The sequence below is a fragment of the Coenobita brevimanus genome, chromosome 27 (genome assembly GCF_032717465.1).
Source record: "Coenobita brevimanus isolate Jiangsu-jjx chromosome 27, ASM3271746v2, whole genome shotgun sequence".
In the NCBI taxonomy this organism is placed as follows: Eukaryota; Metazoa; Arthropoda; class Malacostraca; order Decapoda; family Coenobitidae; genus Coenobita; species Coenobita brevimanus.
Genome location: NC_136980.1, coordinates 16,115,254 through 16,259,432, shown reverse-complemented (window position 1 = coordinate 16,259,432; position 144,179 = coordinate 16,115,254). Strand labels below are relative to the sequence as shown.

General features: G+C 41.8%; 1 protein-coding gene across 1 annotated transcript; it reads right to left on the bottom strand.

The window, feature by feature from the left end:
• Positions 1–26,405: 26,405 nt before the first annotated feature.
• LOC145394473 ((3R)-3-hydroxyacyl-CoA dehydrogenase-like) lies at positions 26,406–124,172 on the bottom strand. Its single transcript, XM_080268327.1, has 6 exons — positions 124,073–124,172; positions 91,705–91,821; positions 68,327–68,520; positions 67,999–68,183; positions 67,708–67,835; positions 26,406–26,497 (listed from the first exon to the last, which is right to left on the bottom strand). The coding sequence occupies exons 1-6, from the start codon at positions 124,170–124,172 to the stop codon at positions 26,406–26,408; spliced, it is 816 nt and encodes a 271-aa protein (XP_080124453.1).
• Between the last annotated feature and the right edge of the window lie 20,007 nt (positions 124,173–144,179).

Below are 144,179 nucleotides of genomic sequence, written 5' to 3'. Positions count from 1 at the left end.
TCAGTTTCTTCTCAGTGCCCACACTTCCAATTCCATGTTGTCTATAACTGATGTGATTTGTGAGAGGGACAACTGGAGATGAGTACAGTTTACGGACGACAACAGGACTAAGGATCACCCAAGGGCAGGTAAGTATTTTCTGGTTTCTAGTTAGGTTAGCTTAGATGGGGGGAGGGGAATAACACATTTCGGCCATAACACTTAGTCAGTGATAAGAACTCTCAGTTAAGTCTGATAATGTAATAGTCGAGTTGCCAAAAACGTTGACCTGCAGTATTAACTGCTGCGAAATTTTTTCACAGAAATTTATTCAATATAGTTTGACGAGCAAAATTACCGTTGCTTGGTTGTCGCGTGCAACGTTGAACATTTCTCAGAACTCAGGATGGCAGCCGCCGCCATCTTCAATGTTCAACATATGATCTCTATGACATAAAGGGTTGTATAATACCATTTTTTACAGGTATAGAGGGAGGGAAGTTGATTTCCTGGAATTATTTTTTGGATACGGGGCTAAAGTCAAGATCAGACCAAAGATCAAAGGTGAAATATGATCGTAAATCAGAAAAATCACCTCTATTGACCGAATAATGATGGTCGTTATCTTCTCGTGGTTTTGTGGTTTACAACTTTTTTCCTCGATTCTGAGCAGGACGATCCGGCGTGATCAGCATCCCAGGGTCAGTCCTGCAGCACCCCAGGCCATCGCAGTCATCATGGCTGCTGGAGAGGGGAAGTGCCTCTTCAGACCGTGTAATGCCAAGGAGGCATTATAGACATTCAAGACCGTGGCCGTTCACATGATCGTCGCTACAAGCAAAGTGGGACGTGATGAAGTGTAAACAACTCTTTCAGGATGTGATATTCTAGCTCACAAAATGTGATGCTGTAGCTACTGTATACATGGAGGAGTAGAAACATTGAACAGAGAAAAGGAATAAATTCACCGAGCAAGACCTAGATAGATCATATAGTCCTGCTAGGTGACATGAGAGCACTACCCCTCCCAGCAAGGCAGCTACATGCGTGGGGCACGAACTCTCGACCTTCTGGTCTCGAGTCAAATGCTCTGCCACTGAGCTACCCTGTCCCCCCCATAAACAGAGAAAGTATACGCTGGTTGACATTGCTGTTTCCAAAAGGTTGTAGAAGGCCTAATGTAGTGACCTTGATTTCAAGCAAGACTGTCTGTTGTGTGGGAAAGAGTGTAAGCCAAAAGACAGTCAGAACCCACACAAGTGGGTGCAGGTCAGACAGTGTACAACTGTAGACAGGGGTAGTGCTATCACGTCCAAGCAACGGTTGGATAACCTCTGTGATGAGAGACAGGACCAGTGGGCTAATGAGGTAATGGCTAGACTCAGTGGGGTCATTGATCTGCATGCTGTTGACGGACAGTACCATGTCCTCTGTTGCAGTAGGTTCCGTGTTCCCGTTATCCACCCCTCCATCATGGCACCTGTGGAGGATGCACTGAGGTCCATTGTCTTGACGATTGCTGAAAATGCGACAGAGACGTGGACGACATAGGAGCTGTAATCCATGTACCTTGCTGCCTCGGGCACTGTGTCAAGAAGACAGTTCATGTCCAGCATCACAGCCTACTTTGTCAACAAGCTGCTCGTGCTCCACATCGAAATCTGTGACAGTGTCCTTGGATTTTAAGCCAAACTTGGGCAGTTTATCAAAACTGTCAAGATAAGCAAGAGCAAGGGCAACAAATATGAACTGGAGAAGCTGGTGAGGAATATCTGGAGTGAGGTCATCGCGATATGTAGGCCTGGGGACTATGACCTCAGTGCCTATGCTCGTCACAAGGTCAATATGCTTATCTTGGCAATATTGATAAATTGTCATAAGCTGGCGATGTGGAGCACGAGCAGCTTATTGCTGAAGTAGGCTGTGATGGAGGACATGAGCTGTCTTCTTGACACAGTGCCCAAGGCAGCGAGGTACATGGAGTAAAACTCCTATGCTGTCCACGTCTCCGTCGCGTTCTCAGCAATCATCAAGACAACAGACCTCAGCCCCTCCTCCACAGGCGCCATGATGGAGGGGCGGGTCACGGGAACACAGAACCTACTGCAACAGGGGACATGGTACTGTCTGTCAACAGCATGCAGGTCAATGACCCCACTGAGTCTAGCCATTACCTCATTAGCCCACTGGTCCTGTCTCTCATCACAGAGGTTCTCCAACCATTGCTTGAACATGATAGCACTACCCCTGTCTACAGTTGTACACTGTCTGACCTGCACCCACCTGTGTGGTTTCTTACTGTCTTTTGGCTTGCACTCTTTCCCACACAACAGACAGTCTTGCTTGAAATCAAGGTCACTACATTAGGCCTTCAACAACCTTTTGGAATCAATGATGACAACCAGCTTAGACTTTTTCTGTTTATGGGGGAGCAGGGTAGCCCAGTGGCAGAGCACTTGACTCGAGACTGCAGCGTTGAGAGTTCATGCCCTGCCCGGGTAGCTCCCTTGCTGGGAGGGGTAGCACTCTCCCATCACCTAGCAGGGCTATATGATCTATCCAGGTCCAGCTCGGGGAATTTGTTCCATTTCCTCTGTTTACTGTTTCTTCTGAATGTATAGCTACTGTAACATGATTTGTAAGCCAAACAATCACTTCTGACAGAGTTGTGTACAATTCATCGCGTTTCACTTTGCATGTAGTGGGAATTTTCTGCACGGCCACGGTCTTGAATGTCTGTAATGCTCCCTTGGCACTACATGATCTGAAGGGGCACTTCCCCTCTCCAGCTGCCATGACGACTGCGATGGCCAGGGGTACCACAGGACTGATGCTGGGATGCTGATCACGCTGGATCGTCATGCTCTGAAATGAGGAAAAAAGTTGAAAACCAATAAACAAGAAGAAGATAACGAACAACATATTCGGTCAATAGATTTTTTTTTTTTTTTTGGTCAACTTGACCTTTGTCCTGTGATTTGACCTTGACTTCGACCCGTATCCAATGAATAACTCAAGAAATGGGCTCCCTGCCCTCTAAACCCCCCCAAAAATGGTATTACATGACTCTTTACGTCATTAAGATGAAAAGTTGAACATTTAAATTGGTGGCAGCCACCAAATTGAGTTCTGAGAAATGCCCAACATTGCTCAAGTGGAAACCAAGCTAATTTGGCTCTCCTAACTATATTATAGAACACGTTTCCGTGAAAACAGCTATCAGTAGTTAACACTGCAGTCTCATGAAGGAATTATAAGGGCAGCAACTTGACTATAAGGTAAGGTAATAAATTTCAGTAAAGACATTTCATCAGAGTTCAGAAGCTTCACATAAATTTTGTAATGTTGGGTTTGTTAGGTTAGAGTAGGTTGGGTAGCAGTAGTGGCAACACTGCCTGCACCCAGTGGACAAGGCCTGCCCTGACCTGACCCCTCCAGGCAGGTCAGGTCAGGGCAGGGACACGTCCTGGGTTGTTTGGAAATGCGTCCACACACACACACACACACACACACACACACACACACACACACACACACACACACACACACACACACACACACACACACACACACACACACACACATTTCTTATCCTTCCCCTTTCCTTTACACTTCTCTCATCGCTTCTTCTACATACGAGTACACTGTCATCCTGGTGGTAGTTGGTGGCAACCATCGTCCACTCACTTGATGTACTATCGCTTAAGGTGACGTCACACTGGGATAAAAGTGGCTAACATGCAAGCCAGTTTTGCGTGCTGCTAGCCAAACTGACCCACATTGGGCGACATTTTGCTTGCGAGGCAAAATGGATAAAAATTTTCGCTCACAGCTTGTTGGTTGGATTAGAACACAAATGAGCCTATACTAATTTTGTAATTGGTGTAAAAATATTCTGTTATTCACAGAAGGAAACATTAACTAAAACTGTTAAGTAAATATAATTTTATTCTTGTAGTTTTTATTCATTTTAATTTTTTTCTTGTAACATGAAATAAATATTCATGCACTGGGATGACCAGCCGCGGAGGCCGTCTATTTTGTCTCCAAACAAGTAGAAATCAGATTTTGATATGGATCCTGTGGCAAAGAAAACTCTAGTAGACTACTTTGTGGCTCTGGAGTTGCTAAAGTATGTGAGGCAGTTACAGAAACTGAGGAAAAGAGAATGGATACTCTGTGGTGGTTTGTATACAAATGACCACGAGGCGTCAAGGCAGACAACACTGTTAGCCGCTTTGGCTCGCAAAAACACGTGAGTGTGACGAACACTGGACTCTGCTAGCCGTTTTGCCTCACAAAAGCTGCTCGCATGTTAGCCACTTTTGGTCTTGTTTGATGCCACCTTTACTTTTTCCCTCACCTTTACGAGTATGTTCCTGTACAGTATATGCTCTCCTTCTGTCCTACTTTTTCCTTTATTTTTTTTTCTCATTGGAAGCATAAGAAAGAACACTTCACCAGTATCCATGCATGTCGTAAGAGATGACTTAAAAGAAGCCTTTTTGTTTCCAGTGTTTTGCTCCTTACTGTGCTCTCCTCTTCTGCCCCATCTCTTTTCTTGATATTGCCTTTGCTTCTTCTGGCCTTCATTTTCCCTCAACTCCTATCAGGTTATATATTTGATTTTACAACATGGATAGTTTAAGGACCTCCCACTGACACTGACCCTTCCTCCGCTCCTCCCTATGCTTTAACGCTAAACCGCTTCATCATTAAACTGCTTCATCACGAAAACCACTTCAGCGACAGGCTTAGTGCCATACCAGTATAGCCCATTTATGGCTTTGTGCTAGTTCTTGATTAGTCCTTCCTTCCTTCCTTCCTTCCTTGATTGCTGTCTTTTTTTTTTTTTGTAACTCTTCTTTCCACTTCACGTGGCTCTACGCTGAGTGACATGTCTAATGGTTTCCTGTAACTCAGAAAACCATTCACAGTGCTCGGTGTTAGCCATATAACCAGATCACGGTATGTAGTGGAACCAGCTATAGTGCCCCTGTTAACTAGGTGTAGAGACGCAGAAGCGGCATCCAGCCAGGAACTAAACCTTCATACTTTAGCCACGCCTTGCCTCATCAATGCACTGTCAACACACAAGGGAACATCACTTTACTGCATGGAACGGCCCTCCAGGGGTACATGGAATGGCCTCCAGGGGTAATTGCTTGCCTTTGGTCAATGGGTCTACTGAGCTAGACAGACTGGGGTTGATGAACAACAACAACAACAAGACTGTCATGCACTCATCATTAGCTACAGTACTTTCACCTTAGGCTGAATCAGTCTTGCAATATCATCCCACCCCCTTCACAAACACCACCTCTCACCTAACGTTTCATCAATACTACAATGCCAACATTTGCTCTTACTCTATCATTCATCCCAGACATTTTTCCCCCCCATCTCAAAGCACCTCTTCTCACATTCCTTTCACCTTGTCTCTCTGTGCTTTGTTATATCAATATTCATTTAAAACACACCAGGTATCTCACAGCCTAATTAAAGGGTACTACTTTACCAATTTCACTGAAACACCCTGGCAAATAGCATTATATCAGTCTTACATTAGTCTAGTCTGTCATGCACTCAATATGGAGGGTGAATATTAGTGTCAGAGTGGTGCGTAAGGCACGTAGAGGACCGGATGGGCCATAAGGAACATTCTTTTAACCCGCCCCGTCCAGATCGATTTTCCACCACTGACTCCCCCCAGTCCTGACCAATTTTGGAAAAAAATTTTTTTGCCTCAAACCCTTGCTTTTGGTGAGAAACATCGAAAATTTATTAAGAAGTCGCTCACCTTAGGTTTAAAATACTCGATACAGGTAGCAGTACCCCTTATCTTACTGGGTTTTCTGTCAGGCTGGCTCCAAAGAAAACCAGTTCCATGGGAGGGTAACTATTCCACACCACTCATAAACGGTATTTATTTATTTATTTGGTACGAATTTATATGTAGTACGAGAGTATATTGGTTTTCTCACAGCAATATAGGCAATATAAGCATTGTTTCACTCACCAACCACATCAACATACCTGACCTTTTTTGGCGACATTACCTGATCATCATTTCTGACTGTTTCTTCCTCTAATGCTGTGTAAACGTTGTCCTCCACATTGTCATCGATTAGGGAATCACTCTGGCCCTGAATTTCGTACCGTGGCACGACATGTCTTTACTGGCCAGGTGACTGGTAACAGGTGAATTGCCGAGACAATGGCTTGTGGGGGGGGGGAGCTCATGCAGGGTAAGGCATTGCCCCTGCCTGGCATCTGGTAGAGGAAGGTGTCCCGTGTATACATACCAAAAATCATGCACGAAATTTGAAAATTGTGCAAATTAGGGACCTTGCAATTGATGCGCTTTTATATACGTCAACAGGACTGACAGTGACAAAACATGTGGATGTATATATATATATCAATGGGACGCAGCAGGTTAAATTTTTGCCTGTTGTCGTGCACAGTAAATAAAAAGAGAATATCCTAGTTATTATTACATCCACACTCATTCAGACACGGCAATCTGAGTCTCATTCTCATTTTCTTACGTTCACTCCAGAACCAGGCCCCATTCACATCCCTTTTTGTCGCCTTTTATAACATGTTGGAAATGTGTAGTATTATTTTCCTCCATAACCAGGGAAAAGTTTTTCGGTGTTTAAAAGACGTGTATACTGTGGTGGTCTGTGTCTACACTAAATATACTGTATAACTGTGATTATCCCCTGCCTGACGGTACTGAATGAGTTGAATGAGTACTTATTACTGGTTCCTCTCACTACCGTGGTGTTACTTCCTAAGAATGACGGCAGCCAACCAGATGTAACTGAATACACCGGAGGGAATGCAGTTATGATTTGTTTGTAAAATATTAAAGAAAACCTGGACGAAAAAATATGGTCAGTGAAGTGAAAATCTGCAGTGCCTGTACCTCTGTCCTAAAGCAAGATGACTGTAGTGAGTGCAAAGAATCAAGTAATACGTCTGCTGAGTGTTAACTATAAGCTTTGTGGAAAGGTGGTGATGAGTAGGTTATGACAGACATCACAGCTCCTGGTGAGTGAGAATGAACAGGCTGGTATTGTGTAGTGTACGTCAACATTATTTTATACGTCCAGCTTTTGGCATAGGAGTAACAGCCAGTTCCATAAGGTCCAGCAGTTTTTCTACGTACCATATACCTCCCCATGTCACCACTTCGGCGCTAACAGCCACCATCCATATTGAATACATGAGAGGACTGTATCATACTGGTATGGTGTATTGGTATGGGGGAGGGGTACTCTTACGACATGTCCGTGAATCATATGATAGATTAGTTAAGTCTGATTGAACGTAGATCAAAATATGATACTAATCCCTGCCCCAGCCGGGAATCGACCTCGTGCCCATTAGAGCAGCAGACCACCTTTCTAACGACTCGGCCACCACCTTCCCCACTTGCCGGAGACAATATTGTAGGTGGCCACTGAATTATTATTTGTATATTTTATACAGCTGGACGGGGCCACTGGTACTTAACATAGGAAGATGTTTTTCTGTGTATTGCACCTTAAATCCGGTGACGTCTTTCTTAGTTCATTCTTGCCTCAGTTTGGCGATTTTTTCTTGGTACAAAATACCTTTCGTACTGAAGAGGTAAATGAAGGCTATATTTGCCTCTCTACTTTTAGAAAACTCTATCGAGCTGAATAAAATTGCGTGTTGGTAACAAGAACAAGTGTATAAATAAACATCACAGTACTGATGGGGTTACGGAAACGAAATGAAGTGATGAAGTTACACGATAGTGGCAGAGCATTTGTAAGAGTGTCTGGGTTTAGAATAACTATGGGAGTGATACAAGAGTGTGTGATGCCTCTGCGCAGTTGTTCAGTGTTTATACGAACTGGATTATTGAAGAAGTCGTAGCGAATGAGGTAAATGGGAGTTAAAGAATAAAGAACAGAGAAAGACGAATCATATCGGATTTCATGTATGCAGATGATGTTTCCATATTAGATTATACCGATGTGGTTATTGAAAATTTTTGGATCTAAAATAACTAATAATGAACTTTCTTTCTTGACACAAGTTCTTCAGTCGACTTCTATTATCGTTTGCTCTGGCTCATCAGCAAGACCTTTTACATCATTCGCAGGACCTGGACCAACTCTTTTATTCACATCTTTAATCACAGTCACTCTAATGGTTCTGGGCACATATTACATCATTCAATGTTGGTGGCAATATTTCACAACTTCCTCCACACCTCTGTCAACATTGAGTCCAGATGCATTAATCAGCACCACTTTTACCGCCTCACATTTAAAGTTGACACATATGAAGGTTTGACGTGACATTAATTACTGCACAATATTCTCCAACACTAATCATCAACAACAAACTCCCTCCTTCCTTAGTCTTCCCATGAATGCTCATACTTGATTGTCCTAAAGTCTCACACCATTCATTCATTTCGTTTCATCTTATTGTCATTAAGTAATTTTTTGTTATATTATAGAAAACTGAGCCGAAATCATATAAAGAAAAGCTTCCCATAGCCACTGCCTATTACAAGCCGAACTTCATAGGGACCTTGAGGTCAAGGTCACTGATCTTGTGCATGTCACTTTAAGTCACGACAGTCTATAAGTCCACCAAATTTGGTGACCTTAATGCTTCTTGGAAAAGTATATGACATCCGGAATATCCGGAAAAGTCCCAGTTTTATCATAGACGACCTCGGAGGATATTCATCCGATTAAGATCATATTCCTTTCAGACCTGCTCCCTGGCAATTGGCATATGCTGTCAAAATTTCTGCTTTCTAGCTTGAGTCGATTCTGAGATAGTGTCAACAATTTGTTTTTTATGTTCCGGATACCCCCCGGAGATCCGGTTCCAAGTTTGCTAGATGAAGCGGCAGGCTGGGGGACTCAGCTGACAAAGTTTGAAGGTTATAGGCCAAATAGCTTCTGTAATAGCCATATGCATATTAAGAAGAAATAATAATAATGATAAGAATACTGAGAAAAATAATAAAAATTCCCACAAGGGTGTTGAAAGTGTTATTATTATTATCTCTCTCTTTATTTGTATGGTGGTCTTTCTCTTTCTCTCTCTCTCTCTCTCTCTCTCTCTCTCTCTCTCTCTCTCTCTGTAGAAACTTACAAACCATCCTGTTGGTGGAGCTTGTGGGCAGATGGGTGAGATGGGGGTGGATTGGTGGTTGGCTGGGTGGGTGGAGTGGGCAGGGAGTTAGGGGAGAGTGAAGTACATCAGTGGCTGGGCGGGTGGGAAGGATAGGCGGTGGATGGGCGAGGTTGAGTGGTAGATGTGGATGGGTAGGGCGTGAGGTACATCAGTGGTTGGGCGGGTGGGAAGGATGGGTGGTGGATGGGCGAGGTGGAGTGGTAGATGTGGATGGGTAGGGGGTGAGGTATATCAGTGGCTGGGCGGGTGGGAAGGATAGGTGGTGGATGGGCGAGGTGGAGTGGTAGATGTGGATGGGTAGGGTGGGTGGATGTGTATATTCTCTGAGGAAATGGCAGGAGACGGGCATATGCTGCAAACTGTTGTTTTCAGCAAACCTAGCGACTTTTACTAAAATTTTGGTAATCGTGAAACATGTTTGTATAGGACGTTGGACCTTACTTAGTGACAAAACTTCTTATGTTACTGTTTAATTGGATGAACGAGGTTTACTGATTATAGCTGCATTAACCCCTACGGTCCGAGGATGTCTTTTCCTTATATATTTGCTATCGCCTGATAAGTTTTTACATTTTATTAATCTCTTCATTGCCAACATTCTCTCTCTTCTCTCTCTCTCTCTCTCTCTCTCTGCTTGAGGTGTTAAAGGCAGATCCTTTGTCACAGTCATTCTTAACGCTATCCAGCACACATTGCAGGTATTAATGGAGTACAGTTGTCAGTCATCGCTGCAACACACCTTCTAATCCCACCCCAGGACGGAGGCAAGTCGTAGCCAAAGTTTCACACTGAACCAGCACTTGTTATTGGTAGTTCACAACATTTCCTAACTTCACCAGCATCAGTGCCATTGGCAACTGTTCCCCGTGTAGTCTAACAAAAGGTTGTATTGAAAGTGGATTTGGAGTTTCCTAACACATCTTCCTTAGTGATAAACTCTGCATATTACTAGCCAGTATCCTTTTGTATTTTACTGATGCAGACTATATCGTTATATAAACGATATAAATAACTTACAAGAAAGTCGAGGTTTAACTTGCAGAATGAGTTAAAAAAAAAAAAAAAAAGTCGTTATGAAGCCTGTAAAGCCATTTAGAATATGACCCAAGACTTCAAACTACGACCTGAAGCAACTTCACCCCGAGGTTATATTTGATATTTTAATCTTATTACTTTCAGGAGAATTAATTCAACATAGAGAGAGACTTTTCGAACATGAGGGGTTAGAAACAGCCGCCATCAACTTCATCAACGCAAGATGTACTCACAAAGTTGAATAAAAATTGTTAAGGCGGAAACAAGACTTAATGAAAAATGCATCATGGGCTTGAAAAGTGAACAAGGGATCTGGGCAAGGCGTGCATTCCAATCCATGAATTCCCTCAAGCCTGAAGTGAGAGAAAAGCGAGTGTGAATGTTAACGTTACAAGAGTGCAACGAGATCTTTCTTGAAATACATGAAGAATTGGAAAGTAACCGGTGTTAATGAGGCAGGTACTGAAATGATGAAATGCAGTGGAGGGCAAGAACTGACCTGTTTACGGAAATATATTTCAAATTTAGAAGGTTATGGAATATAATATTGATGCGGTGGTTCAATCGGTAGAGAGGTGGCCTGCATTCCTACCGGACCCAGGTTCAAATCCCCGCTGGGGCAGGGAACAGTTTAAGGATTTGATTTTCATATTGGCACGATTTATTGATCTACTAGGAGACCCGCCGAGATGTCATAAAAATACTCCCCCTTATACCAATACACCAGTCCTGTATGAGACAGCTCTAGCATGTATTCAATATGGACGATGGGTGTTAGCGCCAAAGTGGTGACATGTAGAGGTGTATGGTATGTATGAGGACTACTGGGCCTTGAGAGCAGGCTGTGAAGCCTATGCCCAGGGTCGGACACATTATATATATATATATATATATATATATATATATATATATATATATATATATATATATATATATATATATATATATTATTAGAGTGCAATGAACTACTTATAAGAGGTACGAAATAAACCCTCGATAGAATGGGATGTACTGTAGCCATATAACTAAAAGTTGGTGTACACGTATTCCAATGAATAGGTCATGACTCAGTGTTCGCGTGTATTCTCTCATTATGCACCTTATCGTCCCAGTGAAATCTCATGATCCCGCAAAAGTACTTAGCCTGCTTCAGTGAGTTAATACACTGTTCATAGCTGTTGTTTGGTGATCGTGTCTCACGTTCATAAAGTGCAACAGAAAGCACGACTGAAAAAAAAAAAAAAAATCTTTTACACAAATATTGACAGTATAGCTTCTTTTAACAAATATAAATATAAATAAATAAATAAATAAATATCTATCTATCCATCTATCTATCTATCTATCTATCTATCTATCTATCTATCTATATATATATATATATATATATATATATATCTATCTATCTATCTATATATATATATATATCCCATAGGAGCCCAGTGTCGGAATATTGGACAGAACTGGGATTTTTCAAGTCTTTATAAAGTAGGGAACCCCCGGGTAGGGACCCATGAGCTTCGCGTCTATGAGCCAATAGGCGGAAGGCGGTAGGCATAGTACCCACCCAGTGCCATGCCTCGCCCAGCACCCCTGGGACTCAATGGGATATATATATATATATATATATATACTGTATATATCCATCCATCCATCATCCACTCCTACATTGCTCTATGAGGAGCGTAAGAGCTCGGGGCTAGGCAAGTTGGTCCTGATATTTAAGATGAGTGACCAACCTCACTAATTATTGAGTGGCATTATGTGAGCAATAACCACAACCATCCCTTGGATATAAACCTTCACTGGCTTAATCCAACTGGAGTGCTGCAATTACCCACTAAACTACCACGCATCATAATTTGGTTATGTGGTTACCACCCAGCGTTGTAAATGGTTTCTTGGTGAACAGGAAACCAATTGGCCTGTCACTCAGTGTAGAGTCACCCACAGGCAGAAGGACAAGGAAAGAATGAAGGAAAGAAAGACAAAGAGGGAGTGTAAAGTCATCCGTAGGCAGAAGGACGAGGAAAGCATGAAGCAAAGAAAGACAGAAGAGGAAGGAAGGAAATGAGGGAGGAGAGGAAAGGGCAGACACCTGAAAGCAGCACTACATCGAGTGAGTGGATGGTTAGCGCCCCCAACTACCACTAAATTATATATATATATATATATATATATATATATATATATATATATATATATATATATATATATATATATATATATATATATATATTGTTACATAGCCTATGATTTCATCATCCTTTGTGTAATTTTAACGCACAGTATGCTGCATGTTTGATCACGAGCGTGTTCTGCCTCAGCCCCCCCTTCTACCGTTATAGTAGAGTAAGTCGTTCTCTCTGTTATTCAGAGCGGGATTTTCAGCTTTTTGTCCCCATGGCTTCATTTGCGCGTCCTTCTTACAAGTTGTATCAAGCTCTGCCGGCCCCTATATAATGAGCTCAGTCTCTGCATCACTGCCACTTAGATCTGCTCCTCATTTTGTTCACATCTCTGTCCTCCCCCTGTACAGTTATTATTATTGTGAATTTCTCAGGAAGTCTCCAACCATCTAGCACCTGTGTGATTTGAGTATACGTGTTATTGCATTTTGTTCTTGTACTGTATAGCATAAGGTTAATTCTTAGGCCTAGTGAGGTTTTTTGATTGATGTTGGGTTTTATGTCAGTCATTTTTGATAATAGTTTGTATCTGTAATAATTTATCTGGCATTCACTGAGTATTATCTGGTATCTCATTTTATCAGGGCTGACTTAGATAAATTTACTCTTGCTAATTTCGTGTTAATAGAGGCTATTGCAGTTAACCATATATTTAACCTGTTTATTTGCCATTACATTATCCTTATGAGTCCTGAATGTTTTGTTGTTAGTTTGTGCATTAAACTTTAACTTGTAATTTTATCTAACTCTTTTGTTTTGAACCTGGAACTTTACGGGACAGTAGTGACTCTTCGTATTCTCACTTAAAGTGTACATTATGTTTCTCTGTTCCGTAACATAAATTTGGCGACCTCATATCAGGATATTCAGGATATTATCATAAGGATATTGCTTGATATTTTGTGACTCTTACTTATTAATTATGTCTACTATCACTACACTTGATGAAGCCAAAGATTTTTTGTCAAATGTGCAAACAGTGTGTGATATAGAAAACAGAACAAAGAATGAACTTAAGCTCGTTGCTCAACAATTGGGAATTGCTGTTCGCTCTCATCATTCTAAAGATCAGATTGTTGACATGATTAATGAAAGCTTGTTTAATGTAACTCCTCCAAATGAGCAAACGCAGATTGAATTAGCTAAGTTACAGCTAGCCCTGCAGGAGACTTGTGTGAAAGAAGCTGAATTTCAAGCACGTGCTAAGGAGGCTGAGTCTCAGGCTAAAGAGGCTTGTGTTAAGGAGGCTGAATTTCAGGCAAATGCTCGTATTCAAGAGGCACAAGTACAGGCTCAGGCACAAATTGAACTTGCCAGGATTCAGGCAGACCATGAGTATCGCATGAAACAAGGTGGTACTGGATCATCTGCTCTGATGATTTTGATGTGGCTAAAAATGTTAAACTTGTCCCTCCTTTTAATGAATCTGATTTAACAAAGTATTTTTAGTTGTTTGAGAGGGTAGCTACAGGTTTTAATTGGCCCAAGGAGTATTGGCCAGTACTCCTTCAAACTGTTCTCACCGGTAAAGCTCAAGTATCTTATGCATCTTTGCCTCAGGATCAATCTGATAATTATGATGTAGTTAAGAGCTTGATTCTTAAGGCCTATGAGCTTGTTCCTGAAGCCTATAGAGTAAAATTTAGGACAACTTACAAGCAAGATAAGCAATCCCATGTTGAGTATGCAAAAATCAAAGAAGATCTGTTAGAGCAGTGGTTAAATTCTAAGAATGTGGATTCTGATTTTGGTAAATTTAAGCAGATGATTTTGCTGGAGGATTTCAAAAGGTGTATTTATAAAGATGTAAGCCTATATCTTGATGAGAAAAGGATAGATAATTTGTCTGATGCTGCAGTTTTAGCTGATGAATATGTTCTCACTCACAAGAGATATTCTAAAGAAAAAGGGAAAGCTGAGAGAAAGTACGTTGCCTCTACTCAGAGTACAGGTAACAGGAAAGGGAATAAAGATGATGTTTCTCAGGAAGTAAATACCAGCTTCACCTCTAGATTTCAGAAAAGTAAATGTACTTATTGTAGTAAGCTTGGTCATACTACGGAGAGATGTTTCAGGAGACAGCGTGATGTGAACAAAAAGGAGTCTTTAAATATTCAGTCAATTGGTCTAGTGTCCACTCTTGAGAGTTCCCAGAATTCTTTAACTGAGTTAACTGAACCTGCTTTGAGGGGTAACTTAAATTCTCATGATGGAGCTCCTCTTTTGAGCAGTAACGTGGGTGACACTCTCAAGAGTTCATGTGCTAATTTCCTGTCTGATGGTTTTGTCAGTCCTCTGGACAGTAATGACAGGAAATCAGTTCAAATATATCGTGATACAGGTGCTTGCCAATCCCTTATGCTGACCAGTGTTCTAGGCTCTAATGTTAATTCCTCTGATGAAACTGTAATCTTACAAGGTGTAGGGAATAATTACTTCTCTGTCCCTCTGTGCAGAGTGAATTTAGAGTCTGGTTTTGTTAATGGTTCCGTTATGGTCGGGTTGGTTGAGACACTCCCAATGTCAGGTGTAACTTTCTTACTTGGAAATGATATTAGTGGAAGTCAAGTGTGTCCAGCTCCTCAGTTGTCTAGTGAGCCAGTGGCTGCGTCCCAGGATTGTGATGTCCCTGATGTGTTCCCTGCATGTGCTGTCACTAGGGCTAAGTCTAAAGTTACTGGTGATTTAGAGGATAATGATGATGATGATGTTACCCTAGCTGACACTTTTCTTGCTAATTTGGACCACTCACCAGATGAGGCAGTACCCCGTAGTGTTGATAATTTGTCTCGTCAAGAGTTGGTTGAGTTGCAGGTTTCTGACCCTGAGTTGAAAGGTCTAGCTAACTCTGCTTACAGTGAAGAAGAGTCAGCCGGTGCTTCTACTTGTTATTATGTAAAGTCAGGAGTACTTATGAGGAAGTGGAGACCCCCAACAGCATCAGCCGACTGTGAATGGGAGGTTGTACATCAAGTTGTCATCCCTCGTGTTTGTAGGCAGGATATCATTAGAGTGGCTCATGATTCCAATTTGGCAGGACACCTTGGAGTGAGGAAGACTGTGGAACCCATTTTGAAACACTTCTACTGGCCAGGTATCTTCAGGGATTTTTCCTGGTATTGTAAGTCTTGTCACACCTGTCAAGTTGTGGGGAAGTGTAATCAGACCGAAAAGGTTGCACCTCTAGTTCCCATTCCTCCTTTTGAGGCGCCTTTCACCCGTGTGTTGGTGGATATTGTGGGCCCTCTTCCTAAGACTTCTTCAGGATTTTCTTATGTGTTTACCATGATTGATATGGCTACTCGTTATCCTGAAGCCATTCCACTTAGAAACATCTCAGCAAAGAACGTGGTTAAGGAAATGCTAGGGTTCTTCACAAAGTTTGGTCTGCCCAAGGAGGTACAGTCAGACCGGGGAAGTAATTTCATGTCAAACGTTTTCAAGCAGTCTCTGAAAGAGTTGGGCATCACCCAGATCACGTCTTCAGCTTACCATCCCCAGACTCAAGGAGCGTTGGAGAGATATCATCAAACACTCAAATCGATGCTCAAGAAATACTGTTTGGAACATCAGAAAGACTGGGATAAAGGTCTTCCATTCATTGTGTTTGCTGCAAGAGAATCTCCAAATGAATCACTGGGCTTCTCACCTTTTGAACTACTGTTTGGCCATGAAGTAAGAGGACCCCTTAAGCTACTCAAGGAATGCTGGCTGTCGGAGGAAGATGACGTCAACCTGCTGGAGTATGTGATGAAGTTCAAAGAACGGCTGTCCACTGCTTTACAGCTGGCGAGAGAGAATTTAGGAGCTGCTCAGGAGAAGATGAAGACTTGGTATGATAAGAAGTCCAGGTTACGCCACTTTCAGCCAGGAGATCAGGTTTTGATTCTGCTACCAGTGCATGGGCAACCTCTTCAAGCCAAGTTTAGTGGTCCTTATTTTGTGGAGAAGAAACTCAGTGATGTCAACTATGTCATCGCCACACCAGATCGTAGAAAGAGCAAGCAACTATGTAACATCAACATGCTAAAGTTATATCACAGGCGGGACGAAAATAATCCAGTCTGCACTGTAGCTGTTCCACCCGAGTCTGCAAGTGAAGCTCTCCAATGCAGTATGAGCCTGAGTGATAGTTTGGGGAAGAATCCTGATATCATGAATGATCTCCAGACTAAGCTTTCTCATCTACCTCCCGAGGAAAGGCAGGAGTTTTCGGCATTACTGCAGGAGTACCCGCAAGTGTTCCGTGCTACTCCAGGAAGAACCACTGTGTTGATGCATGATGTCGATGTTGGAGACGCAAAGCCAATTAAATTGCCTCCTTACCGTGTGAACCCAGTGAAAGTTCCTCTTATCCAGCAGGAGCTTGGCTACCTGTTGGACCACAAGATGATTGAGCCCTGTCAGAGCGAGTGGAGTTCTCCTGTCACTCTGGTCCCTAAGCCAGGTGGGTCACAGCGGCTTTGCATTGACTACAGACGTGTTAATCAAATAACCAAAACAGACACTTACCCTCTCCCTCGTGTGGAAGATTGCATAGACAAGATCGGAAAGGCTAGGTACATAAGTAAGTTTGATTTGTTAAAGGGATACTGGCAAGTACCTATGACTGAACGTGCTAGGGAGATCTCATGTTTTGTAACATTAGGAAAGACCTTTGCATGGTCTGTAATGCCAGAGACAGATTGTTTTAGAGTAATAAGAAATTTCCTTTGTAAATTTCTTTTTTCTTTGTGGGGAGGTGTTACATAGCCTATGATTTCATCATCCTTTGTGTAATTTTAACGCACAGTATGCTGCATGTTTGATCACGAGCGTGTTCTGCCTCAGTCCCCCCCTTCTACCGTTATAGTAGAGTAAGTCGTTCTCTCTGTTATTCAGAGCGGGATTTTCAGCTTTTTGTCCCCATGGCTTCATTTGCGCGTCCTTCTTACAAGTTGTATCAAGCTCTGCCGGCCCCTATATAATGAGCTCAGTCTCTGCATCACTGCCACTTAGATCTGCTCCTCATTTTGTTCACATCTCTGTCCTCCCCCTGTACAGTTATTATTATTGTGAATTTCTCAGGAAGTCTCCAACCATCTAGCACCTGTGTGATTTGAGTATACGTGTTATTGCATTTTGTTCTTGTACTGTATAGCATAAGGTTAATTCTTAGGCCTAGTGAGGTTTTTTGATTGATGTTGGGTTTTATGTCAGTCATTTTTGATAATAGTTTGTATCTGTAATAATTTATCTGGCATTCACTGAGTATTATCTGGTATCTCATTTTATCAGGGCTGACTTAGATAAATTTACTCTTGCTAATTTCGTGTTAATAGAGGCTATTGCAGTTAACCATATATTTAACCTGTTTATTTGCCATTACATTATCCTTATGAGTCCTGAATGTTTTGTTGTTAGTTTGTGCATTAAACTTTAACTTGTAATTTTATCTAACTCTTTTGTTTTGAACCTGGAACTTTACGGGACAGTAGTGACTCTTCGTATTCTCACTTAAAGTGTACATTATCTTTCTCTGTTCCATAACAATATATATATCTATATATATATATATATATATATATATATATATATATATATATATATATATATATATATATATAGCCCGACGCCCTAATCCCGCAAAGGGTGGCCACAGACAAAACTCCTCCAAGTCGCTCTGTCACCCACCATTTGACTACCGGCCCCCCAACTCACCCCCCCCTCGCTCATATACCTCTCAACTCCATCCCTCCACCTCATCCTCGGTCTACCTCTCCCTCTCCCTCCCTCCACCTAACCTACATACACCCTCTTAGTCAGTCTTTCATTCTCCATTCTCTTCACATGTCCAAACCACCTCAGTGTATTTCTCCTAATCTTCTCAACCACATCCACATCCACCCCACAGCGTTCCTTCACTTCTTCATTCGTCAACCTGTCCCTCTATATCGTTCCACATGCTCCTCTCAAGTAACTCATTTCCACTGCTCTCACTCTTGACTTGTTTTCCTCTTGCAAGGTCCATGCCTCGCTTCCATAAGTCAGGGTAGGTATCACAATACTATCATGCAGTGACTTCTTAACTTCCATACTCACCTCCCTATTTCTCATCACTGCTTTCAGTGTACCAACGACCTTCCTTCCCTGCTGTACCCTTTCACGCACTTCATCCCCCAAAGTTCCATCCTTACTCATCACACTACCCAAGTACTGGAATGCACTCACATTCTTCATATCCTCACCATCCAACCTCACTGCTCACTCTGTGACTTCATTCCTCTCAAACACCATAACTTTACTTTTGTTTACATTAACTTTCAGATTCCTCCTCCTACACACTGTCCCAAATTCATTCACCAAACCTTGAAACTCTCATTCATCTTCACTCAACAGTACTGTATCATCAGCAAACAGCAACACCGGAAGCTTCCAAATCTCACCCTCATTCATTAGAGCCACCCCAACATCCACTGCCCTACCCTGCACCTCCTTTACAACCCCATCCATGTATATATTAAACAGCCATGGAGACATCACACAACCCTGTTTCAGTCCCACATTGAGATCAAAGAACTCACTCAGCTCACCATCCACTCACACCGTAACCCTAGCTCCCTCGTACATACTCTTCACAGCACTCAACAATTTCCCCTCCACTCCATATATTCTTAATACCTTCCACATACCTTGCCTATCTATTCTGTCATAAGATTTCTCCAAGTCCATGAAGGCAGCATACATTTTCCTTCCCTTCTCTAGATACTTCTCCACTAAACATCTTAGAACAAATATCTGATCTACACACCCTTTTCCCTTCCTAAATCCCCCTTGTTCTTCTCCAACTAGCTCCTCTGTCATATGCCTAACCCTATCAATGAGTATTCTACCATAAATTTTACCAGTCACACTAAGTAGGCAAATACCCCTGTGGTTACCACATACTTCTTTCTTTCCTTTTCCTTTGTATAAAGGAACAATTATACCTGATTTCCAGTCCTCTGGAACCCTTACCTCTTCCCAAGCCAATCTATACAACTTCCATATCCACTCCACAACAATCTCACCCCCATACCTAAGCATTTCACCACACACTCCATCAATTCCTGGGGCCTTTCCCAACTTAATCTTCTTCATCGCTTCCACTACTTCCGCCCTACTGATCTCTTCCTCCCTCCTCTCATCTCTTCTTCTCCCAGCCATTCCCCAACCACTTATACTCGCACTGCTCTCGCTCTCCACATTCAACAAATCCTCAAACTTTTCATTCCATCTCCTCAGTTTCTCTCTCTTCTCCACCAACAATCTATTATTCCTATCTTTCACTCCCCTACTATTTCCCCTTTCACACTGCCTTACTTTCTTTACCTCCTTCCAAAACAATTTCTTACTCTCCCTCTATTTCACACTCAGATTCCTCCCAAACTCCTCATCCACTTTCTTTTTACTCTCCTTCGCCAGTCTCTTATCCTCCCTTCTCCTGCTCACATATACCTCTCTGTTCTCTCTCTCATCTGATCCCCTACCTCTACTCGCTAACCATTCACTATATGCCTTCTTCTTTTGTTCCACAGCTCGTTTCACCTCATCATTCCACCATGCTGTCCCTTGCACACCCTTGCATCTCCTCCTCACTCCACAAACCGCCTCACACGCTGCGCCTATCTCTTCCGTGAATATCTTACATACGTCTTCCACCCCTTCCATCTGCTCTAGCTCATACCTTCCCAGTCTTTCTTCCACTATGCTCTTATATTCTGTCATTTTCTCACTATCTTGCAATTTCTCCACTCTTCTCACAGGAGTTGCTTCCTCCTGTCTTCCCCTTCTTCTCCTCACCACTCTCTTTGCAGCTCTACCTTGGCCATCACTAAGTGATGGTCCGAGACTCCATTCCCCCACCCTCTCCACACTCTTGCATCCAACACTTGTCTTCTCATTCGCTCATCCACACACACGTAGTCTATCATTGCCTTTCGTTCAACAAGTTCATCATCCATCCTCCTCATTACTCTCCATGTATACTGGTGGATCATCTTATGGCGAAAGTAGGTGTTGGCTATTGCCAACCCCTTACAAGCACAGATGTCCACCAAAGCACTTCCATTCCCATCTACGTCAGCTGGCACACCCCACTGACCAACCACTCCATCCACTCGTACATTCCCAACTTTGCCATTCATGTCTCCAATCAACATCACTCTCTCGCTCCTCTCAAACTTGTCCATTCACGCTTCTACACTCGCCCAAAACTCATCATTCACTCTTGCCACTCGATCCTCTGTCGGGGCATACACACATACAATCGCCCACGCTTGTATACCTACTTTCATCCTCACCCATACAATCCTTGCACCCACTGTTCCATACTCTCTTATATTCTCCTTCCACTTCTTGCTTATCATCAGACATACTCCCTCTCTTGCCCTCTCATTTTCATTGACTCCCACACATATACCTAAACCATATTCCCATTTTCGCACCCTTTCAGCTTACCATTTAGTTTCAGTCAATCCACATATATCCACTTTTGCATCCTCAAGCACCTGAACAATCTCTCTCTCTTTCACTTCATCATTCACTCCTCTCAAATTCCACGTTCCCACCCTAAGAATGTCCTTCGTCCGTTCCTTAGTCGTCAACGTATGGTCTGTCTGGGTCCGAGGCGGTTTGTTCGCTTTTTTAGTTAGTTCTTTTTACGGGGTGGGGCACTAACCCACCACCAACCCTTTTAGTCGCCTCGTACGACAAGCAGGGATACTGGGGGAGTATTCTTGAAACCCCTCTACCCCCAGGGGGGTATATATATATATATATATATATATATATATATATATATATATATATGTAATCATTTCCTGTGGCACCCCACGGGATGCACAGGGACTCGATGAACTCTCTCCACCAATAATTGTCTCTTGCCATCTCCCTCGGATCCCACCAACGCTCCTCTCCTGCTTCTCTTTTCATTGTCCTCAACCAGGTTTCCCTCGGCCTACCTCTACCTCTTCTTTCTCCAGCAGTCCACTCTGGCACATCCTGCATTAAACTGCTTTCTTTTCTATATATGTGCCCCAGCCACTTCCAGCGAGACAGTCTCACATATTCATCAACTGGTTCCACTCTCGAAATATCCCCTACTCTTGCATTTGTAACTCTGTCTTGCCACTTTACCCCTGGAATCCTTCTCAGCATTTTATTCTCAAATCCTGATACTTTCTGATCTGTTGCAGTTGTACTGTACCATAACTTATGTCCATAAATTATAATTGGTCTAAGCATGGACTTGCAAATTTTTATTTTAGTATGTACAGAAAGCATATTATTATTCCAAACAGATTTCAACATTCCAACAGCTCGCCAAACCTCTCTAATCCTCTCCTCAATTTCATTGTTTAATGATCCATTAGATGATACAATCGTTCCCAGATACTTAAAATTCTTTACATTCTTCACCACATTATTCCCAATTACACAATCGATTTGGTTCTCCAAGTTCATATTAATAATTTCAGTCTTTCCACAGTTTATTATCAATCCCACTTTTTCTCCTTCCTCCACCAGACAATCAGGCATCCTCTGCATCTCGTAAATACTTCCGCAAATCAGTACAATATCATCAGCATAGTCCAACTCCATCAGCTTCTTATTTTCATTCCAGTTAATTCCTGCACCTTTTCTCCATACAACATTTCTCATATCATAATCCATAAACAAAACAAACAGCAATGGCGAAAGAACTCCTCCTTGAATCACTCCTGACCTAACTTCAAAAGGATCACTAAAGAATCACCCAACATTACCTTACAAAAAGTACCTTCATGCAGACTTCTAATATTATTTACAAACTTTTCTGGTATACCATAAAATCTCTTAATTTTCAACATAGCTCCACGTGAAACACTATCAAGCGCCTTTTCAAAATCCACAAAACACATACAAAGTGGCATTTTCATCTCATTAGCTTGTTGCATTAGATGCCTTACAATAAAAAACTGATCATTACAACCTCCACCTTTTCTAAATCCCGCTTGTTCTTCTCTTAAAATTTTATCAATTCTGGCTCTATTCTGTTCAGCAAGATTTTAGAAAAGACTTTTGCAACATATATATCCTCCAAGACCTTCAGCAGGTTCTACAGCACCTTACCCGTATCCCAGAATACACTAAAGAGAGTTCCAACATACATGACCTCTTCCTTACAACTAATCTTCCTGCTAGTGGTTATAATTTTTCCTCTCCAATGGGATCCGCCAATCACAACCTTATCACCATAACCAGTCCTGTCGCTCCAGTGTGGCCTGCTGACCCTCCAAATAAACGTCGGTTGCGTCACTCTGGAGCTGCTGATTGGGAGGCTCTCAGGCAGTGCTTCTTTGATTTTCTCCGGAACGGTTTTTGCGTCCATGGCCGAGAGCTATCTGAATGTGTCTTGTGCATTACAGAAGTTATTCCTTCAGACATATGAGCATACATTCATATATCATATCCTTTGACTAATGAAAAAAAAAAAAAAAAAAAAACTTGGTTTAATCACTCTTGCTCTAATGCTATCCACAACAGGTAGATGGCCTGCAAAAGGTAACGGAGTCAACCCACTCCAGAATCTTATCTCCATGTTTCTACCCGGAATCATGCTAAGTCTGTTCTTTGTTCTGCCAAAAATAATTTCATTAGTACTAAATGCTCTGAACTATCCAACTCGATTTCTTCCCGCTCCTTCTGGCACCTTGCCTAAAACCTTTATAACAACTTCCCTCCTTTTTTCCACCTTGACGGCACTGTAGCTATTTCTTCAACAGGTACAGCAGAACTCTTCACTCACACTTTCTCCTCCAGTTCCACTTTAGACGATTCTAGTGCGTTTCCTCCATCACTTCTCCCCTCTGATTCATCCATGGCTAACTTAAAAATTTCATCAACTGAACTATTTTCTGTCATCACTGGCATTTATACGAATAAGATATATGGGCCTGATTGGGTCTCTTCTGTTGTCCTAAAGTACTGTGCTTTTGTGCTTACACCCTTTTAGGAAAACTCTTTTGCCTTTGTCTATCAACTTGTACCTTTTCTTCTTGTTTGAAGTTTGCTTTCATTTAACCTGTCCCAAAGCAGGGTGACTATTCCCAGCCGCCTAACTATCGCTCAGTTGCTTTAACATCCTGTGTTTCAAAAGTTTTCGAGTCTATTCTTAACAAAAACATATTTTGAAGCAACTTTCCTTTCACATCTTTTTTTGTGATAGTCAGTATGGGTTCCGCCAGGGAAGCTCCACTGGCGATCTTTTCACCTTCCTCTCAAATTCTTGGTCATCCTCCTCTTGGGACTTTGGTAAAAGCTTTGCCATTTCACATGACATTTCAAAGGTTATCGATCGAGTCAGGTATAAATTTTTAATTTCCAAACTGCCCTCTTCTGTGTGTGCCTTAATCTCTAGCTTCCTTTCTGGTCGTTGTTCTCCTAGAGCTATCAGTAGTGGTGTTCCTCAGGGTTCTATCCTATCACCAGCACTCTTCTGTTTATTCATCAGTGTACATCTAACCTTATCCACTCACACACTGATGACTCCACCCTTCACCTTTCCATGCATGTCCCGCAGCATCCATCTCAGCAGTTATTGCAATAACCAGGGATGAGGCTTTGGCACACCTAATTTCTGACTTGGCTCACGTCTCTGATTGGGGTATAAAAAATCTTGTTGCTTTTAATGCAACCAAAACTCAGTTCTTACATCAATCAACCTGACAAAATCTTCCATAGGAGTACCCTCTAATTTTTAAGAATATCCAGCTCAGTCCTGCATCATCTTTAAATATACTTGGGGTTTCATTCATTATCTTGGAAATATCATACTTCGTTTCTTGTAAAATCTGTTTCCAAGAAGCTGGGTGTGCTAAGCCGACTCCGTGCCTTCTTCATCCCTGCACAGTTGTTGACTTTATACGCTGGTTTCATAAGCCCCTGTATAGATTACAACTCTAATGTGTGGGGAGGCTCCTCACATATGGCTATTCTCAACATGGTGGAGTCAAAGGCTTTTCGTTTCAGTAACTCTCCTCTTCTTACTCGCTCCCTTCAGCCTCTGTCTCGTCGCCACAGTGGTGCATCTTTACCTCATTTCAATAGTTATTTCAATGCTCACTGCTCCTCTGAACCCTCTGCTCACATCCCTCCACCACTGTGGCGGGGGCGTAACACTCGCCTAGCAATAAACTCTCACCCCTTTTCCGTTCAGCTCTCTAATGCAAGATTTAACCGTTACTCCCAGTCCTTCAGTGTATGCAACAGGTCAGCTTTGGAACTGTTTCCCTCTGTCTGTACTTCATACTGCCTATGATCTCCAGGCTTTTGAAGACATTGTCTCCAGGCATCTCGAAATGAACGCATCTTGAATTTGGCTCTCTTTTATCTTATTTTTGTTGTTTTCTTGGAGGGAACAATTTGCGGGCTCCTGGCCTTTGGTTCCTTCTTCTTTGCATAACATATAGGCCTATATAGATAGATAGATAGATAGATAGATAAAGATATAGATATATAGATAGAGATACATAGATAGACAGATATAGATAGACAGATATAGATAGACAGATATAGGCCCTTGGTTTGTGTTTGGTTTTGCCAATTCCCCCAAATTGGCAATATTGCCCCATAACGCAGAGAAACACCGTTGACACTTGACCGGCATCTCCGTGATATTTATCGCACAATTCATTTCCTTTAGGACCCTTGGAATTTCCTATCATCAACTTTTAGAGAATGTCAATTTTTTACCCACCAAAAAGGCGAACTTGGAAGGTTTCTATAAATTTCTTCGATTCAAAGTATACTCTAAACTCCTGAACATCTTTTGCTTTTGGAGTTTATTAAAAACTATCATTTTGTATGATTCTTTGCACAAATTTCGTCTTATAGACGCAGACATACACGTAAAGCTGGGAGAATATATATCATCATCATCGTCAACATCAGCCGTTTGAGTATCCACTACAGGACCGGCCTATCCCGACCGAAGTGGGGACTATACAGCCAATGTATCTCTACCAAGTGGCTTAGGCTGTCTGATAGAGATTGTATGTAGGGTGAGAAGTGCTTGTAAGTGTGACTGTAGTGTTGTAGTGGCTTTGGACGTGTGTGTAGTCTGTCAAACCAAGTGTAATCGGCCTGCGCAAGCCGACTGGGTGCAAGCATACTTTACAGTATGCGACACTGGTTCAACCACAGCACCCCTGGTGTCCGCCAAAGCAGTACATGGCCGGGAGAACGCTTCCAAGGTTTATTACCCTGGCAGGGCGCGATCCCTCGCTCTGCAGTGTACGAAAACACACTTTACCACTGTACCACAGAGGCTTTATATATATATATATATATATATATATATATATATATATATATATATATATATATATATATAATCTTGCGGTAGGTGGGGGCACTCACCATCCACTCACTCGATGTAGTGCTGCTGTCGGGTGTCTGCTCTTTCCTGTCCTCCATCCTTCTTTCCTTCAATCCTCTTCTGTCTTCCTTTCCTTCATGCTTTCCTTGTCCTACTGACTACCGGTAACTTTACACTCCTTCTTCTGTTTTTCTTTCCTTCATTCTTTCCTCTTCCTTCTGCCTGTGAGTGACTCTACACTGAGTGACAAGCCAAATGGTTTCCTGTACACCAGGAAACCATTTACTATGCTGGGTGGTAACCACATAACCAAATTTTGGCGCCTGCTGGTTAAGTGGGTAATTATCGCGCTCCAGTCGGATTGAGCCGGTGCAGGTTTATATCCAAGGGATGGTTGGGGTTTATTGCTCATGTAATGCCACTCAGCGATGAGTGAGGCTGGTCACTCTCATCTTAAATGTCGGGACCAACTGCCTAGCCCCGGGCTCCTACACTCCTCATGGGGCAATATAGGATTGGATGATGGATGAATGGAATAAAGTGTGCGTGTGAATATGTAGATACGTAGATATAGATATAAATGTGTGTGTGTGTGTGTGTGTGTGTGTGTGTGTGTGTGTGTGTGATCACATTCCCCTTCCTCCCGTCACCTCAACACAGGCCCCCACCATGTAGCTGCTCCGCTCGCTCAGCAGGAACGCCACCACTTCAGCCACTTCTGTGTTTGGGAAGAAAAATGTATAATTAATAAGAAAGAGAAACAGTAGACTTTATTTTCAATACTGAACAAGTTTCAGGTCGTTAAGTATGTCCATTACCAATGACTGAAAATAGGGCTCTGGATGTAAATTGGTGGTTGCGTGTCGTGTTCATGGTAATAATTGTGTGCTTTTCTTCTTACCTACACTTGTATGTGCTTATGGATGTCCCATGCCACAGCATATTACCCGCACATGGTGAGTTAACCCTAGATAGGTAATGTGGGGTATCAGAAACCCCAGTCCCCGAAATTTAATTTTTAAGCATATGAGCATAAGGTCTACAGATCTGTCCGTGTCATTACCCTCCTGCCTAGTCAAGCTCTTCATGGGGATGATGGGGTCATAGTTGTACCTGGCTCTGATTTTGCTCTATACAATAGAGCCATTGGGGTATGTCATACCCCAGGTTACCTATAATGTAACCTCAGTTGAGCCCTCTTGTGATTATTTAATTTTAATTTGCTGTCTTTCTCCTTTGTATACAGAAGGTCCCAACATCAGTCTACCACAAGCCATCCAAGGAATCACGATATTACTTTTCAGTTTTGCAAAATTTAATTTTAAACTTTGTGTACCTAAAATTTCACCATTTTCTGAAAACTTTAAAAAAATATTTTTTTCTTTCATTTAAACTTTGTTTTTTCTGTCCCTATTCAAAGATATGGGTTGAATTTGTGTACTGAAGCATTTTGAAATATCTCAAACGGAAGTATTTTTGTTTTATTTTTTTCCTTGGGGTACGTCATACCCCACTTTACCTAATATAGTAACAAAAAAAAAAAAAAAAGTTTACCTACCCAGGGTTAAGCACCTTCAACTGCAAATTACTTTCTTACCAACTATTTCTTCCCCTGTCCTACTTCATCCCACAGAGTTGGTGGTTAGCACCAACATCTGGTTCTTTCCTTCTCAGTCACACAGGCTGTGGCCAGAAAATTAGAATATGTTAAGTTCGATAACAATGGAGCCATGTGATTGAATCCATGATTTATCAGCCTTGCAGTGTGATTCTCCTCGTTTACTTTTCTTTTTTTTTTCCACAGACCTACCTCCCAAATGTCTCTGATCATACAATCAGCCCTCATCTTCACCCTCTCATCTATTATATACCAGTAGTATCATTTTTAACCTCACTGTAGCCTTAAACTTACGTTATGTAGCCCTTGGTTTGTACAAAAAAAGTATATTGCAGTTTCCATAAATGAACAGTGGAATGGTTTTATAACAGAACTACAGTTTCAGGTAATCGATCTTACTATAGCCTTATAATTCACAGGTTATAAGTCAAAAGCCACTACAGGAACGTGCATATTATTAGACTTTTTACAAGTAAAAATAAAGAAGCCATGGTTCTTTCTTCTCCCCGTACACACACTGGCGCCCAAATCCACTGAATATCCCTGTGTCACTCATTTACTGAGTCACTGTACTCTTTTGAAGGAAGAACTTTTGCAAGTTGCACCCATAGAATAATATGAATGTCACGTATGGGGGGTGCTGAAGGGTGGGAGTGTTAGTGGTATCCGGGGTATATTTGAGGTGCGGGTGTTTTGCGTCTTGGGTGTGTCTGGACTGTATCTGAGGGGTTTGTCCACACAAAATATGTGTTGGAATATGTCGGGTTGCTGGATAAGGTCTAGGTGGGTGCAATTAGGAAATGTCTGCTGAGATGAGGGCGCCTGACAGCATCAAGCTGGTAGTTAAAAATTCAGTAACTGCTTTCTAATTCCACTGATGACAACACTTTTCCTTTTGTAATCATGTTCTGTTGTGTGTCAGTAGATGCATCAAAAAGTGCCATTTATGACAGAACCATTAACCACAAAGTATCCAGAAACCAGTCATGTTACAACAGTAAGAAAAGAAACTCAACCCTTCAACTTCGTTTATTTATTTATTTATTTTTTTGCTAGAAGTCTTACATACGGGGTTTTTGAGATATATAAAGAGAATTGTTTTGATAAAATATTCCATAACTAAAAATAGACCATAATTTCCTGAGTAAAATGATGTCTAACATAATGTACAAAAAATGATAAGAATTATAATTACCTGTGTGGTGAGCTGTCAAAACCTGTGGTGTTGGAGCTCCTCTGCCAGACATATGCCATTCGGTATAATGACAAACTCAATTTTTTTTTTATAATAGCATTTTCATTTTCACTCTCACTTTCATCTGATAACATAATCTGTCATCAGACATCACTTCCTTCAGATCCAAGTAAGTACCGCACGCCTCGACATTCTCCTCGTACTTGACGAAAATAACTGACAGTACAGTAGTCCTCCCATGATGGCCACACCTCAGTCGTGCCACATCCTGATACTGAACCACTACTGGGCCCCCAGTACTGGTGCGCAAATATAAAATGTCCAGAATACGTACAAATGCCACCCGATGGCTACAGACACTTGACGTGCCACCTGACGTGAAAGCATTAAAAAAAATGTGGGCTTTCATTCTCCAGTGTGTTCTGTCTAATAATTCCCACTATAATTAACCTGACATACACAGCCCTCTTGTGGAATATTGTATTATATAACGGGGGCAAAACTTGTTCATGCATAGGAGCCTATATGCATTTTTTGCCATTAAGTCAGACTTTTCCCGGCAAATATCGACCTGCAGATGATTTCTCTTTCCAGTCGACCTCCAAATGGCTGAATATAGCTTAAGAAAAGCGCTTTTGTTGGAGGGCTTTCGGAAGGCTAAATTCCGTAACCCGTCCATTTCAAAATCTCTCTCATGATTCATTTTAAAAGTATCTGAAGATACAAAGTATAAGATACAGGATAACGTTTCTGCTGTGAAAGCGTAAACTTCGACAGTTCGACCCCTCTGTTGCTGAATTCACCATCCAGATGCTTTTATCCAAATTAGGAAAGGCCTCTCATATTTAGGGGTTGAGAAATACTGTATGAGTATCTACTGTAGTTGACATAGTTCAGTATGTCCCTTGGGGAGGGTATAGAAACAAGCAGTCGCACCGAGGGTGTAAATACCGATTGTTAGAACCATCCTTGGTTGAGTTCAGGATCATGCTTCAACTCCGTTGAACCCCTGAAGCCTCCTACTCCATCTTTATTCACCTTCAGATGATTCTATACAGCTAGGTATATCACTCACATATTAAAGAAATTAATGAAGGTTGAGTCTAGCCCCTTCATTCAAAATACTCCTCTTAATATGCATAAAATCATCTAACAAGCGGTGCCAGGCTCAACAAACCTCGCCTGACAGCAGTTATTCTGTTGCTGCTAAATACTGACTCATTTCTGCTGTTTAGTGTCAGTGCACAGTTAAAGTCTAAGATAATGGAAGAAATGTTTTCGAGTTACTCTCTCTGAAAATCCGTGATCTTGCATTTGACCTATTAAGGTCACTCAAGGTCAAAGATCATGCTACCAAATGAAAGCCCTTATGAGACATCCCATATATTAGTAATAGTACAATCTCTATCTTCAATGAGTTTTGAGTTATATCTCCCAGATTATCCGTGACCTTAAGTTTGACCTTTCATGATCACTTACAGTCAAAGGTCAAGATAACAATTAGAAACCCATATGGGGTTTCCTATATGCTGATAATGGTAAATATCTATTTTCAATCAGTTTCGAGTTATAGCCCCCAGAATGTCCGTGACCTTGAGTATGACCTTTCAGGGTCATTCAAGGTCAAAGGTTTTCGTGCCAAATGAACGCCATTATTACGAGTTCCTGCATGTTCATAATAGTAAATAGCTCTGTCTTCAGCTGTTTTAAGGTTATAGCCCTCTGAAAACCCATGACCTTGGTTTTGACCTTTCAGGGTCACTCATTTACCTGCTAAATTTAATCACGTTCTTTGGCGACCAGTGCCCACAGATCCTCAGAGATTCATATAATTTCATTCAACCGATTTTCCCTAATGTTGCTGTGGTTGTACTGCTCTAAATTGGCGGCTAGGGTGGGACGTGAACCTCTGTACTGTACAGTGGTGCCACGTTTTCCATACCAGAGATGCCTCTCTCTCTCTCTCCCTCTCTCTCTCTCTCTCTCTCTCTCCTGGGAGGAGATGTGCGTCACCCTATGGAATTTTGTTTCTTTTATGATTGATTTATAAATTTATGCTTCCATTTCTTTATTTTTTTTATTATATCTAAAATATTTATAAATATTTTTTATTGTTTTACAAATGGCGTCAAATGACCTCGCTGTTGCGGCGCCATGATTTGTTTTCATTGAATCACACTCTGCCTCCTTCCTTCCGTCCCTTCCTCCGCCTCTCCCTCAGCTTGACAATGCATTCAAGACTGTCCCTGGCCTGTCTCCCCCCCCCTTCTCTGTCTGTCTCTGTCTGTCTGTCTGTCTGTCTCATCTATGGTATTTTAGGATATTTCTCTTTTACATTATATTGTACATATTGTAAATTTGACTGGATTTCCACACCACCCAGGAGGTAAAAGTCTTGGGGCGTTTTTTTTAAGAGGTGTCCGGGTCAGACTGGGTCTGTGTGAGTGTTGCCACTCACGAGGGTTTAAAGTATTGTTTATTCTACCAAGAAATTGGCATACTTTTACTTACATTTCTACACATTATCTTATAATCATATTTGTGACATTATTATCCACCCCAGAAATACGGTAAGAGCCAATAAAAGTCTATGTATCAATATATTGCTAGATGCCTTAATCCCTTAAGGGGAGGCCACAAACAAATCGTCTCCATGTCGCCCTGTCCCCCGCCACTTCACTGCCCTGCTTCCAGCTCACACACCCCTCTCTCATATACCTCTCCACGCCATCCCTACATCTCGTCCTTTCCTCCCCCTCCCTCTACCCCCTTCCACCTCACTCACATACACTCTCCTCGTCAGTCTCTCGCTCTCCACCCTCTCCACATGTCCAAACCACCTCAGTGTGTTTCTCCTAATGTTTCCTATCACATCCACATTCACACCAGAACGCTCCTTCACTTCCTCACTTGTCAGTCTTTCTCCATGTAACTCCACATGCTCCTCTCAAATTACTCATAGCCACTGCTCTCACTCTTGACTTATGTCCCTCTAACAAGGTCCAATCTTCACTTCCTTACGTTAGAGTTGGTATCACAATACAGTCATGTAGTAGCTTTTTCACTTCCATGCTCACTTCCCTGTTTCTTATCACTACTATCAAGGAACCAGCAACTTTTCTTCCCTGTTGCACCCTTTCAAGCACTTCCCCCTACAAACTTCCATCCCTACTCTTCACACTACCCAAGTACTTAAACACACTCACATTCTCCATTTCCTCCTCATCCAACCTCACCGTACATTCACTGACTTCATTTCTCTCGATGACCAAACTTTACCCTTCCCTACATTCACCTTTAGATTCCGTTTCTTACACAGACTCCCAGACTCATTCACCAAGTCTTGCAGCTCCCCTTCGTCTTCACTTAACAACACAGTATTATCTGCAAACAACAGTACATGGAGTTTCCAAACACTGCCCTCTCTCATTAGGGCCACTCTAACATCCACTGCCGTACCTTGCATTTGTTTTATAACCCCATCCATACACAGACTGAACAACCATGGAGACATGACACATCCTTGTTTCAATCCAACCTTCAAATAGAAAAATTCACGGAGTTCACTATTCACATGCACTGCAGCCTTAGCATCCTCGTACATACTCTTCACGGCCTTCAACAACTTCCCATCTACCCCATATATTCTTAATACTTTCCACAATCCTTGTCTATCCACCCTGTCATATGCTTTCTCCAAATCCATGAAAGCCGCATACAACTTCTTTGACTTCTGTAGAAACTTTTCCACTAAAGATCTAAGAATCAATATCTGATCTACACAACCTCTTCCCTTCCTAAAACCTTTCTGTTGTTCTCCAACTAATTCCTCTGTTATTTCCCTAACTCTGTCAATAAGTATCCTACCATATACTTTTCCAATTACACTAAGAAGACAAGTGCCCATATAATTACCACACACTTCTTTTTCCTCTTTTTCTTTGTACAGGGGAATAATTATATCTGACTTCCAATCCTCCGGAACTCTACCTTCCTCCCAGACCAATCTACACATCTTTCACATCCATTCTACTACTAACTCTCCCCAGTGCTTCAGCATTTCACCACACACTCCATCAATTCGTGGGGCTTTCCCCATTTTAACTTTCTTCTTCGCTTCCACAACTTCCTACTGATTTCTTCCTCTCTTCTCACACCCCTCCTTCTCCCAGCCATTCCCAGCCACTTATACTTGCATTACTTTCATTCTCTATCTTCAACAGTTCCTTGAAGTGTTCCATCCATCTGCTCACTTTTTCTCCCTTCTCCACTAGTCATCTGCCATTCTTATCTTTCACTCCCCAGCTAACTTCTTTGGCACCCTGTCTAACTTTCTTTACCTCTTTCCAGAACATTTTCTTACATTCCCTCCACTTTACACTCAAGTTCCTTCCAAATTCCTCATCCACTCTCTTCCTACCCTCTCTTACTAATCTTTTCACCTCTTTGTTCCTTTCTACATATAACTCTCTCTTCCGTCTCTCAACTTCTTCCACGCCCTGTTTGTGATCCACTCTCTATATGCTTTCTTCTTTTGTGCCACAGCCTCTCTCACCTCTTCAGTCCACCATGCTGTTTGCTGCACCCCCTTTCGTCTTCTCTTCACCCAACGCACCACCTCACATGCTGCACATATTTCTGCTGTGAATATCTTGCACACACCTTCCATGTCCCCCATCTGCTCCAGTCTTTATTTACCCAATCACACCTTCACTTCCCTCTTATATTCTGCCCTTCTTACATCCTCTTGTAACCTTTCCACCCTCCTTGTATGAACTACTTCCTCCTGTACTTCCCTTCTTCTATTTCTCCATTTCGTTTGGACTTTTATTCTGACCACTACCAAGTGGTGGTCCGAAAGTCCACTCCCCCAACCTCTATATACCCTTGCATCCATTATACACTTTCTCATCCTTTCATCCACACACACATAATCAATCATTGCCTTCCATTCATTCAGTTCACCACCCATCCTTCTCATCACTCGTCATGTATACCCGTGGATCATTTTGTGCCTGAAGAGGGTATTAGCTATCACCAACTCCCTCCCGGCACAAGTGTCCACTAAAGCACTGCCATTCTCATCTATCTCTGCAGGCACACCCCACTCACCAACTACTCCATCCACCTTCCTATTCTCTTTCTTTCCCTTCATATCTTCAATCAAAAACACGCTCATTCCTTTCAAACTTTTCCATGCAAGCTTCCACATTTGTTCAGAACTCTAGTCTCACTCTGCTTGCACGATCTTGCGTTGATGCATACACACGCACACAATCGCCCACATTTGTAGTCCAACTTTCAATCTAACCCACACAATCCTTGAGTCATCTGATTCATACTCTCTTATATTCTCCTTCCATCTGTTACTCACAACAATACACACTCCTTCTTTTGCCATCTCATTCTCACCTATTCCTGCGCATATACCCCATCCATACTCCCATTCTCTCACATTGTCACCTCACCATTTACTTTCAGTTAATCCACATACATCCACTTTCGCACCCTGAAGCACCTGGACAATCTCTTTTTCTTTCACCTCAACATTTGCACCCCTCACATTGCAGGTAGCTGTCCGTACCATGTCCTTTGTTCGGTCCTTAGTCGTCACCTTGTGGTCAGTTCTGGTCCGAGTCTCCTTATCCGCTATTTTAGTTAGTTGTTTTCCGGGGAGGGACACTCCCTCCGCCAACCCACTTGTTGTCACGTAGGGAACACACGTTGTTTGGTTACAAGTTTTCACCTAGCATTGCAAATGGTTTCCTGGTTTACAGGAAATCATTTGGCTTGCCACTCAGTGCAGAGCTGGTACCCTAAAAACAGAGTACCTCTACACTAAGTGGGTGGATAATGGGTGCCCGCACCTACCTAACTGTAACATATTCAGTTGAATAGTGAAATGTTTTATTTTGCTATGCCAGAATTTGTTAAACTCTTGAACTCTGGATCATTACGTAGTGCTGATACAATCTAGTTTAACATGATTGTGCTAAGAGTATTATTATTGGGAGAGGAAAAATACCTGAAAGTGACACGGGGTTCATTGCTAACACCAGCTTCCAGAAACATCGAGTGGACGTCAAATGACATTGCAGAATTTCACCGCTCTCAGATAAATGTGCCAGGTCTGGTCTGTCATGCCTGCTACATAAATTAGTGTGCAACAGTGTTCCTACATGCTTCAAAAGGAATTTGCTGTATCTCCGTGGCTGTATTGTCTGCATGAATTCCGTTTGGTCTACTCCTTGTATCAACAGGCCTGTTGTTAAACTCCCTACTCCCATTTGTACCCAACTTCCCTCCCTTGGCTCAGTGGTCTACATATTTTTAATGAGTCTTTTAAGATTCATTTGCCACCATATTTCGTCTAATCCCAAAATCATTACCAGAGGCCAGTGGGAGTCAGTGCTTTGTTAGCATGTTGTTGCTCGTTTTACTAAACTTCTCAGTTGCAGCCAGTGGCTCCGTGGAGCGACAAGATTCAAGAAGATTCTCAACTAGAGCTAGTAACAAGTTGCATGTTCGGGAAATCTCAACGGTGCTGAGCTAGTTATACACACTGACAATTGTAAGGTGTATGGCGATTTTCCTGTTCTATTGGTGGATGCTGATTCCTCCCTCTGATCTCCTTCAAATTCTCCTTCATTGTCGTCTAGTGTTGATGATTACCTGGAGTAATGTAAGTCATTTTTATGTATCTGCATTGTACTATGTATTATTTAGTTGTACCTTCTGCAGGAAATCATAGTAACTACACTTCTCCCCTACCTTGGGCTTCTGGTGTCGGCCCAGACTTTCCCTGTTCCTAGTGTGGTGCTTCCTGGTGTTCTTGTGGTTCCCCAGGGCTCCATTCTGATTGTGGAGGATATAGTAAATGTCAGATACGACACTGGCTCCATGGGTTAGCTGTCAGCGCAGATCCCTATCCTGGCTCAACATCTGCATGGCTTGAAAGGCTTCTCATAGTCTTGGAGTCCACAAACGCCAGTACCGTGAACCCGGCATTGGACACATCTCTTCATCTTGCAGTCGAGAGGATGGACATGCTTCGTGACTGGATTCTTGCCCTGTCTGACCAGTTCCCTAGCAACTTAGCTGGCACTGGTCACAAATCTGCATCCTTCCGTCAACGTCATGGCTTATTCGATTTTGGTAGACTGGTCTTCAACAAGCTCTTTGGCACCACTCAGATGTCAGATGTGTCTGCGCTAGGAAAAAGATTGAATGTTATAGCTCAGGTAGCTGAATCACAGAATAGGCTAGTCACATAGGAGCATGCTGAGTTTGTGACCTTTTGGAACCACCTTAGCACACTTGTTAAACATACCAGTGTACTAATAACACTTTTCCATAGACTAGGACCTCAAGTTACCACATTCGAGAACATGTTCCTCCTCACTCAGTACATTGCACAGTTAGATTCTGACTTTTTTTTACTTCTAAAGTGGTTTTCCACAATAATCACCTCCCTTGTCAATGCTGGGCTGGACCGTGTCAATGCTGAATTGATCCAAACAGTTAATTTGCAGTCGGCTTTGTGAATGGGAATTTCAGTTTGATCCCACTCTTTGAGGGTAACCACTTAGAATTTATTACCCCTTGTGGGAAGCAACCTTCACTGACTCACAAATATTGGCTCACATTCCCTTGAAATCTGATGTAACTTAATCGGCATACAGTGTCACTCACCTCCCAATATGTGTCAGTGATTCATTACATACTCTTGTCTTGCAGTCAGACATGTTTCTTGTAGTGAAAGGTTATATGTCAGTGGCTCTCACTTGCCAGACTGTAATGACCTCCTGTAAATCCAGTTATCTGCACATTCACGTTTGTTCTGCTTTCTTGTTTGCTCCATTACCACCAAAGTCAACACCATGTGAACTAGCCATCGTGCAGGATAACTCAGAATTAATCCATAAATTCTGCCAGTTTGAACCTGATAACTATGAGTGGCTGGTCTATCATGTGCACATTGGTGGTGATCAGTTCTTCTGTTTCAGAGAACCTGTGAGAGTTACACTCTTGTGTTCTCGCCGTAGTAACGATGTTATCGTGAAGGTTACTATGTTGCCCCTGGCTCATGCGAAGTTCGTTCATCAGCGATCTCAACCCTTGCAAACAGGCAACGCCTTGATTTACAGGCAATTCTACCTAGTTCTTTGGTACCACTGTCTGTGTTTTTGACGTTCATCCTGAAAACCTGACTGTTGTGTATGAGCGATTGAAGGTGTTGTCCTGCTTTAATGATAATGATGTTCTTCTCTCCTCTGTCCCTTCTTCCATATACCCTCATGTGTTGTACCCCACGATTTCTATCCCTGTCATAACATTGTCAGTTATTGCCTGTGTCTTTTGCTGGTTTCTTAAACGTCTAGAGGATCGCCTTCATGACATACGTGAGGCATCCAGACTAGAAGTTGTTCCACCAACCCCTGCGTCATGACAGAATGGCTAGATTGTAGGAGTATATTATATCTTTAGTACTCTGATAAGTTTTGTCGACCTGAGGACAGTCCTAATTTAACGTGGCCGAGCAATGTATCAGTGTCATTAATATCACCATAGGGTATCCACATATTTGTTTTTTTAATTTGCTCTTGAATATCTGTACTCACCTATGAATATTAAAAATATTTGCAATATGTTATTGCATTACAGTATACAGTATACTGTAATTTTGCATTATACACTAACTTGGATTTTAAGTGTAGAATATTATTGTATCTACTATAGTACATTGTTATGTTATCTAATATCTATCATTAGACATGGAATCACGTAGCACCACATTGTTACTGCATCTCATGGCACATCTGCATAGAAGCTTGGAACCTTCCATTGCACCGACAGCTCCTCTCCCACGCCCTGCTGTGACCGTTGAATCAGCTTTGGATCTAGCTAGGGAGTGAGGGTAGGAATGCATACCGCTCTGGTACTCATAAACTTTCTTTTTTTTTAATGCTAGGAAGAAGGAACCAAAGACCATGAGCCCGCGCTACCTGTTCCTTCCAAGGGAAAAACAAAATACAAGAGAGAGCCAAATTCAAGATCCGATCATTTCGAGATCCCTGGACACACTGCGTATGAAAGACTGGAGATCTTACCTAGCAGGAAATACATACAGAGGGAGACATTTCCAAAGCTGATCTGTTGCATAAATGAAAGACTGGGAGTAACGGTTAACTCTTGCATTAGAGAGTTGGACAGAAAAGGGATGAGAGTTTGCTGCTAAACGGGTGCTACGCACCCGTCGTACAAGTGGAGGAATGCAAGCAGACAGTTCAGAGGAGCAGTGACCACTGAAGTAGCGACAGAAAAGAGATAAAGATGCAACAGTGTAGCGAAGAGACAGAGGTTGAAGGGAGTCAGTAAGAGGACGAAAGTTAATGAGATGAAAGCCTTTGACTCCACCCTATTGAGAAGAGCTGCATATGGGGAGCCTCCCCACATGTGAGAGTTGTACTCTACACATGGGCGGATAAAACCCGTGTATAGAGTCAACAGTAGTGCAGGGGTAAAGAAGAAGCGGAGTCGGCTTAGCACACCTAATCTCTTGGAAGCAGATTTTACAAGAGATGTAATATGATCTTTCCAAGATAAGTCCCGAGTGAATTAAACCCCAAGCATGTTCAAGGATGATGCAGGATTAAACTGAATATTATTAAACATTAGTGTGTACACCTGTGGAAGATTTTATCGGGTTGACAAGTGTAAGAACTGAGTCTTTGATGCATTAAAAACAACAAGACTATTTTTACACCAGTCAGAGATACGAGCCGAGTCAGACGTTAGGTGTGCCATAGCCTCATCCCTTGTTTGTTGAAGTAACAGCTGAGACGGACGCTGTGGGAACCGAATGGAAAGGTGAAGGGTGGAGTCATCAGCGTATGAGTGGATAGGGTTAGATGTACAGCTTAGAAGGTAATTGATGAATAAAAGGAAGAGAGATGGTGATAGGAAAGAGCCCTGAGGAACTACACTGTTGATAGATCTAGGAGAAGAACGATGGCCGTCTACAACAGCGGCTATGGAACGACCAGAAAGGAAGCTAGAGATGAAGACACAGATAGAAGGATCGATCCCGTAAGATGGCAGTTCGGAAATTAAAGATTTATGCCAGACTCGATCGAAAGCCTTTGAGTTGTCAAGTGCAATGGCAAAGCTTTCACCAAAGTCCTGAAAGGAGGATGACCAGGAGTCTGAAAGGTAGGTGAGAAGATCGCCAGTGGAGCGTCCCTGACGCAACCCATACTGACGACCAGAAAGAAGGTCGTGATAGGAAAGATGCTTTAAAATTTTCCTATTAAGAACTGACTCAAAAACTTTTGAGATACAGGATGTTAAAGCAATTGGATGATAGTTTGAGGGCTGGGAATGGTCACCCTTCTTTGGGACTGGCTGAATGAGAGCAAACTTCCAGCAAGAAGGAAAGGTACAAGTTTATAGACAATGGCGAAGGAGTTTACCTAGGGAGGGTGTAAGCACAGCAGCACAGTTCTTGAGGACAACAGGAGGGACTCCATCAGGCCCATATGCCAGTAAATATTGAGGCCTATGATGGCAGAAAATACATCAGCTGAAGAAATTTTAATGTCAGCCATGAAGAAGTCAGAAGGGGGATGTGATGGAGGAACAACACTGGAATCGTCTAAGGTGAAATTGGAGGAGAAAGTCTGAGTGAAGAGATCTGCTTTATCAGTAGAAGAAATAGCTACAGACCCATCAAAGTAGAAAAGGGGAGGGAAGGATGATGAGGTAAAGTTGTTAAAAAGGTTTTTGGCAAGGTGCCAGAAGGAGTGGGAAGAATTCGAATTGGAAAGTTGAGAGCATTTAGTGCGGATGAAATTATTTTTAGCAGAATGAAGAACACACTTAGCACGATTCCGGGCAGAAACGTAAAAAAGATGTGATTCAGGGGTGTGTTGGCTCCGGTACCTTTTGTAGGCCCTCTCCTTGTTGTGGACACCATTAGAACAAGCGTGATTAAACCAAGGCTTTCTTGCATTAGTCAAAGGACATGAGAAAGGAATGTATGCTTCCATGCCTGAGAGAATAACCTCAAAGTATACTGCCTGAGGGCATCCCAATCCGCGGCTTCAAAGTGCCACAGACAACGTTTCTTTGGAGGGTCCACAGGCAGTACCTGAGCGATAGGACAGGTTAAGGTAATAAGGTTGTGATTGGAGGAGCCCAACGTAGAGAAAAGATTAACAGCGTAAGCCGAGGGATTAGTTGTAGGGAAGAGGTCAAATATGTTGGAGCTCTCTCCAAGGCGGTCAGGGATCAGGGTAAGGTGCTGTACAAGCTGCTCTAGGTCATTATGGATAGAAAAGATGTAGGCTTGTTCACCAGGTGGATCAGTGAAAGGAGGGGAAAGCCAAAGGTGGTGGTGAACATTGAAATCTCATAGAATGGAGATTTCGGAGAAAGGAGAAATGGATAGAATGTGTTTCATCGTAGAAGTAAGATAGTCAAAGAATTTTTGATAATCAGTAGAATTAGGGGATAAGTAAACAGTGCAGATATAGTTAGTCAGAGAATGACAGGAAAGCCGAAGCCAGAGTGTAGAGAATTCAGAAGAATCGAGTTCAGGAACACGAAAGTAAGATAAGTCGTTGCGTATATATATATATATATATATATATATCATCAGCAGCAGCCGTTTGAGTATCCACTGCAGGACCTGCCTATCCCGACCGAAGTCGGGACGATACTGCCAATGTATCTCTACCAAGTGGCTTAGACTGTCTAGCAGAGATTGTATGTAGGGTGAGAAGTGCTTGTTAGTGTAATTGTCGTGTTGGAGTGGCTTTGGATGTGTGTGTAGTCTGTGAACCAAGTGTAATCAGCCCGCGCAAGTCAATTGGGTGCAAGCATACTTTATAGTAAGCGACACTGGTTCAACCACAGCATCCCTGGTGTCCGCCAATGTAGTATGAGGCCTGGTGAACACTCCCAAAGTTTATTACCCTGGCGGGGCGCAAACCCTGGCTCACCCGTCTACGAAAAGCACACTCTATCACTGTACCACAGAGGCTATATATATATATATATATATATATATATATATATATATATGTATATACACAACAGCCACCTTTGGCTTTGAAATGAGTATAGAGAAAGTAGGAGGATACAGAAAAGGGTTTGCTGTCAGTTGCCTCAGACAGCTGAGTCTCAGTTAGGAAAAGAAGATGAGGTTTACAGGAGGAGAGGTGTTGCTCAACAGAGCGAAAGTTAGAGCAAAGGCCGCAAATGTTGAAGAAATGAAGAAGTGAGTCAGACAGTGGTTCCAGGCAGCTCAAGTCATCACCGGGAGTGGGGCGGAAGGTGGGGGCATGTATGGTCCGCCCCCCCCCCGGGGACTCCGAGGCTGTGTGATGAAAGGCCATAATTTGTCACTGAATTTTGGATAAGGAAGTGTAGTGTGTACTGTGCATGTAGTTTGGTGTTGATAGAGAAACTTGTATTGGAGAACATGCTGACCTACTCTCTGTTACAGAGACACTGAAAAAGTTCAGCAAAGGGGGATGGTCAGGAACTAGTCCTGCGGGCTGATGAAACGGAAGCTCCAGCTCTCCTTGTCATCAGCTTTCCATTCACCTTGGGAGTACTGCCCTGCTCGACTGGTGTATTGTGTAACCTAACTCTTGTACATAACTGTATTATAATCAGTTGAATAGTGAAATGTTTAATTGACTATGCCAGACTTTGTTTAACCCCGGAAAACTGGATCATTACACAGTGCTGATACAGTCTAGTTAAACGTGATTGTGCTAAGAGTAATATTACTGGGAGAGGGAAGATGCCCGCAAGTGACACGGAGTGATTGCTAACGCCAGACACCAGCAACACTGAGTGGACATCAAAGGGCATCGCAGAATTTCATCACTCACAACTAAATGTTCCAGGTCTGTCGTGCCTGGATTAGGGGTGTCCGCCATAGTAACCACTCCTCCCTCACGGGGAAGTGGGAAGAAGAGAAAAAATGATCAAGGGACAAAATTCCCAGGAAAAGGCAACTAAAACTGATGGGTGAGGGGGTCGCTCCAGAGGTGCCTATGGAAAGGCAATCTCATGCAATAGATACAAACACGTATTTTACCTCTAGACTGGGAAGGGGGGAACCTAAGTATTAGCAAACCTAACTTGACACCACCCTAATGGTGAACCCTGTCGGTGGAGCAGTCCTGCAGCTAGGGGAGAGCAAAACAAGCATGCTCGTACCCACCACAACCATGCACCAAAGGCCTTCTACACAGGACGTGATAGAGCCGAGACATTTATACCCCTGGCAATTCCCTCCCCCTCTCGTGTTGCAGCCTAATTGGCTACCCGTAGGAAATTTCTGTTATTCTACCTCATCCCTGATTGTGACGTTAGTGGTATTTGTGTTGTATATCTTCATAGGCAGAAAAATCCATCCCTATTGTTAGTTTCAGTTTTTACGCACATGTGAGCTACTTCCAACATTTTTTCTCATTTGTTTATTCAGATCTTTCTCAATGTCAGCAGCTGCTTCCCACTTGGGCAAATGATTGAGCTGATGTATGTGCAGCACAAGGGAATTATAATACTCTGCGACAGTGCACTTTTGTGTGTGTGTGTGTGTGTGTGTGTGTGTGTGTTTGTTCTGCTATCTTTGTATTCACTCTTCGTCCTGTTTACCCTCTGTACCTGTACTTTTTTGAGCATCCACTGCACGGTATGCTGTATACTACACTGTTCTGATTTTTACTTCCTTTTACTCTTATTTTTAATATATCTCCTGTTTTACATTCTGAGGATGCAGCGATCCTATGACCTACTATCTGTTGATAGCCGAAGCTTTGGCTGAGTTAGGGACAGATGCATATTTATATTATGTATTGTCATCGTTTAAGTGATCTGTGGCATTATTTCTTTTCATTTCGGTCATATCAGTGGCCTTCCTTTTTAGTTTTAGTTACATGCCTGCCATATAGCATAGCTTCATGTAGTTTTCTATTTTGTATTAAAAAGCTACGCTATGTGGAAGATATGTTATAACTAAAAAGGAAGTGCAGTTGCTAGTCCCGATTTACTTGTATAAAAGATAACTACATATGTTTACTTCACTTACTTCAAGCAAGGAAGATATATCACTCGCAGTTCTTGTGCAGCTGTATTCTTATGAACCAGTATGCGCAAAAATGCAAAAGAGTGAGAGGATTAAAGCCTCCTGTTCCACGACACACATATTAATATCTCAGTGTGCTATGGCCGTGTACAAACTGGTGATACTAGTCACTGTATCACAGCCCTTCTGTTCTGTCTTAAGGGGATTGTTGTATTTATGGGATAGAAGATGCCTAGAAATATTTCATGCACAGTTCCTACGTTTGTGTCCCTCCACAATGGTTAGGTTCTACATTTGTGTCATTCCAGAATGGTCATGATATTTATCTTGGTTTGGTTACTTTTTTTTTTCTCCTATATGAGGTAGTTAAAATTTAAAGAAGTGTCGCTGGCACCACACGTAACTGCTATTTGGGGTGAAATTGTTAGTGTTACAGAAGAAAATTGCTACAGCATGATTAAATGAATAACAACACCAAATTTTCAACAATTTGGGTGGAGTTAGAAGTAAAAAAAAAAAAAATACCCCACGTCATGTTTCAGTGCAGAAAACTGAGTTAGTGACAGTTTATCTGTATAGTCTACTGTGCAGAAGGCATGAAATGAGATCCAGAGATGCACTACATCCTCTGGAAGTCAGTGATGAATATTTCTTACCATACTATTAATTTCCACGTCATTACAGTCTTTATTTCCGTGCGGTAGTGGAACCAAATAATGCATGTCACTCAGGGCGAGAAATGGTGGCCAATACTCATTCTGTTACTAGTTAATCCGCATTTTTCGTACTTTCAACAGTGTGATTAGGAATTCAACAGTGGTCCTATGATACAATAATTGTTTTGTACACCTTATTGATGGGGCATGTGGAAGAGGAGTGTGGTGTGAGACATGTGGGTGGTGGTGTAAGAAAAGGTAGTGAATGGTCATGCGAGGAAGTAAGTATGGCTGTGGCTGAGAAGAGACGTGCACATGATGTGTGGCTGCAGAGGAAGGATGAGGTGTCATATGAGAGGTATAAGGACAAGAGGAATAGGGCGAGAAGGGCTGTGCGTGATGCTAAAGTGGCAGCAGATGAGAGGTGGGGTAGGCAGTTGACTGAGAAGTTTCAACAGAATAAGAAATTTTTTTGGAAGGAGGTGAAAAGGGTGCGAAAGGGAGAATCTGGGAAGGAAAAGCGAGTAAAAGCAGAGGATGGAAGGATGTTTATTGAGATGGATGCAGTAAGGAAGAGATGGGCAGAGTATTTTGAAAGATTGTTAAATGAGGAGGAGGAAAGGGTGGCTAAGATTGTGGCGGATGGAAGGGTGCAATGAATAAATGTGTTGGGAGAGTTGAATGATTCTTTGATCATGAAGGAGGAAGTGCAGGAGGCAGTAAAGGAGATGAAAAAAGGGAAAGCTGCAGGTATGGATGGGTGTGCTGTGGAATGCCTGAAGGGTGGTGGAGTGACTATTGTTGACTGGTTAGTAAGATTGTTGAATGTGTGCTTTGTGAAAGGTATGGTGCCAATTGACTGGGCAAGTGCTTGTGTGGTCCCGTTGTATAAAGGCAAGGGTGATAAGTATGAATGTACTAGCTTTAGGGGTATAAGTCTGTTGAATGTTGTAGGTAAGGTATATGGTAGTGTTCATTAAGAGAGTTAGAGATGGTACAGAGGGAGTGACTGGTGATGAGCAGTGTGGCTTTAGGAGAGGAGGGGGTTGGGGTTTTTTTCAAGAATACTCCCCCAGTATCCCTGCTTGTAGTAAAAGGCGACTAAAAGGGTTGGCGGAGGGTTAGTGCCCCTCCCCGGAAAACAACTAACTAAAAAAAACAAACAATAAGCCTCGGACAAGGACTGACCAAACGATGACGACCCAGGACCGCACAAAGGACTTGGTAATGGGTACTTGGAATGTAAGAGGAGCGAATGATGAGGTGAAAGAGAGAGAGAGATTGTCCAGGTGCTTGAGGGTGCGAAAGTGGATGTATGTGGAATAACTGAAACAAAATGGAGAGGAGAAAGTGTGAGAGAATGGGAGTATGGATGGGGTACTGTATATGTGCAGGAGTAGGTGAGAATGAGAGGGCGATGGAAGGAGTATGTATAGTTGTGAGTAAAAGATGGAAGAAGAGCATAAGACAGTATGGATCAGTTGGGTCAAGGATTGTGTGGGTAAAGTTGAAAGTTGGAATACAAATGTGGGCGATTGTGTGTGTGTATGCGCCAACGCAAGATCGTGCTAGAAGAGTGAGAGAAGAGTTCTGGACAAATGTAGAAGTGTGCATGGAAAAGTTTGGAAGGAATGAGAGAGTGTTTTTGATTGGTGATATGAATGGTAAAGTTGGGAATGCGAAGGTGGATGGAATAGTTGGTGAGTGGGGTGTGCCTGCTGAGATAGATGAGAATGGGAGTGCGTTAGTGGACATTTGTGCTGGGAGGGGGTTGGTGGTAGCCAATACCCTCTTCAGGCATAAAATGATCCACAGGTATACATGGCGAGTGATGAGAAGGGTGGGTGGTGAACTGAATGAAAGGAAGGCAATGATTGATTATGTGTGTGTGGATCAAAGGATGCGAAGATGTGTAATGGATGCAAGTGTTTATAGAGGTTGGGGGAGTGGACTTTCTGACCACTACTTGGTGGTGGCCAGAATCAAGGTCCAATTAGAATGGAGAAATAGAAGAAGGGAAAGACGAGAGGAAGGAGTAGTTGCAAGGAGAGTGGAAAGGTTACAAGAGGATGAGAAAAAGGCAGAGTATAAGAGAGAAGTGGAGGAACGATTGGGCAAATATGAATTGGAGCAGATGGGAGACGTGGAAGGTGTGTGTAGCATATTTACAGAAGAAATATGTGCAGCATGTGATGTGGTGTGTGGAAGGAAGAGAAGACGGAGGGGGGTGCAAGGAACAGCGTGGTGGACTGAAGAGGTGAAACAGGTTGTGGCACAAAAGAAGAAAGCATACAATGAATGGATAAGAAATAGGGGCGTGGAATAAGTTGAGAGGCGGAAGAGAGAGTTATATGTAGAAAGAAAGAGAGAGGTGAAAAGATTAGTAAGGGAGAGTAAGAAGAGAGTGGATGAGGAATTTGGAAGGAATTTGAGTGTAAAGTGGAGGGACTGTAAGAAAATGTTCTGAAAAGAGGTGAAAAAAGTAAGACATGGTGGAAGTGAAGTTAGCAGGGGAGTGAAAGATAAAAATGGTAGATTACTAGTGGAGAATGGAGAAAAAGTGAGCAGATGGAGAGAACACTTTAAGGAATTGTTGAAAGTAGAGGATGGAAGTAATGCGAATATAAGTGGCTGGGGAATGGCTGAGAGAAGGAGGGAGGTGAGAAGACAGGAAGAAATCAGTAGGATAGAAGTTGTGGAAGCAATGAAGAAAGTTAAATCTGGGAAAGCCCAAGGAATTCATGGAGTGTGTGGTGAAATGCTGAAGCATGGGGGAGAGATAGTAGTAGAATGGATGTGGAAGATGTGCAGATTAGCCTGGGAGGAAGGTAGAGTCCCGGAGGATTGGAAGTCAGGTAAAATTATTCCTTTGTACAAAGGAAAAGGGGAAAAAGAAGTGTGTGGTAATCATAGGGGCATTTGTCTTCTTAGTATAATAGGAAAAGTGTATGGTAGGATACTTATTGACAGAGTTAGAGAAAGAACAGAGAAATTAGTTGGAGAAGAACAGGGAGGCTTTAGGAAGGGAAGAGGTTGTGTAGATCAGATATTCATTCTTAGATCTTTAGTGGAAAAGTTTCTAGAGAAGGGAAAGAAGTTGTATGCGGCTTTCATGGATTTGGAGAAAGCATATGACAGGGTGGATAGACAAGGATTGTGGAAAGTGTTAAGAATATATGGAGTAGATGGGAAGTTGTTGAATGCTGTGAAGAGTATCTACGATGGTGCGAAGGCTGCAGTGCGTGTGGATGGTGAACTAAGTGAATTTTTCTCTTTGAAGGTTGGGTTGAAACAGGGATGTGTCATGTCTCCATGGTTGTTCAATCTGTACATGGATGGGGTAATAAAAGAGGTACAAGGTAGGGTAGTGGATGTTGGAGTGGCCCTGGTGAGAGAGGATAGTGTTTGGAAACTCCCTGTACTGTTGTTTGCAGATGATACTGTGTTGCTGAGTGAAGACGGAGGGGAGCTGTAAGGCTTGGTGGATGAGTTTGGGAGAGTGTGTAAGAAACGGAATCTGAAGGTGAATGTAGGGAAGAGTAAAGTGATGGTCTTTGAGAGAGGTGAAGTCAGTGAATGTACAGCAAGGTTGGATGGTGAGGAATTGGAAAATGTGAGTACGTTTAAGTACTTGGGTAATGTGATGAGTAAGGATGGAGGTTTGGAGGGTGAAGTGCTTGAAAGGGTACAGCAGGGAAGAAAGGTTGCTGGTTCTTTGAAAGCAGTGATAAGAAACAGGGAAGTGAGCATGGAAGTGAAAAAGTTACTACATGACAGTATTGTGATACCAACTCTAACGTACGGAAGTGAAGCTTGGACGTTGTTGGAAGGACACAAGTCAAGAGTGAGAGCAGTGGAAATGAGTTAAGAGGAGCCTGTGGAGTCACATGACGAATGAGGATATAAAGGAACGTTGTGGTGTTGATGTGGATGTGATAGGCAGCGTTATGAGGAACACACTGAGGTGGTTTGGCCATGTGGAGAGGATGGAGGGTGAAACACGGACGAAGAGAGTGTATGTGAGTGAGGTGGAGGGGGGAAGAGGGAGGGGGAGGCCGAGGATGAGATGGAGGGATGGGATGGAGAGGTATATGAGAGAGGGGGGTGTGAGTTGGGAGCAGGGCAGTGAAATGGCGGGGGACAGGGCGACTTGGAGGCGATTTGTTTGTGGCCACCCCAAACGGGATTGTGGCGTCTGGCAATAGATAGATAGATAGATATGACAGAGTTGATAGAGAGGCCTTGTGGACTGTTTTAGGATTGTATGGTCTTGATGGTAGATTACTAAAAGGGGTGAAAAGTTTTTATGTAAATAATAGAGCGTGTGTAAGAGTGGGAAATATTGTGAGTGATTGGTTTCCTGTGAGAGTGGGGCTGCGGCAGGGATATGTGATGTCGCCTTGGGTGTTTAATATTTATATGGATGGTGTTTTAAGGGAGGTGAATGCAAGAGTTTTAGGTGGAGGTCTGAGTATGGTGAATGTTGATGGTAGAGAATGGAATCTGAAGCAGATGCTGTTTGCTGATGATACTGCACTGGTGGCTGATTCAGAGGAGAGATTGAGACAGTTGGTTGAGGAGTTTGGAAGGGTGTGTAAAAGGAGAAAATTGAAAGGAAATGAGAATAAGAGTAATGTGATGAAGTGTACGAGGTTGGTAGATGGTAGGAGGATGAATATAGTTTTGAATGGTGATTTGCTTGAGGAGGTAGAATGTTTTAAGTATTTAGGGTCACATGTTGCTGTGGATGGAAGAATAGATGCTGAAGTGAAGTTTAGAATGAATGAAGTAGGTAAGGTGCTGGGAGGAATGGAAAAAGTGTTTAGATGCCGTTTGCTTAGAATGGATGTAAAGAGAAGGCTGTATGAGGGTATTGTGGTACCGACTGCGTTATATGGGGCTGAAACATGGAATATGGGTGTAGCAGAGAGGAAAAGTTTGAATGTAATGGAGATGAGATATGTGAAGAGTATGTGCGGAGTGACATGTATGGATCGAGAGAGAAATGATGAAGTGCGAAGGAGAACTGGAGTTATTCGGGAGATGGCTTTAAATTAGGTACAATCATCTCCTTTACTTATTTTTATATATACATTTATACACTTATTATCTTTCATTTATTACAGCTCATTCACTCATCTATTCCGTTTGGACAGAAATAAAAGACATATTTCATAACACTATACCCTAGCAACATGAGTTCATATTAGCTGAGTGATATAACCGGGATATTTTCGCCTCCACTCGTGTTAGTAACAGATGATACACACTTAGCGGCCACTGCAGATCCACAATTAGAACCACAGGACAACACACCCACACAAACTAAAGACAAAGAGACAAACACATCATTTCTAGATGATAATGATGGTTCTTGGGAAACTCCCTCTGATGTAGCAAGTGAGAACTTTGTCTCAGACTTGCATGTCTATGAAAATTTACTTAACAGAGTTCATCGCTCAGGTAAAATCTATTCCACTATTCCCTCACACAGAGATAAACAAATCCAAGTTAGCCTACCAAAGCAACCATCCAAAATGAACACCGATAGGCATTGCCACAAATCAAACATCCCCACCTCATGTTTACGTTTATCATGAGGATAAAACCGCTCCAAATTTCTCAGGCACAGAAAAAGATCGCATTGATGTGATTTCACTGAACAATCAGTGTGAACAGATCTTCGTAAAAAGACACATAACGGATGAACAAGAAAAAATTGCAATATTTTCCTCATGGATTAATCAGGAAAAATCCCAGCAGGTGATTTGCTTAAGTCAGATAAGCTTCTTAAGGCTAAGACATATGATGAGTTTAAAACAGGATCCTTAAAGAAATTTTCTGGAGGTATAAACTTTTTGAGGTATAATCCCAGAATTCCCAATGTCACTAACCGACGAAAAACTGCCACTCTTCACCAGATTATTTAATTTTCGACATCAAAGTTGGTCAACTAAACCCCGTTCATTTTGTGTGCCCTCTGTGTCACTAAAAGGGAGAAATTATAACAACATTATTTTACTCACTGCTACGGGGAAGAGAGGCTGTAATATAGTCAAATAGAATGGAAAATTGGTGGGCTGAGTCTGCTATCTCGGTTTTGGGACAGTTACTATTTTTTCCTTCCTTAAATATCGATGAGCTTTATTTAACATCCATTTCATGTATTTGTCCATCAAAACAAAAATAGAGTTCTGAGAAACATGTAACGATTATTCGTTAAGAATTTTTAGCTCGACACGATTGAAGATCGTACATTATGATCACAAACAATAACAAACTCACGTGTGTCTGCTGTCCTGGTGAACCTGCTGTAGAAAGATCATGGAAAACCGTTGCATAGAAAAATGGACAGTGCCTAGATTGAAGTTTTTCCTGAAGTCTAAAGGCGTGTTGTGTTGACTTTTTGTACGGTATTTTGAAGCCCTCAGCATCGTCGGATTTCGGCCGGCGGTCTCGTCTCTGCACGTTTTCGGCATTAAACATTGTACAATTTTCATATGAAAAACTGTGCAGATTTTCTTCCTCATTTTAGGGATGAAGCATTGTTCTTTTAGAAAACTAAATTATATGGGCTTCAAACAAAAGGTGCAGCTAGAGACTTGTAAATATGTGATGAATGCTCACACCTGGTGTGCTTTCACGGCTTCTATTGTAACGTTTTCCTGCATTTATCGCATTAAAGCATATCTTGGAAATTCGTATAACAACTAAAAAATAATATCATGAAGAGCTTACGTACGATATATCAATAACTATCACGGGAGAGAATTTTAAAGATATTCGACTTCTGTGGACTCTGCATGAGTAGCCCGACTTCCATATTGAACTAGCTGGCGATCAGTGGCAACTCTTGAGTCAGTGACGGTGGGAATTACATAAGATTGTGGATCTTATAAGGGAGCACGGGGGTGGCCGATGGTGTAACAGTAGCACACTCTCCTCGCAAGCGAGAGTTCCAGGGTTCGATTCCCGGGTCGAACACGAGACCTTTAGGCACGGTCTCCTTTGCCCTAGTCTGTTCGTACCTAGAACTAAAGATAGGTACCCGGATGTAAAATCGACGGTTGCGTGTCGTATTTCGGGGAAATGTTTGGGAGCTTACTTTCCTTGTCTGTTCACCATTCATGTATGTTTGTGTAGTCCCCTGCCCAGTGCAACTGCCCAAATAACTTCCCACGCATGTTGGGTTAAGCCCCGACGCCTATTCCTTCAACTAAAATTCACTTCCTCACCAAATGATTCTTCCCCTGTCCCCCTCCTTCTTTCTGACATGGTGGTGGTAATCCCAGCATTTTTGGAGCTTACTTTCCTTGTCTGTTCACCACCAGGGAGCACACTACAAATCATGTGCTCAGTGAAATAACAGCAGATGTCTCTACCATTAAAGGAACATTATTATAGTCGGCCTTGCGCCCGTAAGCGCCTGTGGTGTGGCTCGCACCTGTTTACAATGGTGCCACGTTTCCTCAACTTGCGATGTGAAACGGAAGCTATTTATGTACAAGGCATCACAAATTCGATAAATTCAGATGAATAAAACTTACACTTGTGTATTTTGATGGATGAATCAACAGTAATCTTATTATGCATAAAATATTTATACAGTAACACAGAAACATGGCAGACATATTGTACAGTGTTGCTAAAAGATATTGTAGTCACTTTTAATGGTTTTTAGCGTAGTTTTAGGGTGGGTAATAATATCACAGTTATGGATATAAGATAATGAGCCTGAAAAAAGAAGAAATATGCCAATATCCAAAGTAAAAGAAATAATTCATGTAATTCTTGTGAGTGGCAATACTTACACACCCAGGAGAGAGAGAGAGAGAGAGAGAGAGAGAGAGAGGTCTGTCACTGCCTTCTTTGTATTCATTTGTTCCTTTGTACATACTGCACACACTGATATACATTGTTCCTATTGATGCACATATATCTATACACGTAATTTCTCTCTCTCTCTCTCTCTCTCTCTCTCTCTCTCTCTCTCTCTCTCTTCTAATACTGACCACGTGGTAGGTGAATCCAGCCCCCCCTTCCCCTTCCCTCCCTTCTTAATCCCTCCTGGGTGTCTCAGGTCAAATCCCCCTTCACACTTCCCCTCCCCCCTGGACCACCACCCCAACAAACCCACATCCACACTCCCACCCACACCTACACCCACACCCCACTACGTCGGAGTGTATGAATCAGTAACGTAACAAACCTCTCAGCAGACAGTAACTTTGACACTCCATCTACTACTAAATATAACAAAACCAAATTAACAAATGAAAGCACAATTATAAATAACTTATAAAAGAATCAAAAGTACTCAGGGTGGCTCATTTCCCGCCAGGAGAGAGAGAGAGAGAGAGAGAGAGAGAGAGAGAGAGAGATAACGGTATAGAAAACGTGGCAACACTGTACACAGGTGCGGGCCACACCTCACCCGCAAACGGCCGGGATTCCGACTATAGCTTCTTTAGAAAACTCAGACTGGATAACACAAGATGGAAAGATGCAACAAGAGCTTGTCATAGACATCATTGATTATGTAGCTGCCTTGTGTAAATTACCTGATCGGATACTCAAAATAGCCAAGACGACCCAGTACACCCCAGGTATGTGCATGCTAGACTTAATGAACGAGGTAGAGATGAATTGTAGCATAGCAGGGGTGACCGAAACACAATCACATTCTAGTAGAATGAGAGTGCCTGAGACTGTATCACCTGCGAAAACAGCTACAACTACCCAAAACAGAGAACGAAATCGATCGCGACCCGAAAACAAATAGAACAAACAACCGTACGCTTCAAGGCAGCGTTCTCAAACACCAGGCCACCGGCAGCCACATAAGTTTCCGCGTAGTTCGAGTAGATCTCGCGCCACAGACACCACTAAATATGGGAAGTCATCTCACAGATCACAGTCGGGAGATAGGTCCATTCTTTGTTATTACTGTGCTAATCCAGGACACACAAAGAATGACTGCTTTATCAAAGCAAAAGAAGATAAACAAAAGACACAAGGATATGATCCATACTGTAGACATCAACGCTCCCAAAGGGCATTGGACCATCAACTGTAAGACAGTAGAGAATATAGCTGCCATTTTCAAATCGGGGGAAGGCCACGTCACAACAAAAAATGATCAGTCATAAAGAAAAGCAAGTCTAAAATACACAGGAGGCATGTTGGGAAGTGAGTGTACCTTGATACCAGCTGTATATGAGGATCAAAACGTTCCCATATTTTTAGACACAGGTCTCCAGTGAACTTAATAACACAAAAAGAAATACAGAATTTTTAGAAATAAGAAGAAAGTAACTTTTCTGGAAGAATCTGATTTAGACCTATATTCAGTAGATGGCAAACAAATCTCAGTAAAATGTATGATACGGTTAAACATCAGTTTCACTGACTACAAGACCAATTTCTGCATTTTTTTATAATGTTGAAAACTTAGCAATAAAAGCTGATATGTTGCTGGGCTTAAGATGCATGAGAACAGAGAAAATAACTTCACTCCAACAAATGAATGGAATAGACTTTGATAATGAATTCATAGAGGAAATACCATCAGAGTCCTCACCGATTAGTAAAACAGAACCAGAAGGAATTGGTAATATTAAAATCTTAAACAAACATACACAAACAGATGAGTGTATAGATCCACTCCCCCCCCCCCCACCCTGCCTCCAGGAGTAGAGACCGCGGTAACGGTACTGACATCAGTTTTTCCTACCCATCTCACCAATGATTTAGTTATTCTTCCTAACTCCTACATAAGGGTAACCATAGAGAGCAAATTAAAGAATAGTTTTGTTCTTCTTGGAAGAATTATGTAAAGTAAAAGGATTGTTTCCTCACCCTGCCTCTGGGTGGGAAATGAGGTCCGGATGATGATGATGATGATGAAAAGGATTGTCAGTAGAAAACGCATTATGTCAGATGAATAACGATGGGCAAACTCAGATATTCCTAATTAATCACATGAATTGGGAAGTATAGTTGAAAAAGGGCTTGTATAGTTAATATTGAAAAATGTCCCGCCCCTGTGAAGGAAATAGTTTTAGATAGTGTGACAAGTAAGACAAAATCTACGGATAGAGAAAGCATAAAAGAGAATTTAATTCACTCAGATGAATTTGATGAAGAAACTGATTTGTTAACATTGCTGGAAAAACATAAGGGCACCGTATCATTATCCGGAGAACAATTAGGGTGTACTAACCTGATTAATCACAAGATTAACGTGCACCCAGGCACACAACCGATTTTCGTACCTGCCTATAGAGTCCCACAATCGTAACGTACACTCGCAAACCAGTATGTCGATGAAATGCTAAACCTTGGAATTATTGAGCCAACCGAGTCCCCTTGGAATGTCCCATTATTTTTCGTGCCCAAACGAAATGGAGGAATGAGTGCGGTAGTAGATTACCGTAAACTAAACAATCACACAATCCCAGACCGGTTTCCCATGCCATTGCTAAGTGACATCCTACAGAATATTGGACCAGAGAATAATGTATTTTCCACAATAGACTTGCTAAATGGATACCATCAAATTCTACTAGATCAGGAGTCACGCAAATACAATGCCTTTTCCACAAATACAGGACATTATCAGTACAGGAGAATGCCAATGGAATTGAAGACAGCACCAGGCACTTTCCAACGCCTGATGGATTACGTATTGTCCGGAATTCTAGGGCAAGGAATATTCGTTTATCTTGATGATATAATTGTCGCAACTAACGATATAAAAGAACATCTCCTGAAATTAGACCTACTCATACAAAAGCTTGGTGACGCTGGTTTAAAAATTAAGCTTTCTAAATGCAAATTTCGCTTTAAGGAAATAAATTTTTTGGCCCACAAACTAAATTTTGAAGGTACTCACACCTCCGATGACAAAATACAGGCAGTGAGAGACTTCCCAGAACCCACTACGTTAGATGAAGCTAGACAGTTTTTAGGTCTAGCAGGGTATTATAGGTTATTTATACAACAAATCTCTCAAATAGCCTTTCCTCTATTCCTACTACTCAAAAAAGATGCTGTATTCCAATGGGAAGAACAAAAACAAGCATTTCACGAATTAAAAGATAAACTCACAAATGCACCATGTTTGGCCTATCCGGATTTCACAAAGCCATTTATTATTTGCACAGACGCATCTATTAAAGGATTAGGGGAGGAAAGAATCAACCAACTGCATTTGCCAGCAGACAAATAAAAGGTGCAGAGAAAAATTATTGCACTACAGACGTAGAGGCACTTGCAGTGGTTTTTGCATTACAAAAGTTTCGAGATTTGGTATAATGGTAACGATATTCACTTATTCACCGACCATAAACCCCTAGTGGGTATGTTTAAAGAAAAACTCCTCTCTGGGAGGAGAGCAAGATGGAAATGTATAGTCGAAAATTATAATGTACACATTCATTACATACGAGGCAAAATTAATCTAGTAGCTGATGCATTATCCAGGAACCCGAAAACAATTCATGTCGCGGCATTAGATCTCAAAGGAGACATCCCAAACCACGATGAAATCGCGAAAGCACAAAGACTTGATCCAACTTGGTCTAAAGTTATATACAAGTTAGAAAGCGGAGATGACACACAATTACCCAAACTACATGTACCACTAGAACAATTCACAATAATCAATAATGCCTTATACAGGATCAACCCAGGACAACCAAAACGCCGAAGAAATAATAAACAATTAGTGGTACCTAATGACATGATACCCAAGTATTACGAACGATACACGATAGCCCACATGCAGGACATCCTGGGAAGGATAGGACATTCAAACAAGCCCAGTAGTTATATTACTGGCCTTCATTACGAAAAGATATAAACAATCATATAGACAGATGCGAATCATGTGCAAAACACAAAGGATACCGAATCACACCTGCACGTATAGGTAATTACCCTGTACCACATCAACCATGGGACGTTGTCGCGGTTGATTTACTCAAGATGCCATTATCATACAGTAATTACCAATACCTATTCGTAGCAACGGATCATTTTTCCTGTTATGTAATTTTTGCCACAGTTAAGGATAAAACAGCAGAGACAGTAGCAAAGGCAATAACAGATAATGTAATATGTCGCTTTACTACCCCAAAGGTACTAATAAGCGATAATGTAGGTGAATTTAATTCTGATATCGTACGAGAAATATGTAAACAATACAATATCAAAAAGGTTAACGTTTTAGCCTATCACCCAGCATCCAATGGGTTAGTAGAGAGACAAAACAAAAAAGCATTAGATGTGCTACGACACATTCTCCATGAAAATTATGCAAGCTAGGATGATTGGATTCCTAGAGTAGAAGCCTCAATTAATGGATCTATAAATAAATCCATAGGTGACACACCACATTTCATTATATATGGGACAGATAAAAAATTACCATATGAAATTCTAGAAGGTGAAAATCTGCCCATAAACAATTACGATGATTACTCTAAACTCCGTTTACGTGAATTCCAGGACATACATAAAAGAGTGAAAAAACAATTAACGATGTCCAAGGAAGAAATGACGGAGGCATTTAACAAGAAGGCAAGAGACTCGCCTGTCAGCGTAGGAGACATTGTTTATGGTATCATTCATACGAGAGAATAAATTATCCCAGAAATTTGAGGGCCCAGAGTAATGAACATAAAAGCAAACAAAGTTTTAATTAGGTTACTGTCAAGTGGCGAAGAGAAACAAGTTCATATTGACCATTTAAAACGAGTTTCAAGGGAACTATCCAATAATTATACAGCCTCGGATACCACCGAACAACCTAAAATAACTCATGAAACCAACCAAGAAATCAACAATAATTACAAAAATAAATTAAGGTCATATACCAAACAATCAAACATAGGTGCAACTGTTCCAAAAAAATCTACGGTACATCATTTACTTGATTTAAATATCGATTTAAACTCCTTCTATAAATGAAATAACAAGCAAGTTATTGTTCTACATTAGTCACCCGTAACGCACGTCATCACAACCATCGACCACAGCATGACCATATTAGAAAATTAATAGATTTTTTTTTTTTTTTTTCGGTATTTAACGATGAAGGGACTTATACCAAGGATTCTCCTCTACATAGTAAGAGGATATGCTCACTTAGACCCCCAACACAGAGTATGGCAAGGATGCCTCATAGCTCCAACGGTCACGACGTCAATCGTGAAAGATGTGGTGGGTACTGAAATATGCTTAGACTATTTATACGAATTACCTTCTTATCCAGAGAACATCGCCAAACCCATGAGGACCCTGGACTTCATGATAGGAGGCTATGTTTCACAAGCACATAACATAAAGGAAGTGAATGAAATAGCGAAGTTAACGAAATGGAAGATAGAAGAGGTAAAGTCAACTATGATCATCATGATCCAAGATCTCCCATCTCATGGAACGGAGGTACTGAGCGCCACGAACAACATTGCACGTACCCGCCAAAAGCGCGGTTTGTTTGACCTGGGTGGTGCAATTCTTGGAAACATCCTTGGATTGGCTACAGAAGAAGACCTTCAAGAAATAAACAACAAATTTAATAAAACGGCTCAGGTACTAACATATCAAAATAAATTTATCGCCGGACAAATCTCAGCAATGAAGACTATCTGTCTATCTATCTATTGCCAGAAGCCATAATCCCGTAAAGGGTGGCCATTTGACCTTGAGTTATTCGTTTTACGAGGAGGGGCACTAACCCTCCACCAACCCACTTGTTGACATAGGGAGCACGTGTGGTTTGGTCATATGGTTACTACCCAGCGCTGTAAATGGTTTCTTGGCTTACAGGAAACCATTTGGCTTTCACTCAGTGTAAAGCCACCTGTATAGGAAAGAAAACCATTAAGAAGTGACAGGAAAGACGGGAGAAATAGGAAGAGAGGAGGGAAGGCACAGAAAAAGAGTGATGAAGGCTAAGGATGAAGTAGGCAGCACTACATCAAGTGAGTGGATGATGGTCACTACCATCTACCACATAGCAATGAAGACAATCGTGAAAAATCTATTAAAAAAAAAAAAAAAAGCAGAAAACATAGCTTACGAGAGTGTAGACAAAATAAATGCCATGGAAGGGAACATAACACTTTTCCAAAACTTCTCCATCATCACGAAACATATTGACACAATTATACTCCAGCTAGATAACACTGAAGTTCGTTACAGGCCACTTATGCAAGGAATTGCAAATGCTGGTATTGGCAGGATCACAACTGACCTACTTCCAGTTCATGAGCTACGTCAGATAATTTATTAGCCAGGGCATATATAAACATAGTTTGAAGCCATTATTTCGTGGTGGAGATTTCATGTTATATTATCCATATTTAGATGCAACACTAACACCAACATCAGTAGTAGTTCATTTACCATTCGTAACTGACGACCTGTTCACAGTATACCAAATACACCCCTTCCCTTCTAAGAATAATAACACTTTGGTCATTATCAACATCGACACAGACACCGAACTCTTCATGGTCTCCAAGAGACGGAACACTGTCACTTTCGCCAGTGAATCAGTGATTGAACGAAACTGCCGTACGTCCTTGCATGCCGTTCACCTTTGTCCTGCGTACATTTCACGTTTCAGCCTACTGGAACAGTCCCTTGTGAAATGGCTATCATAAGAAATCACGACATTCATAATCATTGCAACTTCACTTTTGCTCCAGATAAGCTTGTACACCATCAGCGCATCAGACACAGGCTCTTTATTTCACTCATAACACATCAGTTTACATAGTCTATCCAGATATACCACCATCTCATACTTCAGCATCAGGATTATACATACCATCAGACTACTGTGTGGTACTTACACCATCCATGTCCACTTTATCCACCATCAATCACTTCGCCATCCTCAATCACACACACAAATATTTCCGCCCACTGCCTGATAAGCACAAGTATTAAGTTGACTTCACCTAAGTTTGAATCTATGAAACTAATCAATGAAACAATGAAGCCCTGGGAAGATTTGAGTTTGAGTATGTTCAACCCATATTATGTGTATAGCCCAGCACCTACTGTCTTCATAATCTTCTCTATTGTATTTGCAGTAATGCTGTTCGCAATGCACAGAATGCATAAAGAATTGCAAACTTGTAGTCAATATTTAGAGGAGGTAAAGTCAAGATTCAAGTAAAACCCCCTGAATGAAGCGTACATATTTTGTATATAGTATTACTTTTATATTTAAAAAAAAAAAAAAAAGGAAAGACACATGATATAGAATTATACCAGTATCATTATCTCTATACAAAATATTAATAGCTCTTACTATACTCTTAACTTTGAACTATTTTTTTGCATTTTTGCATATGTCTGTTATCTATCTATCTATCTATCTATAGCCCGACGCCCTAATCCTGCAAAGGGTGGCCGCAGACAAAACGCCTCCAAGTCGCTCTGTCACCCACCATTTGACTACCCTCCCCCCAACTCCCCCCCCTCCCTCATATACCTCTCAACTCCATCCCTCCACCTCATCCTCGGTCTGCCTCTCCCTCTCCCTCCCTCCACCTCACCTACATACACCCACTTAGTCAGTCTTTCATTCTCCATTCTCTTCACATGTCCAAACCACCTCAGTGTATTTCTCCTAATCTTCTCAACCACGCCCACATCCACCCCACAGCGTTCCTTCACTTCTTCATTCGTCAACCTGTCCCTCTATATCGTTCCACATGCTCCTCTCAAGTAACTCATTTCCACAGCTCTCACTCTTGACTTGTTCCCCTCTTGCAAGGTCCATGCCTCGCTTCCATACGTCAGGGTAGGGATCACAATACTATCATGCAGTGACTTCTTAACTTCCATACTCGCCTCCCTATTTCTCATCAATGCTTTCAGTGTACTAACAACCTTCCTTCCCTGCTGTACCCTTTCACGCCCTTCATCCTCCAATGTTCCATCCTTACTCATCACACTACCCAAGTACTTGAATGCACTCACATTTTCCATATCCTCACCATCCAACCTCACTGCACACTCTGTGACTTCATTCCTCTCAAACACCATAACTTTACTTTTGTTTACATTAACTTTCAGATTCCTCCTCCTACACACTGTCCCAAATTCATTCACCAAACCTTGAAACTCCCATTCATCTTCACTCAACAGTACTGTATCATCAGCAAACAGCAACACCGGAAGCTTCCAAATCTCACCCTCATTCATTAGAGCCACCCCAACATCCACTGCCCTACCCTGCACCTCCTTTACAACCCCATCCATGTATATGTTAAACAGCCATGGAGACATCACACAACCCTGTTTCAGTCCCACACTGAGATCAAAGAACTCACTCAGCTCACCATCCACTCGCACCGTAGCCCTAGCTCCCTCGTACATACTCTTCACAGCACTCAATAATTTCCCCTCCACTCCATATATTCTTAATACCTTCCACATACTTTGCCTATCTACTCTGTCATAAGCTTTCTCCAAGTCCATGAAGGCAGCATACACTTTCCTTCCCTTCTCTAGATACTTCTCCACTAAACATCTTAGAACAAATATCTGATCTACACACCCTTTTCCCTTACTAAATCCCCCTTGTTCTTCTCCAACTAGCTCCTCTGTCATATGCCTAACCCTATCAATGAGTATTCTACCATATATTTTACCAGTCACACTAAGTAGGCAAATACCCCTATGGTTACCACATACGTCTCTCTCTCCTTTTCCTTTGTATAAAGGAACAATTATACCTGATTTCCAGTCCTCTGGAACCCTTCCCTCTTCCCAAGCCAATCTACACAACTTCCATATCCACTCCACAACAATCTCATCCCCATACCTAAGCATAACACCACACACTCCATCAATTCCTGGGGCCTTTCCCAAATTAATCTTCTTCATCACTTCCACTACTTCCGCCCTACTGATCTCTTCCTCCCTCCTCTCATCTCTTCTTCTCCCAGCCATTCCCCAACCACTTATACTCGCACTGCTCTCACTCTCTACATTCAACAAATCCTCAAAGTGCTCCTTCCATCTCCTCAGTTTCTCTCTCTTCTCCACCAACAATCTATTATTCCTATCTTTCACTCCCCTACTATTTCCCCTTTCACACTGCCTTACTTTCTTTACCTCCTTCCAAAACAATTTCTTACTCTCCCTCCATTTCACACTCAGATTCCTCCCAAACTCTTCATCCACTTTCTTTTTACTCTCCTTTACCAGTCTCTTAACCTCCCTTCTCCTGCTCACATATACCTCTCTCTTCTCTCTCTCATCTTCTCCCCTACCTCTACTCGCTAACCATTCACTATATGCATTCTTCTTTTGTTCCACAGCTCGTTTCACCTCATCATTCCACCATGCTGTCCCTTGCACACCCTTGCATCTCCTCCTCACTCCACAAACCGCCTCACACGCTGCGCCTATCTCTTCCGTGGATATCTTACATACGTCTTTCACCCCTTCCATCTGCTCTAGCTCATACCTTCCCAATCTTTGTTCCATTATGCTCTTATACTCTGACATTTTCTCACTATCTTGCAATTTCTCCACTCTTCTCACAGGAGTTGCTTCCTCCTGTCTTCCCCTTCGTCTCCTCAACCACTTTCTTTGCAGCTCTACCTTGGCCATCACTAAGTGATGGTCCGAGACTCCATTCCCCCACCCTCTCCACACTCTTGCATCCAACACTTGTCTTCTCATTCGCTCATCCACACACACGTAGTCTATCATTGCCTTTCGTTCAACAAGTTCACCATTCATCCTCCTCATTACTCTCCATGTATACCGGTGGATCAGCTTATGCCGAAAGTAGGTGTTGGCTATTGCCAACCCCTAACAAGCACAGATGTCCACCGAAGCACTTCCATTCCCATCTCCGTCAGCTGGCACACCCCACTGACCAACCACTCCATCCACTTGTACATTCCCAACTTTGTCATTCATGTCTCCAATCAACAGCACTCTCTCGCTCCTCTCAAACTTGTCCATACACGCTTCTACACTCGCCCAAAACTCATCTTTCACTCTTGCCACTCGATCCTCTGTCAGGGCATACACATACAATCGCCCACGCTTGTATACCTACTTTCATCCTCACCCATACAATCCTTGCACCCACTGTTCCATACTCTCTTATATTCTCCTTCCACATCTTGCTTATCATCAGACATACTCCCTCTCTTGCCCTCTCATTTTCATTGACTCCCGCACATATACCTAAACCATATTCCCATTCTCTCACCCTTTCACCTTTCCATTTAGTTTCAGTCAATCCACATATATCTGTTATGCATACAGATTTTACAATATGTCATACAATATTCTATAATCATTTTAACTATAGTACATTTGTTCAATTATGTATACAACATGTTTAAATTGTGTTATGTTTCTAGAATATTACTGGATCATTGCAATATTAACATGAATATTATATCTATGCAATATTATAATCAGTGTTATGTATTAACAGATTAGCATATGTCAATGATGATTGCTGTCAGAGGATCGCCAGCTGGCATGACCGAGCGATGTCAGGACTCCATATTATAATAATACAATTCATAGATAGATAGATAGTAGGTAGGAACACCACTCAAGCTATGTGTGGGAAGAGGAAATGAGCATGCAAGATTTTAGTGAAGGAAAGTTAGAAGTGCACCGGAAATGCTATATATGCACAAACACACACAAGCTTCTAGAACCCAGACCCATGGGTTGTACACATGACACTAGGTCTCCTGTAAAAGAAGGAAGGGATTAGAGAGTCAGAAAGGGGCTAGCCATAGAAGCGAAAGGTTGTGGAGAGAGAAAATAAGAAGAGGGGTCCAACGAGACTTAGCTAGTAAATTACGCTCTTGTGTAATACTCGTACATACACTGCTCAACTTAAACTTTTCTTTGAAGATAATAAATCAAGATCAACTCCCTGTATCCATCGTCAACTTCTCCTACCTTCGACTACACGATAACTAGAACCAAATCTCAAGACTAACATATTACAAACTCAAGATTCACAGGCTGATCGAGTTGAGCAGAGAGTGTTGCGATGGTTTGGGCATATGGAGAGAATGGATAATGAGCGATTGGTGAAAAAAATAAGTAGATCTGATGTGAGAAGTGTAAGGCTGAGAGGGAGACCACAAATAGGATGGATGGACAGTGTGAAGAGAGCAGTGGTTACGAGAGGGATGCCTGTTGAGCGAGGAAGAGTGGATGTGCATGACAGAAATAAATGAAGAGAAATTGTGAATGAATAAAAATGATGACGCATCCTGAGGGGATATTCTCCTGCATTTGGTCTGATCAGCTAATCAGGTCAGGTGCGGTCCTGTTGTGGATGTCATTGATTGCACTGTGCAGTTGACCCTCGTGCGGTGTGGTGCGATGAGGATCTGTCCCTTCTCCCCTTTGGGGCTAAGATGCGAATGAATGTGTTTGAGTGATGGGCAAATTGGAAGTGTGTAGTCCTGTCTCGGCTACCTCCATTTTCTTGGGAGAAGCAGCCTAGGTATGTAGATAGATAGACATCTTATTTGGTTGCAAAATGTTAATTACTCACGAATTTCTTCATGAAAAATCGAGGAGAGGCACATCTATTGCAGGTAAGTATGTCTTAACTCAGCTGCAGAAGCCCAAGCCATTGCCTAATGTCAGCTCTGTCATCATCTTATAATTGACTGCTGATCCCTAAGAACAGTTTCTGACAGTGCCTGTGACTGACTAAATGAAGACATGATGTCAACTGCTGCCAAAGGAGATTTACGAGGCTTGAAGTTATGTAGAGGGTGATGAGTAAGAAAGAAATATCTGGTTATGAAAATTTATGCTAGAGTTCCAACATCTCAACATCACAGTAAGCAATGGCACCAGAAATCAGATGTGGCGCTCTGAGCACTGTAGTTACTTGTTTTATGTATGACGCCCAGGAAACCTTTTATTTTTTTGGGTGTTAACTAATGGCGAAATGGACGTGTGGCAGTCTAGTAAGTTAAGGCACTCCAGTACAATGGTGCTCATGCAGATTTCCAACTGAGGGGTGGTTTGGGTTCATTGCTTACATGATGGCACTCAGGGACCACTGACGCTGGCCACCCTTGCTATACATGTTGGGAGTGAGCACTCTAGATCCAAACCTCTATGATCCTTGTGAAGCGGAGATGGATTGGATAATAAATATATATTTTGTAAGATCATGGAATTAGAGATTTTTACATCTGCACGGGCGATACTGCAACAGATGCAATGCTTTTCGTGACACCTGTGTGTGTGTGTGTGTGTGTGTGTGTGTGTGTGTGTGTGTGTGTGTGTGTGTGTGTGTGTGTGTGTGTGTGTGTGTGTGTGTGTGTGTGTGTGTGTGTGTGTGTGTGTGTGTGTGTGTGTGTGTGTGTGTGTGTGTGTATCCGTGTAAAAAAAATACAGTAACTCAGTTTACATCTGATTTTTATAACTCTGTGGAAGTCAGTGATAAGTCAAGTGGTAGATGAATGCTTTTGGAGACCAACAGGTCAAAGGTCAAGGTCAAATGGCAGGGTTAACCTCAATAGATTTTCTCTGATTTAGAAGAAGCTTGGTGGAAGAGTTGAGGGTAAGGCAAGATTGGAGGGATTAGTTTCTTAGAATAATCATTCAAAGATCAGAGTCAAAGAGGACTGTCATGGTTCTACCCTTGTGTATCTGTGTGAGAAGAAAAAAAATATTCATTTGATTTGGGCCATGAATGGAGAAACGGTTGAGGATCAGACAATAGGTTAATCCATTTTTTAAAATAACAGTAGAACAAGGATCTCATAGTAAGATCTATTAACGGGGTTCTTGTCCAATTTCCACCAAACCTCCTACAAGGGTTCATGGAAAGGCAGGGATGAAAGAACTGGATTTTGAGAACAATCATCCAAGTGCAAAGGCCACAGAGAAAGACCAAAGTTCAAGGTCAGATGACAAGGTCAGCATAGACGGATTTAAGCCGATTTATATCAAGTTTGGTGGAAGAGTTGACAGTAAGACAAGGACAAAACTGTTCGATATTAAGAACATTCAGTCAACAGTCAAGGCCAGATGGCGAGGTAAAATGTTCCACTCAATGACTCGGACAGTTTAATTACACTTTGGACCAAAGTTAGTGGAAGAATTGAGGGATAAACCGAAGATGAAGGGATTTGATTTAGAGAAAAATGTAATGGATCTCTGTCACAGATAAGAACAACTGAAACAATTTCAATTCAGTTAGGACCAGAGTTAGTGAAAGGGCAGAGTCAGGCAAGCATGAAGTAGTTCGATTTTAAGATCAGTATGTCGATGATTTACGTCACTGGACCAAGTTAAATAGTCCCGCCTTAGACCATTTCTAAGGCGTGGGTGTTGCACTCTCAGAGTGTTTATTCTTATTAACCCTGTCACCACTGAATAAAGTAGGTCATAGCATATGATTTGTTAACCTACCCCCTGGCTGCAGTCTTCTCAGTAATTCAGGAGTAATCCTTACCAGGACACAGACCTTGCTAGTTTACTGTTACTCCATTTGTTTACATTATAATAAGTCTCATAACATAATCTTCTGCTTAATCTTAGTCTGCTTGGCCAGGCAGACCCGTCAACCACAGGTAAGCCGGTCAGTCTTCTAACATCAGAAACTTCACAAACTGCATCCCCCAAGGATCTGTTTTGTCCCCTACACTCTTTAACCTATACATGCACGACATACCCACACCCCACACACCACAGATACACATAGCTTCCTATGCAGATGATATAACACTTACATGCACGCACCAAAACGCAAACACAGCTGCACACATCATTCAACCTTATCTCAACACACTACACGAATGGTTCACCACAAACAGGCTCAAAATAGCCCCAGCCAAATCTACAGTGACTCTTCTCACAAACTGGACAGCAGAACACAGTCACATCCCACACCTCATCATAAACAACACTCCCCTACCACAAACACACACACCCAAAATCCTTGGTGTAACATACAATACATCAATGTCATTTAAACAACGCATCACAAACATTAAAAATAAAGTAACAACAAGACTCAATGCTTTGAGGTCACTTGCCCATACAACATTCGGACACAACAAAGAAACTACCACCACAGTATACAAACAATGTATAAGTTCAGTGATGAATTATGCAAGCCCTGCCTGGGCTTCTAACCTCACCAAAACACACTACAACACTCTACAGACCATACAGAACAAGGCCCTAAAAATAATCACAGGCTGCACAGCTACTACACCCACAGACCACCTACATCTAGAAACCAAAGTCCTCAAAGTCAAGGATCACCTAGACATGAGAGGCACCCAGTTTCTTGTTGCAGCCTCCACAAACCTACAACATCCACTACAGTACATGGCAGCACATCCACCCACACCAAGGAACATCAAAACAACACCCAGCACACGATACCATACATAAATACTGTCATCTCTCCCCCCTCGCCCACCCCAGACCAGCTTCCAGATAACATATCCACAATCAGATCACTCGCCGCTCCATTAGGTCACTTAAAGACAACACACGGCTGCATGCACGGCCTCCTGACATCCACCGTTCTGAATCCTATCTTCTTCGTGAGGACAGGGTCCACCTGGCCAGGCTGAGGTGTGGGCACCATCCAGCCCTCTTAAGCTACCAGAAGAGGCTGGATGACTCCGTCGCTGATGCCTGTCTAGGATGCAACACAGCACCCCATACTATTAAGCACATTATGGAAGACTGCATTGCACACAATCACCTACACCAACAACACAACATACTGTACACTCTTTGAGAGCGCTGTGGGAAAGCCCGGTCTCGGCCATGGCCTTCCTAAGGGACTCGGGGCTGTTCGACCAGACTGCCTAGGGAACAACTACTACTACTACTACTACTACCACATGTAAGCAACTGCCCCACTGGGTTTGATTCTCTACCTCACTGATGCTGTGTCTGCGTCTTAGTGTGGTATGTTCTCCATTATGTGTGTTATATTGTGTGGGGCCATTCTAGAAGAGGGGCATGTTCGGTCTTTAGTTCCACCCAAACTGAATCGCAGCTTGTAACTGAAGATGATTAGTTGATGTCCTGATCTAAATCTAGCTAGTTGCATTCGATCACGTCAATATGATACCTATGTTTGTGGTGAAACCTGAGAGGAAGGGCTTGTAGTACAGTGTTCTTACTACGGTGTTGTATCGTCCTGCGTGGGAAATGAGTATGTAGGCGTTTCTTCATTGCTAGTATTGAAATGTTTGAAGGTGGGATGTTGTTGAGGAGGGTCTGGTAATGTTTGTGTGTGATTAGTTTATATGTCTAGTTGTGTTGTGAGACCCTGTTATATAACGACATCTGCACCATGTGATAGAGTAGGCTGCTGCATTGAACTGTGTCTCCCATATCAAAATATTTTCTAACGTGAGGACTTTCGTTTCAAAAAGAAAGTGAGCTGTGGGAGTGGTTTTAGTTCAGCCAGTAATGATGTGAGGGTCGTTGTTCTGTACAGACTAGTCTGCAGGGTGCTGTAGTGGGTGTTAGATAGGATGGGTGTCCCATGCCGGGGAGGCATAGGACATCACTCGTATAATAAATAGACTGTACAGCAGAGAGAGATGAGATGTCATATCGACTGAAATAAATGTAAAAAACTTATAGCAGAACACATAGAATGAAAATTGTCATTGTTAATTATTCTCGTAGTAGTAGTTTCTTGTTTACAGCTACTGTGATTTTGACAGTGTTATCGTGCATGGCGGTCACTGCTTTTATTAATATAAAAAGCAGGAGGTTTGCAAAGGAAATATCGGTCACGGGCGGGAAACAAATAATGGTTCCACACAAATGATTTGGTTCCATCAGGCTCCTTCATCTCGGTAGGTAACACATTTCGTTTATATTAAATTTTACCGCAAATCTAGTAATACTGTTGCATTCATGTGAATTCTTTACATGGACTTTCTGTCTTTACTAATCTGATTGAGCATTCATAGCAAAAGTAAATAAATATAAACAGTTGCATACGAACTTCTAAGTCATTCGACTTTATTCGTTTTATATAATTCAGTTATGGTTAGAAAAAAATTTAAAATGCATTTCTGTTCTCCAACTATTTTTGTGTCTATTTCTATCATGTGAAACTATTTAGTCTGCGTAACAGCAGAACTATGGAGAAAAGAATCTGTTCATATAACCTGGTGAAACCTGGGGCAAAATTGACACTTCCCCTGCCAACCACAGTTCCTCCCGGGGTCAGACGTCTACACCCGGCTAATTACGTATTATCGCCTCAAAAAACCAGCCACCAGGCATCTCACATGACCCTACTAACCAACTCATTGCCTCCACTAACCTTCAGGGCAGCCAAATCTACCCAATGGTATAAGCTGCTTGAAGTGCACACGCGTCTCCTCGTTTAAGATTGCTAACATTGCTGTGTCAATCGCTCCAGGTAGCACGCAGTTTACGCGTATGGCTTTGCTGAAATGGTAGGGAGTTTCCATAATTTACACAGTATTGATGATCTGTATTACAAAATATATATTATTCATATATGAGGAAAATAATTACAAACATTAAATCAAATACTGTACATGGAAGCCATGATCAGTCGATTGTCTGCATGCCTACATGGTTTAGCTACCTCGCCAACTCTGCAGCACACGTCTTGGTAAGTGAAATAACACCTCCTTTGCTTGCAGTATAGCCACTCATATTGGTACCGCCAATTTTCCCCCCAATACTTGCAATATTCACTACTGCACCCTTGGAATCTTTCCCATTTTCCAGCAGTGACGTTGCGAAAGCCTGGGTTACCAAGAACATTCCCTGCAGGGTTCAAGATCAGATTTTATTACATTATTTGTTGCCTATGTATCGGTAGCAATTGCATTATAGATTGACCATATTCTATTACTTTTTATGTCATGTAAGATTATTCACTAAAATGGTTGTCACAGCTTGCAACGTACTGTCAGGTTGACATCAATATTTTTCTGCCAGGTGTCGTCATCAGTCTCTAAGATGGGAGCGAAGGTGAGAACTCCGGCACAGTTGACTAGCAGCGAGGGCGTGGCGCCACACTGGTCCTGGGCTGACTTCATGGCGTCCTCCACACTCCTCCTGTCTCTCACGTCCATGGCCACAGCCACGTGCTGCTGCCCACCTGCCAGAGATAGGGGAATGATGCACATGTTCTTTATTAAGATATATTACAAGATCTTTTTGTGGTAGGTGGGGGCGCTCACCATCCACTCACCCGATATAGTGCTGCTCTTGGATGTATGCCCTTTCCTCTCCTCCATCCTTCTTTCCCTCCATCCTCGTCTTTCTTTCCTTCATTCTTTCCTCTTCCTTTTGCCTACAGGTGACTTTACACTCCCTCCTCTGTCTTTCTTTTCCTCATCCTTTCCTCTTCCTTCTGCCTGTGGGTGACTACACTGAGTGACAAGCCAAATGGTTTCCTGTACACCAGGGAACCATTTACTACGCTGCAAGGTAACTATATAACCAAATTTTGGCTCTCCAATCGGATTGAGCCCGTGAAGGTTTATCTCCAAGGGGTGGTTGGGGTTTATTGCTCATGTAATGCCACTCAGGGATGAGTGAGGCTGGTCACACTCATCTTAAATGTCAGGACCAACTTGCCTAGCCCCGGGCTTCTACGCTTCTCATGGGGCAATGTAGGATTGGATGATGATGATGGCAAGATCTTTTGTAACAATAACACCAAAATCCAGCTTACCAGAAAATTCTCAGGTGCAAATAGCAGTTAAAAGAAATGTTTTGTGAATGTCAAGTAGAAAATTTATATGTGCTGAGAGGACCATAATAAAGACATTTGATTCCAATTGAGAAGTTAAATGAATATCACTTGAACGGTCCTAAATGCAAAATTTGAAAGTTTTACTTCAGGACTGCAAGAATGGTGCACAGGTAGAATTTCACTAGACTGCTTACTGTCTAATACAGGAGGAAAAATGTCAACCTACTCCTTTGGGCAGTAAGTAACTGTACCATCCAGCTTTAGAAGAGGAAGTGTGGACACGCCAACACCAAAGAAAGCAGAAATGAGCGTACTCCACCACTTGTGATATGCTATTTTAATATTCTGATTCAGCTACAGAGAAAGCAGCCTGGGCCACAGCCCTTGGGGAATTATGAGAGAGAGAGAGAAAGAGAGAGAGAGAGAATTATCCACTTATTCTGAGCACTCCTGAGCACATATAGAAACTGTGTTCCTGGGTTTTAAATACATTCACTGATAAAAAAAGAAAATCGTCGTCAGCATAGTAAACACTGTCAAACAATAATTCATTGCACTAAGCAACACGTGCAAAATATGATTTACAGAAGGAGAATGAAACAAATGCATTTCAGTTTAACTTGTGTTTCTTTATTAGTATTTGGTCTTTCCAGCCATAGCCTTCAATACAACTAATAAGGAACTTTGCCTGTTGCCAGATATATATATATATATATAAATATATATATATATATATATATATATATATATATATATATATATATATATATATATATATATATATATATATATATAGAAAGATAGATAGATAGAGAGAGAGAGAGAGAGAGAGAGCCATGCAGGAGACCCAACGTCCCTCTTCAGCCTCTGAACTTGCTAGACGCGGTTCAGCCACGAAATTCCAAACATCATTCTTTGAACTCTGAACTTGCTAGACGTGGTTCCACTACGAAGGAGTTCTGACGAGCCTCTGCTGAACTTGCAGTACACGGTTCAGGCACGGAGGGGTCCCAGCATCCATCCTCGATATTTGAACTTCTTAGAGGTGGTCCTGCTCTGGAGAAATCGCGATGTATCCATGACCCGGACCGACTACCGCCAGATACCTTAACTCTTGGAGTGGATCCCCTTCCTGTACTCCCCTCCTCATGCCCTATCAGTCCCCTTCCCCTACACCTGAAGAGGAGATTCCAGGGATGTCAGCATATGACCTTGCTGTCCCTGCTTTCCTGGGTCCCTTCTAATTTTCCCGTGTACCCTCTCTGGGAACAAAACACACTCACGTCTGTCCCCAAAGGTCCGTAGAGAGAACAAGACATCGGGTTCCTCGCCTTCAAAACCCCTAGTGGACTTGTCATTACCTCACTCCACACACCACAACACCCACATGTACAGACATACAGTAGCCTCAGCCCCCAGACCTCCTAGCTTTCCAGTATGTAGTCCTGGTGGCGACCTCCAGTATGGCGGAAGGGAGAACTTCCCTCCAGACCCTCAGATTGAGACCCCCACACCCCAATTAACCATTTACCTCCCTTTGTCTTATGCCATCAACTTCACCTATCACGGTTGTATCAGAGGTTTAGAAAAATAAGAAATCTGTAGTATAGCTATCCTGAGTTTGTGCTTATACTTTGTGCTGCTAGAGAGTATTGGAAGTGTGTTTTGTGTATTCCTCCCAGTTTAGAAGAACCCAGAGGATCTAGGACTGCATCAGCATAACACTAGTGGCTAGCAGTGGTTCTAAATATGGAGGAAAAGCAAAGCAGAGCTTTGATCACCCACTTACATGGTAGTATGGTAGTACATACATCATGATACAGGTCCAAAGGTCCCACAGCCCCATATCCAAGTATGACCCCAAATTATATGACATTAAAACTTGCATGGAAATGGTCAAACCAGAGTTGGATTGGGTTCAGGAAGAGGATGCACAGAAAATCACTGTATTATTGCCTCAACTAGGCAAGTCGGCAGCCCTGGTAGCAAGGAAAATCAATGCGGCCCTAACATGGGCACAATGCAGTAAAGTAGTGATCGACGTCATCCAACCCTCCCTCGGGTTGGTCGTCGCGCCCTCGCAGTTAAATGAAGTGAAATTCTAGGTAGATCTGGATGCTCTGTTAGCATACTTATGGAAATTTATGATGTCTGTCTACACCCAACTGACTGAGGAACACCGCAATCAGCATATATTCGCGCACCTCATACATTCTTACTTAGTGCCATCTGGGAACACTTCACAATCACACAACACTTAGGGATTCAACTGGAACATCGTTACAATTTGGTGACTGCTGGTGGGGCATGCATATAAGCAAAAGCAGATTGAGACTGTGTGCCATGTCCCTACCCAATCGAGACAGAGGATGGAGTGTTGGGGAAATCAAAACTGCCAGAACACTGGTGAAATTAAAACTGCCCTTTCTAACCCAGAGTCTCCCCGTCCTCACAGGTAAAACAGACATGGCAAAACAGGCAGATCCTGATTGACCCATGGGAGTTTAAGGCCTGCAGTGCTTTCTGCACCCTGCATGATATGCATGAGCAAGTTAAAGCTCAGCACAGCCAGTCCAACTGCTAGGTTCTACCACAGAAGCCCCGTCCCTTCCAGTGTCGTGCTGCCAACAATGTAGACAATACAGGATTGGATCCAGAGGAAGAGGTCACTGCAGAATCCGCCTATGATGAAGTAGATGGGCAATGGGAAGAAACAGGGTCCTCAGAAGCTGGGCTAGATTTTTAGGTTCCCACCCATTGTCACCTCTGGCTCTGGGAGGGGCAACTAACACCAAGCTCAAAACGCCTGTATACATCCGTGAGGCTCCTAATGAATATGCGTGCTGCACATTCTTGCCTATAAACAATCACTTCTATAAGAAAAATCAGGCAATCTTCAAAACCCTTCAAGCCTTGTCAACTGACCTCATTGGGGCAGGAGATGAATGATTGGCCCTGAAGGGCGAAACCCTTCCCCTCTCAGTGTCCATCCCAGAGCCGTCACTTTACTGTACACCAACCACCCATTCATTGTGTTCGACTAGAAGTGCACAGCTCATGGTGGTTATGTTGGGCTGGATTTGCTACAAAAATTAGGAGCCACTATTGACTGCCAGCACCAGTGCCTCTGGTTTTGGGCCCACAACCCCACTGTCGGCCTGCACACCGCTGTGCAGAATGTCACAGAAAAAGACCACTGTCCAACCCCATCACCAAGCCTGGGTGCTGCTGGGGACCTTGGCCCAGCACCTGCTGATGCTCTCCCCGCATGTACTGTAGAGCTACCCTTTGTCACCAGTTGCCTCATCTCCCCGGCGATAGTTCCCCTCCCCACCTCAATGCCCTCAGAATCGCCATCTCGAATGAATCCCTTACACTTCCCAAAGGCTTGGTCGGGGGAGGGCTGGAAATGTTTGATACCCCGCTTAAACCCTCAAGTTCTACCGACACCCCCACCCTACCACAAATCCCCTCTCACCTCTCACCACAGCACCAACAAAACCTAGAACAGCTGCTCCTTTGCTACCAAGACGTATTCACCTCACACCCAAGAGATCTGGGCCAGACCGAGGTACTACATTGCCTAATGCACACTACAGGGTCACCCATACACTAGCCATCGTCCCGGAAAAATCCAGTGCAGCAGCAAGAAGAAGGTAGACAAGTTCAAGATATGCTGAGTACGCCCTCAACCAGCCCTTGGTCTTCTCCCATAATTCTGGTAAAAAAAAAAGAAAGGACGGATCCACAAGATTTTGTGATGACTATCGACAACTCAACAACATGACAATCAAAGATGCCCCACCCCTACCTCAAATCGACTACACTTTGGATTCACTATAGAGTGCTAGATGGTTCTCCGCTTTGGATATTCATTCTGGCTACTGGCTAGTACCCATTCAAGAAGAACATCCACAGAAGATGGCCTTCTCAACCAGCGGCAGATGACTGTATGAGTTTAATGTCCTCCATTTCAGCCTCTGCAATGGACCAATCACCTTCTTCGGGTTGATGGATTTCGTCCTACAAGGGCTAACTTGGGAAACTTGTTTGGCCTACCTAAATGATATAATCATATTCAGATGAACCTGGAAGGTGCATCTCCAATGCTTAGGGCAAGTGCTGCACCATATTCAAGCAGCTGGTCTCAGGCTTAAGGCATTAAAATGCAATCCCGCCCAAGGATCAGTCACATTCCTTGGCCATATTGTCTCCCATGAGGCGCCGTGGACCCTGACAAGCTCTAGGCCATTGCGGAGCTCACCCTACTTTCCAATGTCAAAGGAGTCCATGCCTTCCTTGACCTGGCCTCCTACTAAGATGCTTCATCAAGAACTTCACTACTGTTGCCAAGCCACTCCATGATATGACAAAGAAGAATGAGGCCTTCCAGTGGACTACCCCCAGAACCAAGGCCTTCAAAAAACTCAAACACCACCTCACTACAGCATCCATAGTTGCCTTCTCCAATTACATGCAACCTTTAGGCTGTATACCAACGTCTCCCTGGTTGGCGCTGTCCTCACTCAAATTAGGGAACGGAAAGAGCATATCATTGCTTGTGCAAGCAGGACCCTGAACCCTTCTGAAGCAAATTACACCGCCACAAAACGTGAATGCCTCAGAATGGACTGGGCACAGAAGCACATCTGGTCATACATCTTAGGGACCCCACTAATGATCACCATGGACCACCAGTCCCTGCAATGAATGCAGAGGTCACACACAACCAACACTGCCTTAGTCCAGTGGTGAGAAGCCCTGGAAGAATTCAACTTCGACATCGTGTACTGTCCGGACAAATTCCATACCAACGTGGATGCCTTGTCGAAACTCCCCTTGAAATCACTTACCGAACCAAATCACTCACTGAACCACAGAAAATGTGTTGCAGTGTTTCAGGGAACACCCTACAGCAGCAATGGGAAACTAAAGAAAAACCAAAGCGGATGCCTCCCAGCATCTTCACAAAGTTAGAACATACAGGGGACCACCTGTATACCCTTCAGGCCACAACGTCATAGACCCCATGGAGGTCAAGAACGTCATGATCCATCTACACTTCAGTAACACAAACCACCTTGGCCAGCAATAACTGCTTCTGGTTTTCACGGACATCTGCTGTATGCCTCAGCCATCGAATGTCACCAGGCGAGTAGTTGAAGCCTGCAGGGCCTGCACCTTAGGGAAAGACATTTCCAGGACCCCAGGACTATGGGGCATCTTACTGCCACCAAACTGTGGCAGCTGCTGGCATTGGACGTGATGGGGCCTCTCCCGTCCAAATCAGTGATCTGATTCATCATCACATTTGTAGACATGTAGGCTACTCCAAGTTCATAATCGCCTGCCCAGCTAAGGCACACTCCACCACAGCCATCGATGAAGCCCTAATTACGTACTTCCCCTACTTTGGCCTTCTGCATGCACTCCATTCTGACAATGCCCCATAGTTCTCTGGACAAGTTTGGGAATAGTTATTCAAGCTATTTGACTGCATCTCCAACTCGTCCCCTTACCATCCTCAGGGGAATTTCCATGTGAGAAAAAGGCCATTGAAGCCTCGCCAATCAACATAGAACCAGGCTGGTCATGCTCAACACAGAAGACAGGCCTTCCCAAGTGACAATCCTACAATAAGGCATGAACACCTGCCATAGGAAAGATGGCATCATGCACCACAAATGCGTTTTTGGTGAGTTCCCACTGCTAATTCCGTTAAGGTACTTGGCCCAGCCACTACCAACCAGGCCATCCACACCAGACCCACTCTCTCACCTCAAGAACCGGCTCCGTCACATACAACACTGCCAAGACCTGCAGAAGGATGAAACTACTCCCGACAATCCGTAATAAGTGGGTCAACAAGTCTTGGTTGCTAGATTATCCCTCAACCACAGACTCCAGACAAAGTTTCTATGTCCTTTTGAAATCATGAAGGTGCCAAATTGTTACCAGGTCATCACTGATTTTCATGGCGAAGCTAGGGTATGCCGCAACCGACATGTCAGATGATACAAACCCTTCGAGACCGACCAAACCAAAACCGAGATCAAAGAAACCAAAACGCTATCTTCGATCACTCCAAGTCGTCCACAACCACAGTTGTTCAGCTTCTCCCAACCCATTATCTAGTGATCCCCACGTCCCCCCTGAACTTCTATCCCCTCCCATCTCCACCCAATATGGCAACAAGTCAGCCATCCTCATCTCCCCAAACCTCACCCTCATCGTCACCACCCAGCCCTCCCATCCCACAATCCCCTGACCGGCGCCTGTTCCCCACATCATCACCACCCAGCCTGTCTACCCCACAATCCCCTGACTAACACCCATCGCCCACCTCATCACCACCCAGCCTGCCCACCCCACAATCCCCTGACTGACAACCATTCTCCTCACCCCCCCTCCCCCTCATCCAATTCTACCCACCCAGACTCACCACCCCACCCCACTGTGCACTTTCACATTCACATTCTCATCCATCTCCCATCCCCAGCACACCATCAACCTTACCACAACCATCCACACAACCTTGCCCAGCTTCATATCCATCATCTCACAGCACTAAATCATCCACTAGCTCCTCATCCACCTTCTCACACCTGGCCAACAAGGGAAGCCGCATCCTGTCTTCACAAGATCAGCCCACCAACATGACCACCTAATAGATATAGCCCCAACTATCATCAAATCCTGTCACACCACCCCCTGCACCCAGTCCAACCCCGACCACCAACCAAACTCACCCCACAGCGCAGCAACATCATGCAATAAAGTCACTGACAAACACAAATTCTACCCCACCAATCCCTACTCCAACCGACACCCATCCCCCTGCTACTCCTGTGTCTGCACCGCCCAACTTCAAGCCTGACCCCACATCAAAGGTCACCATTCGTCTTCCTGCCACCCTTGCAGCCAACACCATCGCTGCCATCTCCTCTCTCCAACCACATCCAACTCACGTTGCCATGATTGTCCCCTACACCTTCAGGTCCCCTACACCAGACACACGAAGAGAATCCAAAAGCCCCAACACCTATTGCGTGTACTTGCAACCTACCCTCACCCATGCTCTCTTATCCTCGTCAGGGACCTTACAATGAAGCCAGACAACCGATAAACAGCCTGGTACCACACCTTGAAGAACATCAAACCAACCGCAGTCACCAGTGAGAAATAAGTATTCAACCTCCTGCCATGAGGATGTGGCTTAAAAAACGGTGAGGGTAGTATAGTGCCTGGGACAAGATCACTTACCTAAGTCCCTGCTCCAGCTACGGCCCCAGAAAACCAGCACTCCACAGAAAACCACCACTGGCAGTCAGGTCCTACTGCCAGGATGGCTACAGTACAAACGTCCGAGCAAGAGGGGCACAGGAAGCACACATGCACAGTCACTGGCAGACCCTCTAGCCCTGAGTCACAGCCCACTCGCCATCACAGCCCAAGTCCCAAGTACTGCCAGTGACCAGAGCTCTTTGATCCAGTGCTTGCTAGGAGTGGCACTACAGGGAAGGCTTGATGCATCTCTGATACTGGGTTAGCTAGACGTGACCCTGATACAATGGCTAGACGTGATATACCCACTGAACTTGCTAGATGCAGTTTGACCTCTGAACTTGCTAGATGCGGTTCGGCTTCTGAACTTGCTAGACATGGTTCACCTACAAAGGAGTTCCTCCATCCCTTCTCAGCCTCTGAACTTGCTAGATGTGGTTCAGCCACGCAGGTGTCCCAACATCCCTCTTCGGCCTCTGAACTTGCTAGATGCAGTTCAGCCACAAAGAAGTCCCATCGTCCTTCCTCAACCTCTGAGTTTGCTAGATGCAGTTCCACTATGAAGGAGTCCTGACATGCCTCTGTTGAACTTGCTAGAAGCAGTTCAGGGCCGTAGAGATCTGCTCATCCTCCTCGGCATCTGAACTTGTTAGAGATGGTCCAGCTTTGGAGATTAGTCACGACGTATCCCTGACCCAGACCGACTACCGCCAGATACCTCAACCCTCAGAGTGGATCCCCTTCCTGTACTCCCCCTCTCACGCCCTATCAGTCCCTTTTCCCCCACACCTGGAAAGGAGATCCTGGGGATGTCAATATATGATCTTGCTGTCCTGGCTTTCCCAGGCCCTTTCTAGCTTCCATGTGTGCCCACTCTGGGAACAAAATACACTCAGTTCTGTCCCCCCAAGGTCCATAGAGAGAACAAGAGATCGGATTCCTCACTTTCAAAACCAAACTCGTAGTCTCCCCCTACCAGCCTTATCATAACCTTACTCTACACACGACAAAATCCACACGAACAGACATAGCCTCGCCCGTATATATATATATATATATATATATATATATATATATATATATATATATATATATATATATATATATATATATATATATATACATATATATATATTGTTACGGAACAGAGAAAGATAATGTACACTTTAAGTGAGAATACTAATAATCACGACTGTCCCGTAAAGGTGCAGGTTCAAAATAAAAGAGTTAGATAAAATTACAAGTTAAAGTTTAATGCTCAAACTAACAACAAAACATTCAGGACTCATAAGGACAATGCAATGGCAAAAAACAGGTTAAACATATGGTTAACTGCAATAGCCTCTATTAACACGAAATTAGCAAGAGTAAATTTATCTAAGTCAGCCCTGATATAATGAAAATACACTGGGTAATGCTCAGTTAATGCAAGATAAATTATTACAGATACAAAATATTATCAAAAATGACTGACAAAAAGAACCCTTACATAAATCACAAAAAAAAAAAACTCACTAGGCCTAAGAATTAACCCTATGCTACACAGCACAAGAACAAAATGCCATATCACTTATACTCAAATTACACAGCTGCTAGATGGTTGGAGACTTCCTGAGTACTCACAATAATAACCGTACAGGGGAGGACAGAGATGTGAGCAAAATGAGGAGTAGATCTAAGTGGCAATGATGCAGAGACTGAGCTCATTATATAGGGGCCAGCAGAGCTTGATACAACTTGTAAGAAGGACGCGCAAATGAAGCCATGGGGACAAAGAGTTGACAATCCCGCTCTGAACAACAGAAAGAACGACTTACTCTACTATAACGGTAGAAGGGGGGGACTGAGGCAGAACACGCTCGTGATCAAACATGCAGCATACTGTGCGTTAAAATTACACAAAAGAAGATGAAATCATAGGCTATGTAACACCTCCCCACAAAGAAAAAGAAATTTACAAAGGAAATTTCTTATTACTCTAAAACAATCTGTATATGGCATTACAGAACATGCAGGAGTCTTTCCTAGTGTTACAAAACATGAGATCTCCCTAGCACGTTCAGTCATAGGTACTTGCCAGTATCCCTTTAACAAATCAAACTTACTTATGTACCTAGCCTTTCCAATCTTGTCTATGCAATATTCCACACGAGGGAGAGGGTAAGTGTCTGTTTTAGTTATCTGATTAACACGTCTGTAGTCGATGCAAAGCCGCTGTGACCCACCTGGCTTAGGGACTAGAGTGACAGAAGAACTCCACTCGCTCTGACACGGCTCAATCATCTTGTGGTCCAACAGGTAGCCAAGCTCCTTCTAGATGAGAGGAACTTTCACTGGGTTTACACGGTAAGGAGGCAATTTAATTGGCTTTGCATCTTCAACATCGACATCATGCATCAACACAGTGGTTCTTCCTGGAGTAGCATGGAACACTTGCGGGTACTCCTGCAGTAATGCCGAAAACTCCTGCCTTTCCTCGGGAGGTAGATGAGAAAGCTTATTCTGGAGATCATTCATGATATCAGGATTCTTCCCCAAACTATCACTCAGGCTCATCCTGCATGGGAGAGCTTCACTTGCAGACTCGGGTGGAACAGCTACAGTGCAGACTGGATTATTTTCGTCCCGCCTGTGATATAACTTTAGCATGTTGATGTGACATAGTTGCTTCTTTTTTCTATGATCCGGTGTGGCGATGACATAGTTGACATCACTGAGTTTCTTCTCCACGAAAAAAGGACCACTAAACTTGGCTTGAAGAGGTTGCCCATGCACTGGTAGCAGAATCAAAACCTGATCTCCTGGCTGAAAGTGGCGTAACCTGGACTTCTTATCATACCAAGTCTTCATCTTCTCCTGAGCAGCTCCTAAATTCTCTCGCGCCAGCTGTAAAGCAGTGGACAGCCGTTCTTTGAACTTCATCACATACTCCAGCAGGTTGACGTCATCTTCCTCCGACAGCCAGCATTCCTTGAGTAGCTTAAGAGGTCCTCTTACTTCATGGCCAAACAGTAGTTCAAAAGGTGAGAAGCCCAGTGATTCATTTGGAGATTCTCTTGCGGCAAACACAACGAATGGAAGACCTTTATCCCAGTCTTTCTGATGTTCCAAACAGTATTTCTTGAGCATCGATTTGAGTGTTTGATGATATCTCTCCAATGCTCCTTGGGTCTGGGGATGGTAAACTGAAGACGTGATCTGGGTGATGCCCAACTTTTTCAGAGACTGCTTGGAAACATTTGACATGAAATTACTTCCCCGGTCTGACTGTACCTCCTTGGGCAGACCAAACTTTGTGAAGAACCCTAGCATTTCCTTAACCACGTTCTTTGCTGAGATATTTCTGAGTGGAATGACTTCAGGATAACGAGTAGCCATATCAATCAGGGTCAACACATAAGAAAATTCTGAAGAAGTCTTAGGAAGAGGGCCCACAATATCCACCAACACACGGGTGAAAGGCGCCTCAAAAGGAGGAATGGGAACTAAAGGTGCAACCTTTTCGGTCTGATTACACTTCCCCACAACTTGACAGGTGTGACAAGACTTACAATACCAGGAAACATCCCTGAAGATACCTGGCCAGTAGAAGTGTTTCAAAATGCGTGCCACAGTCTTCCTCACTCCAAGGTGTCCTGCCAAACTGGAATCATGAGCCACTCTAATGATATCCTGCCTACAAACACGAGGGATGACAACTTGATGTACAACCTCCCATTCACAGTCGGATGATGCTGTTGGGGGTCTCCACTTCCTCATAAGTACTCCTGACTTTATATAATAACAAGTAGAAGCACCGGCTGACTCTTCTTCACTGTAAGCAGAGTTAGCTAGACCTTTCAACTCAGGGTCAGCAACCTGCAACTCAACCAACTCTTGAAGAGACAAATTATCAACACTACGGGGTACTGCCTCATCTGGTGAGTGGTCCAAATTAGCAAGAAAAGTGTCAGCTAGGATAACATCATCATCATCATCATTATCCTCTAAATCACCAGTAACTTTAGACTTAGCCCTAGTGACAGCACATGCAGGGAACACATCAGGGACATCACAATCCTGGGTCACAGCCACTGGCTCACTAGACAACTGAGGAGCTGGACACACTTGACTTCCACCAATATCATTTCCAAGTAAGAAAGTTACACCTGACATTGGGAGTGTCTCAACCAATCCAACCATAACGGAACCATTAACAAAACCAGGCTCTAAATTCACTCTGCACAGAGGGACAGAGAAGTAATTATTCCCTACACTTGTAAGATTACAGTTTCATCAGAGGAATTAACATTAGAGCCTAGAACACTGGTCAGCATAAGGGATTGGCAAGCACCTGTATCACGATATATTTTAACTGATTTCCTGTCATTACTGTCCAGAGGACTGACAAAACCATCAGACTGGAAATTAGCACATGAACTCTTGAGAGTGTCACCCACGTTACTGCTCAAAAGAGGAGCTCCATCATGAGAATTTAAGTTACCCCTCAAAGCAGGTTCAGTTAACACAGTTAAAGAATTCTGGGAACTCTCAAGGGTGGACACTAGACCAATTGACTGAATATTTAAAGACTCCTTTTTGTTTACATCACGCTGTCTCCTGAAACATTTCTCCGTAGTATGACCAAGCTTACTACAATCAGTACATTTACTTTTCTGAAATCTAGAGGTGGAGCTGGTATTTACTTCCTGAGAAACATCATCTTTATTCTCTTTCCTGTTACCTGTACTCTGAGTAGAGGCAACGTACTTACTCTCAGCTTTCCTTTTCTCTCTAGAATATCTCTTGTGAGTGAGAACATATTCATCAGCTAAAACTGCAGCATCAGACAAATCTTTTCTCATCAAGATATAGGCTTACATCTTTACTAATACACCTCTTGAAGTCCTCCAGCAAAATCATCTGCTTAAATTTACCAAAATCAGAATCCACATTCTTAGAATTTAACCACTGCTCTAACAGATCTTCTTTGATTTTTTCATACTCAACATGGGATTGCTTATCTTGCTTGTAAGTTGTCCTAAATTTTACTCTATAGGCTTCAGGAACAAGCTCATAGGCCTTAAGAATCAAGCTCTGAACATCATAATTATCAGATTGATCCTGAGGCAAAGATGCATAAGTTACTTGAGCTTTACCGGTGAGAACAGTTTGAAGGAGTACTGGCCAATACTTTTTGGGCCAATTAAAACCTGTAGCTACCCTCTCAAACAACTGAAAATACTTTGTTAAATAAGGTTCATTAAAAGGAGGGACAAGTTTAATATTTTTAGCCACATCAAAATCATCAGAGCTAGATGATCCAGTTCCACCTTGTTTCATGCGATACTCATGGTCTGCCTGAATCCTGGCAAGTTCAATTTGTGCCTGTATCTGTGCCTCCTGAATACGAGCCTGAGACTCCGCCTCCTTAGCATTTGCCTGAAATTCAGCCTCCTGAATACGAGCCTGAGACTCCGCCTGCTTAGCCTGAGACTCCGCCTCCTTAGCACGTGCTTGAAATTCAGCCTCCTTAACACAAGCCTCCTGCAGGGCTAGCTGTAATTTAGCTAATTCAATCTGCGTTTGCTCATTTGGAGGAGTTATATTAAACAAGCTTTTATTAATAATGCCAACAATTTGATCTTTAGAATGAGAGTGAACTGCAATTCCCAATTGTTGAGCAACAAGCTTAAGTTCATTCTTTGTTCTGTTTTCTACATCACACACTGTTTGCACATTTGACAAAAAATCCTTGGCTTCATCAAGTGTAGTAATAGTAGACATCATGAATAAGTAACAGTCACAAAATATCAAGCAATATCCTTATGATAATATCCTGAATATCCTGATAAGAGGTCGCCAAATTTATGTTACGGAACAGAGAAAGATAATATACACTTTAAGTGAGAATACTAATAATCACTACTGTTCCGTAAAGGTCCAGGTTCAAAATAAAAGTGTTAGGCAAAATTCCAAGTTAAAGTTTAATGCTCAAACTAACAACAAAACATTCAGGACTCATAAGGACAATGCAATGGCAAAAAATAGGTTAAACATATGGTTAACTGCAATAGCCTCTATTAACACGAAATTAGCAAGAGTAAATTTATCTAAGTCAGCCCTGATAAAATGAAAATACACTGGGTAATGCTCAGTTAATGCAAGGTAAATTATTACAGATACAAAATATTATCAAAAATGACTGACAAAAAGAACCCTTACATAAATCACAAAAAAAAACTCACTAGGCCTAAGAATTAACCCTATGCTACACAGTACAAGAACAAAATGCAATATCACTTATACTCAAATTACACAGCTGCTAGATGGTTGGAGACATCCTGAGTACTCACAATAATAAACGTACGGGGGAGGACAGAGATGTGAACAAAATGAGGAGTAGATCTAAGTGGCAATGATGCAGAGACTGAGCTCATTATATAGGGGCCAGCAGAGCTTGATACAACTTGTAAGAAGGACGCGCAAATGAAGCCATGGGGACAAAGAGTTGACAATCCCGCTCTGAACAACAGAAAGAACGACTTACTCTACTATAACGGTAGAAGGGGGGGACTGAGGCAGAACACGCTCGTGATCAAACATGCAGCATACTGTGCGCTAAAATTACACAAAGGATGATGAAATTATAGGCTATGTAACAATAACAATATATATATATATATATATATATATATATATATATATATATATATATATATATATAGAGATATATATATATATATATATATATATATATATATATATATATATATATATATATATATATATATATATATATATATATATGCAAGGAAGAAGGAACCAAAGGTCAGAAGCCTGCAAACTGTTCCTTCCAAGATAAAAATAAAAAATAAAAGAGATAGAAATTCAAGATCCATTCATTTCCATATAGATAGATAGATACATACATACATACATACCCATGCGCCATTTTTTAATAGTGGCAGAAATCGCGTTTAAAGTTTTTACAACTTTGAAGAACGATACCGCCAAAACTATTATACCTAGGATAATGGAGTTTACATCATTTTAAAGCTGACTGCCTCTACTTTATCAAAAAACTTTTTAGTAAAAGTACTATTGTTTTTACCCGGAAAAAACACACACACACACACAAATCGACATACTAGCATACAATGCTACTACTTTTATGCATAAACTAGTACCGCAGGCCAATAGCTAGTGAGTTCCTTAATGTTGTAAGATGAAGTAGAATGTCTGTAGAGTGGTTGGTTATGAATTTGCCTGGTTGTCATAAAAAGTAAGTTTTATAAATTTTAAAAAAAAATTATCAATACATAGCATTTTTTTTCACCTTGTCCTCGTTGTTTTGTGTTTTTATGGAACAATAGACACTTTACATCTATTACATGCAATAACAAACAAAATAACACCAATAATACTAGGAATAATGATGTTTTACATTAATAATCTTATTTATGAATACAGTGGTTGCTGCAATAAAAAATACAACATAGTGGCGAAAAGCGCTTGATAAAGGGTGGCGATGTAAACCCAATGTTTTCTCTGTGGGTTTTCGCTCTTATTTCTTGGGTCATACATCACATCCACCAAGTCCACATGAAAGTACATACTCTGAGGGACAGTGGGATAGCATTATCTCAATTTTCTACAAGGTGGTGCATGGGCATTCTCTTGCCTCATATATATACTGTATATCAATATCAATAGAGAGAGAGAGAGAGAGAGAGAGAGAGAGAGAGAGAGAGAGATTAGTTCAGGGAGCTCATACCTCTCCTGACTTTGAGAGGACTCTCCCTACGTGCTAAGGAGTCTTTGTATGCAGGATGTGTTAGGAGTGTAATGCTGTATGGTAGTGAGACCTGGGCAGTGAAGGAGGAAGATATTCACCGGCTCAGATGAACACAAATGACAATGATTAGGTGGATGTGCAGTGCGTCCCTGCATCCAAGTCTGGAGGGGCTGGGTTTACGATGGAAGAGTTGAGAGGTATGTTGGGACTGGAGTGTATTGGTGTTGTGATGAGGAGAGGTAAATTGAGATGGTCTGGACATGTGGAGAGGAGGGGGGATGATAATTGGGTGAGGAAGGTGAGAAGTGTTAATATTGGGGGTGGGGTTATGAGGGGTAGACCGATCAAGACATGGGACGAGGTCATTAAGTGTGACCTCAGGATTAAGGGACTGAACAGGGAGGCTGCAATGGATCGTGCAGCGTGGAGAGCCGCCATTAGGTGACCAAGGCCGACACAAGCAAGCATGTTGGAGCCTTTAAAAACGAAAACGAAAACGAATACACACACAAACATAGATGCCGCATCGCACTCTACTGCATAGGGCCGATGTACGTCAATAGCGCCGCCATATTGGCAAGGTCGTCGGACTGAAAATAACGCTGGGAATCAGTGGCCAAAGGGAGCAGATGTTGACGTTTTCTGTCCATAACATTCTTAATATTGCATGGATTGCCTTATGTGGCGGCTTATTTTAAAGCTCATAAAATATTCTAAAGTAATATTAAATGCACCTTTTCTTACCTGGCTCGTGTTTGCAACAAGCACATCAACAAAGCTATTAACATTAACAACAACATGCAACATGTGCTTCTGAGCCAACTGCATAGAATTTAATGCTAAAATCTGCCTGCAACATACTGTGACTCATGACAAACCTAACATGTTCAGGAAGTTGAATGATATAATTGAAATGGTGTTTGATAAAGAAATATAAGAAAGATTGTGAACATATGAAAATTATATGCCACCACAATAAAAATATGGACTATACTATTTATTTATGAATAATATGAAGAAAATATATATATATATATATATATATATATATATATATATATATATATATATATATATATATATATATATATATATATATATATATATATATATATAATTGTAGTTCCTAAAAAGAGACAGGCCAGAGAAAGGGATGGGGGATGGAGTTATCCCCGTACCCTGAAGATTGGGTCTATGAACGTGCGTGGATGTAGTACGATTGAGGCTAAAAGGGAGGAGATTGGGAGAATGTTTGTGAGAAGAAAGTTGGATGTGTTAGCTTTGAGTGAAACGAATATGAAAGGGAAGGGGTAATCTATGTTTGGAAGTGTAAATGGAAGATTGTCAGGTGTTGATAGAGGAAGGACAAGAGAAGGTGTGGCCTTGTTAGTGAGTCCGGAAGTACAGCAATGTGTGATTGAATGGAAGGAGGTGTCATCGAGACTGATGTGGGTGAAAGCGAAATTTGAACGTGAGTTGTGGGTGTTTGTGAGTGCATATGGGCCTGGTAGTGAAAGGGATGAACAAGAGAGGGAGTCTTTCTGGAATGATGTTGATGAGTGTCTGCAGAGTTTTGGAGCGAATGTGAATGTGGTAATGATGGGAGATCTGAATGCTAGAGTGGGAAATGTAGCAGTTGAAGGCGTAGTTGGTATGCATGGTGTGCCTGGAAGAAATGAAAATGGGGAACGAATGATAGCGATGTGTGTTGAGCGAGAGATGGTGATTGGAAGTATGCTGTTTGAGAAGAAAGATATTTATAAGTATACATGGGTGAGACAGGAGGGTGGAAGGGTTGTTGTCAGAGCCTTGATGGACTATGTGGTTGTGTCTAGGAATGTAATAGGAAGATTGTTGGATGTGAGAGTTCTGAGAGGGGAGGGTGGAGGTATGTCTGACCACTACCTGGTGGAGGGAAAGTTAAGAGTAGGTAAGAGATGGATGAGAGCTAGGAGGGTTAGGTGTGGCAGGGAGGTTTTGAAAGTGAGTGAGTTGGATAAAAGAGACAAAAAGATAGAGTATCAGGAGAAATTGAAAGATGAGTGGAACGCAATGAAAGATCGGGAAAATGGCAGCATGGAGGAGGAATGGCAGTTGTTTAAGAGTGCTGTGGTGGGGCATGCAGAAGAGGTGTGTGGTGTGAGACATGTGAGTGGTGGTGTAAGAAAAGGAAGTGAATGGTGGTGCGAGGAAGTAAGTATGGCTGTGGCTGAGAAAAGACGTGCATATGAAGTGTGGCTGCAGAGGAAGGATGAGATGTGATATGAAAGGTATAAGGAAAAGAGGAATAGAGCGAGAAGGGCTGTGCGTGATGCTAAAGTGGCAGCAGATGGAAGGAGGTGAAAATTGTGCGAAAGGGAGAATCTGGGAAGGAAGAACGAGTAAAAGCAGAGGATGGAAGGATGTTAATTGACATGGATGCAGTAAGGAAGAGATGGGCAGAGTATTTTGAAAGATTGTTAAATGTAGAGGAGGAAAGGGTGGCTGAGATTGTGGCGGATGGAAGGGTGCAAGGAATAAATGTGTTGGGAGAGTTGAATGATTCTTTGATCACGAAGGAGGAAGTGGAGAAAGCAGTAAAGGAGATGAAAACAGGGAAAGCTGCAGGTATGGATGGGTGTGCTGTGGAATGCCTGAAGGGTGGTGGAGTGACTATTGTTGACTGGTTAGTAAGATTGTTGAATATGTGCTTTGAGAAAGGTATGGTGCCAATTGACTGGGCAAGTGCTTGTGTGGTCCCGTTGTATAAAGGCAAGGGTGGTAAGTATGAATGTACTAGCTTTAGGGGTATAAGTCTGTTGAGTGTTGTAGGTAAGGTGTATGGTAGAGTGTTAATTATGAGAGTTAGAGAGGGTACAGAGGGAGTGATTAGTGATGAGCAGTGTGGCTTTAGGAGAGGGAGGGGATGCGTTGATCAGGTGTTTGCTGTGAGACAAGTGTGTGAAAAGTATTTAGCGAAAGGCAAGGATGTGTTTTGGGCATTTATGGATTTAGAGAAAGCGTATGATAGAATTGATAGGGAGGCTTTGTGGGCTGTTTTAAGATTGTATGGACTTGATGGTAGGTTACTAAAAGGGGTGAAAAGTTTTTATGTAAATAGTAGAGCGTGTGTAAGAGTGGGAAATGCTGTGAGTGATTGGTTTCCCGTGAGAATGGGGCTGCGACAGGGATGTGTGATGTCGCCTTGGTTGTTTAATATTTACATGGATGGTGTTGTAAGGGAGGTGAATGCAAGAGTTTTAGGTGGTCTGAGTCTGGTAAATGTTGATGGAGGAGAGTGGAATCTGAAGCAGCTGCTGTTTGCAGATGATACTGTACTGGTGACTGATTCAGAGGAGAGATTGAGACAGTTGGTAGAGGAGTTTGGAAGGGTGTGTGAAAGGAGGAAATTGAAAGTAAATGAGAATAAGAGTAAAGGATGAAGTGTACGAGGTTGATAGATGGTAGGAGGATGAATATAGTTTTGAATGGTGAGTTGCTTGAGGAGGTAGATTGTTTTAAATATCTAGGGTCACATGTTGCTGTGGATGGAAGAATAGATGCAGAAGTGAAGTTTAGAATAAATGAAGTAGGAAAGGTGCTGGGAGGAATGAAAAAAGTGTTTAAATGTCGTTTGCTTAGAATAGATGTAAAGAGAAGGCTGTATGAGGGTGTTGTGGTACCGACTGCATTATATGGGGCTGAAACATGGAATATGGGTGTAGCAGAGAGGAAAAGTTTGAATGTAATGGAGATGAGATGTCTGAGGAGTATGTGTGGAGTGACGCGTATGGATCGAGTGCGAAATGATGAAGTGAGAAGGAGAACTGGAGTTGTTCGGGAGATGGCTGGTAGAGTTGAGCAGAGGGTGTTGCAATGGTTTGGGCATATGGAGAGAATGGATATTGAGCGATTGGTGAAAAAGATAACTAAATCTGATGTGAGAGGTGTAAGGCTGAGAGGAAGACCACGAATAGGATGGATGGACAGTGTGAAGAGAGCGCTGGATGTGAGAGGGATGTCTGTTGAGCAAGGAAGAGTGGCTGTGCGTGACAGAAATAAATGGAGAGAAATTGTGAATTAATAAGTGATGACGCAGCCCTGAGGGGATATTCTCCCGCATTTGGTCTGATCAGCTAGTCAGGTCAGGTGCGGGTAAGGGGATGGGTCTGTTATGATGTGGCAGGGGTAAACCAGTTCTGCTGTCGTGCCCTGCTGCGGATGTCACTGATTGCATTGCGCAGTTGACCCTTGTGCGGTGTGGTGCGGTGAGGATCTGTCCGTTCTCCCTTTTGGGGCTAAGATGCGAATGAATGTGTTTGAATGGATGAGTAAATGGAGAGTGAGTCGTCCTGTCTCGGCTACCTCCCTTTCCTTGGGGGAAGCAGCCTAGGTATATAGATAGAGATAGATAATTGTGTGTGTGTGTGTGTGTGTGTGTGTGTGTGTGTGTGTGTGTAACGAAATTCAGGGAGTGTTACAGTTTACAGCTTACAAGGACATGAAGCAAGGAAACACCCAGTGAAAACTGTTAAATTCAAGAAAGCCCTTGCCACTCAATTAGTGTGGCAGTATCATGAATAATATATCAGATTATAAGGGAAAACAAAGGTGCAAGAAGTATCAGAACTTGGGAAGATAATTCCCAGACAGTTTTTTTGGGAGGGGAGGTGGGCAGTGAAAATTTTTGCAGAAAGTTTCACTGAGATTTTAAAGACTTGAATTTTTAATAGCTAGAATCTTATGAACTGAAATATACATAGAACTACATGTCCCCAAATGACCTTGGAAATGCGGAACCTCTGAGATTGTTAGGTTCATAGATGGTTTGGTCGTTTTAGGGTAGTCATTTCACCAGAAAATACACTACTGTGACCCAAAGTTTCTTTTCTGGAGTAAATACATTTCTAACATATTCACCATACTCTGATTTTGCTTGCATAATGCATACACAATGCCATCCCAACAAAAAACTGCAAGAACAAACGATAGTGAGGTGGTGAGAGCTTTCTTGACCTTCATCCTACGTGGCTCATTACATAAGAATCTGAGAACTGTACGGTGATTACCATAGTGAAAAAGGGATTTAATGCATTGTGATACTGTCAGACGTTATATAAGGTTACCTGTTATTCACAATGACTAGTTTGTTTATATTATAACTAAACTCAGTGTGGAAGTACTGCACGTCTGCATGCATCAGTCTGAGCAATGCAGGGCTGTATGACGCTTGTATTGATTTTATAGCACAAAGTGTATATACTTACCCATGAAATTGTTGTCTGGTGCCAATTGTTCGCTTGTTAGTGTAACTGTGACACTTCAGAGAAGATAAAGGTGGTACAATTGTAGAGTAGACCATGGCGGACGACGTGCAATCGACCTTTCCAACATGGCGGCAAAGCAGATGCATGTTTTGCCTCCCTGTGCTGCATCTGTGTTTTTATATCTTTAGCCTCACCCCCCAAGCCCCCTCGCTTTCCAGTGCATAGTCCTGGTGGCGACCTCCAGTACGACGGGACAGCCTTCCTTTAGACCCTTAGACTGAGACCCCACACCCCCATCGACCATTTACCTCCTTTTGTCTTATGCCATCAACTTCACCTATCAGGGTTCTATCAGGAGTTAAGAAATATAATAAATCTGTAGTATAGCCATCCTGAGTTTGTGTGTCTACCTTGTGCTGCTAGGGTGTACTGGAAGTGTGTTGTGTGTACTCCTCCTGCTAAGAAGAACCCAAAGGAACTAGGATTGCGCCAGCATAACACTGTCTAATTCTCTATACCTCCTTCCAGAGACAACAGGTTAATTTACTCTCTCTCTCTCTCTCTCTCTCTCTCTCTCTTTAGGTAAATCAATCAATCAATCAATCATTACCTGTGGCACCCCACGGGATGCATAGGGCCTCAATTAACTCTCTCCACCAATATTTGTCTCTTGCCATCTCGTTCAGGTATCCCTTACCCTTGCATTTGTAACTCTGTCTTGCCACTTTACCCAAAGAAACCATCTCAGTATTTTATTCTCAAATCCTAATACTTTCTGATCCGTTGCAATTGTACTGTACCATGACTCATGCCCGTAAATTAAAATTGGTCTAACCATGGACTTGTAAATTTTCACTTTAGTATGTACCGAAAGCATATTATTATTCCAAACAGATTTCAATATTCCAACAGCTCTCCAAGCCTGTCTAATCCTCTCCTCAATTTCATTGTTTAATGATCCATTAGATGATACAATCGTTCCCAGATATTTAAAGTTTTCTACATTCTTCACCACATTATTCCCAATTACACAATCGATTTGGTTCTCCAAGTTCATATTAATAATTTCAGTCTTTCCACAATTTATTACCAATCCCACTTTTTCTCCTTTCTCCACCAGACAATCAAGCACCCTCTTCATCTCGTAAATACTTCCGCAAATCAGTACAATATCATCAGCATAGTCCAAATCCATCAGCTTTTTATTTTCTTTCCAGTTAATTCCTGCACCTGTTCTCCTTACAACCTTTTTCATAACATAATCCATAACCAAAACAAACAACAAGGGCGAAAGAACTCCTCCTTGAATCACTCCTGACCTAACTTGAAATGGATCACTCAAAGAACCACCCACCATTACCTTACAAAAAGTATCTTCATGCAGGCGTCTAATAATATTTATAAACTTTTCTGGTATACCATAGAATCTCATAATTTTCAACATAGCTCCACGTGAAACACTATCAAACGCCTTTTCAAAATCCACAAGACACATACTAAGTGGCATTTTCATCACATTAGCTTGTTGCATTAGATGCCTTACAATAAAAATCTGATCATTACAACCTCGACCCTTTCTAAATCCCGCTTGTTCTTCTCTTAAAATGTTATCAGTTACTGGCTCTATTCTGTTCAACAAGATTTTGGAAAAGACTTTTGCAACTACAGGTGTCAAAGTTATCCCCCTCCAATTGCCACACACACTTAAATCTCCCTTTTTTGGTATTTTTATAATCACTCCATTTTTCCACTCTTCTGGAATTCCACCATTATCCCAAGCCATCTAACTATCTATATCTATATCTATCTATCTATCTTTATCTCTATCTATCTATCTCTCTATATCTATATCTATCTATCTATCTATATCTATATCTATCTATTTATCTATAAATAAAATTTGTTTATTCATATATTTGTTTATATTGATAGTTTGATCGATGAAGAGAGAGAGAGAGAGAGAGAGAGAGAGAGAGAGAGATGTCAGCAGAATTTTTCTTATACTGACCATTTTCTCGTTGGTATTACACTGAACACAACGGCGCATCATGCAAACATAACTTTACCTCTGGCTAGTCTGTGACGCAATGGACAGGAGAGAGACTCACCAGGCAGTAAAGTGACTCACCAGGTAGTAGAATGACTCACCAGGCATGGGAGTGACTCACCAGGCAGGAGAGTGACTCACCAAGCAGGAGAGTGACTCACCAGACAGGAGAGTGACTCACCAGGCAAGAGAGTGACTCAAGTGACTCACCAGGCAGGAGAGTGACTCACCAGGCAGTAGAGTGAGGGTGTGTTTGGCTGCCTGAAGGTTGATATCAGTGACCACCACCTGGGCGCCCTCCCTGGCCAGCACCTGACAGCATGCACGCCCAATGCCGCTCCCGCCGCCTGAAGTGACAGGCAATAATCAATTTAAGGTAAAGTTTACTCATTAAATATAAATCATTATCTGTAGTGGGTGCTCTGCTATCTCACTGAAAAATTTTCTCAGTCAGTCAGTACCCGGTGCTCACTCTCTCTCTCTCTCTCTCTATCTCTTGCTCAGTGCCCTTTGCTTGCTGTACAGTACTGTCAGTCAGTAAGCTGGTACTTCTTGAGTAGTATAGTTTTCCTTTTCACACTACAGTTTTTATATACAATGGCGGACAGTATCACTCTACGTTTTTATTTTAAAAAATATCAAACTCTCACACAGTACTTTGAGAAGACTGTTGAGTTCCAACGATCACTGGGTTTTGAAGGTCATTGCTCAAAGTCACAGAATTAATCATAATGAGAATCGATGGCTGCCAAAGGTCTATTAGTTGGCCTTTGGTGACCTTGGGCTTTACCCCGAGAGCCCATTTTTTAACTCGTCCAAGATTTTGGCCATATCTTGACACCCTGAAAGGTTCATGTTGATAGCTCAGCCGTTCATGAGATATCTTGCTTACCCACTCATAAACAAAGCCAGCCAGCCAACCTCACAACTGAAAACATTACCACTCAGCTCGCTTATCACCTGCATCGCGAAGCGAGTGGAGTGGTAATGATTTCAGCTGTGAGACTGGCTAGCTGGCTTTGTTTGTGTGTTTTGCATCTTGAATTTGAGCCAAATTAAAAATGGAGGTGTAAAATTATGTGCCAAGGAAAAACATTTTGTCCACGCAGGTGGTGAGATCATTGTTAGATGGCTTCTAGTTATTTCTGCATTTATACAAGCATCCATATACAGGGTATCACTACCCTGCATACAAACTCCATGGGACCACCTGGTACTGCAGGACCAGATGTAGTGCCATAATTTTAAGCATAGTTTAAGTTAGTATTGTAAGTGTAATTTTAAGCTTAGGTATTGATATATGATTCGTGCAGTTCATAATTCAGCCGTTAAGTCCTGAATTTAAGTTTAGTCTTAGTTGATATTCGTAATGCGAGCATGATTCTGTTATTGATAGTACTAAGTCAAGTATTGGTGTGAATATGATTAACTTTTATTACATATGTACCAGCCGTTATTGACAAAGGCCTGTAACTGCGGAAATTTTAGTAGGGGTTAATAATCGCGGATGTCTCACTTCATACTCTGATCTAGAGATTTACATGCTGAAGTTAATAGTATTCGCCTTTTGAACTATGCAGTGGAGAACTGAGAGTTATCTGAGATATTATTGTTGATGATAGTCATTTGTGAAGCACGAAATTCATATTATTGTCGTTGTGTTGTCAGTCACATAGGCACGTGAAACTGGCATGGAAATAAGTTGTTTGGATTTCTAATTGATTTGGTTTCGTTATAATTAAAGTGATGGTCTTTGAGAGAGGTGAAGTCAGTGAATGTACAGTGAGGTTGGATGGTGAGGAATTGGAAAATGTGAGTACATTTAAGTACTTGGGTAGTGTGATGAGTAAGGATGGAGGTTTGGAGGGTGAAGTGCTTGAAAGGGTACAGCAGGGAAGAAAGGTTGCTGGTTCTTTGAAAGCAGTGATAAGAAACAGGGAAATGAGCATGGAAGTGAAAAAGTTACTACATGACAGTATTGTGATACCAACTCCAACGTATGGAAGTGAAGCTTGGACGTTGTTGGAAGGACACAAGTCAAGAGTGAGAGCAGTGGAAATGAGTTATTTACGAGGAGCCTGTGGAGTCACATGGAGAGACAGGCTGATGAATGAGGATATAAAGGAGCGTTGTGGTGTGGATGTGGATGTGATACGAAGCGTTATGAGGAACACACTGAGGTGGTTTGGCCATGTGGAGAGGATGGAGGGTGAAAGACTGACGAAGAGAGTGTATGTGAGTGAGGTGGAGGGGGGAAGAGGGAGGGGGAGGCCGAAGATGAGATGGAGGGATGAGGTGGAGAGGTATATGAGAGAGGGGGGTGTGAGTTAGGAGCAGGGCAGTGAAATGGCTGGGGACAGGACGACGTGGAGGCGATTTGTTTGTGGCCACCCCAAACGGGTTTGAAACGTCTGGCAATAGATAGATAGATAATTAAAGTTCCTGTATGCCTATAAAAAAAAAATAATTTAAACATCCTAAATAATTTTTCCTATATATGTCGCATGCAAACGTATTCTTCATATTCTTCAGCAGAGCGTAGTAGAAGCAATAATGTTACAAAGTAATCAGTTAAAGTTTTAGCTGATTTCTGAATACTGTAATGGATGAGTATAAAAAGGTAGAGAGTGGTGCTAAACAATGAGATCGCTGTTCCTTTCACCATCGTTCACTGGTTAGTGCTCGAACTCTCATACCCGCCCTCCCTACCCTTTCTCCCCATGTAATGAGTGCCCTCATATACATTAGTGAGTTAAATTGGTGATATTTCCTCTAATCCTACTTGTACAGAATAATGAGATCGCCGTTCCTCTCTCCATCATTCACAGATCGTGTGTTCAACCCACTACCTAACCTTTAACACTAATTCACACACCCTCTCCTTTTTCTTAGTTCATGCAATCAAAGTGCTTAGGTTTCTTCCCAGAGAGTCCAAATGAGACCACAGGATTAATATATCCAGGTGTATCAGTATTCTTTGAGTATTAATTTCAAGTTGTAAAGATTCATAATTCTGTACGTACATATTCTAATTATCTTTTGTTTGCTTTGTTTCATTCACAGTTCGAAGTGTAATCTGTCTTTCTGTTCTTAACCCGTGGCGTCCCGTCGACGTTCTTAATGTTCACACGTTTTGTCACTGCCAATCCCGTCGACGTACATAAACACGAATCAATTGCAAGGTCCCTAATTTGCACAATTTTCAATTTTGCGAGTGATTTTTGGTACGTATAGACGTGACACCTTCCTCTACAAGATGCCAGGCAGGGACAATGCCTTACCCAGCATGACCTCCTCCCCCCCCTGCACACCATTGTCTCAGCAATTCACCTGTTATCAGTGACCTGGCCAGTAAAGCCATGTCATGCCACGGTACGAAATTCAGGGCCAGAGTGATTCCCCAATCAATGACAATGTGGAGGACAAACTTTACATAGCATTAGAGGAAGAAACAGTCAGAAATGATGATCAGGTAATGTGGCAAAAAAAGGTCAGGTATGGTGATGAGTTAGTGAGTGAAACAATGCTTATAATGCCTATATTACTGCTTGAAAACCAATATACTCTCATACTACATATAAATTCGTACCAAGTAAATAAATAGATACCGTTTATGAGTCGTGTGAAATAGTTATCCTCCAATAGAACTCGTTTTCCTTGGTGCCAGCCTGTTAAAAAACCCAGCAAGGTAAGGAGGTACTCCTACCTGTATCGAGTATTTTAAACCTCAGGTGAGCAATTTCTCTATGAATTTTCGATGTTTCTCACCAAAAGCAGAGGTTTGAGCCAAAAAAAAAAAAAAAAAATGGTTGGTATTGGGGGGAGTCAGTGGTGGAAAAGTGGTCTGGATGGGGCAGGTTAAAGCTTAGTAAATCTTAGGTTAAGTTATTTTGGGTTTAAATTATGCTCTCCTCTAAGGAGTGACACAGACGAGATTGAGTGGCCTGCAAAGGGTGCTACTATCTAAACTGCTCACGTACTCTCAGATAATATCACGCTACCCCATTTCCCATAATCCCTAAAATTCTCAAATATTATCAGGCTGCCCTATTTCCCCATGATCTCTAAAATTCTGATCGTTACACTGGTGACTAATTGTCATCATTACACTGGTGGCTCTAAATTTCCCTCATTACACTAGTGGCAGCAGTGGGATAAGATATTGTTGTGGGAAAAGATACTGTTGATGGATAGATATTGTTACAGGTAACAAATGAATCGAGATTGAATCCCACAATAACAGTACACTGGAGGCCCACTTAATCTCGTGATATTTCTAGAATTAGTAATCTTTAATGCTCATAAGGGATGAGCGAAATTATTCTTCAGCAATAATAGAATGAATACCGGGATGGAAACACAACTTATGTATTTCATGGTTTGGTCTGGTGAGAGGAGGAATAAGGTGGAAGGTGAATTGTTGATGGAAATTAGGGGTCACATGTCAAGAAGAACGAGTGTATCTCAGTGGACCATTATAGCAAATTCCTTAGGTTCTTCCCCCTCAAAACAAAACAATCCACACACATCACGCCATCATGTAGTGGAAGTGTTGATGGACAGAGGTGTGTACGTGGTAGAGGATGTGTTCACGGGGAAGAGGATACAGGAGGCCGCAGAAGAGGTGAAGCCCTGTTGCGGAGAAGAGTGGCTCTTGTAACCCCTGGAGGGGGCCTTTGAACCTGATCCGGTGAATGAATAGTTGCCACCCCGAGAGACGTCCTCCCCGGAGACTTAGAAGAGTGTTGAATGTTTAAGCTGGTATTTGCAGTATTAAGTAAAGAGATGGTTAGGGAAATGTGAGTGGGTCAGACTTTCTGACTATTGACTGTGGCAGTTTAGAGTTCAAGTGAAGTTGTCATAAAAGACTTTGTAGTTACTTGTAGAGAAGTTATATATATTAGACTTGTGGACGAGCGGTTGTTATACTTGAATAGCTTTGTAAGTAAATAATCTTCTTTCCCATTTGTCATTCAATGACAAGGAGAGGTAAAGAATAGTATGGAACTATTTTTATTTGTCTTGGAAATATTAACAAGTCTCTCACACAGAGCGATGTATAAAGTAGAGTCCCGGGAGCTATCTCCCTGTCTCGCTCTCTTTGTCTCTCTCTCAAGTTGGTAAGCCCTTCTCCCTGCGACCTGTCTGTTCTGTGGCTAGCTTCCTTCTGAGCTCTCTTTCCTAAATTCTGATGAAACAGGAGTCGTATCACGTGTGTTCCCTGTGATTGGAAAGTTCTAGAAGCCTGTGTGTGAGTATGTGTGTATGTGTGTGTATGGTCAACAAGGCTTTGTTCACCAGGTGAATTGCTGACAACTAACTGACTGGCTACTTCGTAATCTGTCGTCAGCTTTTCCTCAATGTAACTTGCAAGATCATTTCCCATTCCCAGGCTCGCATAGAGCTGTCTATCTATCTATTTATCTATCTATCTATTATGATTTGTAATTATAATATGGACTCATAACATATGCTCGGTCCACGCAGCTGAAGGACCTCCGACAGCAATTATCATTGACACATGCTAATCTATTAGTACATAATATTGATTATAATAGTGTATACATATAATATTTATAGTAAATAGTGATTATTCAGTAATATTACATTTCAAACAAGTTGTATACATATTTGAATAAATGTATTGAAAGTAAATTATTTAACTGTAATACAGCATGTACTTGGGTTATTGTAGTGAAAGCATACATGCAAGAAAAAAAAAAGTTTAAAATTAAGATTATGGTAAGAGTTATTAATATTTCATTTAAAGATAATGGTACTGGTATGCCATACATGGGTCATTCTTCTTTGTATTTTTATATATATATATATATATATATATATATATATATATATATATATATATATATATATATATATATATAATTAATAGTATATACAAAATATGTACACTTCATTCACGGGGGTTAACTTTGATGTTAACTCTCCCCCCACTAAATAATGACTCCAAATTAGCAATTCTTGCATGCATTCTGTGCATTGCGAACAGCAGTACTGCAACTACAATGCAGACGATTATAAAGACAGTAGATGCTGGGCTATACACATAATATGGGTTGAACATACTCAAACTCAAATCTTCCCAGGGCTTCATTGTTTCATTGATCAGTTGCATAGTTTCAAACTTAGGTGAAGTCAACTTAATACTTGTGCTCATGTTTAAGTTCATATCAGGCAGTGGGTGGAAATGTTTGTGTATGATTGAGAATGGCGTAGTGATTGATGGTGGATAAAGTAGACATGGCTGGTGTAAATACCGCACAGTAGTCTGGTGCTATGTATAATCCTGATGCTGATGTATGAGATGGTGGTATATCTGGACAGACTATGTAAACTGATGTGTTATGAGGGAAATAAAAAAAACTGTGAGTGTCCAATGCGTTGATGGTGTACAAGTTTATCTGGAGCAAAAGTGAAGTTGCAATGATGATGAATATTGTCATTTCTGATGATAGCCATTTCACAAGGGACTGTATCAGTAGGCTGAAACGTGAAAATGTACGCAGGACAAAGATGAACAGCATGTAAGGGTGTGCGGCACTTTCGTTCAATTGTTGATTCCCTCGCGAAAGTGACAGTGTCCCGTCTCTTGGAGACCATGATGAGTTTGGTGTCTGTGTTGATGTTGATGATGACCAAAGTGTTGTTATTTTTATAGGGGAAGGGATGTATTTGGTATACTGTGAACAGGTCTTCAGCGATGAATGGTACATGAACTACTACTGATGTTGGTGTGAGTGTTGCTTCTAAATATGGGTAATATTGCATGAATTCCCTACTGTGGAACAACGGCTTCAATTTATGTTTATGTATGCCTTGACTAACTATCTGATGTAGCTCATGAACTGGGAGTAAGTCAGTTGTGATCTTGCCATCACCAGCATTCGAAATTCCTTGTATAAGTGCCCTGAAACGATCTCTAGTGTTCTCTAATTGTAGTAGAATCGTGTCAATATGTTCTGTGATGATGGAGAAGTGTTGGAAAAGTGTAAAGTTTCCCTCCATTTCATTTATTTTATCTACACTCTCGAGAGCTATGTTTTCTGCTTTTTTCAGATTTTTCACAATTGTCTTAATTGCTGAGTTCTGTCCTGTGATGAATTTATCTTGGTATGTTAGTACCTGAGCTATCTTATTAAATTTGTTGTTTATTTCTTTAAGGTCATCCTCTGTAGCCAATCCAAAGATGTTTCCAAGAACTGCGCCACCCAGGTCGAACAAAACCACGCTTTTGGCGAGTACGTGTGATGTTGTTCCTGTCGCTCAGTACCTCCGTTCCATAAGATGGGATATCTTGGATCATGATGAGCATAGTTGGCTTTGCCTGTTCTAGTTTCCATTTCGCTAACTTTACCATTTCATTCACTTCCTTGGTGTTATGTGCTTGTGAAACATAATTTCCTATCATGAAGTCCAGAGTTCGCATCGGCGTCGCAAGTCTGTCTAGATGAGTAGGTAATTCATACAAGTAATCTAGACTTATTTCAAAACTCATGACGTCCTTAACGATTGTAGTCGTGGCCGTTGGAGCTATGAGGCATCCTTGTCGTACTATGTGTTGGGGGTCTAAGTGCGCATATCCTCTTGCTATGTAGAGGAGAATCCATAGCATAAGTCCCTTCATCGTAACCTACCAAAAAAAAAAATCTATTAATTTCCTAAGATGGTCATCCTGTGGTCGATGATAGTGATGATGTGCGTTACGGTTGATTGTTATTTCATTTATAGAAGGAGTTTAAATCGATATTTAATTCTCGTAAATGATGTACTGTAGATTTGATTGGAACAGTTGCACCTATGTTCGATTGTTTGGTATACGACCTTAATTTCTTTTTGTAATCATTGTTGTTTTTTTGCTTGGTTTCTTGAGGTACGTTCGCCTGTTCGGTTGTATCCGAGGCTGAATAATTATTGGATAATTCCCTTGAAACTCGTTTTAAATGGTCAATATGAACTTGTTTCTCCTCGCCACTTGAAAGTGACATAATTAAACCTTTGTTTGCTTTTATGTTAATTACTCTGTATGGGCCCTTAAATTTTGGGGATAATTTATTGTCTATCGTATGAATGACACCATAAACAATGTCTCCTAAGCTGATAGGTGAATCTCTTGCCTTCTTGTTAAATGCCTCCGTCATTTCTTCCTTGGACATCGTTAATTGTTTTTTGACTCTTTTGTGAATGTCCTGGAATTCACGTAAACGGAGTTTAATCATCGTAATTGTACATAGGCATGCTGTCACCTTCTAGGAGCTCATATGGTAATTTTTTATCTGTGTCATATATAATGAAATGTGGTGTGTCACCTATGGATTTATTTATAGATCCATTAATTGAGGCTTCTACTCTGGGAATCCAATCATCCCAGCTTGCATAATTTTCACTGAGAATGTGTCGTAGCACATCTAATACTTTTTTTATTTTGTCTCTCTACCAACCCATTCGATGCTGGGTGATAGGCCAAAACGTTAACCTTTTTGATGTTGTATTGTTTACATATTTCTTGTAAGATCTCAGAATTAAATTCTCCTCCATTATCACTTATTAGTACCTTTGGGGTAGTAAAGTGACATATTACATTATCTGTTATTGCCTTTGCTACTGTCTCTGCTGTTTTATCTTTAATTGGAGCTAAAATGACATAACGGGAAAAATGATCTGTTGCTACGAATAAGTATAGGTTATTATTGTATGATAATGGCATCTTGAGTAAATCAACAGCGACAACGTCCCATGGTTGATGTGGTACAGGGTAATTACCCATCGGTGCAGGTGTGATTGGGTATCCTTTGTGTTTCGCACATGATTCGCATTTGTCTATATGATTGTTTATATCTTTTCTTAATGAAGGCCAGTAATATAACAGCTGGGCTTGGATGAATGACTTATCCTTTCCAGGATGTCCTGCATGTGGGCTGTCGTGTATCAATCGTAATACTTGGGGTATCATGTCATTAGGTACTACCAACTGGTTAGTATTTCTTTGGCGTTTTGGTTGTTTAGAGTTAATTTTGTATAATGTATTATTGACCACTGTGAATTGTTCAAGTGGGACATGCAGTTTGGGTAATTGTATGTCATCTCCACTTTCTTACTTGTATATAACTTTAGACCATATTGGGTCAAGTCTTTGTGCCTTTGCGATATCATCGTGGTTTGGGATATTTCTTTTGAGATCTAATGCCGCGACCTGAATTGTGTTCGGGTTCCTAGATAATGCATCAGCTACTATGTTCATTTTACCTTGTATATAATGAATTTGTACATTGTAGTTTTCAACTGTACGTTTCCATCTTGCTCTCCTCCCAGAAAGGAGTTTTTCTTTAAACATACCCACCAGTGGTTTATGGTCGTAACCATATACCAAATCTTGAAACTTTTGTAATGCAAAAATCCCTGCAAGTGCCTCTAAGTCTGTAGTGCAATAATTTTTCTCTGCACCTCTTGTTTGTCTGCTGGCAAATGCAATTGGTTGATTCTTTCCTCTTTTATCTTCCTGCATCAGTACAGCCCCTAATCCTTTAACTGATGCGTCTGTACAAATAAGAAATGATTTTGTGTAATCTGGATATGCTAAACAAGGTGCATTTGTTAGTTTAATTTGTAGATTGTTAAATGCCCTTTTTTGTTCTTCTTCCCATTGGAATACAGCATCTTTTTTGAGTAGTTGGAATAGAGGAAAGGCTATATGAGAGAACTGTGGTACGAATGACCTATAGTACCCAGCCAGACCTAAAAATTGTCTAACTTCATCAGTCGTAGTGGGTTCAGGAAAATCTCTCACTGCCTGTATTTTGTCATCAGTGGTGTGAATACTATCAGAACTTAATTTGTGGCCTAAGAAATTTATTTCCTTAAAGCAAAATTTGCATTTAGAAAGTTTAATTTTTAAACCAGCATCACTAAACTTTTTTAAGAGTAAGTCTAATTTCCTGAGATGATCCTTAATATTCTTCGTTGCGATTATAATATCGTCAAGATAAACAAATAATCCTTGTCCTAAAATTCCGGACAATACGTAATTCATAAGACACTGGAATGTGCCTGGGGCTGTCCTCAGTCCCATTGGCATTCTTGTATATTGATAATGGTCTCTGTCTGTTGAAAAGGCAGTGTATTTACGTGACTCCTTTGATACCGGAATTTGATAATAGCCGTTTAGGAGATCGATGGTCGAGAATATATTATTCTCAGGACCAATATTCTGTAGAAAAACGCTTAGCAATGGCATGAGAAATCTGTCTGGGATTGTGTGAGTATTTAGTTTACGGTAATCTACTACTGCACGCATTTCTCCATTTCGTTTGGGAACGAAGAATAAGGGGGCATTCCACGGGGAGACTGAAGGCTCAATAATTCCAAGTTTTAACATTTCATCGACATACTGATTTGCAAGTGTACGTTGGGAGTGTGGTATGCGGTAAGCTGGTACAAAAATTGGTGGTGTTTCTGGGTGCACGTTAATCATGTGATTAATCAAGTTAGTACACCTTAATTGTTCTCCGGGCAATGCTACAGTGTCCCTGTGTGTTTCCAGCAGGGTTAACAAATCACTTTCTTCATCAAATTCACCTGAGTGAATTAAATTCTCTTTTTTTCTTTCTCTATCCGTAGATTTTATCTCACTTGTCACTCCAGCTATAACTATTTCCTTCACAGGGGCGGGACATTTTTCAATATTAACTATGCAAGTTCCCTTTTGCAACTGAACTTCCCCATTCATGTGATTAATTATGAATATCTGAGTTTGCCCTTCGTCGTTCGTATGACATAATGCGTTTTCTACTGACAATCCCTTTACTTCGCATAATTCTTCTAAGACAAGAACAGTACTATTCCGTAATTTGCTCTTTATGGTAACCTTCATGTATGAATTAGGTGGTATAACTAAATCATTGGTGAGATGGGCTGGAAAAATTGATAAATCAGTACTGTTATCTGGGTCACTAATTCTGGAGGATGGGGTTGGTGGTGGGAGTGGATCTATACACTCATCTGTTTGTGTATGTTTGTTTAGGCCTTTAATATTACCAATTCTTTCTGGCTCACTTCTACCAATCGGTGAGGGCTCTGAAGTTATTTCCTCTATGAATTCATTGTCAAAGTCCATTCCATTCATTTGTGGGAGTATGGTTATGTTCTCAGCTCTCATGGATCTTAAGCCCAGTAACATGAGCTTTAATTGCTAAGTTTTCAACGATATAGAAAAATGCAGAGAATGGTCTTGTAGTCTTTGTGAAACTGATATTTAATCTTATCATACCTTTCACTGTAATCTCTTGTCCATCTACTGTGTATAAATCTAAATCAGCTTCATCCAGAAAAGTTACTTTCTTTTTATTTTTAACCCGCCCCGTCCCGACCACTTTCTCACCAATGGTACCCCCCAATCCCGACCATTTTTGGACCCAAATTTTTTTTGCTAAAATTTTCGCTTTTGGTCAGAAACAATGGTCAGTCACAAAGAAATTGTTCCCCGGGGTCCATAATTGCCCTAAACAGGTATGCCTTGGTCACACCTGGCACCGTGTTCTCTGTAGGTGGTCTGAGCCTCTAACGTTTTCTATGGTATTATAAGTCTGGGAAACCAATGGAAGTAAGTAGATATGTATTTATTACAAGCATAAAACCATGTGATAAAAGAGTAAATTGGATTTTATACAAAAATAGAGCTGAAATAAGCATTGTAGCATCTTGCGAAACGAGCAAAATCGGGCAGACTGGTCACGATGAATCGCTAACATTCGAAAATCATGATACATATCATTTTTTTTACTTAAATAATACTTCTACAATAACATTTTACCATTTTACATTTTATTGAACTGTTTTTACGTATTCACGGGCCTTTCGATAACATTTAGCGTAATGTTAGCGCTTATTTACGTAGTGAGTGAACTCGCTGTGACTGTTGTTTCAACTCGTATTGTGTTTTTTCTATTTACATAATACTTTCCTAATAACATTATACACTTTTCAACTTTATAGAACTGTTTTGAGATAATTTCAGGCCTTACATAAATATTTAGAGTAATAATAGCGCATAATAACACACACGGTGAAGTCGCTATGACTACTATTTCAACTTACAACCTATTTTTGTACTTATATAATAATTCTCCACTAACATTGCACATGTTTACACTTGATATAATTGATATCACATAATTTCAGACCTTACAATTCAACTGAGCGTCATATTAGAGCGTACTTACACAGTGAGTGTTATCGCGATATCATTTGTTTCATCTTACACTAGTATTCAACTTATAAATTACCTTACTACTAACATTACAACAAATTCCACTTTATATAATTCCTATCACATACTTACTGACCAGAATGTTCTACTGAGTGTAATATTTTCGCAGATTTGCACAGTGGGTGTACTCATGACATCAATTATTACAACTTACACTATTTTTCAACTTATACGTTTTATTCATGCTATCATTACACCCGTTTCCACTTTATATTCTTGCTATCACATATTTACTGACCAGAGTGTTATATTGAGCGTCATATTTTCGCAGATTTATACAGTGGGTGTAGTTTTCATATCACTTCGTTCAACTTACACTATTTCTCAACTTATACATTACTTTCCTGCAAACATTACACCCGTTTCAAGTTTATAGAAGACTTAGCACATACTGACTGGCCTTACCATTATACTGAGCGTCATATCGCCATCCCACACAGTTTCATTAGTGTAGGAAGTTATGGTACTCTCTGAAACATGGCTGAAGGCACAACGCAACATTGGTGGTGGTGGGGGAGGTGGAGAGCAGCACCTTTCATCACTCGCACTTCTCTTCCCTCTCCCTTTTCCTTTACCTTTTCCCTTCCCTTTCCTTCCTTTCCCCACATCCTGGGGCTGTGTGGAGGAAGTTTGGGAATATTGTATGGCGAAAGATGTGCTGGGGAGTGGCTCCCGCACTCCCACCACACCACTTTCGCCTTCCCCAGACAAAACACTAGGCCATACTTTATTTGCCTTCTCGCCCCACCTTCTGATCCTCGGGGTTGGGTGCAGGCTGGCCTTCCCTTGCTTTACGATACGTGACATACCGCTTTTTCCGGGGCAAAGGGACCTCCTCATCACTGCTTGTTATTTCCTCCTCAGGCTGCACATAATCTCAATCCACCACATCATCATCAAGTGGAGAATCACTATCTCCAGTGAAGGCATCCAGGCGGATTGTATTTCGTCATCTGAGAGACCTTTACGCGCCATGTCTGACCTGGGTCACTGCTAACAGGTGAGTGACCGAGACAAGGGCAAGCGCAGGTCACGCGGGGTCTGGGACACTGCCCGCCTGGTGGCAGGTAGGGGAGGCTTGGGTACGTGTGCGAATCGAAAATCTCGCGCGAATTTTGAAAATTGTGGAAATTATGAACCTTGCAATTGCAGGACGTTGAAGTACGTCAACGGGATTGGCAGTGACATAACGTGAGGACGTGGAAGTACGTCGACGGGACGCCGCGGGTTAAGAATTCTATTTAGTTCTTCATGTGTTATTAAGTTCACTGGAGAGCCTGTATCTAAAAATAAGGAATTGTTTTGATCCTCACATACAGCTGGTATCAAGATACACTCATTTCCCAACATGCCTCCTATGTGAAGTTTAGACTCGTTTTTCTTTACGTTTGTTCGTTTTTTGTCATGACTTGGTCTTCCCCCGATTTGAACATAGACACAATTTTTTCTACTGTTTTGCAATCACTGGTCCAGTGCCCTTGGTATCTATGATGCCTACAGTAAGGACCAAATCCTTGTGTCTTTTGTTTGTCCTCCTTTGCCTTGATAAAGCATTCATACCTTGTGTGTCCTGGTTTTGCACAATAATGACATAGAATGGACCTATCCCTTGACTGTGACCTACGATGTGATTTCCCATAAGAAGTGTTGTTTATGGCGCGAGACCTGCTCGGGCTGCACAAAAACTTATGAAGCTGCCTGTAGCAAGGCGTCTGTGAACGAGGCCTTGTCACGTTTGCTTGTTTGGTCTGCCTGCTTTCTGGTCGCGATCGATTTTGTTCTCTGTTTGGGGTCAGTGTAGATGTTTTCACAGCTGATACTGTCTCATGTACCCTCATTCTACCAGAATGTGCATGTGTGTCGACCATACCTGCTTTACTGCACTGCATCTCTACCTCGTCCATTAAGTCTAGCAAGCACATTCCTGGGGTGTACGCGATCGTCTTGGCGATCTTTTAAGGGTCCTATCAGGTAATTTACTCAAGGCAGCTACATAACCAATGATGTCCATGACGAGGTCTGGGGACATCTTTCCATCATCTGTTATCCAATTAGAATTTTCCAATGTAACTAACAATGTTCTTTTGATTGTGGAGACATCAGCAGTTATTTCACTGAGCACATGGTTTGTAGTGTGCTCCCTTACAAGATCTACAATTTTATGTAATTCTGGAATTATACCTGGCAAGAAGTTCATACCTCCAGAAAATTTCTTCAAAAATTCAGTTTTAAATTCATCATATGTCCTAGCCCTATGGAGCTTGTCGGAGTGAAGCAAATTGCTCGCTGGACATCTTTCCTGGCTTATGCAAGATGAAGAAATAGCAATTTTCTCTTGTTCATCTAGTATGTGGTGCTTGATGAACATTTGTTCGCACTGACTGACTAATGAAATGACATCAATGTGATCTTTGTCTGTGCCAGAGAATTTTGGGGCAGTTTTATCCTTGTGATACACAAACACTTGAGGTGTGGTTGTTAGATCAGCGGTATTTGTTTCTTGATTCATTTTTACTGTTTGCTCTGTTAATTCAACTTGGACGTGTTTATCGTTGTGTGAGGGAATGGTGGAATATGTACGACCGGACCGGTGAACCCTGTTAAGTATATTGGCATACGTGGGCAAGTCAGCGACAAAGTCCGCACTTGCTACGTCAGAGGGGATTTCCCACTCATCATCTGAAACTGTCGTATTTGTTTCTTGATCTTTAGTGTGTGGTGAGGTTTGTACAAGGGGTGGGTCGCCTTGGGGCTCTCTTAATTGTGAGTCTGTTGTTGTGGCAAATTGTGTGTCATCTGGTATTAACGTGGGTGGTGGCAAAAATATTCCTGTCATTAAGATATGGTGTTATGAAATACGCCTCTTGTTTATTTATGTCCTAACAAAATAGATGGGTAAATAAGTTGAAATAAATGATAGATAGTGAGTGTATAAGTGTATATATGGAAATAAGTAAAAAAAAGTTGAATATAGCTAATTTTAGCACTGAGAAGAAATGAGTAAGTATAATTTTACCCACTTGATACAGATCGTAGAGGTGTGTCGATACAAAAGTCGATCTCGGAAGAAAAATGCAGGTTTGATTGAAGATCTCTTGATAATTCTAGTGGTGTGTTGATGGACAATATTACTCAGGAAATTCCATGGCCTGGTGCTTGTGGTGGTTAACAGCTGTCCCAGGCAAACCTCAGCATAGAATTTCCAATTCAACTGTGAAAATAAATGAGTATGAGTAGGAGCTATGTGAATAATGAGTAATGAGTAGTGGGTGAGAGGTGCCTGGTGTCAGTCACACGTTGCTTGGCATGGCAGACTCGCGTTGTGATGTCATCTCAGCACATGGTGACGTCGGCTTCCCACACTGGTAGCTGTGGTGAGTAAATGAGTAGCGATGAGTAACTTGAGTGAAGATGAGTGAGTAAGATGAGTTGTGAATATGGACTTTGTATTTGCTTTGTCGTCTTGACCTCTTGACTCCTGCGTCAGCGTCGGGGGTTGGGTGGATGTAGCAGAGAGAGGAGGGTGAGGTCTGGTGGTTATGAGGTATGAGTCGTGTCTCACTCTTCGTTTGTTTGTTTTGTTTTTCTTTGTCGATGTTTTCTCGGTCCTTTTCTCTTGTGATTTACTCATTGTAGGATGAAGACTGCTGCTACTTGTAGGTGCGTGTAGAAGATTATACAGACGACTCGTAGAATTGTTACTTGTAGTTGATTGTAGATGGTTGTAGTTCGCTGGTTCGTCATAGAAGTTGCAAGATTGTTTGTATCAATATATTGTTAAACTACTTGCAAGGCGTCCTGTGACATCTTCACCTCTACATCAGCGTGATGGTCGGGGAGACGGAGGGGGCTGGTTGGAGAGAATACTATCAGGAGCTATTTGTGAGTTGTTGGTTGTGAGAGGTATTCTTGTTTTCAATCTTGATATTTTGTAGGAATTCAATGTTGATTCGTAGACGAGGTTTGTATGCGTTCGCTGCAACCAAATGTCATAAAAGACTTTGTAGTTACTTGTAGAGAAGTTATATATATTAGACTTGTGGACGAGCGGTTGTTATACTTGAATAGCTTTGTAAGTAGATAATCTTCTTTCCCATTTGCCATTCAATGACAAGGAGAGGTAAAGAATAGTATTGAACCATTTTTACTTGTCTTGGAAATATTAACAAGTCTCTCACACAGAGCGAAGTATAAAGTAGAGTCCCGGGAGCTATCTCCCTGTCTCGCTCTCTCTGTCTCTCTCTCAAGTTGCTAAGCCCTTCTCCCTGCGACCTGTCTGTTCTATGGCTAGCTTCCTTCTGAGCTCTCTTTCCTAAATTCTGGTGAAACAGGAGTCGTATCACGTGTGTTCCCTGTGATTGGAAAGTTCTAGAAGCCTGTGTGTGAGTATGTGTGTATGTGTGTGTATGGTCAACAAGGCTTTGTTCACCGGGTGAATTGCTGACAACTAACTGACTGGCTACTTCTTAATCTGTCGTCAGCTTTTCCTCAGTGTAACTTGCAAGATCATTTCCCATTCCCAGGCTCGCATAGAGCTGTCTATCTATCTATTTATCTATCTATCTATTATGATTTGCAATTATAATATGGACTCATAACAAAGTTTCATCTATCAAGAGTTCAAAGAGTTTCATCTTGTGTCTAGAGTTCATAGGAGTTTGGGTTATGGGCACAGCCCAGTTCATTGGGAATATTAGGTTGCCTTAATTCGAGGGAAAACCTAGGAACCCCCTCAACATACAGTCAACACGGTCTAGGGTGGAACAGTGACTTCAGGACCTGACAGGTGCTCGTCGGTTACTAGGTTGAGAGCTGGAAGCATAAGAATGAATGGATGCAAGTGTGTATGTAATTAGTTTGTAGACTGTATGTATGGGAAGCGCCCCTGGGACGATCCTGGCAGCAAGAGTATGGGTCAATCCGGGTGAGACAACCATGTTGCCGCCCAGGAAGGAGGTTGGCTGGGGCACATCCCCACTGAGTTTTGGGAGTTTACAGTGACAGAGAGGCGACCCCCTGGGGTACACAATTTGACTTGTGGACCGACAAGTGCCACTTATTGGAGGAAGAGTCAGGGAAATCTTTATCTCATTCTAGAGTTCCAAAAGGTAAAAGACATAAGTTCATAGAGAGGTTCACAGTCAAATTTTGGTCAGTCTTTTCCATCTGCACACACGTCCCTAGGAAATGTAGATGAATGAATCGAACGTTGACTTCTGATGTTAATTTTTTTTTTTTCCGGAGGAAGGACCCGTGTAGTGCCATATTTTAAAGTATAGTATAAGTTGGTATTGTAAGTGTAATTTTAAACTTAGGTATTGATATATAGTTCGTACAGTTCATGATTTAGCCGTTAAGTCCTAAATTTAAGTTTAATCTTCGTTGATATTTGTAATGCGAGCATGATTCTGTTATTGATAGTACTAAGTCAAGTATTGGTATGAATATGATTAACTTTTATCACATATGAACCAGCCGTTATTGACAAAGGCATGTAACCGCGGAAATTTTAGCAGGGATTAATAATCGTGAATGTCTTCCTTCATATACTGATCTAGAGATTTACATGCCGAAGTTAATAGTATTCCCTCTTTGAACTATGCAGTGGAGAATTAAGTTTTTTTTAGATATGATTGTTGATGGCAGTCATTTGTGAAGCGCGAAATTCATGTTATTGTCAACGTGTTGTCAGTCATGTAGACACATGAAACCGGCATGGAAATAAATGGTTTGGATTTGGTTTCGTTATAATTAAAGTTCCTGTATGCCTATTGCAAAAAAATTGTAAACATCCCAAGTCATTTTTCCTATATATGTCGAGTGCAAACGCATTCTTCGTATTCTTCTGGAGAGTTTAGTAGAAGCAATAATGTTACAAAGCAATCAGTTAAAGTTTTAGCCGATTTCAGAATACTGTAATGGATGAGTATAAAAAGGTTGGGGGGGACGCTAAACAATGAGATCGCCATTCCTCTCTCCATCATTCATAGGTTAATGCTCGAACTCTCATACCCGACCCCCGACCTTTCTCCCTCGTGTAATGAATGTCCTCATCTATGTTAGTGAGTTAAATTGGTGATATTTCCTCTGATCCGACTTGTTCTGAATAATGAGATCGCCGTTCCTCTCTCCATCGTTCACAGATCGTGCGTTCAAGACACTGCCTAATCTCTAACACTAAATCACACCCTCCCCTTTTTCTTAGTTCATGCAATCAAAGTGCTTATCGGCTGGTCCATTTGATTACGGTCCTTTTGATTACTGTCCATGTAATTACTGTATCTAGTCTGTATATGATTCTTGAGTTATTGTACAAGTTTAGTCTTAAGAGAATATCTTTGGTGGTAGATTTTAGGTTTCTTCCCGAAGAGTCCAACTGAGACCACGGGATTAATATATCCAGGTGTATCAGTATTCTTTAAGTATTAATTTCAAGTTGTAAAGATTTATAATTCTGTAGTTACATATTCTAATTATCTTTTGTTTGCTTTGTTTCATTCACAGTTCCAAGTGTAATCTGTCTTTCTGTTCTTAAAGCTTAGTAAATCTTAGGTTAAGTTATTTTGGGTTTAAATTTTGCTCTCCTCTCAGGAGTGACACAGACGAGATTGAGTGGCCTGCAAAGGGTACTAATATCTAAACTGATCACGTACTCTCAGATAAAATCACGCTACCCCATTTCCCATAATCCCTAAAATTCTCAACATCATGCTCCCCTCTCTCCCCATGATCTCTAAAATTCTGATTGTTACACTGGTGACTAATTGTCATTATTACACTAGTGACTCTAAATATCCCGCATTACACAGACACTAGAAAAACACATTTTAATCCATTCAGTCTGAGTATTCGTTTTTTCTTGCTACCTTCATACGAATTTATTGCAATTAGTTGAGAGTTTTATGTCAGTGTTGTATCTAACCTCACCACTTCATCTAGGCTGAATGATATCGCCTGGAGGTAGCAAATATAATAATATCGATACTCCATCGGATAAGTGATAATATAAAATCGGTGAGCACTTCGGCAACCTGAAGACGACAGGGAGACTAACAGTATGACAATGCGGTCTTGAGAGATCTTACTGACCAGCATAATTTTACACAACTACACACTGACTGGTTATCATAGACTTAGGCTGCCGTACAGTCAACAAAGGCGGTGTCGTCTCGTCAAACTGTTCATGTGCCCCGAGATTTAATTGCCATATTCTAAGTGACGTGCCAGGTTTTGTAGCACAACTCACATAGCGATTTATTTTGCATAATGACCATTTATTTTATCGTGTGTTATTTATAACATTTAATTCTCGACATAATTGTCAGTAACAAGCAAGAGGATACAGAGATATAATAAGCACAATGAATTACTAAGTAAGACGTCTTATGAATTCTTCCTAGCCACTTCATATGACGTTTATATATCAGTCAAGTGGGTGGTGGTGACCGTCATCCATTCATTTGCTGTAGTGCAGGGGCGTCATTTCAATTTTCCTTGGGAGGAGGGCATAGGCTATTTAGGAGGCCCCCCTACTCCCACCTCCCCACAGGGTGGGGTGGCAAGCGAGCATTTTGAAGCCACATGCAAAACTATCTTTAGAAAATTAAAGCAGTAAACAAATACAGATATATATACTGTGTATAATTATTTATTAAACCAATTACTTCCTGACACACACATACTGATGGACATTCTAGCATTGGCAGTATTTCTGTGTGAAGCTGAATATGTACAGTAATTTAAAGTGTATGGTAAAGTACATATCACTGCATTCTATGCAAATGGCCTTGGATAATTGACCAAACAGCAATTAAAATATTTGTATTGGTGAAAGCTTAAACTGACTTCATTCTTATAGCCTAATGAAAAGATAATGAATATAAATTTGAGAATTAAAAATTGCAAACTTGTCTATCAATCTATCTATTGCCAGACGCCTCAGTCCCGTACGGAGTGGTCACAAACAAATCGCCTCCACGTCGCCATGTCCCCCGCCATTTCACTGCCCTGCTCCCAACTCACACCCCCCTCTCTCATAAACCTCTCCACCCTATCCCTCCATCACATCCTCGGCCTCCCCCTCCCTCTCCCCCACCTCACTCACATACACTCTCCCTGTCAGTCTCTCACCCTCCATCCTCTCCACACGGCCAAACCACCTCAGTGTGTTCCTCCTAATGGTTCCTATCACATCCACATCCACACCACAAATCTCCTTTATATCCTCATTTGTCAGCTTGTCTCTCAATGTGACTCCACAGGCTCCTCTTAAATGACTCATTTCCACTGCTCTCACTGTTGACTTGTGTCCTTCCAACAACGTCCAAGCTTCACTTCCATACGTTGGAGTTGGTATCACAATACTGTCATGTAGTAACTTTGTCACTTTCGTGCTCACTTCCCTGATTCTTATCACTTCCTTCAAGGAACCAGCAACCTTTCTTCCTTGTTTTACCCTTTCAAGCACTTCATCCTCCAAACTTCCATCCTTACTCATCACACCATCCAAGTACTTAAACATACTCACATTTTCCATTTCCTCACCATCCAACCTCACTGTACATTCACTGACTTCACCTCTCTCAAAGACCATCACTTTACTCTTCCCTGCATTCACCTTTAGATTCCGTTTCTTACACACTCTCCCAAATTCATCCACCAAGCCTTGCAGCTCCCCTTCGTCTTCACTAAACAAGACAGTATCATCTGCAAACAACAGTACAGGGAGTTTCCAAACACTATCCTCTCTAACCAGGGCCACTCCAACATCCACTGCCATACCTTGTACCTCTTTTATTACCCCATCCATGTACAACTGAACAGCCATGGAGACATGACACATCCCTGTTTCAACCCAACCTTCAAAGAGAAAAATTCACTCAGTTCACCATTCACACGCACATCAGCCTTAGCACCATCATACATACTCTTCACAGCATCCAAGAACTTCCCATCTACTCCATATATTCTTAATACTTTCCACAGTCCTTGTCTATCCACCCTGTCATATGCTTTCTCCAAATCCATGAATGTCGCATATAACTTCTTTCCCTTCTCTATAAACTTTTCCACTAAAGATCTAAGAATGAATATCTGATCGACACAGCCTCTCCCCTTCCTAAAGCCTCCCTGTTCTTCTCCAACTAATTCCTCTGTTATTTCCCTAACTCTGTCAATAAGTATCCTACCATACACTTTTCCTATTACACTAAGAAGACAAATGCCCCTATAATTACCACACACTTCTTTTTCCCCTTTTCCTTTATACAAGGGAATAATTATACTTGGCTTCCAATCCTCCGGGACTCTATCTTCCTCCCAGGCCAATCTGCACATCTTCCACATCCATTCTACTACTATCTCTCCCCCATGCTTCAGCATTTCAACACATTACATCAGTTCCTGGGGCTTTCCCCAATTTGACTTTCTTATTGCTTCCACAACTTCTATCCTACTGATTCCTTGCTGTCTTCTCACCTCCCTCCTTCTCCCAGCCATTCCCCAGCCACTTATACTCGCATTACTTCCATCCTGTATGTTCAACAATTCCTTAAAGTGTTGTCTCCATCTGCTCACTTTTTCTCCCTTCTCCACTAGTAATCTACCATTTTTATCTTTCACTTCCCTGCTAACTTCACTGCCACCCTGTCTTACTCTCTTCACCTCTTTCTAGAACATTTTCTTACAGTCCCTCCATTTTACACTCAAATTCCTTCCAAATTCCTCATCATCTCTCTTCTTACTCTCTCTTACTGATCTTTTCTCCTCTCTCTTTCTTTCTACATATAACTCTCTCTTCCGCCTCTCAACTTCTTCCACGCCCCTATTTCTCATCCATTCATTGTATGCTTTCTTCTTTTGTGCCACAGCCTGTCTCACCTCGTCATTCCACCATGCTGTTCCTTGCACCCCCTGTAACTGAATTAAAAATGGAAAGCTCTAAGCTTACTAGCCCCAAAAATACGTTGAACCATATAATGTGAAAAAGTAAGCTGTACACTAAGAGGCGGGAGAAATAAAATGATGGTTTTTAAATTTGGAAGAGGCCCAGGTATGAATAGTATATTAATTTCAGAATTCATTATATATAAGGAATTGAAAACTAAACTGCGTATATTTATTGCACTGAAAAATTAATAAACTACTGCAATATTGGATATCTCTGTGATCTCTGCTTTGCATAGTTGAAATGCCCTTTGTGGCCTACGTGCCATGGTGAATAATGCCATATCTGCTACTTAAAGCAGCTTTATACTCTACCAGTTCCAAGAGATTATTATAGTTACATGGAAAGATATCATACATTAATTTGAAAAGGTAAATGTGTTTATACGTACTTTACCAGCCCTTACAGAATGAACTCCACACAGTGTCTGCTGTGTGACTGGCTGGCCGTTGGTGTGTGGCGCCTATCGTGTCCAGATCACGTTACCAAGATATAAACAAAAAGATCGAACTTTTAACTGACTTCGAAACAAAATAAAACCATGCTTTCGTGTATAATTCTATGTTAATTTTATTTTTTGTAAAGCATACATGTCACAAGTGTATGTGACTTAGATTTTGTCATACAGATTTTGTATAAAAAAAAAAAAAAATGCTTACTTGGTTCTGATACGACCCTGCCGTCCCCCTGCCGCCCCCATTTTCCTCACTGTCCCCGGTATCTCACCATCCCCCTGGATATTTCCACCGCCCACTTTGGGAACCACTGATCTAAATGAACTCTTAAGACTCCTACCTACAGGTACATACTTCCTGAGATAAATAAAAGCTTTTAATGATAGCCAGAATACAATAAAAAAGGTAGCTCGATACTGAAGTTAACTGAACAGCGGGCTAGAAACATATTTACACTGACATCCTTTAATATACCTAGTAAATTATTGTGATTATTACACACACACACACACACACACACACACACACGCACACAAGATATATTTCACTCAAAACGTCCATTTATCTATAGGTCGACCCCCTAATCCCGCAAAGGGTGGCCGCAGACAAAACGCCTCCAAGTCGCTCTGTCACCCACCATTTGACTGCCCTCCCCCCAGCTCACCCCTCCTCCCTAATATACCTCTCAACTCCATCCCTCCACCTCATCCTCGGTCTTCCCCTCCCTCTCCCTCCCTCCACTTCACCTACATACATCCTCTTAGTCAGTCTTTCATTCTCCATTCTCTCCACATGTCCAAACCACCTCAGTGTATTTCTCCTAATCTTCTCAACCACATCCACATCCACCTCACAACATTCATTCACTTCATTCGTCAACCTGTCCTTCTATATCGTTCCACATGCTCCTCTCAAGTAACTCATTTCCACTGCTCTCACTCTCGACTTGTTCCCCTCTAGCAAGGTCCATGTCTCGCTTCCATACGTCAGGGTAGGGATCACAATACTATCATGCAGTGACTTTCTAACTTCCCTACTCATCTCCCTATTTCTCATCACTGCTTTCAGTGTACCAACAACCTTCCTTCCCTGCTGTACCCTTTCAAGCACTCCATCCCCCAAACTTCCAATCTTACTCATAACACTACCCAAGCACTTGAATGCACTCACATTCTCCATATCATCACCATCCAACCTCACTGTACATTCTGTGACATGATTCTTCTCAAACACCATAACTTTATTCTTGTTTACATTAACTTTCAGATTCCTCTTCCAAATTCATTCACCAAACATTGCAACTCCCATTTATCTTCACTCAACAATACAGTATCATCAGCAAACAGCAACACCGGAATCTTCCACATCTCACTCTCATTCATTAGACCCACCCCCCACATCCACTGCCCTTCCTCGCACCTCCTTTACAGCCCCATCCATGTATATATTAAACAGCCATGGAGACATCACACAACCCTGTTTCAGTCCCACACTGAGATCAAAGAACTCACTCAGCTCACCATCCACTCGCACCGTAGCCTTAACTCCTTCGTACATACTCTTCACAGCACTCAACTATTTCCTCTCCACTTCATGTATTCTCAGTACCTTTCATATACATTGCCTATCTACTCTGTCATATGCTTTCTTCAAGTCCATGAAGGCAGCATACACCTTTCCTTTCTCTAGACACTTCTCCATGAAACATCTTAGAATAAATATCTGATCTGCACACCCTTTTCCCTTCCTAAATCCTCCTTGTTCTTCTCCAGCTAGCTCCTCTGTTATATGCCTAACCCTATCACAGAGTATTCTACCATATATTTTTCCAGTCACACTAAGAAGGAATATACCCCTATGCTTACCACATATTCCTCTCTCCCCTTTTCCTTTGTATAAAGGAACAATTATACCTGATTTCCAGTCCTCTGGAACCCTTCCCTCTTCCTGAGCCAATCTACATAACTTCCATATCCACTCCACAACAATCTCGCCTCAAAACTTATTGAGGCTAAATACAAATAATTTTTGGTTTCACGGTGTTAACCTTACAGTATATTTTTTTAATCAACTGTAGTTGATTTGGAGTCCCCCTCAGAAAGCTTGGGGGGGCGAGCGCCCCTCTCTGCCCCCCCCCCCAAATGACGCCCCTGCTTCCTTGACCTTCATCATTCTATTTCTGTATCTGCCTTCCCCTTTTCCTATTTTTCCCATCCTTCCTCTCACATTTTATTAGTCTCCACATCACTTCAACAGGCTCTGTACTGAGTGGCCAGCCTAATAGTTTACTGTAACTCAGACAACCATTACAATGCTCTGGTGCCTACTATGGTGCCACTGTTAACTGGGAGGAGAGACCCAAAAGCCCAGTCCATCCAGGAACCAAAACTTTACTTTCTTCCCTGTGCCTCGCTGTGATGGGGCAGTTGCTTGCCTGTGGTTGATGAGTCTGTTCAGGCAGAGAGACTGGAGTTACAGTGCAAAAACAACTAGGCTGGGAGAGTGTGGGAGGGAGAGTGCGTGGGAGGAAGTGTTGGAAACAGTTGGTAACAAAACCAGTGTGGAGGTGCAGCGATTTTGTTTGAGTCTTCTGTATTATTATGATGACCAACAACATTACCCGGTCATCTGCCACCCATCCTCCCATCCAGCCATGGAATATACCATCCATCCTGCCTACTGCCCACCAACCCACCCCATCCATTCACCCACCCCTCCCTCCTTGTCAACAACATTCACTCACCTATTCACTCACAAACCCACTCACCGATCTGCCAACCAACCAATACATTCACTCCTCCAAAGTTCACCAGAAGGATGACTTGTAAGTTTAAACACACACACACACACACACACACACACACACACACACACACACACACACACACGAGTGGGATAGCATCTTTTATAGTATAGATAATACAGTATATACTGGTAGGCCTATTAGCTAAGGAACAGTAATGTATTTGACAAAAGTTATCCTTTACGTGTAAATGCTCATACTTCCCTGCAGAAGAGATGCTAAAGGCAGCATAGCTCTGTGTGGGGACAGCGGCACCATGCAGTGTTGCAGTATCCAGGGCCATGGTGCGGTTGAGAGGTACAACTCAGAAATCCTTCCGGATGCAGTGCAGGTGCATTTTCTTTTTCTGCAGGTGCAGTGCAGATTTAGCTGTATTTTCTCCTCTGTGGCACATGTACGCAATTTGTAGAGTTAGTTTGAATTAAAAAGAGTGCTGAATCACGCCATAGAACACGGTAAACATACGTGTGCTGTCGTTGTGTACCACTACATGTGTTCACTCGGTTCTTACCTATTCCCCTATTCTCCTAGTCACTGGCAGTCACCATGTTGCCTCGCCACACCTGTCAATGCTCCTGGGATTTCCTCCCCAGAAGCTGGCGGGGTTAATTGCCCATTTGATTCTTGTTAAAAAAAGATTAAACTCGCCAGCTAGGAGGGGTTAGCCTTACATTAGATCCTTACTAAGAAAAAGATTAAGCTGAATTAAACCCACCAGCTAACTATGGTGACCGAACGTACCCAATATAATATCAGATGCCTCCATTAGGTCAGCTCATTTCACAGTCACGCAGATGTTCACTGGTACTCGAACCTCTCACAGCAGGGCCTACCATTGTACCATACTGCTTGTTGTAAGTTATCACAAGTATTGAAACTACAGTTCCAATGCTGAGTGTTTATGTTGTCCAACGTATTAGAATCAGTAGAGCGCCATTCATGAAATGCCAAGGTGAGTGATAGTCTAGATATTTTTTTGCATATAAACATGAAATAAATTTTCGTCATTGTACCTTAACATTATAAGTGTATGAGAAGTTAGGGAACTGCACCATGGCAAGGGGAATATCGCATAAGGTCTGTGGGTCTGCAATGTCCCCCAAAACAGGAAGGTATGTCAGTCCTCTCATCAGCAGACAGACAAGCTTGTCCATGACTATGTGTCAAATCCATCACCTTTCCCAACAGTCTGAGCCCCTGAAGATAAGCAACATCATGCACCAAATTTCTCACCCACTGCCAAACGCATCTGCATGGCTGTTGAAGTATATGATCATTTCCGTGGTGATGCTTAGGACACGTCAGTGAATTAGTAATGTATCAGAAACTTTATACTCAGATATATTCCATTCCCTTCGCCAGAACACGAGATCCAACTCCCGGCATTCTCTAGGACTACAAGTAATGTTCTGTGGATCATGGCCACTAGTGCATATAGTGAAAGAAAAATAAAACTACCTGGAAACGTAGTGTCAGTTGGGACAAGCCTAAAGCCATCCTGTGTCGATGATATTTTACCCATGAATTCAAGCATAAATGTTAAGGATAAAGAGAAGAAGAAATGCAAACAACAAAAGCTATACCAGCATGGGTCGCTAACTTGCACAATCGTGTCAAAACTGCTAAATGAAATCCTTAAAAATATTACATAACCTCATTGTAATAAAATCATTGCAATCCTTTTCTTGTTTAAGTTTGTCCTTTGTGTACCATAGCCAAATATAGAAACATGTAAAATGGTGTTAAGTGTACTGTAGATGTTTGATCTCCATTGCTAGTATGTGAATCCAACAATTTACGCTTAAGTCACATGACTGAAGTACAAAATGTGGGATTCTATTCTGCGGGTGCAATGTGGGTGTGGTTCTATTTGTTCCAGATGCAATGTGGGTGTGGTTCCATGTGTTGCAGGTGCGGTGTGGGTGCAGACAAAGTCTTGCGGGTGAAGTGTAGGTGCGAGGCCTAGACAGCTAGAATTGTGCGGTTGTAATGCAGATGCGGTTCTAACATTTTGGTTGCAGTGCAGGTGCGGATCCAAATAACAGAACTGGACAGAACTCTGAAAAGCGGTAACTGCTTTCACATTAATGTTCTTAAATATTCTGCTTTGCTCTCAATTACAAGTTCACTTAGGTCACTATCGGCTTCGTTATTATAGCACTTACTGTGATATTTATACCATATCTGTCATCTCTATTGCCAAAAGATTCATTAATGTAGTCCCTATTACACTGAGAGGTTTGCATCATTTTGAGAAATTTGTGGGGGTTACTTAGTTGTCTGAAAAAAGTCAACAGTCTTCTGAGAGAAGTTTCCTCAATTTTTTTTTCTTTTTTAGCATCCCCTAGCTTGTTTTTTCGACATGTCAGTTAGATGTTCTCTCGGCTTTTATCTATACCAACCATATCCACAGCACAAACATTTTTATCCATTGTGCCATTTACTAATTCTCTTTTCTATTTATCTGTGTATTGCCAGATGTCTTAATCCCGGAAGGGGTGGCAACAAACAAATCTCCTCCATGTCGCCCTATCCCCCGCCATTTCACTGCTTTGTTCCCAGCTCATACCCCCTCTCTTTCATATACCTCTCCACTCCATCCCTCCATCTCATCCTTGGCCTCCCCCTCCCTCTCCCCCTCCCTCAACCTCTCTCACATACAGTCTCCTCATCAGTCTCTCATTCTCCATGCTCTCCACATGGCCAGCCACCTCAATGTGTTTCTCCTAACGCTTCCTATCACATCCATATCCACACCACAACACTCGTTCACTTTCTCATGTATCAGTCTGTTTCTCCATGTGACTCCACATGCTCCTCTCAAATAACTCATTTCCACTGCTCTCACTCTTGACTTCTGTCCCTCCAACAAGGGCCAAGCTTCGCATCCATACGTTAGAGTTGGTATCACAATACTGCCATGTAGTAACTTTTTCACTTTCATGCTCACTTCCCTGTTTCTTATCACTGCTTTCAAGGAACCAGTAACCTTTCTTCCTTGTACCCTTCAAGCACTTCACCCTCTAATACTCCATCCGTACTCATCACACTATCGAAGTAGTTAAAAACACTCACATTTTCCATTTCTTCCTCATCCAACCTCACTGTACATTCACTGGCTTCACTACTCTCGAAGACCATAACTTTACTCTTCCCTACATTCACCTGTAGTTTCCGTTTCTTACACACTCTCCCAGACTCATCCACCAAGCCTTGGAGTTCCCCTTCGTCTTCACTTAACAACACTGTATCATCTGCAAACAACAGAACAGGGAGTTTCCAAACATTGCCCTCTCTCATTAGGGCCGCTCCAACATCCACTGCCCTACCTTGTATCTGTTTTATAATCCCATCCATATACAGATTGAACATCCATGGAGACATGACACATCAATTGTTTCAATCCAACCTTCAGATAGAAAAATTCACTCAGTTCACTATCCACACACACTGCAGCCTTAGCACCCTCATACATAATATTCACGACATTCAGCAGATTCCCATCTACTTCATAAATTCTTAATACTTTCCACAATGCTTGTCTATCCACCCTGTCATATGCTTTCTCCAAGTTCATGAAGGCCGCATTCAACTTCATTCCCTTCTCTAGAAACTTTTCCACTAAAGATCTAAGAATGAATATCTGATCTACACAACCTCTTCCCTTCATAAACCCTCCTTGTTCTTCTCCAACTAATTCCTCTGTTATTTCCCTAACTCTGTCAATAAGTATCCTACCATATACTTATCCTATTACACTAAGAAGACAAATGCCCCTATGACTACCACATTCTTCTTTTTCCCCTTTTCCTTTGTACAAGAGAATAATTATACCTGACTTCCAATCCCCCGGGACTCTCCCTCCCTCCCAGGCCAATCTGCAAATCTTCCACATCTATTCTACTACTATCTCTCCCCCCTGCTTCAGCATTTCACCACACACTTCATCAGTTCCTGAGGCTTTCCCCATTTTAACTTTCTTCATTGCTTCCATAACTTCCATCCTATTGATTACTTCCTCTCATCTCACATTTCTCCGTCTCCCAGCCACTCCCCAGCCACTTATACTTGCATTACTTTCATTCTTGTGTTCAACAATTTTTTAAAGTGTTCTCTCCATTTGCTCACTTTTTCTCCCGTCTCCATTAGTAATAAAGCATTTTTGTCTTTCATTCCCCAGCTATATAACTTCTTTGGCGCCCTGTCTAATTTACTTTACCTCTTTCCAGAACATTATCCTACATTCCCTCCACTTTACACCTAAATTCCTTTCAAATTCCCCTCTCACCAATCTTTTCACCTCTCTCTTCCTCTCTTCATATAACTCTCTCTTCCGTTTCTCAACATTTTTAACACCCCTGTTTCTCATCCACTCACTATATGCATTCTTCTTTTGTGCCACAGCCTCTATCACCTCTTCATTCCACCATGCTGTTCCCTGCATCCCCTTTCGTCTTCTCTTCACCCCACACACCACCTCACATGCTGCACAGATTTCTTCTGTGAATATCTTGCTCACACTTTCCATGTCCCCTATCTTCTCCAATCCATATTTACCCAATCGCTCCTCCACTTCCCTCTTATATTCTGCCCTTTTTCCATCCTCTTGTAACCTTTCCATCCTCTTTGTATGAACTGCTTCTTCCTGTCCTTCCCTTCTATTCCTCAGTTTCAATTGGACCTTGATCATGACCACCACCAAAAGGTGGTCAGAAAGTCCACTCCCTCAACCTCTATATACTCTTGCATCCACTACACACCTCATCCTTTCATCCACACATACATAATCAATCATTGCCTTCTGTTCATTCAGTTCACCACCCACCCTTCTCATCACTCGCCACTTATACTTATGGATCATTTTGTGTCTGAAGAGGGTATTGGCTAACACCAACCACCTCCCGGTACAAATGTCCACTAAAGCACTGCCATTCTCATCCACCTCTGCAGGCAAATCCCACTCATCTTCACATTCTCTACTTTTCCATTTATATCTCCAATCAAAAACACTCTTTCATTTCTTTTAAACTTTTCCAAGCATGTTTCCACATTTGTCAAAACTCTTCTCTCACTCTGCTTGCATGATCTTGTGTTGGTGCATACATACACGCAATCAACTGCCCACATTTGTAGTCCAACTTTCAATCTTACCCACACAATCCTTGAGCCAGCTGATCCATACTCTAATATATTCTCCTTCCAGCTGTTACTCACAACAATACACACTCCTTCTTTTGCCCTCTCATTCTCACCCACTCCTGCGCATATACCCCATGTATACTCCCAATCTCTCACACTCTCACCTTGCCATTTAGTTTCACTTAATCCACATACATCCACTTTCGCATCCTCAAGCACCTGGACAATGTCCCTTTCTTTCACCTCATCATTTGCACCCTTTACATTCCATGTAGCTATCCATACCATGTCCTTTGTTCAGTCCTTGGTCATCATCCTTTGGTCAATCCTGGTCTAAGGCTCCTTGTTCGTATTTTTAGTTAGTTGTTTTCTGGGGAGGGGCACTAACCCTCTGCCAACCTACTTGTTGTCACGTAGGGAACACGTGTTCATTGGTTATGAGGCTACCACCCAGCATTGTAAATGATTTTATGGTTTACAGGAAATCATTGGCTTGCCACTTGATGTAAAGCTACCCTAAAAATAGAGTACCACTACCCTGAGTGGGTGTATGATGGTTATAGCCAACCAAGTAATTTTCCCTCTGGCCCACTCACAAGTGGTTTTCTTTCAGGTAAGAGGTAGGCTAACTCAAAGTATTTTCAATAATTTTTTCACCAGTATCCAATAAACAGTAATACTTATTGCATTACACTTGTAGAACTTATTATACAACCCTTGTATAGTAGCACTTGCTATAAACCACTTATAATATCCAACATTTCACTTACTTATAAAAACACACACTTGTGCATTCCTGTATTCTATTTACACTTTCCTACACATCTGCTCAGTATTCACGCTCGGAGTGATACTCGGAGAAACATTTAAGGCATAGAGAAACCTTGCACTCTGCACAGTAGTATGTCTCTTTTCATGCTGGGGGAAGGCGTTTGGTCGTGTGACAGATGTGGCACTGCCTGTAGGCCTGATGACCTGCTGTGGCACGGCCAATCCCTACCAGCCTGCGCTGCCGGAAATACTCAGCACAGCTTAGCCTGTCCACTGTAGCTGCTGTCCCCTGCCTAGCACCTGTCACCTGTGCAGTTGAGTATTCTTCAAGGAGTTCGCGAGCAAGCTCTCTCTCAAACTCTCATAGAGAGAGAGGTTTCCTGATGAGCTCCTTGAACAGTATGAAAATGTTCAGAACGGCGATGTCAAGAAAGTGTAAAAATGCCTTCTTGTATCACCTGCAGGACTTACGCAAGCAATCAGCCTCACCAATTTATATTTCCAATTTATCAACAAGCCGCATGTTGACATTGTAAGCGTTGACAGCACCGAGCTTTAACACGGGTTCCATGGTCTCGTAGTCTGTTTTTCCAGTTTCCACAAACACACCCTTATGTACTGTAAACAACATGGTAACCTGTCTCTTGTCATGCCAGAGAAGGGCTAACATGTTGCCACATTGCTTGATCAGAAGGGCTCCTTTCTCAGTATTTGCTGGAAATACAGGGAAATTCTTTCTGTTTGCCCTAACAGTTCCACAGGACCATGGTCAAGCAAATACTTGGTCATCACCAGGGCAGTGTAATAATTATTAATATACAGAATATGGTGCCTGTTGAAATACCTTTCCATGAGCACTTTCATGACTGATGCCAAGAAACTGTGAGGATCGCCACTACATATATCAACATCTGTTGCCAAATAAACTGTCACATCTAGCACATATCCAGTTTTGCAGTCACAAAGGACAAAGAATTTGAGGCCAAGATGGTGATGTTTCGATGGCACATACTGAATAAATGCCAGTCTGCCCCTGAATAACACCAGCAACTCGTCAATTACCACTTTCTGAAACAGACAAAAAACCCTGGCAAATGACTCCTTGAGCATTGTGAGGATTGATCTTATTTTCCACAACCTGTCATTCGGTGCAGGCCCATAATTTCTATTGAAATGAAGGAACCTTAGGATGGCCAGGTACCTGTCACGGCCATGTACGTACTGAAGACAGGTGTGCCCACGAGTTCATTAACCAACCAATAGTCATGGAGCACATGTTTTCTTGCGTGTGCCATCAACATTGTAAGAGCTAACTACACAAACTTCTCCCCCACCTCCACAGGCATCCAGTCACGCGTGTGATTGCTCTCGCTGGCAGCCACGTCCAGCCACCGCACGCACATGGCCTTGTGTAAGTTCATCTCCTCCACCAGGTGTTGCATGATAGCAATGGTGAAAATAGCCCTGAATATACTGCTCCCTTCTCGTCGAACACCAGCACAGACGGCCCCAAACCAGCTTCATCTCCCTACACAGAGGTATCGATTCTACCCACACATGGTAGAGCCGGCTGTCTGCCATGTGCAGGACGTTTCTTTTGCACTCATACAGCCCATGTGCATACCCATGGGCAGGGTGTGAGGGGGAAGGAGAGGTGTGGGATGTGGGGGAGTAAGCGGGTGATGCCTCACTTGACGTGGGACTTGCCTGGGGAGATGCTCGGTGCTGAGTATCACTATAGGACTACATAATAGATAGATAGATAAATAGATAGATAGAGAGACAGATAGAAGCAGGAAGTCAAATGATGAGAAGGTGTTGTGTCTGCTAGAATCTAGCAGCGCTAAACATTACACGGAGGAAAGCTGACGACAGCGGCCAGTAAGGAGATGATGCAGTTAGCTGTCAGCAGTCCTCTCGTGAGAAAGTTCTGTTGCCATGAGGAACATACGTGACACACACACACCTACTACACCAGATTTTAGGAAAGAGAGTTTAGAAGGAGACAAGCGACCCTAGAGAGAGGTCGAGACGGAGATTAGCCTTAGAACAGAAAGAGAGAGAGATAGCGAGACAGGGAGGTAGCTACCCGGGAATTATACTCTTATACCTGTTTAACCCGCCCCGTCCCGGCAACTTTTCGACCACTGGTACCCCCCAATCCCGGGCAATTTTCGACCTTTTTTTTTTTTGCTTAAACTTTCGCTTTTGGTCAGAAACAATGGCCGGTGGCAAAGAAAGTGGTCCCTGGGGTCCCTAATTAGCTTAACCAGGTATGCGATGGTCCCACCTGGCCCCGTGTTCTCCCTATGCGGTGTGAGCATCAAACGTTTTCTATGGTATTATAAGTTTGGGAAACCAATGAAAGTAAGTAGAAATGAATTTATTACAAACATAAAAACATGTGATAAAAGAGTATATTGGATTTTATACAAAAATAGAGCAGAAATAAGCATTGTACCATCGTGAGAAACGAGCAAAATCGGCCAACTTGGTTCCCATGAATCGCTAACATTCTAAAATCATGATACATATAATTTTTTTTACTTACATAATACTTCTACAATAACATTATACCATTTTACATTATATTGAACTGTTTTTACGTATTCACAGGCCTTTTGATAACATTTAGCGTAATGTTAGCGCTAATTTACGTAGTGAGTGAACTCGCTGTGACTGATGTTTCAACTCGTATTGTGCTTTTTCTACTAACATAATACCTTTCTAATATTATTATACACTTTTCAACTTTATAGAACTGTTTTGAGATTATTTCAGGCCTTACGTAAATATATAGCGTAATAATAGCGCATAGTAACACACACGGTGAAGTCGCTATGACAACTAATTCAACTTACAACCTATTTTTTTACTTATATAATTATTCTACACTAACATTGCACATGTAAACACTTGATATAATTGATATTACATCATGTCTGAACGTACGATGGAACTTAGCGTCATATTTGCGCGTACTTACACAGGGAGTGTTATCGCGATATCATTTGTTTCATCTTACACAAGTAATCAACTTATAAAATACCTTACTACTAACATTACAACATCATCCACTGTATATAATTCCTATCACATACTGACCAGAATGTGGGTGTAATCGTGACATCAATTATGACAACTTACAGTAATGTTCAACTTATACGTTTTATTCATGCTAACATTACACCCGTTTCCACTTTATTTCCTTGCTATCACATATTTACTGACCAGATTTACACAGTGGGTGTAGTTTTGATAACAATTCTTTCCACTTACACTAATTCTCATCTTATACATTACTTTTCTGAAAAAATAACACCCGTTTCAACTTTATATTTGACTTAGCACCTACTGACTGGCCTTACCATTACCATGAGCGTCATTTCGCCTTCCCACACAGTTTCAGTAGTGTAGGAAATTATGATATTCCTTGAAACAAGGCTGAAGGCACAACGCAACATTGCACTCGACACACTCGTATCTTGTGTCTTTTCTCTGCGTTGATGGTCTGACTGTCGAGTGCTTACATACATGGCAGCGACGCTGGGGTTTACGACGGTTTGGTTCGGAAGGGATTGCGCTGGGGTAGTGGCGGGCTGCAAGACGTAGGGGAGTCTGAGCAGCACGGGGGGGCGCGGGGGCGGTGTGGGGGGTCTTTCCTGGGCATGCTTGGCGATTATTTCACGTGCCAGCTCCCTCACAAACCCCTCAAAGGTCTCGGATACTCCGGTGGTCATTGCGTGCAGGTAGTGGGCGTTCAGGACCGTGATGTCGAGCAAGTGGAAAAAGAGTTTCTTGTACCACTTCATCGTTGTCCTGGCACAGTCAACACTTGAAATCATCGAGTCTGACTGATCAACTTGCCTCATGTTCAGATTATAGGCAAGTACAGACTCTGGTTTCCATACGTTGCGCCTCCTCTCGCTACGGTGATCCACGGAGTCTGTGCGGTGCATCAGGGGGCTGTGAACAGTTGATAGGAGGCAAACTTCCCTGTTGTGGTTCCACAGGGTTGCAAGGATGTTATTGGCCTGGAAGAAAACCACCTCATCCTTGTCAAGTTTCCTCCCTATCTTGACCATATGGCGACGGTTTCTCTTGACTGTACCACAGACTCCGGTGTCGTGTTGGTGGAGGAACCTAGCGAGAAGAGGGCTAGTGTACCAGTTGTCCAGGTACAAAACATGACCACGATGAAGGTACTCTTCTATCATTGTCTTCACCACGGCCCCAGAGAGTCCTATACTCCGATCTTCTATTATATCTGTCTGTGCGCCCGTGTACAAGACTATGTCTTGCACATAACCAGTCTTACAGTCACACATAACAAAGATCTTGAACCCGAAACGGTGTCTCTTGCTGGGTATATACTGCCTAAAGGAAATATTGCCTCTCCACAATACAAGACTCTCGTCTATGACGAGGTCTCTGTAGGGATAAAATGAGGAGCGGAACATTTCCCGTAAATGATCAAATACCAGCCTAATTCTCCTCATTTTATCGGTGTTATTTGCATTGGCTGGATCATCTGCATCAAAAAAAGTGGAGGCGGCCGAGAATAAACTGAAATCTATTACGACCCATCACCTTTCCAAAGAAAGGTGTTAGGATGATTGGGTCCGTTGTCCAATAGGCAGGAATTTGATTTTTCTTCACCACACCCATCAAGATTACCAGGGCCAAAAATAGGAACATCTCTGATATAGTCACCGGAAAGTCATACTGTTCTGCATGCTTGCTTGTGGTTCCTAGGCGTTCACTTTCAAGGCGCTGGGATTGTGAAAATATATTCGTCTGTTCTACTATGCGCCCAACAAACGCCTCATCAAAAAACAAATTGAAAAAATCTAAACGTGACGACCCAGCATTTACACCTGGAGCCGTGCAACCTGACCGCCACTCCTCAGTGAACTGGTGAATGATGGGAGTAAAATTACTCCCATCCTCCCAGTTCCACGTGACACCACCGTCTCTAGCCACGTCACCATCGTCCCCTTCATCAGGGTGGGGAGGTGAGGGTGGTGGGGGAGGTTGGGGAGGTGGAGAGCGGCGCCTCTCATCACTCGCACTTCTCTTCCCTCTCCCTTTTCCTTTACCCTTTCCCTTCCCTTTCTTTCCTTTCCCCACATCCTGGGGCTGTGGGGAGGAAGTTTGGGCATATTCAGGGGCAGAAAGAAGTGCTGGGAGTGACTCAACCTCCTCTCCCCCTAGGCCTACGAGCACCACGTGCTCGTGCTGCCTCCCTCCCACCAATGGCCCCTTCACCCCGCACTACCCCCACACCACTCTCACTTTTACCCCGCGCTGCCGCCACAACACTTTCCCTTTCTCCCAGCAATCCCACCACACCATTTGCCACTTCCCCAGACAAAGTACTTGAACCATACCTTAGGTGTCGTCTCGCCCCACCTTCTGATCCACGTGGTGATATTTTTTCCTTTCCCAACCACTCGGCGATATCACGTCCTAGCCCTCCGTCATCCTCATCGTCCTCATCCTCGTCCTGATCAGAATCGTGATGGAGAGATAGCTGTGCACGTGGTTGGGGAGCAGCCTGGCCTTCCCTTGCCTTACGGTATGTCACATACCGCGTTTTTCGGGGCGAAGGGACCTCCTCATCACTGCTACTTATTTCTTCCTCTGGCTGGACGTAATCGCGATCCACCACATCATCATCGAGTGGAGAATCACTGTCTCCAGTGAAGGCTTCCAGGACGGATGCAATTTGCTCATCTGAGAGACCTTTCCGCGCCATGTCTGACCTGGGTCACTGCTGGCAGGTGAGTGACCGAGACAAGGGCGAGCGCGGGTCACGCGGGGTCTAGGATGCTGCCTGCCTGGCGGCAGGTAGGGGAGGCTTGGGTAACCGGGCGAAACGAAAATCTCCCGCGAATTTTGAAATTTGTGGAAATTATGAACCTTGCAATTGCAGGACGTTGAAGTACGTCCTCGGGACTGGCTGTGACAAAACTTGAGGACGTGGAAGTACGTCCTCGGGACGGCGCGGGTTAATATTTCCAAGACAAATAAAAATAGTCCCATACTATTTTTTACCTCTCCCGTCACTACATGACATCTGGTGGGGAAACTACTACAAGATATAAAAGCCGCTCGACCACAAGTCTAAAATATACTTCTCTACAAGTAACTACAAAGTCTTTATGACATTTGGTGGCAGCGAACGTATACGAACCTCGTCTACGAATCAACATTAAATTCCTACAAAATATCAAGATTGACAACAACCAACAATATCAGCTCCTGCCCCCTCCGTCTCCCAGATCATTACGCTGATGCAGAGGTCAAGAGATCACTCGACGCCTTGCACGTAGCTTAACGACAAACCAGCAAATCTGCGGACATCGTCTCCGAATTAAAAGCAAATTTCTACAAAAGCAACCGAGACTACAAGGTTAGCTTCAGTTCTACAAAGTCTACAGCCATCTACAATCAACTACAGCCATCTACAATCAACTACAATTAACAACTCTACGTCGTCTGTATAATCTTCTACACGCACCTACAAGTAGCGGCAGTCTTCATCCCACAACGAGTAAATCACTAGAGAAAGGACAGAGAAAACTTCCACATAGAATAAAGGGAACAAACAAACGAAGAGTGAGACACGACTCACAACTCATCTTCACTCAAGTTACTCATCGCTACTCATTCACTCACCACAGCTACCAGTGTGGGAAGCCGACGTCACCATGTGCTGAGATGACATCACAACGCCGAGTCTGCCATGCCAAGCAACGTGTGACTGACACCAGGCACTTCTCACCCACTACTCATTACTCATTATTCACATAGCTCCTACTCATATTCACTTATTTTCACAGTTAAGTTGGAAATTCGACGTTCTATGTTGAGGTTTGCCTGGGACAGCCGTTAACCACTACAAATACCAGGCCATGGAGTTTCCTGAGTAATATCGTCCATCAACACACCACTAGAATTATCAAGAGATCTTCAATTAAACCTGTATTTTCTTCCGAGATCGACTTTTGTATCGACACACCTCTACGATCTGTATCAAGTGGGTAAAATTATACTTGCTCATTTCTTCTCAGTGCTAAAATTAGCTATATTCAACTTATTTAATCATCTAGTTTGCTAGGACATAAATAAACAAGAGGCGTATTTCATAACATCATATCTTAATGACAGGAATATTTTCGCCACCACCCACGTTAATACCAGATGACACACAAATTGCCACAACATCAGACTCACAATTAAGAGACAGCCCACCCAATGTACAACCCACACCACACGTTATAGATAAGGAAACAAATACGGGAGTTTCGGATGATGAGTGGGAAACCCCTTCAGATGTAGAGAGTATCGACTTTGCAACTGCCTTGAATACGTATGCCAATATACTTAACAGGGTTCACCGGTCCGGTCATACATATTCTACCATTCCCTCACATAACGATAAACTCGTACAAGTTGATTTAACAGGGCAATCATTAAATATGAATCAAGAAACAAATACTGCTGATCTAAAAACCACACCTCACGTTTTTGTGTATCACGAGGATAAGACTGCCCCAAAATTCTCTGGCACAGACAAGGATCGCATTGATGTCATTTCATTAATCAGTCAGTGCAAACAAATGTTCATCAAGCGCCACATACTAGATGAACAAGAGAAAATTGCTATTTTTTCATCTTGCATAAGCCAGGAAAGATGTCCAGCAAGCAATTTATTGCGCTCCGATAAGCTACATCGTGCTAGGACATATGATGAATTTAAAACTGAATTTCTGAAGAAATTTTCTGGAGGTATGAACTTCTTGCCAGGTATAATTCCAGAATTACATAAAATTGTAGATCTTGTAAGGAGCACACTACAAACCATGTGCTCAGTGAAATAACTGCTGATGTCTCCACAATCAAGAGAACCCTATTAGCTACTCTGGAGAATTCTAAGTGGATAACAGATGATGGAAAGATGTCCCCAGACCTCGTCGTGGACATCATTGGTTATGTAGCTGCCTTGTGTAAATTACCTGATAGAACCCTTAAGATCGCCAAAACAATCGCGTACATCCCTGGAATGTGCTTACTAGACTTAATGAACGAGGTAGAGATGCAGTGCAGTAAAGCAGGTGTGGTCGACACACATGCACATTCTGGTAGAATCAGGGTACCTGAGACAGTATCAGCTGTGAAAACATCAACACCGACCCCAAACAGAGAACAAAATCGATCGCGACCTGAAATGAGGCAGCCCAAACAAACAAAGACGCCTAGACCTCGTTCCCACACGCCTTCCTACAGGCAGTTTCATAAGTTTTCGCGCAGCCCGAGCAGGTCTCGCGCCATAAACAACACTTTTTATGGGAAATCACCTCGTAGGTCACAGTCAAGGGATAGGTCCATTCTGTGTCATTACTGTGCAAAACCAGGACACACAAGGTATGAATGCTTTATCAAGGCAAAAGAGGATAATCAAAAGACACAAGGATTTGGTCCTTACTGTAGACATCATAGATACCAAGGGCACTGGACCAGTGATTGCAAAACAGTAGAAAAAATTGTGTCTATGTTCAAATCGGGGGAAGACCAAGTCATGACAAAAAACGAACAAACGTAAAGAAGAACAAGGTTAAACTTCACATAGGAGGCATGTTGGGAAATGAGTGTATCTTGATACCAGCTGTATGTGAGGATCAAAACGTTTCCTTATTTTTAGATACAGGCTCTCCAGTGAACTTAATAACACATGAAGAACTAAATAGAATTCTTAAAAATAAAAAGAAAGTAACTTTTCTGGATGAAACTGATTTAGAAATAAACACAGTAGATGGTCAAGAGATTACAGTAAAAGGTATGATAAGATTAAATCTCAGTTTCACAGAAACTACAAGACCATTCTCTGCATTGTTCTATATCGTTGAAAACTTAGCAATTAAAGCTCATATGTTACTGGGCTTAAGATCCATGAGAACTGAGAACATAACTATACTCCCACAAATGAATGGAATAGACTTTGATAATGAATTTATAGAGGAAATACTTTCAGAGCCCTCACCGATTGGTAGAAGAGAGCCAAAAAGAATTGGTAATATTAAAGGCTTAAACAAACATACACAAACAGATGAGTGTATAGATCCACTTACACCAGCAATCCCATCCTCCAGAGTTAGTGACCCAGATAACAGTACTGATTTATCAATTTTTCCAGCCCATCTCACTAATGATTTGGTTATACCACCTAATTCATACATGAAGGTTACCATAAAGAGCAAATTACGGAATAGTACTGTTCTTGTCTTAGAAGAATTATGTAAAGTAAAAGGATTGTCAGTAGAAAACGCATTATGTCATACGAACGACGAAGGGCTAACTCAGATATTCATTATTAATCACATGAATGGGGAAGTTCAGTTGAAGAAGGGAACTTGCATTGTTAATATTGAAAAATGTTTCGCCCCTGTGAAGGAAATAAATATTGGTGGAGTAACAAGTGAGATAAAATCTACGGATAGAGAAAGAATAAAAGAGAATTTAATTCACTCAGGTGAATTTGACGAAGAAAATGATTTGTTAACCCTGCTGGAAACACACAGGGACACCGTAGCCTTGCCCGGAGAACAATTAGGGTGTACTAACTTGATTAATCACATGATTAATGTGCACCCAGAAACACCACCAATTTTCGTACCAGCTTATCGCATACCACACTCCCAACGTACACTTGCAAATCAGTATGTCGATGAAATGTTAAAGCTTGGAATTATTGAGCCTTCAGTTTCTCCGTGGAACGCTCCCCTTTTCTTTGTGCCCAAGAGAAATGGAGAAATGCGTGCGGTAGTAGATTACCGTAAACTAAATAATCACACAATCCCTGACAGATTTCCCATGCCATTGCTAAGTGATGTTCTACAGAATATTGGTCCTGAGAATAATATATTCTCGACCATCGATCTCCTAAACGGATACTATCAGATTCCGGTATCTCAGGAGTCACGTAAATACACTGCCTTTTCAACAAACAGAGGCCATTATCAATATACAAGAATGCCAATGGGACTGAGGACAGCCCCCGGTACGTTCCAGCGTCTTATGAATTACGTATTGTCCGGAATTTTAGGACAAGGAATATTTGTTTATCTTGACGATATTATTATCGCAACGAAGAATATTAAGGATCATCTCAGGAAATTAGACTTACTCTTACAAAAGCTTAGTGATGCTGGATTAAAAATTAAACTTTCTAAATGCAAATTTTGCTTTAAGGAAATAAATTTCTTAGGCCACAAATTAAGTTCTGATGGTATTCACACCACTGATGACAAAATACAGGCAGTGAGAGATTTTCCTGAACCCACTACGACTGACGAAGTTAGACAATTTTTAGGTCTGGCTGGGTACTATAGGTCATTCGTACCACAGTTCTCTCATATAGCCTTCCCTCTATTCCAACTACTCAAAAAAGATGCTGTATTCCAATGGGAAGAAGAACAAAAAAGGGCATTTAACAATCTAAAAATTAAACTAACGAATGCACCTTGTTTAGCATATCCAGATTACACGAAATCATTTCTTATTTGTACAGACGCATCAGTTAAAGGATTAGGGGCTGTACTGATGCAGGAAGATAAAAGAGGAAAGAATCAACCAATTGCATTTGCCAGCAGACAGACAAGAGGTGCGGAGAAAAATTATAGCACTACAGACTTAGAGGCACTTGCAGTGATTTTTGCATTACAAAAGTTTCGAGATTTGGTATATGGTTACGAAATCCACTTATTCACCGACCATAAACCACTGGTGGGTATGTTTAAAGAAAAACTCCTTTCTGGGAGGAGAGCAAGATGGAAATGTACAGTTGAAAACTACAATGTACAAATACATTATATACAAGGTAAAATGAATATAGTAGCTGACGCATTATCTAGGAACCCGAACACAATTCAGGTCGCGGCGTTAGATCTCAAAGGAAATATCCCAAACCACGAGGATATCGCAAAGGCACAAAGACTTGACCCAGTATGGTCAAAAGTAATATACAAGTTAGAAAGTGGAGATGACATACAATTACCCAAACTGCATGTCCCACTTGAACAATTCACAATGGTCAATAATACATTATACAAAATTAACTCTAAACAACCAAAACGCCAAAGAAATACTAACCAGTTGGTAGTACCTAATGACATGATACCCCAAGTATTACGAATGATACACGACAGCCCACATGCAGGACACCCTGGAAAGGATAAGACATTCAACCAAGCCCAGCTATTATATTACTGGCCTTCATTACGAAGAGATATAAACAATCATATAGACAGATGCGAATCATGTGCGAAACACAAAGGATACCCAATCACACCTGCACCGATGGGTAATTACCCAGTACCACATCAACCATGGGACGTTGTCGCTGTTGATTTACTCAAGATGCCATTATCATACAATAATAACCTATACTTATTCGTAGCAACGGATCATTTTTCCCGTTATGTCATTTTAGCTCCAATTAAAGATAAGACAGCAGAGACAGTAGCAAAGGCAATAACAGATAATGTAATATGTCGCTTTACTACCCCAAAGGTATTAATAAGTGATAATGGAGGAGAATTTAATTCTGAGATCTTACAAGAAATATGTAAACAATACAACATTAAAAAGGTTAACGTTTTGGCCTATCACCCAGCATCGAATGGGTTGGTAGAGAGACAAAATAAAAGGTATTAGATGTGCTACGACACATTCTCAGTGAAAATTATGCAAGCTGGGATGATTGGATTCCCAGAGTAGAGGCCTCCATTAATGGGTCTATAAATAAATCCATTGGTGACACACCACATTTCATTATATATGGCACAGATAAAAAATTACCATATGAGCTCCTAGAAGGTGACAGCATGCCTATATACAATTACGATGATTACTCTAAACTCCGTTTACGTGAATTCCAGGACATTCACAAAAGAGTGCAAAAACAATTAACGATGTCCAAGGAAGAAATGACGGAGGCATTTAACAAGAAGGCAAAAGATTCACCTATCAGCTTAGAAGACATTGTTTACGGAGTCATTCATACGAGAGACAATAAATTATCCCCTAAATTTGAGGGCCCATACAGAGTAATTAACATAAAGGCAAACAAAGTTTTAATTAAGTCACTTTCAAGTGGCGAGGAAAAACAAGTTCATATTGACCATTTAAAACGAGTTTCAAGGGAATTATCACATAATTATTCAGCCTCGGATACAACCGAACAGGTGAACGTACCTCAAGAAACCAAGCAAGAACACAACAATGATTACAAAAAGAAATTAAGGTCATATACCAAACAATCGAACATAGGTGCAACTATTCCAATGAAATCTACAGTACATCATTTACGAGAATTAAATATCGATTTAAACTCCTTCTATAAATGAAATAACAGCCAACCGTAACGCACATCATCACTATCATCAACCACAGCTTTATAGGAAATTAATAGATTTTTTTTTTTTTTCGGTAGGTTATGATGAAGGGACTTATGCTATGGATTCTCCTATACATAGTAAGAGTATATGCGCACCTAGACCCCAAGCATATAGTACGACAAGGATGCCTCATAGCTCCAACGGCCACGACTACAATCGTCAAGGACGTCATGAGTACTGAAATAAGTCTAGATTACTTGTATGACTTACCTACTTATATAGAAAGACTTGCGACGCCGATGCGAACTCTGGACTTCAAGATAGGGAATTATGTTTCACAATCACATATCACCAAGGAAGTGGATGAAATGGTGAAGTTAGCGAAATGGAAACTAGAACAGGCGAAGTCAACTATGCTCGTCATGATCCAAGATCTCCCATCTTATGGAACAGAGGTGCTGAGCGACAGGAACAACATCACACGTACTCGCCAAAAGCGCGGTTTGTTCGATCTGGGCGGCGCAATTCTTGGGAACATCTTTGGATTGGCTACAGAGGATGACCTTAAAGAAATAAACAAAAAATTTAATAAGATAGCTCAGGTACTAACATACCAAGATAAATTCATCACAGGACAGAACTCGGCAATGAAAACAATTGTGAAAAATCTGAAACAAGCAGAAAACGTAGCTCTCGAGAGTATAGATAAAATAAATGACTTGGAGGGTAACGTTACCCTTTTCCAGCACTTCTCCATCATCACAGAACATATTGACACGATTCTACTACAATTAGAGAACACTAGAGATCATTTCAGGGCACTTATGCAAGGAATTTCGAATGCTGGTGATGGCAAGATCACAAATGACTTACTCCCAGTTCATGAGCTACGTCAGATAGTTAGTCAAGGCATACATAAACATAAATTGAAGCCATTGTTCCGCAGTAGGGAATTTATGCAATATTACCCGTACTTGGAAGCAACACTAACACCAACATCAGTGATAGTTCATGTACCATTCATCACGGAAGACCTGTTCACAGTATACCAAATACACCCCTTCCCCTATAGAAACAACAACACTTTAGTCATCATCAACATCAACACAGACACCGAACTCATCATGGTCTCCAAGAGACGAGACACTGTCACTTTCGCAAGTGAGTCAACGATTGAGCGAATGTGCCGCACATCCTTACATGCTGTTCATCTTTGTCCTGCGTACATTTTCACGTTTCAGCCTACTGATACGGTCCCTTGTGAAATGGCTATCATCAGCAATAACAATATTCATCATCATTGCAACTTCACTTTTGCTCCAGATAAACTTGTACACCATCAACGCATTGGACACTCGCAGTTTTTTTATTTCCCTCATAACACATCAGTTTACATAGTCTGTCCAGATATACCACCATCTCATACATCAGCCTCAGGATTATACATAGCACCAGACTACTGTGCGGTATTTACACCATCCATGTCTACTTTTTCCACCATCAATCACTACGCCATTATCAACCATACACACAAACATTTCCACCCACTGCCTGATATGAACTTAAACATGAGCACAAGTATTAAGCTGACTTCACCTAAGTTTGAAACTATGCAGCTAATCAATGAAACAATGAAGCCCTGGGAAGATTTGAGTTTGAGTATGTTCAACCCATATTATGTGTATAGCCAAGCACCTTCTGTCTTTATAATTATCTGCATTGTAGTTGCAGTATTGCTGTTGGCCATGCACAGAATGCATGCAAGAATTGCTAATTTGGAGTCATTGTTTAGTGGGGGGAGAGTTAACATCACAGTTAACCACCCTGAATGAAGTGTATATATTTTGTATATAGTATTAATTATATATATAAAAAATAATAATAATAATAATAATAATAATAATAATAATAACACAAAGAAGAATGACCCATATATGGCAGACCAGTACCATTATCTTTAAATGAAATATTAATAACTCTTACAATAATCTTAATTTTAAACTATTTTTATTCTTGCATGTATGCATTTCACTATAATAACCCAAGTACATCCTGTATTACAGTTAAATAATTTACTTTAATGCATTTATTCAAATATGTATACAACTTATTTAAAATGTAATATTACTGAATAATCACCATTTACTATGAATAATATATGTATACAATATTCATACAATTATGTTACTTTACAATATTATGTATTTCACTTAATTAGCTTATAAGTTCATTATAATGTGTATGTATTATGTATTAATATATTATAACTATTAAATGTCGATGGTACGCCATTTTCGCGGGCCGAGCAAATATAGGACTACATAATAGATAGATAGATAAATAGATAGATAGAGAGACAGATAGAAGCAGGAAGTCAAATGATGAGAAGGTGTTGTGTCTGCTAGAATCTAGCAGCGCTAAACATTACACGGAGGAAAGCTGACGACAGCGGCCAGTAAGGAGATGATGCAGTTAGCTGTCAGCAGTCCTCTCGTGAGAAAGTTCTGTTGCCATGAGGAACATACGTGACACACACACACCTACTACACCAGATTTTAGTAAAGAGAGTTTAGAAGGAGACAAGCGACCCTAGAGAGAGGTCGAGACGGAGATTAGCCTTAGAACAGAAAGAGAGAGAGATAGCGAGACAGGGAGGTAGCTACCCGGGAATTATACTCTTATACCTGTTTAATATTTCCAAGACAAATAAAAATAGTCCCATACTATTCTTTACCTCTCCCGTCACTACATGACATCTGGTGGGGAAACTACTACAAGATATAAAAGCCGCTCGACCACAAGTCTAAAATATACTTCTCTACAAGTAACTACAAAGTCTTTATGACATCACCACGTGGGGCTCTTGGGGGAAATACCATTCCAAAGGGCCCAGTTGTGGTGAATCTGCCCTTTAGGTGCTAGGCTGAGGTGTAGGTGAGAGTTGTAGGGTGAGACATCCGCAAGCCCGCGGCGAGAGTGTAGGAGAGATGGCTCATTAGCGTTTATTTTGCTGATGACTAACAACTCCATGCTCACCTGCCCGGTGTACTGGGTCATCAATCTCCTCCCCCTCAGTGAACTCATCACTGTCGAAGGCCCTTCCCTATTCCTGCAGGAGTCTGAGAACCTTCTCTGGTGTCTGAGAGCAGCTTGGGGTTGGAGGGCAAGAGAGGTCTCTACACATGGTAGCTCTTCCTCTCCTCTCAGTACGTGCTTTCACTAAGTGTCTGTGAGGACATGGTGTCGTCCAAGGCACGTCCAGTGGCACAATCACTTAGCCCTTTCCCCGGCACTAACGGCAGAAGTTTCGCGGGGGTCGATGAGGCGATCGGCCCTTCACATGGCATTGTGCAATCAGAGAATGATGAAGAGGAAGACATGGCCCCTCACACTACCAGTGCCGTGTACAGACTGAACTGCGCATCCGCGGGATACCTGAGGGTCCTACATACCTGGCGGGTATCATAAAAAACGTTGTGAGTTCAAAGGGTAACAGGAAGGTGAATGCAGTATATGCTGTCAGCTGGTGGCACTCCATGCCCTGAATCATGACGGCTACACACGTCAAACGGCTGTTAGGGGTTAAGCAGGTTCCTTAGAATATCAGTGGTGGTGAAGGGAAGAGAGACAGGAATATCACCAATATATATATATATATATATATATATATATATATATATATATATATAGAGAGAGAGAGAGAGAGAGAGAGAGAGAGAGAGAGAGAGATAATAAAAGAGGTACAATACAAGGTAGTGTAGTGGATGTTGGAGTGGCCCTAGTGAGAGAAAATAGTGTTTGGAAACTCCCTGTACTGTTGTTTGCAGATGATACTGTGTTGTTGAGTGAAGACGAAGGCGAGCTGCAAGGCTTGGTGGATGAGTTTGGGAGAGTGTGTAAGAAACGGAATCTAAAGGTGAATGTAGGGAAGAGTAAAGTGATGGTCTTTGAGAGAGGTGAAGTCAGTGAATGTACAGCGAGGTTGGATGGTGAGGAATTGGAAAATGTGAGTACGTTTAAGTACTTGGGTACTGTGATGAGTAAGGATGGAGGTTTGGAGGGTGAAGTGCTTGAAAGGGTACAGCAGGGAAGAAAGGTTGCTGGTTCTTTGAAAGCAGTGATAAGCAACTGGGAAGTGAGCATGGAAGTGAAAAAGTTACTACATGACAGTATTGTGATACCAACTCTAACATATGGAAGTGAAGCTTGGACATTGTTGGAAGGACACAAGTCAAGAGTGAGAGCAGCGGAAATGAGTTATTTAAGAGGAGCCTGTGGAGTCACATGGAGAGACAGGCTGACGAATGAATATATAAAGGAGCGTTGTGGTGTAGATGTGGATGTGATAGGAAGCGTTATGAGGAACACACTGAGGTGGTTTGGCCACGTGGAGAGGATGGAGGGTGAAAGACTGACGAAGAGAGTGTATATGAGTGAGGTGGAGGGAAGAAGAGGGAGGGGGAGGCCGAGGATGAGATGGAGGGATGGGATGGAGAGGTTTATGAGAGAGGGGTGTGTGAGTTGGGTGCAGGGCAGTGAAATGGCAGGGGACAGGGCGACTTAGAGGCGATTTGTTTTGGCCACCCCAAACGGGATTGAGGCGTCTGGCAATAGATAGATAGATATAGATAGATAGATAGATCGATAGATAGATATAGATATAGATATATATGTATATATATACATATATATATATATATATATATATACAATATATATATATATATATATATATATATATATATATATATATATATATATATATACGTATATATATATATCTATATCTATCTATCTATCTATATATATATATATATATATATATATATATATATATATATATATATATATATATATATATATATATATATATATATATATATATATATATATATATATATATATATATATATATATATATATATATACGTATATATATATATATATATATATATATATATATATATATATATATATATATATATATATATATATATACGTATATACTGTATATACTGTATATATATATATATATATATATATATATATATATATATATATATATATATATATATATATATATATATATATTAATTGTGGTAGGTGGGGACACTCACCATCCACTCACTCGATGTAGTGCTGCTCTGTGGTGTCTGCCCTTTCCTCTCCTCCATCCCTCTTTCCTTCCATCCTCTTCTGTCTTACTTTCGTTCATTCTTTCCTTGCCCTTCTGCCTGTGGGCAACTTTACACTCCCTCCTCTGTCTTTCTTTCCTTCATTCTTTTCCTTCTGCCTGTGGTTGACTCTACACTGAGTGACAAGCCAAATGGTTTCCTGTACACCAGGAAACCATTTACTACTCTGGGTGGTAACCATATAACCAAATTTTGGCGCCTGGTGGATTAGTGGGTAATTATTGCGCTCCAATCGGATTGAGCCGGTGAAGGTTTATATCCAAGGGATGGTTGGGGCTGATTGCTCGTGTAATGCTACTCAGGGATGAGTGAGGCTGGTCACTCTCATCTTAAATGTCGGGACCAACTGCCTAGCCTTGGGTTCCTAAGCTCCTCATGGAGCAATGTAGGATTGGATGATATATATATATATATATATATATATATATATATATGGTACTTGGTGGCGACCATCATCCACTCACTTGATGTAGTGCTACCTGCTTCTTCCTTAGCCTTTATCGTTCTTTTTCTGTGCCTGCCCTCCTCTTTTCCTATTTTTCCCATCTTTCCTGTCACTTCTTATTGCTTGTCTTTCCTTTACATGTGGCTTTATATTGAGTGACAAGCCTAATGGTTTCCTGTAAGCCAGGAAACCATTTACAACGCTGGGTGGTAATCATATAACCAAACCATACTTGCTCCCGACATGTCAGCACGTGGGTTGGTGGAGGGTTAGTGCCCCTCCCCGTAAAACAACTGACTCAAGGACAAATGGCCACCCCTTACGGGATTATGGCGTCTGGCAATATATATATATATATATATATATATATATATATATATATATATATATATATATATATATATATATATATAAAGCATGTAGATTAGAATACCAGTGGTGTTGAAGGGAAGAGAGAAAGAGAGACAGGAACATCACATCTTCATCATCCAATCTTACGTTGTTCCATGAGAAGCGTAGGAGCCCGGAGCTAGGCAAGTTGGTCCTGACATTAAAGATGAGAGTGACCAGCCTCACTCATCCCCCAATGGTATTACGTGAGCAATAAACCCCAACAATCCCTAGGATATAAATCTTCACCGGCTCAATCCGATTGGAGTGCCTTAATTGCCTGCTGAAACCACCAGGTGCCAAAATTTGGTTATATGGTTACCACCCAGCGTAGTAAATGGTTTCCTGGTGCACAGGAAACCATTTGGCTTGCCACTCAGTGTAGAGTCACCCACAGGCAGAAGGAAGAGGAAAGAATGAAAGAAAGACAGAAGAGGGAGTGTAAAGTCACCCGTAGGCAAAAGGACAAGGAAAGAATGAGGGAAAGAAAGACAGAAGAAGATGGAAGGAAAGAAGGATGGAGGAGAGGAAAGGGCAGACACCCGAGAGCAGCACTACATTGAGTGAGTGGATGGTGAGTGCTCCTACCTACCTACCACAACAGGAACTTCACCATTACATATATATATATATATATATATATATATATATATATATATATATATATATATATATATATATATATATATATATATATATATATATATATATATATATATATATATATATATATATATATATATATATATATATATATATATATATATGTAAGAGCCACATTGTTTGTTTGTCCTTCAATCACCCCCAAACCAAGGACCAGAGACCCCTAGACAAACATATTTCCTGAAGCAGGGAGACCCAATTTTTTTTTTAAACCCACTACATGCCAGTGCCATTCTAAAACGGTCTGACATAATTCCGCGGCCAGTGCCAGAGCCGTTTTAAAACCGTTTTAAAATAAAAACTTCACTGTGACCGCATTTTTCAAGATTCAAGGGTAAAAATTGGCAGGCATGTAAGGTAACTGTTCCTCTACCATCCTCCAGGCTGTCAAGGCCATACACTCACTCACTCCCTCCCTCATGCTCGCTCTGCCTCACTCTGCTTGTATGCTCCACCCAGTGCTGTACTTAGTGAAGGCATTTTTAAAATATTTTCATGTAAGTGGTAATTATTATCTTGTAAGTGTAAGGACTGTATAATGAAGTCAAGTTGTAAATACCTTCTCGTAAGTGCCAGGACTGTACGTAATGAAGTCAGGTTGTACGTATCTTCAAGTAAGAGTAAGATAATGCATTCACAGTGAGAAAGACATGCAAATTGTGATAGATGCTGAAGTAATAAGTAATCAGAAAAGAGTACTGAACATTGCTATACCTTCCTAGCATAAATACCTGGGCATACCTTACATAGGAAACGGCTTTCTCTCATGTACGTGGTGAGCGTGAGAGAGCAGTTATACCTGTACACGAGTATGAAGGACTCAATAAAATTCATTTCCTAGTCTCAGTGAGCATTTTAATAGCGAAATTCATTGTTTCCACATCAAAATCTATCATTTTAGCCCCCCAAAAAAGGTTGAAAAATGGCCGGCATTGGGGTGACCCATTGGGCTAAAAATAGCCTGCACACGGCAGGTTAATGCAAGGAAGGAGGAACCAAAGGCCAGGAGCCTGCAAACCATGCATTCCAAGAAAAAAAAATACAAAAGAGAGCCAAATTCAAGACCCGTTCATTTTTAGATGCCTGGACACAGTGGAGATCATAGGAAGTAGGAAATAGACAGAGGGAGACAGTTCCAGAGATGACCTGTTGCACAGATGAAGGACTGGGAAAAACGGTTAACTCGTGCCTTAGAGAGCTGGACAGAAAAGGGATGGAAGTTTGTTGGTAGAAGAGTGCTACGGTCCCATCATAGAGGTGGAGGGATGCAAGCAGACAGTCCAGAGGAGCAGTGACCATTGAGGTAGCGATAGAAAAGAGATAAAGATGCAACAGTGCCCCGAAGGGACAGAGGTTGAAGGGAACCGGTAAGAGGAGGAGAGTTAATGAAATGAAAAGCCTTTGACTCAACCCTTTTGAGAGGAGCTGTATGTGGGGAGCCTCCCCACACATGAGAGTTGTACTCTACACAGAAGTAAATCAAACCCGTGCATAAGTCAACAACTGTGCAGGAGTAAAGAAGGTACATAGTTGGCTTACCACATCTAATCTCTTGGAAGCATATTTTACAAGAGATGGAATGTGATCTTTCCAAAATAAGGCCTGAGAGAATGAAACCCCAAGTATGTTTAAGGATGATGCATGATTGTGCTGGATATTATTAAACATTAGTGGGTACTCCTGTGGAAGATTCTGTCGACTTGATAGATGTAAGAACTGAGTCTTTGATGCATTAAAAACAGAATGATTACTTTTACCCCAGTCAGAGATATGAGCCAAGTCAGACATTAGGTGTGTCACAGCTTTATCCCATGTTTGTTGAAGCTACTGCTGAGATGGACATTGCAGGAGGCAAATGGAAAGGTGAAGGGTGTAATTATCAGCATAAGAGTGGATAGAGCTAGTTGTACAGTTCAGAAGGTCACTGATGACTAAAAGGAAGAGTTGGTGATTGGACTGAATCCTGAGGAACACCACTGTTGATAGATCTAGGAGAAGAACGGTGGCCATCTACAACAGCAGCTATAGAACCAGAAATGAAGCTACAGATTAGGGCACAGATAGAAGGATAGAAACTGTAAGAGGGCACTTTGGAAATTAGATGGTTTTAAGGGGGTCAAAATTCATATCTGGGTCATTTGAGGTCACCGGTAGAATGTTCGCCTTTCTGGCCTGGGCAACACCGGGTACCTCTGCAGCTCAACTATTGGCATG

Excerpts from the sequence above, each read along its gene's own strand:
- LOC145394473 (XM_080268327.1), bottom strand. The coding sequence starts at position 124,172 with ATGTTGATGGCACACGCAAGAAAACATGTGCTCCATGACTATTGGTTG. Across the intron at positions 91,822-124,072 it reads TACGTACATGGCCGTGACAG|GCGGCGGGAGCGGCATTGGG; the intron begins GTACCTGGCCAT and ends CTGTCACTTCAG. Across the intron at positions 68,521-91,704 it reads CACCCTCACTCTACTGCCTG|GTGGGCAGCAGCACGTGGCT; the intron begins GTGAGTCACTCT and ends TATCTCTGGCAG.